The sequence below is a fragment of the Momordica charantia genome, assembly GCF_013281855.1.
Source record: "Momordica charantia cultivar OHB3-1 chromosome 3 unlocalized genomic scaffold, Mcharantia_2.0 BLBB01000003.1, whole genome shotgun sequence".
In the NCBI taxonomy this organism is placed as follows: domain Eukaryota; kingdom Viridiplantae; phylum Streptophyta; class Magnoliopsida; order Cucurbitales; family Cucurbitaceae; genus Momordica; species Momordica charantia.
The window spans coordinates 19196389-19315541 of NW_028275161.1; the positions used below are offsets into that span (position 1 = coordinate 19196389).

At 32.7% G+C, this 119153-nt stretch overlaps 14 protein-coding genes, 1 non-coding gene and 2 pseudogenes across 27 annotated transcripts in view; 7 read left to right on the forward strand and 10 right to left on the reverse strand.

Moving 5' to 3' along the window:
• LOC111010841 (protein LIGHT-DEPENDENT SHORT HYPOCOTYLS 10) overlaps window positions 1-4052 on the reverse strand; it is a 5012-nt gene extending 960 nt beyond the window's left edge. The window contains exon 1 of one of the 2 annotated variants that reach the window (XM_022284413.2): window positions 3349-4052. In XM_022284413.2, coding sequence (XP_022140105.1) covers window positions 3395-3943 — 549 coding nt within the window. In that variant the 5' untranslated portion in view covers window positions 3944-4052 and the 3' untranslated portion in view covers window positions 3349-3394. The remainder of the gene's footprint in view (window positions 1-3348) is intronic. The other variant, XM_022284412.2, reaches the window with a different exon arrangement.
• Window positions 4053-21073: 17021 nt separating this feature from the next.
• WAVE2 (SCAR family protein) lies at window positions 21074-28663 on the forward strand. 3 transcript variants are annotated; one of them, XM_088121691.1, is made up of 9 exons: window positions 21074-21479; window positions 22598-22761; window positions 23334-23457; window positions 23548-23677; window positions 24015-24082; window positions 24156-27465; window positions 27570-27671; window positions 28170-28277; window positions 28360-28663. In XM_088121691.1, the coding sequence occupies exons 1-9, from the start codon at window positions 21325-21327 to the stop codon at window positions 28408-28410; spliced, it is 4212 nt and encodes a 1403-aa protein (XP_087977817.1). In that variant the 5' UTR covers window positions 21074-21324; the 3' UTR covers window positions 28411-28663. The 3 variants fall into 3 exon arrangements, with proteins under 3 accessions (XP_087977817.1, XP_022139965.2, XP_022139966.2); XM_022284273.2 differs by having other exon boundaries at window positions 21076-21479; window positions 27567-27671; XM_022284274.2 differs by lacking the exon at window positions 21074-21479 and having other exon boundaries at window positions 22621-22761; window positions 23323-23457; window positions 27567-27671.
• A 4910-nt stretch (window positions 28664-33573) lies between these two features.
• LOC148212523 (dof zinc finger protein DOF1.5-like) lies at window positions 33574-34370 on the forward strand. Its single transcript, XM_088121416.1, has one exon. It carries the CDS (start codon window positions 33742-33744, stop codon window positions 34249-34251), a length of 510 nt encoding a protein of 169 aa, XP_087977542.1. The 5' UTR covers window positions 33574-33741; the 3' UTR covers window positions 34252-34370.
• A 957-nt stretch (window positions 34371-35327) lies between these two features.
• LOC111010869 (olee1-like protein) lies at window positions 35328-36268 on the reverse strand. Its single transcript, XM_022284447.2, has 2 exons — window positions 36004-36268; window positions 35328-35847 (listed from the first exon to the last, which is right to left on the reverse strand). Exons 1-2 carry the CDS (start codon window positions 36161-36163, stop codon window positions 35498-35500), a joined length of 510 nt encoding a protein of 169 aa, XP_022140139.1. The 5' UTR covers window positions 36164-36268; the 3' UTR covers window positions 35328-35497.
• Window positions 36269-38134: 1866 nt separating this feature from the next.
• On the reverse strand, window positions 38135-44757 carry LOC111010958 (Hydrolase-like protein family). 2 transcript variants are annotated; one of them, XM_022284552.2, is made up of 11 exons: window positions 44352-44757; window positions 43288-43435; window positions 43033-43100; window positions 40835-40905; window positions 40489-40728; window positions 40084-40247; window positions 39922-39977; window positions 39769-39821; window positions 38752-38920; window positions 38551-38648; window positions 38135-38471 (listed from the first exon to the last, which is right to left on the reverse strand). In XM_022284552.2, exons 1-11 carry the CDS (start codon window positions 44512-44514, stop codon window positions 38361-38363), a joined length of 1341 nt encoding a protein of 446 aa, XP_022140244.1. In that variant the 5' UTR covers window positions 44515-44757; the 3' UTR covers window positions 38135-38360. The 2 variants fall into 2 exon arrangements, with proteins under 2 accessions (XP_022140244.1, XP_022140245.1); XM_022284553.2 differs by lacking the exon at window positions 44352-44757 and adding an exon at window positions 43923-44345.
• Window positions 44758-45513: 756 nt separating this feature from the next.
• Window positions 45514-49326, reverse strand: LOC111010963 (heavy metal-associated isoprenylated plant protein 28-like). Of its 2 annotated transcripts, XM_088121507.1 has the most exons (5): window positions 49231-49326; window positions 47984-48008; window positions 47810-47880; window positions 46230-46305; window positions 45514-46083 (listed from the first exon to the last, which is right to left on the reverse strand). In XM_088121507.1, the coding sequence occupies exons 2-5, from the start codon at window positions 47997-47999 to the stop codon at window positions 45674-45676; spliced, it is 573 nt and encodes a 190-aa protein (XP_087977633.1). In that variant the 5' UTR covers window positions 48000-48008; window positions 49231-49326; the 3' UTR covers window positions 45514-45673. The 2 variants fall into 2 exon arrangements, with proteins under 2 accessions (XP_087977633.1, XP_087977632.1); XM_088121506.1 differs by lacking the exons at window positions 47984-48008; window positions 49231-49326 and having other exon boundaries at window positions 47810-47974.
• Window positions 49327-49650: 324 nt separating this feature from the next.
• LOC148212524 (plant-specific TFIIB-related protein PTF2 pseudogene) lies at window positions 49651-51406 on the reverse strand (annotated as a pseudogene).
• Window positions 51407-53071: 1665 nt separating this feature from the next.
• On the reverse strand, window positions 53072-55739 carry LOC111010661 (dual specificity protein phosphatase-like protein). Its single transcript, XM_022284157.2, has 3 exons — window positions 55488-55739; window positions 53463-53725; window positions 53072-53375 (listed from the first exon to the last, which is right to left on the reverse strand). Exons 2-3 carry the CDS (start codon window positions 53695-53697, stop codon window positions 53221-53223), a joined length of 390 nt encoding a protein of 129 aa, XP_022139849.1. The 5' UTR covers window positions 53698-53725; window positions 55488-55739; the 3' UTR covers window positions 53072-53220.
• Window positions 55740-62800: 7061 nt separating this feature from the next.
• LOC111010662 (putative transcription factor bHLH107) lies at window positions 62801-65377 on the forward strand. Of its 2 annotated transcripts, none has more exons than XM_022284158.2 (2): window positions 62801-63659; window positions 64637-65377. In XM_022284158.2, exons 1-2 carry the CDS (start codon window positions 63369-63371, stop codon window positions 65114-65116), a joined length of 771 nt encoding a protein of 256 aa, XP_022139850.1. In that variant the 5' UTR covers window positions 62801-63368; the 3' UTR covers window positions 65117-65377. The 2 variants fall into 2 exon arrangements, with proteins under 2 accessions (XP_022139850.1, XP_087977464.1); XM_088121338.1 differs by having other exon boundaries at window positions 62801-63653.
• A 1327-nt stretch (window positions 65378-66704) lies between these two features.
• Window positions 66705-69525, forward strand: LOC111010684 (U-box domain-containing protein 45). The gene is made up of 2 exons (XM_022284187.2): window positions 66705-67760; window positions 68401-69525. Exons 1-2 carry the CDS (start codon window positions 67339-67341, stop codon window positions 69257-69259), a joined length of 1281 nt encoding a protein of 426 aa, XP_022139879.1. The 5' UTR covers window positions 66705-67338; the 3' UTR covers window positions 69260-69525.
• A 329-nt stretch (window positions 69526-69854) lies between these two features.
• MEE18 (maternal effect embryo arrest 18) lies at window positions 69855-74937 on the forward strand. Of its 3 annotated transcripts, XM_022284554.2 has the most exons (14): window positions 69856-70118; window positions 70237-70353; window positions 70432-70564; window positions 70915-71011; window positions 71247-71290; window positions 71447-71603; window positions 72038-72109; window positions 72784-72867; window positions 73191-73292; window positions 73515-73562; window positions 73744-73869; window positions 74069-74161; window positions 74365-74481; window positions 74634-74937. In XM_022284554.2, exons 1-14 carry the CDS (start codon window positions 69953-69955, stop codon window positions 74766-74768), a joined length of 1491 nt encoding a protein of 496 aa, XP_022140246.1. In that variant the 5' UTR covers window positions 69856-69952; the 3' UTR covers window positions 74769-74937. The 3 variants fall into 3 exon arrangements, with proteins under 3 accessions (XP_087978032.1, XP_022140246.1, XP_087978033.1); XM_088121906.1 differs by lacking the exon at window positions 73744-73869 and having other exon boundaries at window positions 69855-70118; XM_088121907.1 differs by having other exon boundaries at window positions 69857-70118; window positions 74365-74883.
• Window positions 74938-75472: 535 nt separating this feature from the next.
• Window positions 75473-75545, forward strand: TRNAA-UGC (transfer RNA alanine (anticodon UGC)). Its single transcript has one exon. It is a non-coding gene; the product is annotated as a tRNA-Ala (tRNA).
• Window positions 75546-80111: 4566 nt separating this feature from the next.
• LOC111010825 (protein trichome birefringence-like 37) lies at window positions 80112-85224 on the forward strand. Its single transcript, XM_022284393.2, has 5 exons — window positions 80112-80599; window positions 80987-81158; window positions 83529-83704; window positions 83791-83949; window positions 84560-85224. The coding sequence occupies exons 1-5, from the start codon at window positions 80313-80315 to the stop codon at window positions 84849-84851; spliced, it is 1086 nt and encodes a 361-aa protein (XP_022140085.1). The 5' UTR covers window positions 80112-80312; the 3' UTR covers window positions 84852-85224.
• On the reverse strand, window positions 85132-88415 carry LOC111010896 (protein INCREASED PETAL GROWTH ANISOTROPY 1-like; annotated as a pseudogene). The gene is made up of 6 exons (XR_015789730.1): window positions 87367-88415; window positions 86648-86779; window positions 86338-86518; window positions 86155-86248; window positions 85827-85958; window positions 85132-85727 (listed from the first exon to the last, which is right to left on the reverse strand). The product of XR_015789730.1 is annotated as a protein INCREASED PETAL GROWTH ANISOTROPY 1-like (transcript).
• A 1415-nt stretch (window positions 88416-89830) lies between these two features.
• Window positions 89831-90429, reverse strand: LOC111010630 (signaling peptide TAXIMIN 1). Its single transcript, XM_022284111.2, has 2 exons — window positions 90242-90429; window positions 89831-90131 (listed from the first exon to the last, which is right to left on the reverse strand). Exons 1-2 carry the CDS (start codon window positions 90358-90360, stop codon window positions 90008-90010), a joined length of 243 nt encoding a protein of 80 aa, XP_022139803.1. The 5' UTR covers window positions 90361-90429; the 3' UTR covers window positions 89831-90007.
• A 139-nt stretch (window positions 90430-90568) lies between these two features.
• LOC111010629 (Tetratricopeptide repeat (TPR)-like superfamily protein) lies at window positions 90569-92845 on the reverse strand. Its single transcript, XM_022284110.2, has one exon. The coding sequence runs from the start codon at window positions 92556-92558 to the stop codon at window positions 90987-90989; it is 1572 nt and encodes a 523-aa protein (XP_022139802.1). The 5' UTR covers window positions 92559-92845; the 3' UTR covers window positions 90569-90986.
• A 17336-nt stretch (window positions 92846-110181) lies between these two features.
• LOC111010864 (nudix hydrolase 11) lies at window positions 110182-112984 on the reverse strand. Of its 4 annotated transcripts, XM_088122093.1 has the most exons (7): window positions 112678-112984; window positions 112408-112550; window positions 111701-111820; window positions 111334-111596; window positions 110844-110916; window positions 110576-110736; window positions 110182-110489 (listed from the first exon to the last, which is right to left on the reverse strand). In XM_088122093.1, the coding sequence occupies exons 1-4, from the start codon at window positions 112901-112903 to the stop codon at window positions 111366-111368; spliced, it is 720 nt and encodes a 239-aa protein (XP_087978219.1). In that variant the 5' UTR covers window positions 112904-112984; the 3' UTR covers window positions 110182-110489; window positions 110576-110736; window positions 110844-110916; window positions 111334-111365. The 4 variants fall into 4 exon arrangements, with proteins under 4 accessions (XP_087978219.1, XP_087978218.1, XP_087978217.1 ...); XM_088122092.1 differs by having other exon boundaries at window positions 110576-110916; XM_088122091.1 differs by having other exon boundaries at window positions 110844-111596; window positions 112678-112982.
• Between the last annotated feature and the right edge of the window lie 6169 nt (window positions 112985-119153).

A 119153-nucleotide genomic window follows, 5' to 3' on the forward strand; every position in this document is an offset into this window, starting at 1 on the left:
ATCTTCATTAATGTTTATGAGAGTGGGTTTCCTTTTTTTTAAATATTAAATTCTCAAGACATGTTCTCGTTTTTTATTTCTGTTTTCTCATTTTTAATAAAGAAAAATAGAATGTCGCGGCTCCAATACACTATGAATTTAAGAGTGGTAGAACGAGAACAAGAAATAAAAATAACTTATTTTTGTTATTTCCAAAATTTTTATATAAATTTGAGAATGCTTTTGAAAAATGAGAAATAAGAAATATAAATAATTGTTAAACGCTTAAAATTCTTAATAGAATTAGAAACGATAAATAAAAAAAAATGTTATCAAATGAGTCCTAAAGAATCGTCAGATATTAGTTACCATTATAATTAAGAGAAAACTATATGTACAAACTAAAAAAAAATGTTAGTACAAGTTTATTTAAAAAAAAACAAAATATATAATTATTGTAAGGTACTTTAATGTTAACTTTTTTATAAGGAAAAAAAACAGAGAGAGAACGTAAACAAACGTTAGCAAAAATGGGCCCCAAATTTCATGAAATTGGAACTGATAACTATATTAACACACATTAATTACAATGGTATCCAAAGCAAACAACTAATTAAGTTCCAAATGGTTGAATTCATTTGTCCTCAAAAAAAAAAAAATGGTTGAATTGATTTGAAAGTAATTAAGTAAATGAAAATTAAAGGAGAAATTACATGAATTAAGATAGAAGAGAAGATAATGATAAATTATGTGGGACACAAATACATTCCGCACCAGAATTTAATCTTCTACTTAAGCGAAGAAGTATATATATTGCAATCTTAATTGACTAGCCTAGACCTAACTCAATTGGTTAATTAAGACACCAATTTCTGACAAAAAATTATGAGTTCAAATCTACACCACACGTATTTGTACTAGAAAAAAATAAGAAAAATAGTAATATCTTGATCACTAATATTCCCGCAATACATATAAATTTAAAATGCCGTTAGTGCCAAATATACTTTTTCTTTGTTTATAAACGACATTTAATTCAAATAATATTAATTATCAAACCATAATAAATTATTATATCTAGAGACTAGGTAGAGAATTAAAATTTTAAACTTAAAACCATTAGAATTAAACCTTTTTTTTTAAGAAAAAATATTTAGAGAAAACACATATTTTATTCTATTTGAAGATGAAATATAAAAAACCTAGTTTGATTTGTGATGTAAAAATAAACTTTAACCACGCTGAAAGTAGCTAATTCGAAAATAGTTTATTAAATAAGTCATATATCATTATATCATTTGAACTCAAATAAAATAAAGTATTGAAAGCAGGAAAATTATTTTTGAAAAAAAAAATCTAAAATAAATTTGATCGCAACTTTTCCAAAAATATTTTTAAAATCCAAAAAATTTGAAATTACATATTGTCTGTTAAAAGGTTGTAGAAACTTTAAAAAGAAAAAAAAGATAATAGTTAGGTTGACTTAAATTTTCTATTTATTTGAACTCTTTCTTATTGAAATATAAATTATAAAATAATATCGATCAAAATGATCAGTCTATGGTATCATGTCATAGATAACAATAATTTCATAAAATTTGAAAGCATTAAACGTAACTGTTAATTATTAAAAAAAAAACCTTCTGTATTTTAGAAATATATCTAGAAGTAGTTTTAATGACTTCCATAATCAATACTGCCCAGCTAACTCATTAATATTTCCTATTTTCATTATTTCTAAGAATAAGAAAAGAACTAATTCTTGATCACAGACCAATTAATATGTCCAAAATTTTGAAAACAGATTTTTCAGGAGTTTAGTTTATTTATTTATTTTTTAAAAAAGAGGGTTTCATTTTTAGAAAATATAGTACAAAATAATAATCATCACAAACCTGTCAACAATTAATCTTAATGATGAAAATTTTTGTAATGCAATAACAATATAAGGCAACATAGGAAATCTCTAGAGATTTTCCTAAAACAGAATAGGGAAATTAAATCTCTAATCATATAACAACAAACCCAAAAATTATATATGTTAAGATGCAATCAGAAAAATCTGATCATATCCCAAGTTATATACCAATTAATGTTTCTTGAACAATGATAATTAACATGCACTAATTAATTCTGTTTAAATGAACTTCGTCCAAATTCTCAATTGTTGAAGAATCTAGTGTTAATGGTTAAGAAGGCTTTTAAAATCTAAACCAGAAAACTAGAATATCCTAATCTTAAGACATTAAAAAAGTGAACCCAAATCTATATTTGCCACAGAAAAAAAGAAACTAATTAATAAGGGTCCATAAAAAAAAAGGCTTGTAATTAATAATTTATAAAACACAATTATCCACAGCAACTTCATATTGCTATGGGATCAGTACAAAAAACACTTCCATCGATCTCCTACCATCCATTTCTCAGACGACAGAAAAAAAAACTACTGTTTTTCGAACAAAATTCCCATGATGTTTCATAGTCCAATATATATGCGTTTCACTTTCAGATTCACACATAAATCAATCAAAGAGACAGAAAAAAGGGCGACCTTTTTTTTTTCTTTTTAACATTTTAAGAAGTGGGTTAGAACAAAAAATGCACAGTTTTAAACTGGGAAAAAGAAAGAGAATGAATTGGAAGAAGAAGAAGAAGAAGAAGAAGAAGACAGGAAAAAACACAGGCAAGGGAAATTCACATGCAAAAACATATCATATATAAATGTATATAAATAATGGCCATTCCATCCATGCATGAGCATGGGGGGCACAAAATCTCACAGAATCACAAAAGGGCCAAAAACTAGTAAAAGTTGAGAATTTAAATGAAGTATTTAATTAAGTCAATCCCAAAAAAAAATAGTGCTTTTCTTTGATTTGAGAGAGAGAGAGAGAAAGTACGATTCCACAATATATATAGTTCTTTGTCTGTGTGAGGAACTGCTGTGTTTTGTTTGTTGTATTAAATCAAGATTGCGTATTTTGGTCATCACAGTAACAGCTAATTCTTTCATTACAATCTTATATATATGACCTTCTTGATCCAAAATTAGGGTTTTTCAGACCTGGGTTCTAGGGTTTTTTTCCCCCTCTCTCTTGGAATTTATATAATTACTCCAAATCCCACACTGGATATTCTGACAAACAAGCAAAACAAGTATTGAAAAGTTTAATTGATCATCAATTATTGGTTTGAAAATGAAGTATTCTATATATATATATATATATATATATATATATTTATTGGAGCTTAATTAATCAATTATTTTGTCATGTATTATTATAATAACAATAAATCTAGGCAGGCAGGACGCAGAAAAATGAATAATATAAATTCCAAATTTAATTAGAGAAGAGAGAAATTAATTACCAGGAAATTGAGAGGAAGATCAAGGTGGAATTTTTTTGATTTGATTTTAAGGTAGGTGATTTTTGTGATCTTGATGATCATCGTTATTGGGCTTCAATTGGGCTCTTTTTCTCTTCTTTTTCTTGTACGGAATTCCTCTTGCTTTTGCCTGACACTCCTTCACTTCGCGTAAATAAACTCTGATTGCTCCATTTCCGAAGGGGTTGGTCTCCGGCGATCCGCCGTGCTCCTCGTAGGCGGCTCGGAGGCGTCCGATCAGCGCGTCGAGGCTGCCCCAGGCCTGGCGGAGCGGGCAGGTACACGGGGCGGGCGGGTCGGGCTGCCCGAAGAACACGCACCCGGGTAAGTGAACCTTGGTCTTCCCGAACTGGTCCAGGTACCGGAGAAATTCCAGCACGTGATTGCAGTTGCACTGGGACAGCGCCACCGGCGGCGTTTGATTTTTCAGATACTGCCCGAACGTGTTCCAGTCTCGCCGCTTCTGCGACTCGTACCGGCTCAGCGCCGTCGTCGGGTGATCCGCCGCCGCGCCGGGCCTCATCGACGACGATGACCCAGCTGCTTCCGTGGAATCTTTTCTGGCTTCGGTTGACATGATGATCTGAGAGAGAGAGAGAGAGAAAGAGAGAGGGGAAGAGTAATGTTTAATGGGTAGAAATTCTTATGCAAATTTGGCAAGAAATGACAAATTAGAAAATTTTAATTCCAAAAAAAAAAGTAGGAAAATTTGGAGGTAAAAAATTAAAAGAAAGAAAAAAAGGATGGGGTTTATTGGAGTGGAGTGGAGAAGAAAGATAAAAATCACATCCTCAGAGGGGACATTTGATGGGCCCTATGAAGGTGCTTTTTGTTTCTCTTTTTCTTTCCCTCCCTCTGAATACTTATTTTTTATATTCTGTATTTATTTCCCTACTTCTCCCATTATTTATTTTTCGCTAAATATATCATACAAAATATATGGTCCTGTTCGGCAACGTTAAATGTTTGACAATTATAAGATAAAAATGTAAAAGAAAAAAGCAAATTTTTTTTACTTTAAACACTGAATTGTCAATTTTTAGTGGTGAAGAAAAAAAGATTTGATTCTGAATAAAGAAGAATTTAAGTATTTTCTAATTATATTATATCATCATCTCTCATGTCTTTAGATTTAATTTAATAATAAAAAATTGATGTATTGTTAAATTATTATTTTGTTAACTGAGTGGACGTGTAGAGATAGAGATGTCACTTGAATAAATTGATTTTAGGGATGAGTTGTTTATCAAAATTTGGTAAGGATATTAAAGGTAAAATTAATTATCTAAAAAATTAAGCCTGTATTTTTCATCAACTAGTTAAAGGAAAATTATAATTTATTTCTTTTCCTCAAAGTTCCTCCATAATTTTGTATTTTTGTCATCATATAGATACATACGTACAAAGATTTATTTATGAATTGTTATTATTATAATTTGGAATACATATTTTTTTTTGTTTTGTTGTCTTTCTAATAATTCTCAAGGCAGTGGAACCTGTCGGTGGTGGCTAGCTCTTAGATTTGGTGTGTGAAATTAGTCTTATTTCACAAGTTTTTTTGCTAATCAAAAGGGGAATTATACTGTTCATTGACATTAACTTGATAAAAAAATCCCCTACTTAATCTTCCTTCTTTATTAAGCATCATCTAAAGCCAAAGCTCTTCTCTTGCTGTTTGACCCAAAACGAAAAAAAGTTATTCACTCTCAAATCGTTGAATTTACCATATAAATTTTTCACCATGGGTAAACAATCTAATTTACCCCCTTTGATTATTCGGATCTTAGGGACTATGATTAGATTTAATTAAATAGGATATATATATAAAAGCCCATTTGTTGTCGAAAATGGAATCCTTCTACTATTTATGGTGCGCTAATATAGTTATGAGTATCTAGTGTTTGTTTTATATTTCTTTTCCTCTCAATCTCTCTCTTGGTCCAATGATAGAGAATATCAATTTTTATTTACGCAACTAGATGTTAATTATGAAGATAATGTAAACTAATTAACAGAATCCCTTCTTCCATTTACGTCAAAAATTATAACTTATGTGGTTTGTAAATTAATTAAAAAACAATAACATGTTCTGTCTTTTTCCCCTTTTTCTTTTAATATTTGATTTCTAACTTAAACAAATGAAAAATGCCCATATGGACGAAAAAGGTAAGACCTGACTCAAATTTTATTAAAAGAGAACTTACTATTCGATGGAAAAAAATAATAATAATAAAAATAACCCATTTGATAAAATCAACTTCTTATTTATTATTTGTTTTCAAAACTTAAAGCTTTTATTTAGTCAAATTATCTGTTTAAAATTTTCAAATCCTAGTCAAATTTTAAAGCATATATAAACTATAATTAATGTATATTATTTTTAGTTGTATACAAAACAAAACAAAAAAAAAAAGAGAGAGAGAGAGAGTAGAGGGTAGGGTTTTTTGTTGGTTTTCATGTGTATGTATCTTTTTTGCCTTTCCCAACAATTTCTAAAATGAGGATAAAAGCTATGTAATAACAGCGACACTCTTCAATTTGGAGTTCTGAAATTTTAAGCTCTGTGTCAGCATCTTCATCATGAATACTTGTACATTATTATTCAATTCATTTATTGAATCCCACTGTTCATCATAAAATCATTCATGTCTCCCGCCCTTTTCAGTTTCATTTCTTTCCAGTTTTATCTTCTCTCTCAATCAAAACTTTTACTGCAGCTCGTAAATTTTATTTACTTGATAGTTAATTGGACTTGTCACTCATAAAAATTACATCCAATTTACACTACCTAGCTTATTCAACCCGTTAAAATGTCGATATACTAATAACTAATAATTATATTGCTAACATGAGTATAACTCAAGATTTAATAAATTTCATAAAAGAAACCTTAAACTACACCTCTAATCGAATAATTTATTTACGAGATGTTTTTAAGAGTCTTGTTTTCTCGGATTCAAGATAAACTAAGCATTTCTTTGGAGTTGACGGGCGGAGACGACCCTAATGTTGTGTTGGCAAAGCCAACTTTTTGGGTTGCGGACGGAGTAGTATAGTGGAGTTGAAATACAAGAGGGCCAGCCTATATATTTTTTTTCAAGTAGGCTATTTTTTCCGCCAGAATTGATGTCCTTTCAGGTCTTCATCTCTGGTGCTAATATGGAATTTGCGACCTCGCCTCCCTAAAAAAGCCGCGTACTGTTCATCCACTCATCCCAAGAATCAAAATCAAGTCCCCAACTACCAATTAATACTACGGTAGTACCTGATATAACAGCTTCTTTAGAAAAGAGTAAAACACAAATTTAACCTATCAAAGATGAAAACTTGGAGAATAACATACAATTTAGGAACAAAATCACATGTTAAAAGCTGAAATCAAAGAGACCCAAATCAACCCTAGGCAGTAAAATTGAACCAAACTTAGACTCAAATCGGAGTCGTCCCTGTTTCCCACAAAGATTCAAAAGTGTGATTAATCAATTTGGGTTGGGTACTTAGTGGACATGGATGTCATTTTCCTGAAATTAATGATTAACAAGAACTAAGCGCGTTTAATAATTGTTAATCTACTGTGGAACTCGTGATGGGGATAAGAAAGAACCCATCCCTGTGTGGTATGGTAGAGCTGGGGCGGTTTTGAAATTATAAAAAGTTAATGGGCCAATAATTTGCAGAGGTGTGAAACCTAGGAAAATTAAGGTTGGGAAGTTTTCATAATTTGGATAAAAGTGAGGCCTTGCAGCTCGAATCTCTGTAGGACTTCCTTTGCTTTGTGTTTTGTACAAAAAGTTTATTTCTGACACCTAACTTGTCTGCAATGTCGGAGTTTTTAGGGCATTCTAACCTTTTTCTTTACAAATATAAGAGTATTCTTTCCTCTCAATCAAACATTAATTTAAATTTCATTTTGGTTTATCCGCTTATATAATACCTATTTTGGTATATTGTTATTAATGTTGCAAATGCGTGGACATACCCTAGAGTCATGTAGATTGACCCCGACGAAGATTGAGTGATCCAATATTAAGTTGTAGGGTGGCTAAAATATCAGCCCACAGATTAAAAATAGACCCATTGAAAGTTTAACAACTGGAATAACCATCTTCTAAAATTTAAGTACTAAAAAATTGGATAAATTTGAAAGTTGAGGATACAAAATTAAATTTAAAGCTAATAATTATCTTTATAGTTAATTTATTTTTAATACAATAAACATAGCAAGAATTTTTAATTGTTAAGTTATTCTCATATTGAGGATTTTTTTAAAGTTAATTCATAATAAATAATTTTAGTCCATGGACTAATATTTCATTCTTAATCAACTTTGTATCGTTAATATTTTATTAACTCAATATAATAAACATGATTTCACAAATATGCATTCATGCATTTTTTTACTGCCCTCATTTTCTCTCTCTTAATTATTAATAAGTTAAATATAAAGTTTTTCTTAATTTGAGGATTGAAGTCTTAACATTTTCATTCAAATTTTATTAATTTTTTTAAATACGGTTGTCTGCAGAAAAAAATGATTAAATGTGATATGACACATTGTTCTTAATTGATGTATCTAAAAAAAATATAGATTCCCAAAGCATTTGAATAGTATTCTTAATAGAGGATGAATTTTGACTTTTGACTTCTTTATAGCATTACTCGTTATAAAAGAAATTTTCGTAAAAAATTTTAGCCCTATTTTTGCTAGGAATTTGGAGTTGGGGCATGAAGAAGCTAGCTAGCTATCTTTTGATTCTAGAATTAAGGGATATAAATTTTAGTCTATGGTCTTAGATGTATACACCAATAGTTGGCTTTGTGACATAAGTTTGAAAAAAAAAGAAAAAATATGTGGGACCACTTTATCTTTTGAGGTATAAGCTATAAAGTGTATTTGAGATGGTTGGCACAAACTGTGTTTTGATTAAAATTACTTCTATTAAAAAAAGTTTGTTTAATATAATATTGCTTTTATTTTTTGATTTAAAACTCAAAGTAATTTTAATCTGACAAAAATGCTTATTATTGATTAAATTTTACTTTGCAAATATTTATAGCACTCGCAAATCATTGGGATTTAAAACAATCAAATTGATAATATATATGAAATAAAAACAATTACAATTACAATTACAAAGAAGATGAAATAAGTGGTAAAAAAGTATATAGATCCAAAAAAAAATTAGTGAGAAAATTGAGTGTATATATAGAAATACTAGCAAAAAGAAATAAGAAGGCACCAAATTCTTGTAGTGTAGTGAAAGTATATATTAAAGGGTAGTTAATAAGATATTTGTAAGAGAAAATTAAAATGTACCAAGAGAAATTATATTGGTTAATAAAAAGTAATATGTACCCCATAAGTTAGAAAAAGGAACTAGTTACATCTCATAAAAGGATGTTCTACATTTTTACAATTATACGATATTTGATTATTTGGAATAAGTTCTCTTATGACTTAGTTTTTGGTTCCATTCAAAAGACCACATTCATGTTGTTTTCGCTTTGGTCACATTCCTAACAATTAACAATTTTCTCCTTGGACGAAAGTATCATCCAGGTAATTATCAATCCATGTTTTATTTTCAAGCACATCACTTTTAACTGGACAAGTTTTTCTTTTCAAACTACACGACTGTCTGTCTGATAGAGTGGATCCACGAATCACCATGATCATATCTTCGAGATTTACCATTTTTGTTTTGAGGCGGGTCATGTATATAGACACACATATGGTCATATTATTAACCAGTATAGTTAACTTCGTACAAGTAGTACAAAAATTGATAAATTCTTGGTAGCTGACAAGTTGGATTTGGAGATAATAGAAGTATATGGGGCAAAATATTCCCAAAAGTATATCCAATATTTAATTTATAGGATGGATTTCCTTTTTTTTTTTTCCCAAAGGAAAAATAAAATTCCATTTTCACCCTCATCGTGTCTTTATGTTATCGTCTTAATTACGTTTAGTAATGCTCCTAAATTCTCCCTTCCTCTTCGAAATAAAGTAGTCTCCATAGTACTCATAAAGAACTTTCCAAATTCACTCATTCATATCTGACTTTTTTCCCTATAAATTAACATGTAATCATACATTAATGGACAAAAGTAGGTCTCTTCTCAATACCAAATCATCACTATTACAAATTTGATAGGGTCATGCTTAACTTTAGAGATTCGACCGCAATTTCTAAAAACAAAAAAAAAATTGTAGTGAGAAATCATAAAATGAGATTAGTCCAATCATATTTTAAAATAAATTTACATACCTATAAATTATATAATAATTAATGTTATTTATAGAGACCACACTGAATTAAACCATAGTATCCTAAATTCTAGACTATGATTAAACGCTAACTATGATATTTAGTAGTCTAGACATAGCTCTAGTAAATAACCATTTATTTCTTCTATTGAATTAGGTTGTTAGATCAAATCTTCATTAACTCTACATCTATTAAAATCTATGATCGTACCGAAGCATTAGTGAATTATTTTAAATAACAATCCAAGAAAACTAATGGTCCATGCAAATTAATATTTTATAAGATTTTTTTGTTTCATTTCACTGAGCTCTATGTTCCAAATAAGAGAACATTATTATTATTATATTTTGAGTTCTTTGAGATATCAAACCATATCATCATTTCAAATACGATAGTAAATATTTTATCTACTTGAGCTATACTCTTAGAACATTGAGTAGGAAAGAAATTTCTAACAACCGGTCAAATGTTCACATGTTAGGAGTTAAAATCACAAATTTATAAATAATATACAACATCTATCATCACACACATTAACATCGTAAATTATCAAATCACAATCCTTAAAGAAGAGAATATCTAAGATTTGCATCTGTAAACAAACCACTTGAACACACTTGTTTCTTTTCCTTTTAATCTTTAATTAGCTAACTGGCTGATTAATTAGAAGCCTTTACGCCTTGTAAAATTTGGTTGAGAACCAAACAGAGCATTATATTTAGTTGGTGGGTTGTGGCCTAAATGGAATCTAGCTAGGGTTGCATAAGCTGCCTCCTTTTTGTCTGTTTTTTAGGTGTTGAGTGATTTCAAATCCAAGATAATTAGGTGATAATTAATTAATGACTCGCTTATCATATATCATCAGTACCTAAATTCCCAATAATTCCTTTATAAATTAACATGAACAAATAAAATGATAAAAATTAGTGAGTTTGATATATAGACAATTTAATTAAGACATATATTTCATATAAAAGATGAGAGGTAGTTTATATTCTTTATACGGTATTGAGCTAAAAAAATTCATATCCCTCACATGGTATTGAACTAAAAAAAAGTTGATATTATTCGGGATATGTATTTGAATTTTTCTTATAAATTAAGATATATGTTACTAACTTTACTATGATAATGGATTTTTTAAACGGGTCAATATGACATGGGTAAGAGGTAATATATATTAATTTCTCAATTCAAATTAGAGAACCCTTTTGATTTGGTGCAATCAATGAGCTATGACGCAACTCAATTGCCCTAATTATTATTGATACTACCTATAAAAAAAATTATTTGACTACAAAGTAGTTTAGGGTTTGATATTTTAATATTTAGTAGGACTCTAACCTAGTTCCCAAAATGAAAGTTTAATTTACGATTTATACAATTCTACCTAAAAAAGTATCATTTTAGCCTAGGTCTTACAAATTATAGGAATTTTATTTGAATTTAAAAAACTTACAATAAGTAAGAAACAAAATTAATTGTCGATGCATTTTGGATCAATTTAATTTATATATGAATATCTTAACCCTCCTCATTTGTAGGTTTGGATATAATTGCATCTTCCGATCCAAAACTATGGTAATGATTTGTAGATTATCACACAACCCAAAATCCTAAATAAATTTAATTAATATAGGAACGTTTAAAAAAAAAAAATTAGAGGAGAACAAAAAGAGAGATAACCGGATTTTGGGATTAGCATATGAAAACATCATTGCCTTTTGTAATTAAAATGAAAAGGAAAAAATTCAAAATAAAATCTGATCTTTGGGAATTAGGTTTTATTGAGGTGAGGCCGTAAACTGTTTTCTTTTTGTTTTTGTTTTTTTTTTGTTTTTTTTTTTTTGTTTTTGGGAGTAATGTTCATCGAATAAATATTACACTGTTCTAAAAGCTCTTTCTTTATCAAATTATTCCAAGTTATATAAATCCTAAAGATTATATAAGATTGTTCTCATTACTTTTTTTTTTCAACAAAAGCAATCGAAAATGACAGAATTCGAACATAATATTATAAACCAAGTAATTTTTTACAGCTGAATTATCTTTCTTTACTTTTTCTTAAAAGAGAAAATCTCTGTATTTTTAAATTATTAAATTATAAATTTGACCTATGCATTTTCATCTAACGTGGTATATTTTAGTTTTTCATTTTAAAAAGTTTTTCTTTTTTTACTTTTAATTTTATTTATCTCTACTATTTTATGGCATTACATTCCACTAAATAAGATTTTATAAATTTGATGATTTAACAATTATAAGTTTAGATGGATTACAGATGAATAGGCACACATTTAATTAGGTTTTGAGACACAAACATCATTATTCAACAATTTTGTTAAAGTTTCAAAATTTGTAATTCCTCAATCAAACTATTAAATCACACCACCCCATCCAAATTTTAATTTTGTCAACATTAAGGGAAAAGGATGGTCTTGTGGTAAAAAAAATGCATTTTTTTAAGTTGGTCTACCATGATCAAAATCTATACTTCTTTTTTGGCAGAACTAGAAAAGAGTCCTATGTATGCACTCGTCCCATGGTCTTTTTGGTACATGTTATGACTCCAAGAACTTGAAGAGTCGATCATGCACAACTTATCATATTAGTATAATGCATGAACTATAGATATAATCTAATATATATTTAAGTTTTCAGCTAGCATAATAATTTGAATATACATGGGATGAAATTTGGTTAAAATAAGGTTTTTTTTGTTGGGTTAATGGGCCAAGGTTGTGATATAAGGGAGTGATGTAATATTCTCCACTACACGTGAGCAATGGGACCATATGTTTCTTATGAATTATGGAAAAGAATGGGAAGAATCTTCACTGTTTCTTTCACCATATCTCCTCATCTCTCTCTTGTGCTTTCAAAAGCTACCTCTCATTGGCTTCCCCTTTAATTTTAATCACTTTCTCTCCAATTGGGATTTCTTTTCCATTCAATTATCAACACATTTTTATATACATATTTCAACCTTTTTTTTTTTTTTTGTCAAAAGCTCTATTGATTACTTGCATATTTCAGACGCTATAAGTTAACTTTAAAAAGAAAAAAAAAGGATTTGTTAATGAGATCAAGTTGAAAAGATCAAATTAAAGAGAGTAATTATTGGTTGTTTTTTAAAAAGTGAATGGTAAGTTGTTTTTTAAGTGTTAAAGCTATTGAATAACTATTCATAATTAGTTTGTAGTATGTTTAAAGGAAGAACAATTTCAATTTCTTCTAAATGCTATACGACCCAATGAAAGGAAAAATAATTAACTGATCGAATTTTCTCTGATTTTAGTAAACTTTCAAGCAGCTAGCCCTTGAGTTATTAATTTGTTATATATGAAATTGGTGCTAAAAATTTCTTGGCGTTTTTATGCAAAATTTGTTTTTTTTTTTAATATAGAAAAAACATATGGATAGTGATTTTAAAAGAAGATGTATGTTTTGTTAATTGTTCTCAAATTATCTTTTTGATCACTTGGAAAAAACGTTTAAATGGTTTTAAAAGAAACAAAAATAACTTATGAACAAGGTGTAGAAATTCCAAACACAATATTGTCTATTGATTCCAGCTAAAAGAAACAGCCAAACGACTCCTAATTTTATTATCATGCCCTTCCTTTCTTCTTCTTTTCCTCTTTTTTTCTTTTCTTCTAATTTTCTTAAATTATTGGTTATATTGACATAAGTAGGTGCAGATACTATCTTATGAAGAAATCTACTACAAATCATATTTATAAAAAAACAAAAGAATTGCAGAAGATTAATTATACCCATTTACCAAGTAGGGAAAAACAAACTTAGGCTCCTAAAATCCAAGCAATCAACAATATAATTATCTCCCCGACAAAAATTACACTTTTATAGTATAATAAATTTAGGGTACTAAAATTTGAACCTCTAATCATCTGAGGTAATTAATGTCATAATTTGAAAAATTATACTTCACCGTACCCTTTGGATTTGTGGTATAAAGTTGTTTCAAAATCTAGATCTTAGTTGAATTAATTATCGAGATTTATGAGTTTCATCTCAAGACAAATTGACAATGACCTATATCTATTATAAATCATTGTTAGGTCTCTTTTCTTTTCATTAATGTCACGACTATCTTTTAGACTCTTAATCAACTCTTAATCCCGTGAACATATATGTTGATTCAAAGGTTGAAAGAGATCAGCTAGCCCTTAATTTTTGTCATGTCCCAAAACCAAAACTTTGTGTGAAATAATTAATTACAAAGAGATGGGTGAATGGATAGAAACATTAACTTGTGGTCAATAATAATCAAATTAAAGTTGGGGAAGAAGACAATCAATATCGTCAATTAATCCCATTAATTATATAGCTCAAAATAACACAAAGGTGTGTGTGATAAAAGTTGATCCAACCCACAAAAAGAATATATGCAATTATAGTTTTTGACAGTTTTTGGTGCAGCTTTTTGGGTTTGGCAAAATTGAATTTTCTCTCAATCAAACGCAATGGAAATGAAAAGACAAACTCAGATTGTCTGTGGAGACACTCAATTGTTCTGCTTTCTTCCTAAAGCTGATGGATTAATGGCTATGGGGATACCCCATATATATATATATATGCAGAAAGGTGATAGCCTTAAGGCCAACCCCACATTATTTGGTCTTCCCCTTTCTCATATAAGTAGCTTGGCCCTACCACACACTCCCATTATTATATTCTTTTCCAATCTTTCTCCAACCATCAAAAAAGAAAGTTGAGATAAAATGGATATGATTTTATTGCTCTTTTTGTAAGAATTTACACAACTTGTCGAAATTGTGTAGCTCGTAGGTGTGCAACGTATTTGAGATAGCATTTCAATCCGATCGTTGAAATTGAATAACAAAACAGTGACTTGTGGGTTTGGAAAAACTACTAGCATTGTGAGAGCGTGAATACAATACCATTCTGTATCACAGCAATATTGGTTTGATTATGGATGTTTCTTTTGTGGTATTTCTATCATTCAACGCCTGATTCTGAGGATTTTGAAGGGGGGAAAATAGACCTTTCAATGAGACTGACAAATGTACGTGAAAGAGGGGAGAGAGAGAGAGCAAATGCCAAATCCCATATGATTAAATCTGCTTGTCGGATGCAACACTTTTACACAGCCAACAGAATCAAATTTGCAGAGAAGACAGTGTCAGTGCCCATGCACTGCACCAACACCACTATGAGCCTACTAAATTATGTATATTCTTATTCTCCACACTTCTCATCTTAATATATATATATATAGTCATAATTCTCATCAGATTTATAACCAAAGATCAGTTGATGTGTGTGTTCATCATGGCTTTTCTCTTCTTGACTCTGTGATTAGAGTTTTGAATGTCTCTGTTTTGTATTGTATGAATTAGTTGCCTTAAATTTGTTTATCAAAATGTGTATTTTTCGGTCCGTGAATGTTTAGTCCTTACGTTAAATTTAAAAGAAAAATTAATAATTTAGTTTCGAGTACGTATACTAATGTGAGGAGGTATGTATCCATGCCACATAAGTTGGAGGTGATTATTGGATAAGTGTATATTAGGTGGCACAACAATATAGCAATGTCTAAAATGATTATTTTTTAAAGTTAAAAGACCAAAATATAACGTAACCTAAAAATTTAGAGATTAAGAACATTATGAAAGTTTAGAGACTAAAATGAAATAAATTTAGAACTTCATAGACGGATTTAAACCAAGTAGATAATATCGAATATGAGTTTATTGTTCTCGATAGTTTCTGAAACAATTTGTATCCACTCTAGTTGATTTACACATAGTATTTGGTCCTAATAATTGAGGTTTATTTTCAATTTTTTCCCTATGCTTTTAGGAGTCTCAACTCTATCTCGATGGATTGAGGAAAAAAAAGAACCTCACAATTCGTCAAGAACTTTTTTTTCTGAGTTCAACAATATATAGGATGAATATTCAAACTTTAGATCTTTCGATCGAAGATATATGTTTTGTTAGGTTGACATTTTAACTTTTGTTTAATCAAAAACAAAATTTATAAACATATATGAAAATGAAAAAAAAAAAGGTATAAAGGCATACAATAAGAATTTTTAGACAAAAATTTGTAAGTTTGGGTGAGTTTTAATTTTGAACATGGGTGGTCAGGCAGGTGATTGGGCCCCACACCCCACGTAGTTGTACAAGAAGCATCTTCATAGGCATAGGCTGGCCCCTCCTCGATAATCCTCATGTTTTAATTAATGGATTTTTTTTTTCTTTTTGTAATTTTTCTAGTAGGGTCTCTTTCTGTCGGCCCTTGCGAAAGCAATTGAGAAGGAATTGTGCCTTTGGGCCCAATTCCTTTAGAAATTATTGGGCCGCTGGCCCTACGATTGGGCTTTAACTTTCTCCGCAAATGACCTTCTTATCTTCAATATTTACGTAATTGTCTTGTTTTGAATGCCGCCGGCAATGCTAAGGAACAAATTTTTTATACCATTATAATTCATATTGTGTCGAGTGGATAAGGTTTTATTTAATACTTTATATAATTTATTAATCGCCATTTTTTAAATACAGCTATAGTTGGTTATAATTTTGAATTAATTTTTCCACATTTATAATGTAATGGTGTAAGAAAATAAATAATATTATCTATGTTAACTTCTGGATAAAAAGAAAAAAACTATGTTAACTTAATAAATACAATTGTTACATTATGTATCTTAAAAGAAAAAAATTAGTTAAATTATGTTAATTAAACTTATAATTTAAATCTTCTACCTGAGAATGAATAACAAATAAAATAAAATAAAATATAAATACTTTGTACCTACTATCGAGGTAGAGTATTTCATTTTCACACATATATTAAAGAAAAAGTGTTTATTTAATGAAAATATGACATGTTTATTTATTTTATATATGAGTAGTGGGGTGGGTTTGAATATGATATTAATTCTTACCTGAATTATATCTTAGTATAAGATTTGAGATGCAAAGAAGACAAGAGCATTGATGTATGGTGAATCCCAACCACTGAGATTGCTTCATTATTTAATCAAATACAGCTATCTATCATCTATCCAACATTATATTAAAAAAAAAAGTAATAATAATAAAATCCCTGCCCACTCTCTCCTTGCAAATATTTTCCCAAATTCCATACTCCAAGTTTTTGCATCTCTTCTTCCTAAATTATTATTTATTTTTTGCTTTTGTAACAATCTAGGTCAAACCTGTACCATACTGCATTAAATAAATTAGAGCCCCCACTATACTTTTTTTTTTTGTTTTTTCCGAAAACATGAACACTTTTAATTATAAATTTATAAATTCATAAGATGTGTTATTGTCTATTTATTTATCTCTTGACTTGAAACGTAAAAGTGTTTATTGCAGAAAAAAAATCACTTAAAACTACTATTAACGAAAATCATCCCAAATGTAATCTTGAATATATATAAACTATAAATTAATTTTGGTTTAGTCTGTGGAAATTAGCTGATATGTTTATTTATTTTTTTTTATTATACAAAAATCTAGAGTACCCACTTTCTTTACATAGATATCCAAAAATACCTAGATATCAAAGAGGTAAATATAATGGAGAAGACTGTTTTGGAATTTGATGGGAAGAAGATTTTTAAAAAGTTGCATAGATGTCACGACATCATGTTATATGTTGAAATTGAAGTAATAAAATACATTAATACAATGTCTAGATTAGATGCGAACACAGCGCGATAAAATATTACCAAACAAATTGTTATTATGTCAAACAATCAATTTTGTACCTGTCATTCGACGTCGTAGCAAATGAAAAGATCGATTTTACAAGGTTAGGACTTGTCGTGCTGCATAATGGGACAAATTTACCTTAGGAATAAAAGGTGACGAAGTAGTATAATTTAACTTTAAACCAAATAGAGATCATATAAATGATACGAGCATAGCTACATGTAAAGGTCAAAAATTAAAAAATTTCACCCTGGTTTGTTAAATAAAAAGATCATATAATTTGTACTTGTAATTTGTTCTTGGTTTCCTATTAAATTTTCTTCTTCACTCTGGATGGTTCTCATAATTGGAAATAAAACAAAACTTTTACTGATGTTGATGATATACTTTATTATTAAATTGCTCACTTTAAAACATTACATTATACTAATTTTATTCCAATAATTAATTTATTAAAAGGTTCTTTCAACTTTGAATTATTTTATGGATGGTAAAGTAATTCATAAACATGATCTAAATAAATAACAAAAATATATTCAACAAATGATGGTTGTCACTGATCAGCCTCCCTTTTTCATGGGCAAAAATTAAATAAAAAACAGAATAATTAAATTAAAAAAAAAGTAAATGATTCACATTACAACTATCATAATCTTATTCAGCATCATAACAAGCATGAATATAATTCATAGTCTTTTTTGGTATGGCCAAGTTCCCATTTTATTGACATGACCCATAATTAAGAAATTGAGTGGTGTCTGAATGTTCTTGACTTTTGAGTTTGGACATTTTTTAATGACTCAATATTTATTTATGTACAAGCATTTTAATAATGCAGGGTTAAATTGCAGTAAAGGATAAGTTTTATCTAAAAATTTAATAATTGTGTGAATTTAGTCCTAAATTTTTGTAGTTTTACCTAGTCCATAAATTTTAGATTTTCATTTTTTTTAATAATAAACTAGGTGTGCTGTTAATACTTAACATTGTTATGGGGAGACGAAACTAGACCTAACACGCGAATAACACACCAAGGTTCAAGGCCCAAAGCATGACCAGATTCAAGACATAACCACGTCCAAGACATAACCAGATCCAGAGCATGACCAGATCTAGGGTATGGCCAGATGTCGTGCATGACCAGATCTAGGACATGACCAGGTCCATAGTCCTGCCAGGTCTCGACTAACTAGGTTCGGCTAACCAAGTCTTGGTCAACCAGATCTCGCCCGTCCAGGTTCGACCAGATTGTGGCCACTGGCCAAGAACTTTGATGAAGCCCCTCCAATGGCCTTGTGAAGGTGGGCCCAAACTAATATGCCTCGGTGAAACTCAATTGCGGGCCACCAGCCCCTTGGTTCAACATCCAACCTACAACAAGATGTCATAGCCCATAAGGGTATGTTTACTAAGGATATCAGAATTCGACTTCTATAAATAGAACAGTAAGTTTAGTCCGATACGCTGAATAACCTACTCTCAATATTCGACTCATTTCGATTATAACTTAAGCATTAGAGTCTATGTGGTTAGCACCACACTGGTGTTTAGTGTTATTTTGTTTTGTAAGCTGACGTCCGTTGCCGCTTCATTATTAATTGGTGCGAATTTGGTGAAATCTCAAAGGGCATAAATTCTGCCTCAACAAGCACCTTTACTTAACATGTGTTAATTGCAAAGGATAGATTTGGCATGATGTTTGACATAAACAAGTAGATTAATGGAACAAAATAAAGGTATGCATCCCAAAAAGAATATATTTTAAACAATTTTCTTTTGGCCCACCCACGGATCCATACATTCTCTTTTGTCATTTATTGGTACGTATTAGTTGGAAGAAATTTGGCGACTTAACACATGTCAACGTATTAAGGGTTGAAAAGTGCTACGTCACCATAATAACTTAATTATCACTTCAATTCATAAATCTAAAGAGATGACGAATTAGTTAGGCCACATTCCTTTAGCCAAGCCGACTAATTACATCTTATAGTTGTACGTGTCTTTTTAAGGATTGAATTAACCAATATATAGATCTTAATGGTCGACCTTATTATAAAATGACGAGCTGACGATCACAACTCCACGTCATACTACTTTTAATTACCACTTTTTTCGATAACATGTCGCGAACTCTGAGCAGTTATCCCGTTGAATATGTGAGACCCATGGACTAAAACCTATAAATAGAGAGACTGGCTTCACTAGTCAGGTACACAAATCTTTTCCACTTATTTTAGTGTGAAGTTTTTGAGCATAGATCAACCTCCTTGGTTCCAGTTTCGCGAGATGATCTATTTCATGTTCAAACAATATCATTCCAAATCACTTCCTTACTAGTCCATTATTTTAATATTTATCAAAGTATATATTTCAAAACCAATTGATAATGAAAAAAAGATCCTAATAATTTTCAGGTGGGATGAATATTGATATTAAAATTATGATGCTAACGTCAAATATTTGTTAAAATCAAACTCTGAAAGTTGTAGATGTACTAGAATTCTTTTAAAAGTTTAAAGAATGAAAAGAACATGACGAAATTTAACTTAAAAAAATAATCATTAAACTAAGAAGAATTAATGAAAATTTCACCGAATCAAAACAAACAGTGCAATTGGGTTCAGATGGCATCCAAAATATTTTGTTATTTTATGACATTAAAAAAAACATTAGAAATGGTTTTGGATATTAAAATGAACCGAATGAGACAAATGAAATGATCAAATATTTATAAGAGGTGAAAAAGTCAAATGTAATAAATTCAGATCTATGAATTGCATTTATTTATCTTATTCTTGTCCTTGTAGATTTCTATCTCAAAAAGCCGTACATATTTTCAACTCACTTCCATGAAAATAATTTAACTTTTTTTAAAAGAAAAATAAATTTGATAATTTGCTTAATAGTGTTGGATGATGATTTTGTGTTTAATCACCATTCTTTTTTTTTCCTTTCTGAGAAATGCTTAATCAATCATTAAAAACTAACAAAGTAAAAAAAATTTAAGTTTTTAAAATTGACTAAAATCTTGAAATTTTAACCTACTTAACAAAGCAATTTTAAAAAATATACCCTAAAAAGAATATTCTCTCATAAAGTGCAATTGAATGTGAGTTCTGATTGTGGAAAGACATTAAAGTTTGTAATGTGATGGGAAGGTGAAGTAGTTTTGTTCATAAAGAGATTAGGTGGGAAATTAAGTGCTACCAATACCATTCCATTCACTACACAATCAGCCAATTCCCTCTTTATTTTATTCCCATTAATTAATTAAAGTTTCTCAACAACTATATTAGTATTTTATTTAGTTACCCTAATAAATATACCATGATCTAAATTAAATTCTTAACCAACAAGACAGTCTTTGTCGATATTTAGTATATGAAAATGACCTGAAAACCCGAAATTGAAAGAAAAATAAAAACAAAAACATGTAATACAAATTTTGATTTTCCTTATTTATCCAAAAGAGTGGGGTCCACCAAGGAGCTGTGGGGGCCATGTTTTTAAGGTCTCCGGTGGTTCACGGCCTCATCGGTCCGACTAGGATGAGGTCCATATCCAGTCGGACCAACCCGAGCTAGCCAGCGCATAGCGGGACACGAGCGTCATTTTCTTCAAACAATTGTGGGTTTTTGGTATTTTGAGTTTGCGGCATTGAACGAACTCGAAGGATTTTGTTTTTCTTTTGTGTTTTGGTGGGATTATTAAATATAATTTTTTTTGTTTTTATTTTCTGGAAAAGAATGGCTTCAGGAGTTGGCAATGTCCTACAAAACTCAGAAAAGCTCGCCCTCTGCGGCAGTTGAGCTGCTCCAATCCCCGCACCAAACTCTCTCTCTGTGGCAACTTGGCTCTTCTTTTTCCCCATTTCAGCTCCATTGCAGCTTCAATTTCACCGCGCTTCCGTTTTCCATCCGTAGCATTCACTTCGTGAAATGCAGAGAGGAGCTACGAGGAATTAGAGGAAGATGCCGCTGGTGAGGGTGCAGGTGAAGAGCGAGTTCGAGCTCGGAAACCCGGAGCTCTACAAGCAGGCAAACAATGAAGACCCAAAAGCTGTGCTCGACGGTGTAGCTGTTGCTGGCCTCGTCGGGATCTTGAGGCAGTTGGGCGATCTTGCTGAGTACGTTTCTTTGCTATTACCTGCCTTGCGCGTTTTAATCTCAAGTAGGGAATTAGGCCTTTCGCTTAGGTATTCATGTTTGTGGCTATTTCTTACGTCTCGTACTGTTTAATGAGGCTTAAATTAGTGGGAGTTAGAGGCCTCTTACAACGGGAAATTTCGGAAATATTGAGCAACACTTTGAAATCGATTGTTTCACTTATCTACTCGCGTGAGACTTGTTGTTCTTCCGTTTCTGATTCATTTGATGGAAGCTTCGGTTTTGTATCTTACTTGGGAAACAACTGTGGGAAGCAATAGAATACAGTCAAATCAGAATTATTTTTTTGGGATTTTAATTTTATATTATTTAATTTTATAAATCAGAATGTATTGATCTCCATAGTTACTGAGAGAGATCACCTACAGCATGACATAGTCAGTTGCTTCTAAAATAAACTCTAACGAAAGAGTTGTGAATAATATTTTTTGTTTTTTAGCTAGAACCAGTCATTATTTTTAGTTAAATTTACCAATTTAGTAGTTCAAATGATTAGAGAGGGGTCCAAAAGTAAGCCAAAGAACACCATATGGAACTTGGATCGTAGAGCTGTTATCTATTTCTACTTATTCTTTGCTTTCTAATTTGGTTGGATTGAACTTGTTGTACCTTACAGGGAAAAGTGAAGGAATGAATTCTGTTAAATCAGAATTGCGTTCTGCTCTTAATTATTGAGGGAATGATTTCACTGTTTGTTCTTACTTGGGTACTGGATGGGACGGATCTGTTGTTAACTTGTTGTTTCGTTTTTCTTTCTCTTTTTAAAGCTTAAAATAATTGACATACGTGCAATCTTTTATATGGTCATATAGGTTCACTTAAAAGTAGTGATAGACCATTAGAATTTCTTTGGAAAATAACAAAAGTAAAGCCTACAGTTTTCTGAAAGGTGACTGCTAGCTCTGTGTTGGTATCTATTCAGAGTCCTTGAAATAGGCTTTCGCTTGATTGTTCCTTTGTCCAATGCAAGTATGCTCTTTCTTTTTTAGTACAACAAGGGGTTGTGGGTGGGGACAATGCAAGTATGCTCTAAAAAACATTTAAACTAATGGGAATGGTATCATCTGTTTTGTTGTAGATTTGCGGGGGAGGTATTTCATGGGTTGCAGGAACAGGTGATGACAACAGCTTCTAGAAGCCACAAAGTGTTGGTTCGTGTCAAACAGATTGAAGCTGCACTTCCTTCCCTTGAGAAGGCAATACTAGCTCAAACAAGTCACGTTCATTTTGCTTACACAGCTGGTATGACTCAGTTGCCGCCCAACTTATTAACTTAATTTGTTTCAATTTTTTCCAGTGCTATCAACTTGTCATTAGAAGTACTTGGGACCCGATGAGATAATACCTTATCAATTTATACAGTTGTTTTTTTCCACAGTGTGAAACTTTTCTCTCGGTTATTTTCAAAAAGAAAAGAGGAAGTGCACATTCCAACCATTTCTATATGTGTCCTTAAGAAGAATAGTTAGGCTTAATAAGTCTTCTGTTTTGTTTTGCCACGGCACCTATATTCAAGCATGCTGCTTTAGCCAAAAACTAAGGTTATATCTTGTGGTCACATTTGTTTAAGATAATATGCAAGGAGTTTGCTCTTTGCTTTTATCTTGTTAAGCTTAAAACCATCACATTCAATGTCTTGTGTAAACCATAGCGATATGTAGTTACAGTTACAAGTTCACATCCAACATCCTGATTGCAAACTGGAGTTTGATAATGGGTTTATGTAGATGTGCTTTTGGAGTGGCGTGGTTTCTCTTTTGTGACTTTTTGACCAAATTTGCATATTTGTATAATGTTAAGCAGTTGCTTTGCAGGTTCTGAGTGGCATCCTCGTATTCGAACCGAACAAAATCACTTCATCTATCATGACCTGCCACGATTTATTATGGACTCCTATGAAGAAAGTCGTGATCCCCCACAACTGCATTTACTAGACAAGTATGATCACTTCTTTATCTTTGTTTACCATATTTCTCCTTGTTGATAATGAGTCGCAAGCTTGACAGTGCTGTTCTTCTTTCCATCCAGATTTGATACGGGGGGTCCTGGATCTTGTTTAAAGCGTTATTCAGATCCAACATTCTTCAAAAGAACATCAACCTCAGGGAAAGTAAGCTTAGAGAAGGTCCGGAGTGACAAAAAGGCTCAAAAGATTAAGGTATGCAGTGAAAAATCGAATTGTCTGTGTTACATGCATTTTCTCAGTCGGATGTACCTGCATATCTTTTCAAATAAGCGGTTAACTTTAAACTTCTTATTTATATGAAAGAAGTTAATGTATGAGTTATTTGTTGCCTCCACACCATTATCATCAATTATCAGCCTTTGGTAAGGCATTAACAACAGCAGGAATGTAGAGTCATAGTGTAATTTTATATTCTTGAAATCAAAACTTGGCTCCTTTATCTTCTCTTTTCATTTTTGCAAGTAAGTTTAATGCATCAGTTTTGCTGTTATGAATTAGACATTCTGACAAATTAAGTGACAATGCATAGAGAAAAAGATCATTGGTGCACAATGGAGAAGTGATACATGGTGCATCAGTTTCCAGTCTTAATAGCAGGTATACTTGCTAATGATTAACTTTGTAACGTTTCTTCTTTAATTGAATGAATCACTGACAACTAGATATGCAGCTTGCAGTTTACCTCCCTTACCAACCAAGGCGCTTCATTTTCTCAAACTGCTACAGCTGATACGACGATGAAATCAGATGCTGGGGACTCTTCAAATTCTTTTGATTCAGGTACCGGGTCAGGATATGCAGGAAACGTTTTGAAATTAGGTTCTTCCATGCAAACTAAAGAACGGGAATTTAGGGAATCTTCAAGTTCAAGTTTGATGCAATTTAGCGATGCTGTTGATTCAGTTGTCCCAGATGAACAAAGGAGGATTGTAGATGATAAATTTCAGTATGCACTAGAGGATCAAAACGATTTGAGTTTCTCTTCTCATGTCACATGGGACGAAAAGGCAGAAATAGTGAAGCCCAGGAGTCAGCATGGTGTTAGTGAGAAGGCAGAAATAGTGTGGTCCAGAGATCAACAGGATGTTAGAGAAATGGCAGAAATAGTGCAGCCAAGAACTCAACAGGATGTTAGAAATACGGCAGAAATAGTGCAGGCAAGGACTCAATGGGACGTTAGAGAAATGTCAGAAATGGTGCAGCCAAGGACTCAGCAAGATGTTAGAGAAAGGGCAGAAAGTCTGCAGCCAAGGACTCAACAAGATGTTAGAGAAAGGGCAGAAAGTCTGCAGCCAATGACTCAACAGGATGTTAGAGAAATGGCAGAAATGGTGCAGCCAATGACTCGACAAGATGTTAGAAAAATGGAAGAAATGGTGCAGCCAAGGACTCCACAAAATGTTAGAGAACTGGCAGAAATTGTACAGCCAAGGACTCAACAAGATGTTAGAGAAATGGCAGAAATAGTGCAGCCGAGGACTCAACAAGATGTTAGAGAAATGGCAGAAATTGTACAGCCAAGGACTCAACAAGATGTTAGAGAAATGACAGAAATAGTGCAGCCAAAGATTCGACAGGATGTTAGAGAAATGGCAGAAATAGTGCAGCCAAGGACTCAACAGGATGTTAGAGAAATGGCAGAAATGGTGCAGCCAAGGACTCAACAAGATGTTAGAGAAATGGCAGAAATAGTGCAGCCGAGGACTCAACAAGATGTTAGAGAAATGGCAGAAATTGTACAGCCAAGGACTCATCAGGATGTTGCAGAAATGGTGCAGCCAAGGACTCAACAAGATGTTAGAGAAATGACAGAAATTGTGCAGCCAAAGACTCGACAGGATGTTAGAGAAATGGCAGAAATAGTGCAGCCAAGGACTCGACAGGATGTCAGAGAAATGGCAGAAACTGTGCAGCCAAGGGCTCAACTGGGCAACGTAGAAAAGGCAGAAATAGTGGGACCAGGGAGTCAACAGGATGGTAGAGAAAAATTGGAGATAGTGGAGCCGAGCAGTCAACAGGACAACAAAGATAAAGAGTATGAGGTTCTTGTACCTAAATATACCTTGGATCCACATGAAATGGAAGACTTTTACCTCAGGAATGATGAACAAATAAGCATGCTAGCTAATGATGGCCACCAGTCAGAATCAATTTACGATAGGAATGTGTTTGATGAAATTGAAAGTGAAACAGACAATTATATGGATGCACTCAACACCATTGAATCGGAATCTGAAACTGACCTTGACTGCCAGACTAAACGAGAAGTAGAACCATGCTTGTCCAATATAAAGTGTGAAGCAGAAGATCCAATGCACGACCTCCTTGAATCTAGTTTGAATCCTGATATTACAATTCTTAACCTGAGTAATGATCCTCAAAAGTCCTTTGACAAAGGTATTATTTCAAATTTAGTTTCTTCAGATAGTTTTTACCATGATCAAAGGCTTGAAAACACCTTGAAGGTTTCTAGTCCTGACCGTCCTCAAGTAACCAATTTGCATGGAAAAGAAATTTCCACATTGGAATCTGATATTAGCAATTCCTTCCCTCCCGACTCCACTTCTAGTTTAGAGGATCACTCAGGAATTAGATTATTGAACAAGGTGCATGAATCCGGAAAAACTTCTTTATCCAGCAATCCTTCAGATAGGTTTTGGACTAATGGTGGCTTGCTAGGACTTCAGCCATCGAAACCTCCTTCTTGGGCTGTATCAAATGCTTCTAGTGAGGACTCAAGTAAAGGTGAGAAACGTGGCCCTTATGATCATGCATATGTGATCAATGGTAATGCACAGGAAATTAAAGTGGGTATTTTGCACAAAGATGGTATTAACAATGAAAAAGATTCAACTTCTAATAAGTCTTCGTTGCACCATGGTGATCAGAAATATGATACATCTGGTAATATATTAAGGACTTGTACTCCATTTCAGGAATTGTCAAGAGGTGATTTAAATGCCAAGAATGAAAGTTTTAGTATCAATAATTCGAGTAATGGATCTAGTTGTGCCCACATGAATGATATGGTAAAGCCAAGTGCAATAATGGCTGGAATTGCATCTCCAGCCGTACCGGATGTCAATGGCATGTGTACTCGAACCGGTATGGAGAAAGATGAAAACTCCAATCAAATTTCTGGACTTAGCGACCAATTGTTTGTAAATGGCTTTCATAGAAAACTGACACTAATACATGATGAAAGTTTTGAAACGACATCTATTTCCAAAGAGCACTTAGGCTGTGATTCTCCTATAGATTCATGTCCCCCTTCGCCTCCACTTGATCACATGAAGATCTCTTTCCATCCTGTTTGTAGCTTTGAACTTTCAAAATTGAAATTGAAATTTCCCGATGGCAGTGAAGGCCGTGGAAGCACAAAGGACATATTTCCTTCATTTCAGTTGGCCCCCGAGGAGTCTATTTCTGTGCATGAGATTGGCTCTGAGTCTGATGATGACACATTCTGTAGGTCATCTCCATGTATGTCAGATGATTGTCTTAGTGATCACTCTAAGTCAAATTCTGACCTGTGGGAATCAGATGACACTCCAGAAAGCAAAGGCCAGAATTTGTATGATTTACACATGTCTCAGATGGATTCTTCATTTGAGCTTGAGGGGATCCCAAAGAATGGCATTACAGTGGTTTGTGGAAGTGGAAGTTTAAACACTAGGAATGGCATGGATGAATCCCTTGCTGGTCCTTTACTTGATCTTCCATGTTTTGACATTGTAAACCCGGCAATGAGCGAAAGAATCAACAATATTGATGCTGTGAATCTTCTTAAGTCGCAATGTTCAGATAATCCTACTCCAGCTCCACCACCTCTTCCTCCTGCGCAATGGTGCGTTTCAAAAGCATCCTTAGATATGTCTGAAGACCAGAAGGATTTAACAGCTAATCCAAAACAGGTGGAACCAGTTGTCTTCCAGCAGCAAATAACTCATGAGTCCATTGAAACCAAACCAAATGCCAAGGTAAATTGGTAGTTTAGTGGTTATTTTGACAACAGATTAAAAAGGTTAGAATGATGTAAGTTGCGGGAAGTCATGATTGCTAATGCATTTGTTGAATGTAGAAGCCAGAGCAAGTGACGATGCATGATCAAAAAGAAAAAAACCGCATTGGAAATGGAAATGTGATGGATGCTAGGGAAGATTTCCTGCAACAAATTAGAGCAAAGGTAAACAACCTTTCTTACGTTTTTTATGAATATTAATTTCCTCCTATAGATTTTGTTAGATTCTGCTGGAAATTGAAATTCAATGACAATAAACCTGTGCTACATAAAATATAGTTGGTTTTATTCCTTGCACAAAGCTATCCAAATCAAATCATTCAAGCTCAGTTTGGTTATGTTGTTGGTCCCATCTGTATGCCAGCGCCTGCAGTTAGTTATTGATAAAACCATAACTTGCAGACAATATAGTATTTGCACAATCGCACGTCGGCCACCATATACATTCATAGTATTCTAATATGAATAACTAGAAGTACGGCTCCTTACTGAATTGTAAAAGATGCCCTTGAAAATTCTTTTTACATAATTTTTGTTGTTTAGATTCTCCAAGACATGTAATTAAGCATTATCACTTCGAATTACATATCAAGATTTACAAATCATATCAAAAGTGATAGTTCTTATTATTATTAACTTATTCTCAACACCATGATACCCCAGTCATTCAACCTTAGACGCACAGTGACTGAGAAGCCGACCACTACAGCAGGACCCGCAACCCACGTCAAAGTCACAGCAATTTTGGAGAAAGCCAATGCGATCCGCCAGGTTCTTCATTGTCTTGTTTTCCTACTCTGCACTACATCGTTGTACATAAAAGACTTGTCATAACTATTGAGTAATTTCTCAGGCTGTTGGAAGCGACAATGGTGAAGATGACGATTCCTGGAGCGATGGCTGATGGCTGATGGCTGATGGTTGATACGAAACGTATTTTTCCCCAAGAAGCAATTCTCACAGAGGTGCTAGTCGTTGCATTTGTAATAAAATATATAATATATCTTTGTGAATAAGCTCATTTCCTTTTGTAAGATGGAGTAGTAGAGTTCAGTTCACCCTGTATCTTATTTTGGCCTTTTGACTTATATTCCCTTAGGATCTGTCAATTCCCTGTAAACAACGAGGATTCAAATATTAGGTGTTGTTTCAACATACTTGCAGCAAGCAATACAGTGCATAAAAAAAAAAAGCCTGAAAGTGCTTGTAAATTAGATTCTTTTAGTATTCACTTCTTCCCCTGCAATTGTTTTCCCAGTCAATATTAAAAAAAAAAAAAAAAAAAGTGTTGAAACAGTGTTGTATTCCATTCCATGTAAGAAGAACTAGTGGACAGGTAAAGTAGCTTGGTAATTTCCTGGTGACTTGTTAAAGTATATAAAGTACCTTTAAAGTCTCTAAAAGAATCATTCAAACAAATACTTAAAAACAAAATTTAGTCAAGTCTTGCTCTTGTAATATCGCAGAAAATGCAGAATTTGATTGACCAAGAAAGAGCAACTTCTGATTAAAGAAAGTCCTAAATTAATTGACAAATTAAAGTGCAGTGCTAGCCTTCCCATGCCAGTCTGGCTTTTCGCCTTGGCAACTTGGGATTATTGATACACTGTATCTATATGATCCATTACTTATATTTATCTTCATATCCGAGTCCATATGAACCAACATCTTGTATATAAGTTAAATACATAAAAAGCACAATTCTTGTAAAAATATTATTTACGAACCATTGTTTGACTAGATTTACTATTATTTTGAGTCAGATCGAGTTAAATGTATTTATCATTAGTTTGACTCGGGGTGTGAAATGAGAGGCCAGCTATTATCCACATGGAAGTTTAACCTTGTCCAACCAACAGCTGATTGGTCCAACTAAGGAAGATGGGAATGATAGGTGTTATTATAAAATTTGTTGCACAATTGGAAGGCAAGCATCTACTATACTATTCAATATGGCTTTGGCTAAGGCCTATCTTCTTCGATTCTTGTTTGAGAAATAATAATAATTATTATGGGTTTTATATTTAGAGTGTGATAGGGAAACTTCCCAACTTGCAGCACTGATTGGAATAAACAGTGAATTAATTGAAGAATATAAAAAAGAAAAGGACTTGGTTTGTTGCTTCATTTTTGCTTTAAAATATGCAACTTGGGGCCATTGAAAAACCTTGCATCACCACCCAACATGGGATCATTTTATTTATACAAATTTCTAATTTTATTTTAATATACATTTTAAAAGATATTATCCCTTAGGTTTTGATATGGGCACTTCATCCTTTGGATTATAAAAGATTAGATTCAAACTCCACATGAATAACCAACCAGATTTATTTTATTCTTATTTCTAACTAAACTTATATTTTAGTCTTTCAACTTAAAAAAATATGGAAAGTTACACATATAGCAATCTGGTAGTAAATCTAGCCGAAGCTAAAAAGATTTGAAAATATTGCACAATTCTTTAAAATCCATCACCATATCATAATCGTGCACACATTTATAGTCCTACAAAAATTGCTTGCATCTTTCTAAAATCTTATTTCTTATACTATATTTACAAATATGATAAAACTATTTGTCACTCATTACACTCCCGGCAAAATCAGTATAATCTATATTTATTAACCTTTTTTATAGACTATTTAAAGAAATTTAATTTAGACACATATTTTATTAATTTACCTAATGAATGGATATCTCCCTAGACAATATTTAGGAGTATAAATGAATGATTTGCAAACTACAACATATGAGTCATGAATTGGGTTATTAAGGGCTTGTTTAGTAACGTTCCCGTTTTTTTTTTCGTTTCCAATTTTTTTAAGAAATTTAACCATTTTACAATTAATTATGTTCTTTTTCTCCTTTTTGACATTCTCGAAATTGTATAGAAAATTTTGGAAACAACGAAAACAAGTTTTTTCTTTCTTGTTCCCATTTCCAATTTTCTCCTTGTTTTATCATAATTGAATTCACGGAGATTGGAGTCTTGCGATTCATTTTTCTTTATTAAAAATGAAGAAACAGAAACAAGAAACGAGAACGTTGCCAAACGAATCTTAAGCCTCCGTAACCCAATTCAAGAACCAAACCAAAAGATTTCTACTTTTTTATTAAGAAAAAACAGTAAAGCTCATGTAGATAGACATTGAGAAGTTGTAAATTCAGGAGGCGCCCAAATATCAAAATAAAGATGGGCACCCGGAAACCATATCATATTAATATGTTTCTTCCTCTACATATTATTATATTTCAAATGATTAAATCCTCAATTTTAAAAATCGAAAAAAAAAAGAAAGAAAAAAGTCTTCGAAAGCATCCCAAAGAAAAAGTGCTTCTCTTTCCAAGGAAAGGGAAAGGGAAAGGGAAAAGGAAAACGAAAATTCTCTTTTGTCTACATTATATAAGTGGGAAAAAGGTGTGTTTGAAAAGAGGGTTGCTTTCATATTAAGTATATAAAAAAGATTGCTTTATTAAAGCAAATCCCCATTTATCAATTATCTTTTTTCCTTTGCAATTCCATATATCAAAAGCTACATTGGACCATAACCCTCATTCTCTAACTTTTAAACCCATTTAAATAAAATTAAATTAAATTGATAAATATCAAAGTTAGTCACCAAATTAAATGCATGCATTGAAACCAAGGCAAAAAGTAGCACTTTTAATGCAAAAAGGAATGGCAATACCCATTTCAAGCTTATTGAATCCAACTCTTTTAGGATCAATGTAACTTTAGAATCTATTGATTATATTTTTCTTAAAAAGAAAAAAAAAAAAAGATTATGACCCACAATTAAAGTAGTGAAATTTGTAATTAAATCACCCGTGGGTTCTGATCGTACAATGTTTTATAAAAAGATATTTAAAAGAGAAAATATTAGATTTTACTCCAACCTATTAACTTAGGGCTCTTGGATCAGTAAGTAATTCATATGCTACTCCCTTTCCATCTGGGTTCAAATCGCTAACATGATCTCAATCGTATAATTGACATCCTACTCCTTTCTTTGAGGTCGGAGGTTCAAATCTCATACTCTGTATTAAAAAAATATATATATATCTTCCTCCCTTAGATTTGTAATTCTCTAATTAATAAAATAAACATGGTTTTCAAAAATTAAAAAATAAAAAACATTTCACACTAGAAATTAGCTTTGCATCAAAACCCTTTCCATGTGCCAAGACTTATGAAAATTTAAAGATTAAAAATAGCATATTGGAACCAAATATTTGATAGAATAAATAATGAAATTATATATATACCCTAGCTATAACGCTACCAACAGTCATCCATAACTTTTTCAAGGCATCTATCCATGGTTATAAATTAAATTATTTATTATGCGTAGAATAATTTGGGGTATTAGTTTTCAAACAAGTTGGTGTTTTTAATTCTAAAAAAAAAATGGTATTAATTATTATCAGCGTAATGTGATTTGTTTGAAAAGCAAAAGCGAATAAATAATCTCTTGAAATCTTAATTCCCATTTCCACGAGATCCAGTTCACATATTACACGACAAAATCATTTTTGTTCAACTTTCTTCCAATTATTTTTTAAATTTTTTGAATTTCTTTTTTCTTTTGGGTTGGAGAGAAGTGGACTTTTATATTCACATTTCACTTCAACCTCCCTCTCTCTCAATTGACTCCAACAAGAAAATGCTTTAAATATCTCATGAACGTGTAAAAATTATTCACAAATCAAAACATTTAATATGAACGTGAGGAAATAATACCAAATTTGAATAATCTTTATCAATTTTTTTGATTTCTATGATCTTGTATATTGGAAGATCTGGGTGAGCCATAGATACAATTATTTTTTCTGTAAAGTTTGTACTTTTTTTGTGGATTTAAAAGAGAAAATTTCTTTATTAAAGAAGTAAGAACCAAATATTAATTTCACTTTATAAACTGATTACAACTTGATGTTAAAAGAGAGAACCCAGAAAGCAAATTGAACGAGGAAAAAAAAGGAGAAAAAAAGAAAGATCTGATGCTTAAATAAGTACCCTTTTCACCACATTATAAAGAGAGAAAAAAGCTTCGTCTTTTATGTGACTTTTTTCTTAGGAGACGAAAAAAAAAAAACATGTTGGAAAGCATTTTCATGTCTACGTAAAACAAGCTTTATCTCATCCAAAAGCTTGCTTGCACTTCCAATTATTTTATCCCACGTCAATTTTTATATGCTACAAAAATACCAATCTTTTTCTGTCAATTTTAAAAATATAGAGGTACGGTATTAAATTTCAGTCCATATTATTTTCATGTGTTATGGATTTAACATCGACCTGAGAAATAAATCGACATTTCAAAAAAATAATAATAGTTGTAATAATTAATGAATTAACAAAATATGAAAAATATCAATAAAATATATATTAATTATTAAATACTTTTTTACACAGTTTTTATTTTATAACCTTTCTAAAAGTATCCATCGACATCGATGTTTTATCGATATTTCCATGAAATTAAGACATCGGCATTAAAAATCTTGATAAGATATTTATAATTACCATCTCAAACTTCCTGCCTCCACAATTATGGTTTAAAGAAAGCAATTTCTTTTAATTTAATTTGGTAAACCTCTGGAATGTCAACCATTTTCACTGTAATATATTTGAATGGTGGAAAATAAATATAATAGAATTACATTTTTTTTTTCTTTTATAATTAATGTGACATTACAAACGGGTAAGTGAGAATCCAAATCAAGACTATTAATATCTTGATGGATTTCAACTACACTGTTGATTTTTGGTAAAAATGTGTAGTTTGACTAATCTTTCAACAACCATACATTTATGGTAAAAATAGTACAATATTTAATTATTAGAAAAGAAAATAGTATGACATTTAATTAGAAAAATAATAATAGGGGTTTTTATCCATAATAATTTTAAAAAAAAAATTAAGGAGATGAGAATGATGATGTAGTGAAGTAATGATGTGTACAAAAAGCTCATCTTCAGCTTTTCTTTTCCATCCCACCAACCTCTCTTATTGGCGGCTTATGTTCTTTCAATTTTCAGTTTCTATTTTTTTTAATTTCATTTTCTCTCTCTCTCCTATTTTTTTTCTCTTTTTCTTGTAAGAACTTTTTTTAATTATCCCCTTTTTGAATCCCTCTTATATAAATTTCCCCATATTTCCAATCCCCTCCTCCCTTGAATAAGCAAAAACCCAAAAAAAAGAAACCAATCTTTCTCTCTCTCTCTACGATGGCAGAGAGAAAGATGAACAAAAATCAAGATGATGGGGCTGGAATTAAGCTTTTTGGGGCAACAATTTTGCTGCAGAGCAGGCAAGTAGTGAAAGAAGAGGCTGATCAACAAACGCCGGAAAAAAAGCCGGCGCCGGCGCCGGAGAAGATCATCCCTTGCCCAAGATGCAAAAGCATGGACACCAAATTTTGTTATTTCAATAATTATAATGTCAATCAGCCAAGGCATTTCTGTAAGGGCTGTCAGAGGTACTGGACCGCCGGCGGAGCACTCCGCAACGTCCCCGTCGGAGCTGGCCGCCGCAAGACCAAGCCGCCCTGCCGGACCTTTTCTGGGTTGCCGGATAATTGCGTCTTTGACTCTTCTGGGATGGTCGCCGCGGCGGTGCAGCAGTTTGAATTGGACGGCATGGTGGACGAGTGGCATGTCGTCGCCGCAGACGGCGGTTTCCGGCGAATTTTGCCAGTCAAGAGGCGGAGGGATTGCCAAGACGGTCAAACCTGTTAATTCGTCCCCCCTTTTTTTTCTTTTTTCTTTTTTTTTTTCCTTTCCTTCATTTTCTGTTAAGAATTTCGATATGATTGAGAAGAAGAAAAAATTGAAAAGAAAAACATGTTTTTTGATGGCGTTAGTTTTGTACAAATACAGACTGTGTTTAAACTTTATAGTTGATTAATCTGATATTAGTTTTTAACTTATATTAATTTTTTTTCCTAAAAAAGAAAGGCCTTTTAAGTTTTAAGAATATGATCATCTGATCTGATCGTTCACCCGATCGAACATCAATAATTGCTCTAGGTCAAAATCATGCTTCATAATTGATGAGATAAGACCCCAATTATATTAAGTTTAGTTATAGATGTTAATTAAGATGATTAATTTTTTTTTGATACAATTAAGATGATTAATTATTGCAAGCTATCAAATTGAAAAATAATAGCATGAACACGCCATATTCTCCTCGAGTTCTTTATTTTTATTTTTTTATTTTTATTTTTTTTTTCTTTTAAAAGTCGAGGTGAATGATGAAAATAATGGTGCAAGAAGAATAATGTATTTTCGTTTTATAATTGGTTTAGTTTTTTTTATAACTTTATAATTAGACGAAAAATAACTTATAATTAGTATTGAAGACTATCAGTAAGCTACTTTGAATTGTATTATTGAACCAGTTTTTATACACTGTCAATGATATAATTGTAGTTTGAGTTTAATTTTAATTTTAGTTATTGCGAAAACGAATATAACTCAGCATTAATTGGCATATATAACCTATAACTCCATATCCCACCCCAACATTTACTAAAAAAAATCAATTTTAGTAATTAAAGTTTATCATTCTGGTTTGTTTAAATCTTCCAAATTCAAAATATTCTATTATTACAAGGCATTCCCATATTAAATACATAACATGTTTTTTTATTAACGTGACAACTCTTGGTGAGTTCTTGGGAGAGTAAAAAAAGATTTAAGAATCCAGTTAAAACTTGTAAAACCACGTGGAGACCAAATAATTTGTAGGGAAAAAAAATGAAAAGTAAGAGAGTGGGAGAGGGAGGATTAAGAAAATACTAACTCGATGATAGATTAAAGATTTGTATTTTTTCAAATTAATTTGTATTTTTCATTGCTCTTTTCTCTGAGTTGCAAGAATAAGATTATCTTTTCAGGAGCCAAGTATTTTCCAGATGATTATTTATAAGTGAGAATTAAGTAGAAAGAGGTGTGGAGAAAGGGTAAACGGGAGAGCAATTTAATCGGCGAGTTTGCCATTGCGTGTGAAGCCAAGTTCTCGGAGAACCTCGGAACATTCTGGAAGAGGGGTCTTCTTCAGGAACCCCAGAGGGCTGGCCTCTCGGACCGGCTTCGACAGTCCATTGTTTTGGGTCAATCCCACCATGGCACTTGGTTTTGCAAACGCTCCCTTATCCATCTCGTCGCAGTCTGCTCTCGAGCTCTTAACCAGCGACACCTCGCAAGCTTCTTCTTCATGGTCGCCGTCCACCAGCAGCCGGTATGTTCCCGTCTCGTCTGTCGTGGCGTGGTTGCTGTACGTTAGGCTCTCGCTCTCCAAGTTTCTGCACTCCAACTTCACCTGTGCACCTGCACCCGTAATCAATCTCATTATTCTCATTCTCATTCTATCTCATTCTCATTCTATTGCAGCATATGAAAATGAAACGATAATATTTAGATGCTTATTAGTTAGCATTAGAAAGAATAAAGAATGTGCGGTAAAAAATCTCTCTTTTTGGTTACCCTTCATGTATTCGCTGACTCGAGTAACGAATTGAGCTCGGCAAGTGTCGCAATAAACCTTCCCCTCCACAAAGAAGCGATCTTCACCACAATAAACAAAGCTAATAATGAGGGAGAAGATGCACACAAAGCTTAAGGCAATGACTCCACACTTGGCCATTCCTTTGTTTTTTTTTTATTTTTTATTCTTTTGTGCTCTCCTCTCTCTTTTCCTAATTCCGAGGTTGCTTCCGAGGGCTCTCCACAAACACTAGACATTCTATGTTTCTGTTTTTATACAGCCTAAAGAACACCCATTTTTGGTGAAAGTTTGTTTTGGAGATAAGAGGTTTGTTTTTTGTTCTCTTTTTTCCTCCTTGGCTCGTCCTTATTTTCCTCGAAAACCAGTGGTGACTGGTGATGTCTATCCTGTGGAATTGTCATGTGGCCCAAAATTTTGGAACTTTTGTCCTCCATTGCTTGAGATTGATCTGAAATATAAGTCGAATGTGAGGAAAGTAAGACGTGATGTTTTTTATTATTATTAATTTTTTTTAGTATAATAAATGAAAATAGAGAATTCGAACTCATTACGACAGATACATATACCAATTATCAGTTAATTAAATTAAGTTCATGGTGACAAATAAACACGCGTTATTGTTTAATCAAGAAGACGTGATTTTTCAAGCTGTGTCATATCATAGGTCTCTAAATTCTCTCACTTATTTGGATCGTAGCATAAAGATAGACTCAGCATACAACTTACCTTTTTTTGGCCTTCATTTTCTCTCCCAACTTCTTTTCTTTTTCTTGACTTTGGAAAGTTTATCCCATCTATTTGGATATATATAGGTGGTTTAATTTCCACATGCAAGTTTCGAAGATGCTTACCAACTAGTAAATAGCTTGATGAAGGGATGGATTACACCAATTTGAGAAATTAAGGGAAAGATTTTCTTACCTCAAAGAATATCTTTTCTTTTTTGTTTTAATAACCTATAATCCTCTCCCCACAATCACTCCAATTAAGTTCGAAAGACTTTAAGAAATTTTTATATTAAACTCATTCAAATGTTCGAATACAGGACTTTCATAAAATGAAACCACACTTTATGCCCTTATAAATGGGACAGTCTCTCAAAGCCACATGGGTGTGATATCTTGAACATGGAACAATTCTCTTTGGTTAAAGAGAGAGAGAGAGGGAAAGGCAAGAAAAACTATAACTGAATTAATTGAAAATGTTTATATGTGGCTTACTTATTCTATTTTAGTTTTTCTACTCTCATAAATATAAAAATTGTCATTAAATTGCAACAAAAGATAAGGTACAATAATAGAATAACCAAGCTGGTAGGAACTATAGAATATCTCCAACTTTTGATATCATTTTTTACTCCAAAATCAATTCCACCAGTACTAAAAAAACAATTTGGTCAATTTTATCATTTATTTAAATTTATTATTAGGTCGGATCAAGTTAGAACTTTAAAATTAAATTTGACTCGTTCCACTCGTTGCAAATATTAAAAGAATGAACTTTTCTCAATGACAACTACAATTATGATTTAATTAACCAATTTTTAATTAATTACAAAGACTTCATTTCGTAAAATACCAAAAAGTTCCGAGCTTTTCTCCCTTTCAGAAATTCAATTTTAAAGTAATTTAAAGATAAACGTCATCTCTTCGAATGGACATTGCCTTTTACACTATTTTATAAAAATTAAAAATTACAAAATTATACTAATTAAAATTTTAAAATAACTTTCTTAGATGCCTGCCAGAAAAAAAATTAAGTAAAAAGAATACTCAAGTACCCTAACCCATACCATAATCCATCTCTTACTTATTACTATTAAATTAGAAGAGATGAAAGCTCACAACAAAATATTTATTACACTTTTTCAAAAAGTACAATTATCTGATTTTTAGCGACGATCAAGATAGGTGCTAATCAATAAATATCGAGTTCTTTCAGGTCGACTGACGTGTAAGAATTGAATAGCAACCCAATCCCATTTTATTTTCTCTCATTACTAAATATGAATCATTAGAACAAATCAACGACTCGACATCTGGAGAAGAATTAGAAATGAATTATTCACCACTAGAATATCAAGTAGAGCAGTCGTCAGGGAAAAAGTACTAAATAAAAGGTAATCAACTAGTTGATTTAAGATATACCAGTGTGTCTATGTTGTTTTTCCTTAAACAACATCATTAGTTCATTATTGTAGTAGAAGAAAATGTAGAATTAACCTTAATTTCTCCGTACTAAAAACTATAACAACACTAACGTAATCGATCTGCGATATTCACTCATCTTTGTACTGTGCTGATTCTCCAACACGATTAAACTCTACTGCTCACTGCTACAAGCTCGCTGCTGCAGTGGCGAATGAAGACGGTTCTTGTTGCTTGAGGGTGTCTGCAACATGAGTAACAACACCTGCACCGGCATTGTAAAGCCATTCGTTTTTCACCTGAATTCAACACCACATTCAAATTAGCAAGCAACAGAATAAATGGGGAGTAAAAAAGAGAGAGCAATCGGAGTCGAACGTGGATGTTGTTATGCGCGAAGAACGGCCAGTATGAGGAATGAAAGCTGACATCAACTTTTTTCCATCCCAACTGTTGCAAGCCACGAATCATCTCCTCTGGAAAGAAAAGGATATGATAGGCCATCACTCCATTGACATCGAACAAGAAAACAATCATCTAGTAATCACGTTTAGCTTCTTGCTGGAGTTGGCTCTATACCTTCTACGATTTCATGATAATCCACCGTATTATGCACGGTTGGTGATTTTTGAGCTGCCTCCTTTGCTTGAGCTGCTTCTGGGGGGAAATGGGAACCAGCCGAGGAAACCGGAGGATAATATTCTACATCTACAACATGCTTGTAGCCATCCAAAGATCGGCGAGGGGGCTTCCAAGAATTTTATAAGATGTCAGAAAGATAATTTGTACACTATTCTACACACTTGCAACGTTTATATACTCCTACAAGATAATTTGTACACTATTCTACACACTTGCAACGTTTATATACTCCTACACCTTCCAAATCCTACGCTATACAGCCTATGAAATAGTAAATTGAGAGAAATTACAAGAAAGAAAGAAAGAAAAGAAACGAAAAAAGGACTCAGAGGACTGACGATATGCCACCTCATCCAAGAATGTGAATTATATATTAGCATACTAGTTCAAACAACTAAATTTAACTGAGATGGAGCCACCAAACTCTAAATTGCTCCTACCCACATCACGTGCCAATATATGTGTGTGTGTGTGTGTGTGTGTGTGTAAATCAAAGATTCAAGAAGGACAAACCAAATTTTCTTCTGAAATATATCTTACAACATTTTGTCGACTAAGAAGATTCAAGTATAGAGCTTGGAATTACCTAAAGTCCACTAATATCTATTCTTGACCCCATCTCCTTTTAAGATTTCTCATTTCTCTATGTTCTTAGTTATAATTGCTTTTAATTATGATAAAATGGAAAAAAGGATAACCAAATGGATCAAGCCTCCAATGGAGTCCGATTGGCAAGGACTTGGAGTCTCGGGGTCTCTTGGTCATACTAGCTACTAGCTTAGAGATCTCAAGTTCAAACCTCTGGTGAACTTAATACCAAAAACTTTAGATGTCTCTTGGGTCCAGGCCTTAGGGCAGACGTGGATGCCCTTAGGTATAAGCTCCCCTGTTATCACAAAAGAAAGGGAAAAAAATAAAAATAAATAAATAAAGGATAACCAAATGGATAATCACCTTGAAAAGTTCATTCTCTCTCCTTATAGACGATGTGCGCCAACCAACCATATCTATTCAGTGTTTAAAAGGGAAATACATTGGTTAATTAAGTAAATAAGAAAGGATCAACATAATATCAGGAAAAGAAGGTATAAGGCATGCAGGGGATACGATCATAAGCTACATTGGCATAAAGGATGCGGGAACGAAAGGCACCAAGGGCAGATCTGCAAAAAGCGGGAGAAGGACACCATAATCACCATTACATGGCATCACCCAACCAAAAACAGAGGGCAAGGGGCCTCCATAATCTGTATGAGTATTCTAACTTACATGAATTTCCCTTCTTCACAATCAGATGCCATTCTTAAGAGAAGTGGTGGTTTATCAGGGTTGCCATCGGTAAGGAACAGCTGACTACCAGTTCGGCCCACAAAAATAGTGGCTATTGGTGGAGCCAGTTTCTCAAGGAAGGGAACTCCAAGAAGAAAAGGAAGCTGATAAAGGAAAATATTAACAAACTTAGGGCCATCAAGTAAAGTATATCACTGTATAAGATTATAAATCCAATTACCATTGATGGTAGCAAAGTTAACCACCACTAAGTAGTTATCCCACGAGTTTAAAATTGCAAGTGTAAGCATGTCAGGACAATAAAGGCCCAGGTAGTATTTACATTAAGAATTACCAAATTCACATTCAGCGAGATAAATATAAGTAATACTCTCAAAGACAAACCTGATTTTTACCTCTCACTCCCAAATGAGGAGTTGCCAAGGTAATGAAACTGATTGGCTCTAGTCCTGCAATTGTATCTCTTTTTGAAGAATTGCCAAGATCATTGGGCATGCTGCTACACAAGGTATTTGAGTTATTATAAAGGACAGCAACAGCATATCTCGCAAACAAACCACCAAGAGAATGAGCCAAAAAAGAAATCCTTTTTAAACTCTCTGTCTTTTGTACCACTTGCAAGACCTGTTTGTCACACAGATCACGTGTACCTTCCGATGAGCTAGAATGCATTGACTCTAAATTCAAGAAACCATTTCTAGAAATACATATCCGACTGGATGAAACTTACCTCATCTGCTAACCTTTTTCCCGCTCCATCAATTCCAGTGAAAGTTTTGGTGAAAGTATTTGAGGAACTTGCTGCAAACACGTGAAGATAAACTAAAATATAAGATAAGCATTCTAACTCCATTTCATTAAGACTAAAGAAAAACATTTGCATGATAAAGCTCTGATATTAATTATTTTATTCATTGTCCTGATGCACGAACAGTATTTCTGGTGATAGGTTCATGTCCAACATGCATAAGACACCCCAATACATTATTGCTTGCTGGACACTAGTATTGATGAATGTCTTCAATCATAAGTATTGATTCTGAGATCAAGGGAAACTCTAAAGAATGAGGAAGAGATTTACACGAAAAAGGAAAAATAACCATGCTTCCAAATTCCATACTCCCAAATCTGGACTTAAGCCAGGAGAGGTGTTATCAAGCATTCCCACACTTCTATTTCAGTCGCAAAAAGCCCTCCAAAGAGAAGATTTCAGCACAAATAACCAGTAACCAACACTCTGTCAATATATTTATGATTGTACTCAAATGTCCGGAAATATAACCTAGGGAAGCTCTTTTCAAGAATAATGAGAATGAAACATTTATCTTCCTGAACTTTAACCTCATACCTCATCCATCATAAGTGATGATAGCTGTGAAAGTATTTTTAGGGTTTTATTTATTTATTTATTATTTCTCACAAGACAGATGATCCTTTACATTTGGTTTTCAAGGAAACTTGTAGGATATTAAATCCTAGGTAGAACAACCACCATGAACTCATTCTCTCCAAGCCCTTTACTATTTACATTGACCCTATTCTCTCGAAACCTCTACTATTTACATTGACCCTTATTGACCACTAGGCCAACCCATGATGGTTTAAATTGGCCCTTATTTATAAGGTTTTTTTTTTTTTTTTTGCAAAGGTATTTATAGGGTTTATTTATTTTGGGCTTGTTTAATTTTTATTCCAAAGTTGAGCATCCATCAACTGTTGTTTGACTGGCTATTATTGATGGGCATATTTAAAGGCTTAACTCATTATACATACATCGAAGGGTCGTGTTTTAGCTCCTAATATTACCAACACCAAGCCCTTGGAGAAGGCACTGGAGACGAACTTCCAGTGCAGAAGGTAGCACCCTCCAGTATAACCAACACCTTTACAGAAGAACTCATACATACACAGCCCACAAACACATTTAACTGAAATATAGAACAGAGACAAATGATAACTATAAACATTAAGAAAAACCTTCAACAGAGTTGATCTCTTTCATTGGGGAAGGAGAGCCATTTTCCTTTTCAGTGGTCGACTAGAGATCTATTCAGTAATTCCTAAAATTGCGCGAGAGGGTTGCCACCATGAGAAACCCAAGGTAATTGAAAAGCAAAAATCATTCAGCACAATAGAGAGCTACAACTAGTCTAGCACATCAGCTTGAATATTTAATTAAGCCTGCCAACATTGATTTAAACATTTTGATTTTACACCCTAAGGAGAGTTCAAAGACCTCAAGGAGATTGAAGCAATTGTAGAGCTTTTCTAACAAACTAGATGTAGGAAAGTGATTCTTATCTTCTACCCTCATAAATCCTTCAAAAAACTTCAACTCTAGACTTTTATCAATCAAATGACCAAGCCAATCGGCCACTAGATTGACTGAAGAAACACATCTATATTATCCTTTTTCTCCACTTCGCACCTAGATCTTTCTCAACAAGATTTGATCTAAAAAAAATCCAGTCAACCTTGATGGCCTTTCTACAGATTAATTTTAATGATAAGGACCTTTCTCCTCCTCCACTCACCCACACCACAACTTCATTGGACATCAAATAGGGCCAAAAATTTGCATCCTGATCCTATTAATAAGTATCAAATGGGTAAGAACAACTATATATTTCTTCTATAAGGAACAACATTTCATTGATGGATGAAACAAACAAACAGTGAACCTACTTTGAAAGAAAAGAATTACAAAATTGTCTCCAACAAAACCGATATTATCCGAGATCTCGAGTACATCTCTCATAAATCCATCTCTTACTTTCTAACTATAAATCCAAAGTCATAACATTTTACACTCATGTTGATGCACCTGCATTTTAAATACATTATAACATGTACATGCTTATAATCCAATGTTTGATATTTCATTAAGCATGCATGGTGACATCTAGTCATATGAAAAATAAACCATACCATATATCAAGAAGTTTCTTCCCAGACGCCTTTTTAACTCTGCTTCAAAGTAAGTCCAATCTCGTGGGCTGCATGATAAATGAAACATTTATAGGTAAAAATACTGGGCGACCTTTACGCTAATAATCCAAAAGTTATTTCCAAAAACAACAAGAACTCAGCCATAGAACATAAGAAATATGACTCCCTTTTAATCTTGTTTTTCTTACTCACTAATCTGGTAACTAGCAAGCATAATGTTTAACCAAAGGATACCTAGCCATGATGCCATGAACAAGGACAAGAAGGTGATCTGGCTCGTTTCTCACATTTCCAATGCTCCTTGATGAAGAAAACGTTCCATGGGTCGAAGTACTCATAGCTTGAGGTCCAAGGCCAGGTAATCTCCCACTGTGATTTAAGTCTGCAATGCATAAGTTTTGTTGAGGCCCATCAAAGACACGAAAAAGAAGAAAAGTTAGAGAAGTTAGTAACCAGCTCAAACCAAAATAACAAACCAAAATAGAAGAAAATAGATCTAGCATCCAAAAACAAATAATAAGCATAGAAAAATTTGAGAGAATTTTGGAAACTGCTGTACATTACAAACTTCGAGTTCATTGGAGTCGGGAATAAGTAATATTGTTGGTTCTAAGAGCAGATACTTCCAAAACAAGCAAAAGTATTCAAGGTTCTAGCTTGGCCTTCCTACAAAATAAGTTTCTAGTGTGATGTGGCCTTGGATTGAAATGTGCTTCCCACTGGGATAAAATAGGGAACATAGACACCAAAATTACAGTAGTGCATTTATGTTAACAGCTAAAGATGCTTGATATAAACATGACCTTCACTTTCTCATCAATGAATAAAAAGTGTAATTAAAATAAAAAAATAAAAGCCACGAGCTTAACCATTAGGGAACATAGACACCACAAATTGTCGAATCTAATTTCATAGTCCATAATACGTGCAATCTCGTAGACGATAGATGCATTTCTCCTCATCCAGCAAGGTTTGCATAACATCTCCATGCCATTGAAAAGTCTATTTTATTTCACTTTCCCTTTACAAAAATATAGCTTCGTGACCAGAACCCACAATTACACGAATGAGATTGAAAATCTCGAACGAAGAGCTCACGAGTTTAAATGGTACGGGATATTCGAAACATTTTGTTCACCCAGCAAGATAGCAAAACCAGAAAACCCATCCAGATTGTCGTCGTCTTCGCGTTTAGACCAATTCGGAAAACAAAATTCATCTTCCTACTAATCACCGACAGGGACTAAAATTCTCGAATCCAAAATTTAATCTGAAGAAAAAGAGACCGCGAGAAGTACCAGATGAGGAACAGCAGGGAGAGGAGGAGGAGGAGGAAGAAGAAGAAGAAGAAGAAAACGACGACGTCCCTTGAGGTCCACGAGAGGCACCGCTTCTTGGAGTGCCAAAAATGGGGTTGTAGTTGCAGCAACAGCGCGCGTGGATGAAAGGCGCCAATGCCATATATATATATATATATAGAGAGAGAGAGAGAGAGAGAGAGAGAGAGGAGTGAGATTGTTGCGGAATGTCCAAGTGGAGTCAACAAGAAGCCATAACGTGTTATTGTCTTGGAAGATTAAGCCATAACTTGCCCATGTCCTGCGCTGCGCTGCAACCAGAAGACGAAGAGGCGGGGAGAAAGAGGCGATGGAGCACCTCCATATGCTTATGGTCCAAAACCTTACACCTGTTTCACTCAGCAAACCAAAAATCGCCGATACAAACAAAATAACCAACACGACGCACTACAATACAATACAACGCGTCGACATGTATTTTATACACCCCTATTATACGGTTAAGTTCTTCCAAGGCTTGTTTTCAGAAATTTAAAATTAATAACATGCACTTTTAAAATCTCTCGATTTCTTTTTCTTTTTTTTCCTCAAATGTTTTTTCGTACGACAAAATGGAATGGAATTGAACCACGTTGAACTAGGTCCATGTTGAAAAGTTTTTCTAAGTATTTTCTAGGTTACATTTCAATTTGACTTTATTTCAAATTATGCTATAAAATTTCAAATTTTCAATTATATTTTATAATACATATTTATTTTTGTTTTATGTTATTTCTATGAATGTTTTGTTTCTCCTCTTAGTGATATTAACTGAAAATATTTATCTTAATCCCTGAATTCTAAATTCTAATAATTATTTTTATCTGCGGTTCCAAGTGAATTTAGGCCTCAACTTTTTAATTTTTACTATAAAAAGATAACATTGTCCTCGACTTGTTACTTTTATAATGATAAATTTTTAAAAAAATTAATATAATGTCAATTTAAATATAGATCTATTAGTTAAGATATCTATTTCTTATCAAAATATTGTAGGTTCGAATCTCCCCTATTGTACTTAAAAAAGTAAAAATGAGATGTGTTTTCATATTTTCTCAACCAATCGAAATTGGAATTCGGGACCAGTGAAGATAATAAAGAATTTCAAGACAACTTTCCAAAATATTGAAGCCAACAGAGAGTTTTCATTACTGAACAAAACGATGTACTAAAGACTATTTAAACACTTGCCTCGCTGATTTACATATATACACAATACAAAAGTTTGATCATACATATATATTATACACATTACACATAATGCCTGGATAGCTCCCCTGCTGTCACATAATAGAACAAGAATGGGGGTTCTCATCACTGAACATGGCACCAACATCTTCATCGATGGTTGAAAAGGGTGGTGTCTCGTAATAATAGCCATAATCTGCAGCGAGTCCGCTGCTGCTGGCGTCGTGGTGGCTGCTATCATACTCCTGTGTCAGCTTGTGCTTGCGTGATGAAGAGGAAGGCAGTGAATTGTAGGTGACGACTGGTTTAGTTTGAGGCTGATGCTGAGGAGAGTTAAGGTATTGATAATGGTGGATGAAACCGTGATATTGAGGGTTATAAGGGTACGGCCACAGCTCCGCCGTCCGCCCATTCCGCCGCACTGCCTTCAGAACCTTCTTCTGCTCCGCCCATCCCATCACAGTCACCTTCTGCATGCTCAAATCTATTATCACATCGTCCACACCTGATCATTCATATATGTATATAATATAAGATTTCAATACTTTACATATCTCGACAATATATATCATTCCAAGGAATTGAAATTTTCTACTTTGAATATACCATTGTTTAGAATTACAGAAATTTACTTAAGTTTTGAATACGTACCTTCTAGATTTTCTAGAGCTTTCCTTATTTGTTTTTCACATCCCCGGCAGTCCATGTGAACTCTCATCTCTGTTATCTGAGATAAATTGAAAGTGCAATAATTAAGATGAAATATATCAAATCCCAATATGTCATATGTATAAAGTATAAATGCGGCCAAAAACTAAAAGGTTGACTAGACACTAATTAAATAAATAACCCTTCATTCTCAATTCCTTCCACTAAGATAACCAAGATGAGTTTGAGAACTTCCTAACCAAGAACAGGTATCTGATATGTGGGGTCCTGTGTTTTAAGTTTATTTTTCACCTTTATATATATAAAGAAGTAAGTGAATATTAACAAGCCTAGAATAGTTATTTAAATTAAACAGCAACAACCAGAAGTTTTTATCTAATTCTAGATATGGTGCATTATTTTGATGAAACCAAGAGAATTAAAAATGTATGAAATTGTAGAAAATTCTCATTGTTGTGTATATAATATAACTAATTGCATAGAAAAACTAAAAAGTGACACTTTAGATGATAAACCATGACTTATTCCTACTGGTGTGTTAGTCAAAACTAATTTGTTATTTAGAAGGTATCACATCATTGATTGATATAGAAACCAGAAAGCCAAAATATCTCTCTCTCTCTCCCAAGCATAGTTCTCACAAAATAATGGGAAACACACCTATACAAGGAAAGGTCATCTTTAACACAATAATATATCGAAAACCAACATCACCTTTTTCTTAATAAAAGGATTGGTTGTTATAAATTATAATTATTATTTTTCAATTTTATTTTTTATACCGTTCTTACTTTCTTACAAGAATGGATCTCACTGAATACTGTGAAGCTCACAACAAGAGGAGGGATATTGAACACCATAGTATCAACTATCACAACGCTACAGGCTACATCTTATACCAGCTGAAACTCTCATGCTGAATAGATTCCGACAAGATTAGGCTGGAGAGAGGATTTTTTTCCTTGCAAAACTTAAACGTGTTCTATTAGAAGACATTCTCAAATTTTTGTGGACTGTCGGATTCTTTTCACTCAGAAAAGAACATGCTCATCCAAAAAGTGGCAGATGGATATGGGCTGTCGGATTCTTTATTATTAGCTAAAAAATAGGTTTCTTTGTCCTATAGAAAACAACCCAACCAACAAAAACTCGTAAAGGAATCGAACCCGACATACCCAACATCCCAAAGAACAAACGGGGAATCTTCTATTTTCCGATACTGTTGTTGAAAATACACACAGTACAGGCAGCTATGGTCCAAGAAATACTAAATTTGCAAGTTACCAAGTGAACTGACACACTGACATATGTGTGACCATGAAGGAGGGGCAATTGCCTTCATCTTAATTTAATTTATCATAATTCAAAACATATATATGAAATACTTCAGATTTTGTAATTTTCTCTATTTTTCTTCCTTTATTTTTTAGAATTGAAAGATTATATATATAAAAAAGCTGCCGAAATTTTGCCCAGAGTGTAATGAGGCTTTGAGATATTTGTTAATTTGTAATCTCCAAACACAGCAAAATAACAGTATACTGCAAGAGAGAGAGATTTACCGTCATGTCAGTATAGCAATAGAAGAGGGGCGCGAAGAAGCTATCTCGGTTAAAGAGAGAACAAAACAAGTCTATAAGGAAGATGAAGAGAAGCAACGGTCGATTTATATGCATTACAAGCCGGCCTCGCTTTCTCTCTCTGGGAAACAATGATAGAAAATGCATGGCAGTTACTTGAAACAATTGCCATGGTCAACACCTGCAAATACATAAAATATATATATATATATATATATCATTAGTTAAAGACTCCATTTTAACAAGTCTTCGCTGCAGAAGTTCTAAATTCAAGAATTAATACATACAATCGTCAGCACGACCATTAATTATACCATCACCACATCTTCTTCAATGCAATTTCTTTAATTAAAGGAAAACAAAGTCATCAATCTATCATATCATCATATGTAAATTGTGTATTGCATTTCCATTGCGTACGTCTGTCTCTTTTTTACGAGAAAAAAATTCAACCCTCTCTTTGTACCCTTTTTAATCAGATGCATGTGATGTCCATATGTACAAATATGCATACATGAATGTATTTGATGTATGTATATACGTGGATAACGGATATAGATGCTTTGATGTATGTTTAATATACAAGCAAGTGGTTCTTGAATGCTGCTTATAGTGCAAGAAAGCTGCTGGGCGACAAGGAACAGGTGAATGGTTGCTTTCCATGTATATCTGGCGTAAACTATGGGTATAATGCTGACCAAATGTAATCTCTTTTTGAGTTGCTTTTGTGTGTGTATTTTGGTATTGAATAACGAAAAGGGCTATTGATTTAATAAAGTGAAAACTATGTCAATATATATAAAAGGTGTAGAAGCCCAACAAGGTACATTAATTGTATCCCTAAATGAAATAGTTTAAAAAATGTATTATGTTAACTTCTGTTTTTCTATTCTTCGAAAATAACCCAAGTAGTAAAACTTAATTAGTGTGAAGAACCTATATTAACAGTTCTAATTCCCTCCCTCCAAGTTGACTTGTTAAAAGAACATTGTTTCTAATTAATAAGTAAGAGTTCTTCCTGTCTTTTCGAAAGAGTTACAAATAAAATTCGAAACTTGTTTTTTCAGTTGGTCAATAATCTCTCCCTCAATAATTGGGGAGAGAAACAGAGAACAAGAAAGAAGGGAAATGAAGAGGAAAAAAAGGATTGAACTAAATAGTTGGTCTGACAGTCTCTTCCTGTGAAATAGAGATGGAGGCTAAATCAGAATTCGTAGAATAGATGGTGATGACTCGTGCCCGTACTAAATGCATAAAAGTACTCTAATCTTCAATATTTTTTCCCTTTAATCTTCTTTTTTATTTCTCTTGATACTATCTAAAATTGTGAAATATGTAAGAACAATGTTTCTAATCGAGTTGCTGTTATGACAAAAAAAAAAAAAGAACAAGTAGGGAAGTACCTTCAGGAGAATCCTTCCAATGACATAAATTTACAAGAGTATTGAATCATTCACGTTCAGAGAGCCTCTGGCAAGGGCAGAACAGAAGGAAATCCTGATTGACCTTTTACGTGGTTCGCCAGAACAAAAAAGAACAACAATTAGAAACAAGGAGGAGTTGCTTGATAGTCCAATTAACTACATGTATTTCCAGCCAGAATTCCCAAGCTATGATTATAGTTATAAACTCACGTTCCTCTTGCGTTCATATAGATGGCCCAAATCTTTATCAATCAACACATTCAAACGAGAAATAACTTCTCTTTCTGTTATAGACAATATAATAAAAATCGTGCTGAAAACTGTACACTTCATCTCCTACTACACATACCTATAAACTCGTTTCTATACATTTTTAACAGCAGAAAACCTCTAAGAATTTCAAGAATTGAATACATGCAAGTCCAGCAAGACATTGTAATGACCCTTCTCAATTTTCTCCTCTTTCACGCCATGAAGAAGAAGGGTTTCCATTATTATATCTTCCCATACTATGCCATTAGCTCCCTTTCGCCTTCTTTTCTTCCCAGTATTTACATCACTATTCGTAGCATTTGAGGGAACCATGATCCTCTGAATTCGAATATTGGCAGCATTTATTTTCTCCTTCCTCCTTTTGTATGCATTGCAACTAGAAACAAATGATGGCGGGATACCATTCAACCCTACATCAATCTCCAATAATTGCTGTAATAGAAGCTTTTTGCTTAATTCTGATTTTCCCTCCCACCACTCTGTACCGGAGGGAAAATCAGCTTTTCTTCCCTGCTTTCTTCCATAGACCTCTACAATCTCACCCGATTACCTGAGATGATCCATTTCATTCAAAAACTTGTTATAAATCAAGGATAAACATTCATGTGAAATGTTGAGCTTGTTCCTATAGTCACAACTCGATTCATCAAGCCTACTCTTGCTCTGTAACTCAAAGTACTGAGAATCATCTTCCAAATTATTAACTTCACTCCCATACTCAAACTCTTTTCTTAAACACTCGTTTACTGCGTCCTGCAAATCAATCCCCACATTCTCTGAATTCTTCCCCTTAGCACCAGCATTTGACATTGATTTCAACTCCATATACTGGATCACGAAAGGTGCATTCTTCACAACCTTTCCCCAAGGCAACTTTTTGCCAACCTCCACAAGTGCCTGCAAAAGTTCCCTGTACCTCTTCTTACTCGTAGAAACATTGGCATGAACCTTCATTGCTACATTGTCAATACTGACTTCAACGTTATTCAATTCTGACATTAGAACCAACACAGCAGCCACCATAGATAGTGGTTGCCGCCCAGTTGTCAGGAACCATTTCATAGCACACTGTAACATCAAGATTTCTTGCTTAACCATTCTCTCCATTGTATCTGCTTCTACTCTTGAGAAAGACGGTGAATTCCTTCCCGCCCGCTCTAATGACCCCACAATATTAAACACCGGGAACTCAAGCCCTTTAAAATCCAAAAAATCGACAACTCTGAGAACCATTCTGCCAAGTTCATGAATATCACATTCAATGGTCGATGCAACCTCCGACATTGGTAATGGAATATTATCCTTACGCATGGAAACATAAGCACAAGCACCAACGAGAATTGGGAACCACCCACCTAGTCCATACTCACCTTCTGTAATCGTCGATACTAAAAGCCTAACGTCGTTGGATTTGGAAGGAGTCAATCCTAATCTAAACGTAACATCTTCAATAATTTTTTGAGCCTCAAAGATTTTCTTGTCTTTGTAATTCAGAACGCCACCTGAATCTGAGGTTCCAACGCGGACGAATGTGCCCTGTGGACCATTGATATCGCAAAGCTGGGCCTCGTAGTTGTCAAATTCCTGAACAATAGCGCAGGAGGAGCAAATCAGGTTGCCGGAGACATCGTCACGGAAAAGGGACCTGCTGCCGCAATTCTTGCAGGAACGCATCGGAGAGACGAAATTGGAGGCAAATTCAGTACATCAATTTCGAGGTTTACTGAAGATGAGAAAATTATAAGCAGGGAGATTTCACCGATGAAGAAAATATCAACGTTTTGTGCTAAGTGCAAACCCTAAGAAACGTTCCTCTTCCTAGAGATATGCAAGTGCCGGGTGAGGGGTGACTGTGAGAAAGATCGAAATCAGCGGCGGGAATTGGAAGAGCTGAATTTCAAAAATGGGTCGAATGTATAAACTGCACGTTTATGGGCCCGAATAATTATATCGGACCTTGGGCACGTTCATTGGGCCTTCTAAATGGAAAATCAAAATTTACCATTGTACATCGAAATACCCAGAAATATAAGGATGTATTTGATGATTTAAAACACAATATTAAAATCAGAAAATGGAATGAAAAACAGGTTGTATAACTTATATTACAATATTTTTTAATATGTACGTGGTAGAAAATTTAGAAATTGAATTTTAATTTAAAAAATTGTTCGAAAGTTTAATAATAGATTTAGGTTTTATATAATTATTATTTTACAATATTATATCATTTATAATATATTATGTTTGACTTGTTTGAGTTTATAACCTGAAACAATATATTTATCAAATTTGTTATTTAATTTTGCATTCTAAAATTTTATATTCAAAATTAGAAAAGTAAAACATATAAATGTTGTTTTCAAAATTTTTAAAACAAATATGCTGAACATATATTTTAAATGATTTGAGCAAGGAACAAAATCGATGGCCACCTACTTCTTTTATTTAATTGAAGAAATAATTGGAAAATAAAACAGCAAGTACAAAAATGAGTAATAACCCCAGGAGAGACTAGTACGATTCAATTCAACATTTTGTTCATTCCGATTTGATTGTGTCATGGCTCTATAATTCGGATTAGGTTTATCGTTGGATGAACTGCATTGCTGATATTGACCTTAGAAAAGAAACGGCAGGTACAGCTAGTCCGTGAACAGCCAACCATTTTACTGTAAAAATAGGATAAATTTTATTGAGTCATTTGGTCATGGTTGTCCATGAGATTAGTCATTCCATGGAAGAAACTTCCGTTGTAATAAAATAAATAGAAAACAAATGTCTGTTTCAGAACTTTTTCAAAACTGTTTCATATTTTTTAGAATAAAAATTCAATAGATATCCGTTTATTTATTTTATTTTTTTGAGAGTAGGATATACATTTGCTTCTTGTTTTTTACAAGTTTCTTTTTTCCCATTTAGTATGTTCGTATATGATTTGATTTTTTAAAATAAAATAAGTCATCATTATTTTCAAAAGCATAGGTTAATAGGTAACAACTTCAATGTGTACATGGAATTTAAAAAAAAAAACTAAAAAAAAATATAATATGTACCATAATATTAACATAAAACCAAACCATACAATCACAGTTTTATTATAATTTATAACAAAAAATTCAAATTTTATCCAAAAAAAAAAATTGAAAATAATTTATCAATATGCACCCTTGTTTTTTCGGCCTAGAGAGTTGAAGCATTCATTATCCCCACAAGTTTATATTTTATAATTCATCACGAAAATCAGTTTACCTTTTTCTTCTGAAGATTTTTCCAAATTACTTAACGCACACGGTGTGAAAATATAATATAATACCTTTATCGACATGAGTTTAGCCCAGTCATTAAAATACATTGCTTCTTAAAAAAAAAAAAAAAAGAACCTTCCAATTTGGTAAAAATAAAAAATTTAAAAGTTGGAGTTAGAAGTGACTTGAAATTCACTATGCAATTCACTTCTCATCCAAAAGATATAGGATTCAAATTTTCAAAATTTCCTTTCCCAATATCAGCATCCAACAATTCGAACTTGTGAAAATGCCAAGGATTGAACTTTTCAATACTCTACTAAATCAACAAGTTAAAATTGCTAGATTTATAGTTCTAGGAAAAGAAAAGAAGCATGAGCCTCCAGAAAACCAATAGCAGCATCATAATAACTGATCGCAAGTAACCTTTATTTTCTTTCTAATGTATTCACATTAGGCATTCATCTAATCGGCTTTTATGAAGTTGAAAAGCAGGGTTAACCCAAGCTCCGCAGCTGCACTGCATACCAGCCCAGTTGAAGGAACCCAAGCGAGCTTTGCATCCGATACACACAAGTTTCTCTTCCACATGGCCGTCTTGTACTGGTCAATCAAAAACAACAAACGAGTCAATTTCGAGCAAAGTTCATTGAAAAGAAGAAAAAAGGGGCTCTGGTTCCTTAATCTTACAGGTTTCCATCCATTTCATTGGTTCAACAAATATAGAGGTGCAATCAGCTGGTTTGTTCTCCCCTCCCCGTGGACTACCATTTCTCTTACTCCACTTGAAGCACGATTCACCTTTTCCTCTTTCGTGGGTGACTATACTCTCTTGCGTGGCAACAATTCTACGACACTTCTTACACCGATACACAGCTTGAGGATTTGAGTGGGATTCCAAACTAGAATTATTTGCTTCAGCCATTGCTTTATCTTTACAATGGCGCCTGATACTGGTAAAGTCGGGAGTGAAAGAATAAATCTTGTTAAATAAATGGAGAAGAAAAAGACAAGAACATAGCAGCATAGAGACAGAAACTTCACCAACTTGGCCAGACTAGACAACAGATTAAAGAGCATTCAACAAAAAAGATTGAAACTGGGTCAGTAGTATTCTTCCCATCCTCAACACCCACGAGATCCTACAAAAAAATGCTTACCACTTGGTGTGCTTCACCATTGGTGCGCTACTTTTGCTATATAAGGGGGTGGAAGTTTGGCTCCTTGAGGCCCTATAGGGTGGTTTCTTTAAAGGAAAAGCCAAAATCCTTTGGAGCTGTGCAATAAGAGCCACTCTGTGGAGTTTACGGAAAGAAAGAAATAGCCGGGTTTTCAACAACAGGACTCGTTCTTTTGATTATTTTTGTAATTGTGTACAAAATACTGCTTCTACTTGGTGTCTAAATCACAAGGTTTTTTCTTATAACTACCGTCTTACTATGCTTACACATGATTGGTATGCGGTCATTCATTAGTTTTCTGTGAGGCGGAGGCTAACTCATCCCCAACCCATAGGCTGTTCCTTTTTGTCAATATATACTTCTATGTTTCCTATCAAAAAAAAAAAAAAGTATTCTTCCCATCTTCAGAATCATGGACCATGCAAAAGGTAATACTCCACCCTCAAAACATTTCCAGAGTATAAGATGTGAAAACTTTCAATCAAGAGCAAGGTTGAAACATGAAAAAATTCAAACGTTAAGAGTTATTTTTGATGCACTTGATCATCTACAAATGCTACCACCCCTCAGAAATCTAAACATGCACCAGCATTTAGCATCCACACCAAATAGAGCTTCAAAGTAAACCAACCCCACCCCGCTTCCCCCGCCCTAAAAAACAGGTAAGAGTTATCAAATGTCATAGAATTCAAGTTTTGGCAAAATTAGGTAGTCTTTGAATGCCCCGCAAGAAATGCTAAGGACTTCACTCAAAACAAAAATTCTAAGAATAAATTGGCATTATAAAAAAAATGGTTCGTACTATACTACCTTCAGAAAAAGTAACACTCCACTTTGATTCATGAATCAGAATCGTTATTGGATATGTCCGTTCACTTGTGGAATCTACCAATCCCAATTCATGAATTGAAGAAAAGAGCAATTTCCTATGGTTGGAAATCCCTTCTCAAAGGCTTAAAATAATATATAACACACATGATTCATGCAGTACACGTACATCTTATCTAGCCTTAGCCACAATTTGTCATATATTATGAGCACTCATAGTTTCATGGGATTTACAGTTGCTTCAGTTACCATAAACATCACTGCAAATCATAACCTGTCGAGTATTCACACACAACAGCTCATCTCTACGTAGTAAAAAGAAAAGGACAACTCGTTCACCAACTCTACAATAATGCAGATTAAATAAGTTCCTAAAGTAAAAGAACACCCACGCTATATATTTCTGCTATCTTAAAAAGGCAAAAATATCTCCAGGTTGAAACGTTATAGGTTCGAAAGAAAACCTCGGTTCCCTTTTTTTCCCATTTTCAGTGGAATTTCTAGAACCACAATCACAAAAAGACACAAACAATGTCAGGATGCACTACCCTAAGTAACGCCACAACGGGACGGAGAATAATTCAGCTCGGGGCAAAAATTCGAATCATCCATTCGTCTTAAAGAGTGAGATTGAAAGAAATTCCGTTTTCGATGAAAGACAGGAATGGAATCACTTGTTAGAGTTGGCTTAAGAAACTGGACACACCTGAGAAAAGTTGCAGCGTCGTCGTTACCCTTTAATCTTCGAACTCCTCTGGGAAACGATCTGGAGCAGAAGAAGGATAATTTCGAAACAAAAAGAATGAAAATCAGAAGGAAACTGGAGAATATTTTATTATACTTCCCGAAATGATCGATAATCCGAGTCCGGACTCCGCAGTGGAGCGAATCTCTGGTTCGATAGGCGACCCACACCGCGAAGCTGCTGCGTTTAATGGGAGAGACCCTTTAGCGGGCCGGTCCGTGGCACGTGCCTCATTGGCCTTGAATCCTTGATAAAGATAACATTCTTTTTTAAATATTATTTTAGTATATGTATTTATCGCTTCGGTTAATTTTTGTTTCCGTACCTACCAATTTCTAACTTTAGTTTATTTTAAAATATGTACATTGGTCAGTGTATTTTTTTAAATTAATTATTTTGATCTCTATTCACAATCTTTTAACACAAAATTTATACATAATAAAAATCGTTTGATATAAAGTTATGGTTACCTATGTCAATTAGAATTTAATTATTGTATTCGATTTAAAAATCGTGAGTTCGAATCCCCACATCCTACATGTTATACTAAAAAAATCATTATTACATTTTAATATATTGAATACACTATCGTGATAAAAAAATGAGATTGATTTTTTTTTATATCCGTAAATGTTCGATACAACTTACACACACCTAAACTAATCTTATGAGTTATCCCTACAACATTTAGATTGAAAATATAATTAAATAACTAAAATGTACTTTTTAAAAAATATAATGACTACGAGGATCATTTTGAAAGTATAGGAAATAAAAGGAACCAAAGTTGAAAGTCGAGGAATCAAAATGAATATTTTAAAAATATATGGATCAATATGAACTGAAGTTGAAAATACACTCCTTAAACTATCTTTTTCTTAAGAATATTTTAACCTTCTTTTTTTTAAATGGTATAATTATGTTTTTTGTATACTGTATAAATATGTAGTATATTAAATAATTGTGGTAAACTTTTACTAATATTGTATATTTTAATTATGTTTTTAAAATAAGGAAGTCTTAAGAATATTTTAAGAAATGTTATTTGGGATGCAGTGAGACTGTGAGAGTAAGGTGTTCACCTGACAGGCCACTTCTGGGGATTAGATTCCCGATTTATCGTTAAGAATACTTTTATTTGTATCGATAATTTGAATTGGAAAATCCTAAAATTCTAAAATTTATTGTTTCATGAATTATGATTATTTTTAAATGGATATTTCCATGTGGTTTAATCATTTAGAGTAAGATCCGCAAGGATGATATAAATTTGGTAGCATCACTCGATTCTATTAGAAGTTATTATTCTGACCGTAGTGACATCATTTTATTGCGACAAATCACTTACTATGTCCCTCACTTATTTCTTTTAGTTATAGTGATAACGGTAACAGAATGATAGCGATAGAGAATAACGATAAAGGTCGATATAGTGATAATTTATATTGACAAAATACTTCTAATTTCATCTCATAGGTAACGATAATGGTCGAGATAGCAATAATAACGATAATAGTAGTGATAATAAAGGTAGTGATAGCAATAGTTTATATTTGCAACATATTTTCAAATTTTTTTATTGATTTCTTACTTTTCTCTTTCAATTTTTTCCCAAATACGATTCCTTATTTATTATTTCAAAATTTTCACTGTTTATTTCTCTTTTAATTCTATCTTTATTTTTATATTTATCTCTGCCGTTACCTCTATTTATACTTGTATCCCTACAACTACTTATGTTTATCTCTTATTTTTCTCTTTCAATTTTTTTCCAACTAGAGGTAGAAGATAGAGATACGGGTCAATATAGGTATAGAGATACGAGAAAAAAATAAAAAAATAATTAAGAAAACGTGAAAGAGAAGCAAAATTTGGATATTCCAAAGTTGGAAAAGAATTAACTCAATATTTTGATTTTAAGACCAAAAAAGAAAAAAAAGGAAATTAAAGTGAACAAATAAAAATGAAATAAAATTAACAGCACAAAAATTATATTATTACTAGGGGTGTTCACAAGTTAGGTTGGGTTGGGTCGGGTTGGGGGTATTTTTGGAACCAACCCGAATTTTTGGGTTGGAAATTTGTGGGAACTGTCGGGTTGTAAAACAATGGCCAACCAACCCAACCCAATAAATTCGGGTTGGGTTGCCGGGTTCTTTTTTTTTAATTGATTAATTAATTTACTTTTGTTTTGTTTATAACATGGACCAAACAAAATATAGAAAAACCAAAATCTTAATTTAAGCACAAATTCAAATCCTAATTGAAACCAGTCCTAATTTAATACAAATTTTAAAATTTTACATTATCCAAAGTTTATCTAAAGTTCAAATCCAAATTGAAATAAGCCCTAATTCAACAATATTAAAAGATTACAATATAGAGAGATGGGGGAGATTGGACATGAAATTGAAAAGGTTAGAAAAGAGAGAGAATCAAAGATTCAAGAGGGGAAGATTGAGTTGAAACTTAAAATTAATGGTTTAGATTAAAAAAAAAAAGAAAAAGAAACTCATAATCTCGGATTGGGTTGGGATTTTTCCAACCCAACCCAACCCAATGTTAGATTCAACCCAACCCAACCCAATCCTTATGAGTTGGGTTGGGTTCGTCGGATTATCTGGTTCTTTGAACACCTCTAATTATTACTTTGAAAAAATTGAGAGATTCAAGTTAGAAAAAATTGAACTCAATAAAAAAACAACAAATAAATAAAATTAGCCGAGCAAAAGTAGTCATGAAATTTTGAGGAAGAAAAATTTAAAAATTATAAACTGGGTAAAAGAATTAACTCAATAAAAAAGAAAAAAGAAAAATCAGAGGGAAGGAGAATGTTAGAATAACAAGTTCTACAGCACGCGATCGTGTCTGATCGACAGCTTCAAACTAAAGTTTTATCAAAATAAAAAAAATGAAAATGATAATTCCCAACAGAAAACCTAATCAGTGCAAGTTTCTATCAAAATCCACGAAATTTCATAGATAATGAAATGGAGTGAGGACGGACACGGAAAGCGGTCTCCGTTCCACCCCAGTAGGTGCTTGGTTGAACTTGAACTTGTGAATTCAAAATACAAGAAAATTGGTTTAAACTTATGTATTACAAAATAAAATATATTTAAAACATATAATATTTTTTTTCATTGAATCAATGCAATACTATTTGTCAAAGCGAGCATACTCAGGTAATTGACATATCCCTCCAACTAAGAGGTTGTGAGTTCGAGTCTCTCTCAATATCATCTTTGAAAAACAAAAATCAAATCAAATTTAACTACAAAATCTAAAAAAAAAATCTTAAAATTAAACAAATCAAAAACATTTATTTTTGTAAAAAACAAACTTTAAATAGAATGATACCTTTTGTCAAAAATAATAATAATATAATGATACCATCTCCTAAATATTAACGAAAAAGCAAAGAATAATGATGGACAATTATTGTGGAGACTTAGAACTAAGTCTATATATCACAAGTAGAAAATGAGAAGTTGGGGAAGGAAAACTGAGTTGTGAGTAATTGTTGTGTAGAAGATGATGAATAACATTATTAGGTTGCAGCCACTGAATAAGCATACGTTTGATTAGAATTTAAGGTACCACAATCGAATCTATTTTTTTTAATTAAATTTAGTTCAAAATTTAAATATTTAATACAATTAGATAAATTGATTTTATTTTAATTAACTGTTTTAAAGATTTTGTAGTTGAATTTAATTTAAAGTTTATTTCTTTTAATCAGATTCTTTTATGCCTGGTGTTGATTTTGTTAGATCTTTTATAGTTAAGCTTAACCTAAAGTTTGATTTTTTTAATGGATTTTTTATGATATGTTTTTTTTTTTAGATTTTTTATAGTCAAATTTAATTTAAAGTGTGTGTTTTTTTTAAATAAATTTTTTTTTGTTTGTTTTAAGATTTTGTTGGATATTTTTTAGTTAAGTTTAATTTGATTTTAGTTTTTAAAAAATATTAAGAAAATTTTGGGAATACTATGTATAGATAAAGAGATCTTGTACAAAATAATTATATGAGACGACCTAGAATACCTGGTTAAAGAGATTGTCTAAACGACCTGGTTAAAGAGATGGTCTAAACGACCTGTCACTTCATAGATCGTCTTTTCACTTATTTTTCAAACATTATTTTTTGAAATAATTTGGTGGATGATATAATTTTAGAATAAATTTAATAATATGCAATATTACAAAAAAATAAAAATAAAAAAGGTCCCATCATTCTAGAGCTGTTTTAGAAATAAATTTTGATATTTGGTTCTAGAATTGGTCTTAGATATAATCTTAATATTCTTTAAATTTTTGTAAAAATAAAAATTAAACAAAAGGCAACTTGATTTGCTATTCAAAAAACGTTCCAAACAAATAAACGACGCATGATTTGTTATAAGGAAATACTTTTTTAGAAAAAAACCAAACACCCACTGTTCAAAGTGACAAAAATATGAACATTTTAAAATATTTTCGTTTTAAAATAATTACAATAATTGGGTTTGTTTGTTTCCTTTCTGCTTCCAGTTATTTGTCGTTTTACATGACTTTTGAGAGGCCCACTACCACCAAGTCAGCTTTCAATTTTTAGTGATTTTTTCCTTTTTAACTAAAATTTTAATGTATTTCCTTCCAGAAATTTGGCAATTCAAAAAGTATATATAAAATATTTAACATTTTACAACTTTATAGGTTTTTTTTTCCGCCCCTCTTAAATTTCAACAATAAAATATTATCTATTATTTATTCATTTCTCAAAACAAAAAAAATTTTAAAAAAATTGAAAATTTGAATCTTCACTCCATATGTTATTAAACTCAAAAGATGTATATATACCATACTAATGTGATTTTGGGGCATAATTTATTTGGAAGACTTTTCTAAGTAGACTTTGTATTATTTTAATATGATTCATAACACGTGACAGTATTAAAAAATATTATGTGGGTGGTTCATAAGGTTAGTATGAGTTATTGGCTATATTTTGGTCCATTCATCTATATTACAACTAAAGAAGATGTAGTCAGAAAAAAAAAGAAAGAAGAAGAAAATTCGAATCTCTACCTCACATTTATAATATTATACTATAAAAATAATCAAGTGATCAATTTTTATAATAAAAATATTGCTTTATTTTATATCATATTTTTTAAATTAATTATTAAATTAAGTCAGGTTTGTTAACCTTTCCAATTTATGAATATAATTTTTAATAATATTTTCAAAATTATATTAAACTTTTAAATTAAAAAAGTGTCTTTCAAATTATATGAAATTGTCTTACTTTTCCTATTTTGACCTACAAATTATATATTAAACACCATAAAACTAAAAATCAGGCAATGACTTTGAATATTTTAGTTTTTAATTAAAATTAATTAGAAAACAAAGAAAAGATAGAGCAAGAAACAATAAACAATTACACTTTTTATTTCAAAATGAGGGAGAAACAAAGGTACAATAAGCACAGTTTGATAACGTTTTCATTTCTTACTTATAATAGAGTAACGTAAGTATTTGACAACTATTTATATCTATATTTTCTGATTTTTTAGGAACGTTATCAAAATTGAATAGAAATATTAGAAATAACAAAATTAAGTTATTATTTTTTTTCCTGTTTCCAATTTTTTTTAAAAAATACAAATAGAAATATTATTTTATCCTTTTGATTGGTAACTAATAAAAAACAGTTACAAAATGTAATTATACTTTTCTTATTAAAAAAAATATATAAATGGAAATGTCAACCAATAGACCGTAAGTTTGTCAACTATGAGTGAAATGTTAATAATAAATAAATGAAACGTAAAAAACCAATTTGAGTTAATGTATTTGTTTCTCAAATAGTTAATTAAATAATTCAGATTAAATTCAAGTGCTTATTATTTCCTTTCTTCAGATAAGAGCAAAGTTTTATCGAATGAATTGCGTTTATGTTATTTCAACACTCTATCAAATAAATATTATTTAATTATAAATACATATTTTATATATATTCATAAAATAGTTAGGTGCAAAAAAGAATAATATTTAAAAAATGCTTTAATCAAGAGACTAAATTAAAATGACCTTTCACAAGCTAGAATGATTAAATTTGCAAAGGCCACGACTCAAAAAGACAAAAAGTATTTGACTCAAATTAACCCAATATTTGAATAATTTGAGTCTTAAACAAAGTAACTTGTTTTTTTTAGTAGTTTGATCTTAATTCAAGACTTGAAATATGAAATTTAAATTTATATGTTTTAAACTTAGAGAAGTAAAATCAAATATTAAAATAAGACTTTATATATGTATATATATTTTGTAGTGAATTTTTGTTAATTTCTTAGTGAATTTTGTGTAATAGATAATCTATTTGGAAAACAATTAAGAGCGATTTTATCTTAAAACTGACCATTTTGAAACCAACCAATTTATATTTGATTTTATGTATTTCTTTTTAATTAAAGGTCATCTTATGTGTGAAAAAAAAGAAAAAACAAAAAACAAAAAACCATAGAAGAGTCAAGGAAAAAACTATATTGGCCCTTTCCTTAGCCACATTACATGTTGGTTTATTCTAAATCTCTAATCATAGAATTATGAAAAGTGACTTAGTCCCTTTATCCACTACGTATATTTTATTAATTTTTAATGAGACGTCATGAATATTATTGTAGAGTTGTCCATGAAATAGTCCAAAAATATCATTAGATTAGGTAACAAATAGGATTTCTTTTAGTGGGGAGGTAGTATTTAATATTATCTATCCCTTTTGATAATTAACCTTTCTTTCTTTCTTTTTTTTTTTGGGTTATTGTGAAATATCATGTATGCACATAGCGTAAGACAAAAAAACATTATTTCAAAAAACCCAAAACATTGTTATCTATCTTTTTGACTTCAAAACATTGTTATCTCTTCCTAAAAAAAAAAAAAAACATTGTTATCTATCAATGTCGTACTTTAAAAGAATTACATATTAAGTATAATATAATAATAAACAAAATGCTAATACAAACAGTTGGTCAATTTTCACTTCCAAAGTTATTTATAATTATTTGCAAAAAAAAAAAGAAAAGGAAAAAAAAGAGGGGTTATTTATATTACTTCCAAAGACTTAAATGCATTATGATGTCATATCTCCAAGAAAAAGGTGATAAGACGAAAAGCCCCTGGAATTTAGCATTTGAGTATCGGTAAACGGGGCCTAATTTTGTCTTTTCGATCTATATGATTGCTTACGAACACCACTCGCTTTGGCTCTTATAATTGACTTCCGCAAGGCTACATCGTTACGAAGGTCCAGTCAACTGGAATCCAACAAGAATTGCCCCCTCTGCGATTCTCCCATCTTCAGCAAAATTCTGCCCAATACCAGATTCTAATTCCTTTTCATTATCCATCCAAATCAATCTTTCTTCAATCCCATCCTAGAATTAATCGAAAAAACCCATCTCAAATCTTGCATTTCCAAGTTCTTTCCAAGCACACAGTTCCCAGAATCAATCTCGACTTCACTTCCAGACTTGGAAATGCTCAAATTCAAGACTATCAAGAAGAAAATGTGGATGTTTTCCCTCTGATTCCCTCCGAACGTCTATATTTGCACAAATCGTTATGGAAGGTATGAAAAAACGAGCAATCAAATTCGCCATTATTGCCACAACAATTACCAGCAAGAACTTCAGCAACATATTCTGTGTAGTACAACGAAGCCTCCCTCTCCACAAGCTTTCCTTTTGGTTCGCCCCCACGAATCGCCCTCCCGGACTATTGTCTTGGACCTTTGGTTCGTAAGCGATTTCCGAGTGCCAATTTCTTTTTTGGGTTTTCTGATTTTCCAATCCATGGCCTACTCGTACGACCCGACTACTTCAATCGACCCGTTTTTTCATAGTTTAGGGAGCCTTGATTCTGGACTTGTGCAACGTGGTGGGTCAATTTTATCTCAGTCTTTAGTGTTGAATTGTGAGAAGGGGGAGATTGTAAAAGCCCCAATTCATCCGTCGAAGAAAAGGGTTTCGGAGGAGAAAGCACTTGCGGCGTTAAGGAACCACAGCGAGGCCGAGAGGCGGAGGAGACAGAGAATCAATTCCCATCTCACGACGCTGCGTGGCCTTGTTCCTTGCCTGGTAAAGGTTAGCCATATTCAATTACAGTTTCATATTAATTTGTCTGAATTTATATTGAATTCAATAATCGATTGGACGAGGTTGCTGAGAAATTAGCAAGTATTTGATTGAACTTGAACGATTACTAATTTTCAAAGAGTGTCAACTACAATCCGAGAGAACAATTTATTTAGTATCAATTATTTCACGGTCTAATTGGATTACCAATCTAATTTTACGTGATGGAAATTTCTGAAGCTTTTTGATGTGGCAGTGACCAGTTGATGGTGTATTTTGTTGATGTTCTGAGTTATATTTAAGTCAACTATCAAGTCATGTCTCCTTTTTTTTTTTTTTTTTTTTTATCATCATGAGGGCATTAGAATTTGGAAGAACTGGTGACTTTTATCTGTCTTGACAATCTAGATTTACTACTTTATTTGTTTATCATAATATATTGAAACAGGATTTCCTGATAAACGACTCAGAAATCTATAAGCTGTAAGATTATGCATCATAACATCCTGAAATCTTCTGGTTTCTACATTAATGGATAATGAGTTTGGTTGTAATTTAATGATATCATTGATGGATGCAGAATTTTTGTTGTTGCTGAACTCAGAGATTTTAGATTAAATGAAAAAAAAAATAAAGGAAAGAGGTTAGTATTCAACATGTGTATCTTGCATATTTTGTAGCAATCCAGAAAACTTTCTGATCTATGGTAACTGATATATTTGTATTCTTTAACAATCCAACTGAATTTTAGAAGTTCGAGCAAATTCATTATAAGTTCAAATTTGAGAAGTTCGAGAGTTGATATTTTGCTTTTATGTTTTCACTAGATTTTCTTCCGCTGAATTTGCTAGAACAAACATCTTCCAAATGTGCTACTTAGTTGCTTAAATTCAATCGGTGGACTAGTAGCGATTGGTTCCGCTTTCTGAAGAATTTTCTGTTGATCTTTTCCTGTAAACCTTCTGATGATGAATTGCTGTAATCAGAGGGACAAAGCCACACTGCTCGCTGAAGTTGTCAGCCAAGTAAAAGAGATGAAAAAGAAGGCTTCAGAAGCCAGCAATGGCGTTTTCGTTCCAATGGACACCGATGAAGTCAAAGTTGAACCTTGTGGAATTGAAGTGAATGGATATATGTCCTTCAAGGCAACTCTTTGTTGTGAATATCGACCCGAGCTTCTCTCTGATCTCAAACAAACCCTTGACTCCTTTCACCTAAAGTTGTTGAAGGCAGAAATATCAACTTTGGGAGCCAGGGTGAAGAACGCATTCTTTTTCACCAGTTCCATTGCAGAGAATGGCGACCATTCTGATGCTTCTCGACATCTCGCATCATCCGTTCGCCAGGCAATAAGCTTTGTGCTCGAGAAGGCTTCTTCCCCAGAATACTCGCCAAGAACAACACTCTCAACAAAAAGGCGAAGGCTGTCTAGCTTCGATACGTCAAGCTCCTCCTCCGGATCATAAACTCTGTTTGCGTCGACGGTGACACTGCTTGTTTTCATCTCTTCGTCTTGCATTTGCCTACATGTTGTGGAAATAATCAAATACACAAAAAACCCGTTGTGTGATATATTGACTATTGAGTTGTGGTTGTCATTTCTACTTTTGTGTACCATATGTAAACATTGTATGCTTGGTGTTGGCGCAATCAGCCCAAGAAGTTGGAATGCTCTTGGATTATGATTGGCCACATTGTATCTTATATTTGTATGATCTATTATTCTATTTGCGATTCCAATTTTCCATATCACTTACTGCAGGGGAAATTCAGAATTTGAATTTTGATGTTAACAAACCGAGCTTATATTTAATAGTTAATACTTATTATAGATTGCGATTCCCTAACTCCACGAGCAAAATAATTTATGAAATTTTCTTTTTTATGTTACATGATAAGTTTTATAAATCGAAAAGTCGAAACTTATCGTCCATTCCTTTACCCATTGTAAGCACATACCACTTCAATTGGAGTTTATCAAACATTCCAAACATCTACATGTTTGTTTTTTTTCCATGGCGCGGGGATATGGTAATAATTCATTGAAATAAGGCCTTGCTTGGTAAAATCCAAAACTGGGTAGTGGAAATTCACTCACCCGATTAATACTGCCCACTCTGCTCACATATTAGTGCAAGGTTCCAATTGGCCGTTACCATCTTCCAATTTATTAACTTTTGCCCGTGTAACACGTGTTTCCAAGCAAGCTTCTCAATCCATTATATTACAGGTTAAAGTAGTTCTTTTTTTTAATTTTTTTCTTGCAGAGGTTAAAATACCAGTGGAGTCTCTTGCTCTCAATTTTGGTTCATTTTGTCACAGGATTTTAATTTGGATTCATTTTAGTTCTGTACTTTCAAAATGTTCATTTTAGTCCATGTACTCTCAAAAAGTAGTCATTTTGGTCTCTCTCTCTCTCTTTTTTTTTTTTGAAATTAGCCATTTTGGCCTCTTAATTTTACTTTTAATCTCGTTTTTTCTATCACAATTTCAACACGACACTACATTCAATATATTTCTTGAAATATGACCATGACTTTATATTAAGGTATTTCCATTTTGAGTACAATTTGTGCTTAAATTTTGCAAATAGGGACTAAATAATCAATTTTTAAAAGTATAGAGATCCAAACGAACATTGTAAAAATACATGGACTAAAATGAACTAACATTAAAAGTTTAAGGATCAAAATAAATATTTTAAAACTACATGGACTAAAATGGATCAAATCTGAAAGTACAAAGGATCAACTTAGTATTTTAACCTGTATTATTTTAACATGACATCTCATTTGCTCCAATGGGACCATATCTAAACTTTTATTTTTAAAATAGAAAATATGATAGCTCTTCATTTTTTATCTTACCTATCAACATTTTGGTGGAGGTCTAAGAAGATGGATCTACAAGACATCCAAGTATTGTTGTTTTCAAATTGCTCTCAACTTCATGTAGGCTGATATTTAATGCCACTCATCATTCTTTTGCATAGTATATGTCAAATATTGACGTTGGTACAATTCTCAATATTGCCATGTAAGGTGAATTATTACAAAAAGACGACCCGAAAATACAAGTAGACAAAAAAAAAAAAAACACATTGGAAATTGTCGACAAATGGTATAACATTTCACACACATGCGTCTATGCTTTTTAATTGTGCTGTGTTGGCCCGTGGGAGAACTTTGGAGCCTACCGCGAAACGCTCTATTCGACTTTCTCGAATTTGGTTCAGTATTTTGTTGACTAAAAATATTATTATTATCAAACTGAACATAGCTCAAATGGTTAAGATACCTATTTCTGATCAGGAGGTTAAGAATTCAAATCCTACCCTCACAATATTGAATTCAATGTGACTAAAAATATTATACCATTTTTACTAAATCTATATATATCAAAACCCAAAACTCACATTTTTTTTCCTTTCGTTTTTATGTCATGTGTTGTAATTAATATCAAAAAAGCTAAAAATACAATTTAGCAGAAAAACAAAAAACAGAAAAACAATTACCTGCCAAGAAGAATATGAATAACTTCCATGGCTCGTGAAGCTCTGAAATTGAAGTGACAGCTCCCTCTGTGTATCACCACGAAGCACACACTCTCCTCCGGTTCTTTCTTCTCTCTGTTCATTTCTCATATAGAAATCAGAAATCAATTCATTTTCTCTAATCCATCACCAATCATGTCTCCTCCTATCTCGCTGTATTCGTACGTCAAAATACGGTTCATCAATCGCGTCCGCCGATTCCTGCGCTCCAAATTATCGCGAAAGCGATTCCGCATGCCGTCTGATCCATCGGATATTTCGAGGACCAAAGTTAGGGAAAAGGAAGAAGGTATGATCCGGAAGTATGATCGGGCCTACGTGTTGCAGTTGCAGAGGACAGTGAAGAGTCTCCACTTCGGTAACGGAGAGGAAAAAGAGAAGGCAGCCATGGATATTGGGAGGTTGCTTAAAGAGAGCGCGAAGGTTAGAAAATTGATGGTGGATCTCGGAGTTATACCTGCTCTGGTGGCGATGGTGGATTCCGATCAGTTGATGGCGGGGGAGAGAATTCAAGCGGCGGTTAGGGCGTTGATCGAGCTTGCTAACGATAGTTTCCTGTAAGTTCATTCCATCTCTCTTCGGAGTTTCTGGTTCTTCTAACTTAATTTGTTTTGAATTGAAAAGAAATTAGGTTAACTTATGATTCTGGTTTCTGCAATCAGTCATAATAATCCATATATTTTCATTTATCCGAGTAAAATAAATCAGTTAAGTCAATGTATTAATTGTCTACTTAAATTGTAATTAAAAATTGATGTGACATTAAGTAAAAGCTAAAGTGACGATATGATATGTCATTAGGTTATAGAAAGTTAGATAATCAATATCAAATACTATTAGTACTTATGAAGTTTTCTCTGTTTCTAGTTCGATGTTTCAGTTAAATTCCATGTTCTTGAAATTAACTATTTAATACCTATTTTTAATACATGAATACAAACTTGAATTATGAAATTCTGCTCGACTTTAGTGAAGAGGAGGTAGAAGATCAACTCAATCTAAAGCTTCGAAGATTTAGGACAGTTGCTCTGATCGAACAACTTGAATAATTAACCAAAAAGCTGTTCACAAATAGCTGACCAACTTTTTGAGCACAGTGTTGAGTCTCCTGAAATCTTTCACTCTGTTACAGAGTTACTGATCAATACAGCAATTGCTTAGTTTTAATTTTCTGTCTCTATCTCTGCATTTCTTCAGGAATAAGACACTAATGGTGGAAGAAGGAATTTTATCAAAGCTGCCAAAAAAAGCCCAATTCACTGCAATTGACTCATCCAGCCATGAATTTGCAGAACTTTTGTTATCACTTTCTTCTCTAGCAAACACCCAGTTATTTCTTGCTTCAACAGAGCCAGTTGTTTTATATCTCGTAACCATACTCAATTCAGAATCCAACCCCAAAACCAAAACTTCTTGTTTGGCAACTTTATTCAACATTTCCACCGTCCTAGAAAATGCAGAAACCTTAATCTCCAACGGGGTTGTTCCAACGCTACTCAGATTTTCCTGTGTAAAAGAACTTTCCGAGAAATCCCTGCCGACGCTAGCAAACTTGGCAGTAACCTCAAAGGGAAAGCAAGCTCTTGAAAGCAACTCACAATTCCCACAAATTTTGATAGGGATTTTGACATGGGAAGAGAAACCCAAATGCCAAGAACTCTCAGCTTACATCATAATGATTCTGGCCCATCAGAGCCGGGCGCAAAGGGAGAGATTGGCCAAGTCCGGGATCGTCCCCGCGCTGCTGGAATTGGCCCTTTTAGGAACTCCATTGGCTCAAAAGCGAGCTCTGAAACTTCTTCAATGGTTTAAAGACGAGAGGCAGGTGAGGGTGGGGCCGCATTCTGGGCCTCAGACAGGAAGAGTTACAGCAGGCTCAGCATTCAATATGAACGAGATTGAGAAAGGGAAGAGGATAATGAGAAGCTTAGTGGAGCAGAGTCTGTATAAGAATATGGAGATAATAACTCGACGAGCCAATGCCGGGGAAGTGGAATGTTCAACAATTAGGAGGACCTTGGTTTCTAGCACCAGTTCCAAGAGCTTGCCTTTTTGAAAGATTATAAAATCCAGACCATATTTATGAACTTTCACGTTCCTGTAATGTATTATCATCTTCTGCAGGTCAATCAAGTGGGACGAAATCCAGAAATTTAAAAACTTGGACGGACACAAAAGCCATATTCCATTTGCACATGGCAATTCAAATAGAACAACAACGACCCATCTATATCTACTACTATACCTTACTCCCAACATCTTTTACGAGCCTATTAAAAGGCTTTCTAATATATACCCTTCTCTCTGGTTTGCCATTCCCAACATGCAGTTGTCAAATGTCGCTAAATTGCCAATTTCATTATAAATTATATCACAAATCAACTTGGATAATTTATAATTATGTTTTAAAGTCTTCGTGAATGAAATAAATACTGACTCAAATTTTAGGAACTAAAAATATATTTTATTATATGAATATAAGTACGAAAAGTTATTTTATTTTATTATTGTAATTTTTTTTTAGAGTGAGGAACTCGCAACTCTTGTTTTAGCATGGAGACAAAATAAATATAACTCTTGCAATTGCATGAAACTTGTAATTTAACTTGCCGGTTTTGAAATACATTGATTAAATAAATATAAAAGTTAAACCGGAGAAGAATGCTGAGGTGGAAGATCAGGCGGGGGGCGGGAGCAAGAAAAAAAAGCATCGGCGAAGGATTGAGGACCGTGGAGTACGCGCGCGAATATGGCGGATACAAGCTTGGGTCCCTCACTGTTCCTCAATCTCCCCAAAATTCCTCTCCATGTTCCTTCCAGATCTTTCTCCTCCATGGCTCTTCCTCGCTCCCATTGCAATTGCTCCTCCGCTCCCAATCAGACCCCCGCCCAGCCCTCCCTCCTCGTCTTCTCAGGTCTTCGTCCCCACTTTCTTCGACAACCCAGCGGGAACGGAACTACTCCGATTAACGCTATTTCCCAATGCTTCATTCATTTTTTCTCTTCTGAACCAGTAGTTTTCTGGTGGTGTAGGTGGAACTGCATTTAATGGCGTAGTCGAGGAGCTCAAAAACTTTACGACCCGTGTGGCTCATGTTCTTCCTGTTTCCGACGACGGAGGTAGCACCGCTGAGATTGTTCGCGTGCTTGGTGAGTAACTTGCTTATCGTTCATTTCCTTGTGTGTATGTATATTCTGTATTCCAGTATTGAGTGAATCTTGGCCCAGGTGGTCCGGCCGTTGGAGATATACGGTCAAGATGTTTGAGGTTATCTGATCAGAGTACGGCGGAGGCACTTGCGGTGCGCAGATTGTTAGGTCATCGTTTACCACTTGATGCACAGGAGGCCAAATCCGAGTGGTATCTTTTTCACCATCCGAATTTCTTTAATTTTGTAGCTCCATTTTCCCCCTCTAAATCGATAAGTGTAGTGTGTTCTAGCATTTCTTTCTTCATCAAGTTGCCATGAGATGCAAACAATGTTAATAAACTGTCTATCTAAACTCTCGCACTTCTGAATCTGGCATCTCTACTAGTAATAAACAAATGACAGAGATAAACGGAGCTGCAAGCTTGGTGCACAGTGCACACTTTGGTTACCTGTTCCGTATTTATTTGTTTGTGGCATGAACTTGCCCTTATATTTGCTAGGTTTCATAGCGGCCAATGATTTAATTGGTAACATAAATTGCTCTATGAAAATTTGTCAGGTATGATATCGTGGAAGGAGAAAATTCTCTATGGGAGGGTGTCTCAAAGCCCTACAGGGAAACTATTCGTGCCTTTTTGGCCTATTTTCAGAACCAGGTGTAATGTAGGCGACATTTTTGCCTTTTAAACCTTTATTTCTCAGAAGATAGTCTAGAGTTTCAATCTCTTGCTTTTCACCGTTAATCCATTATAGGTTAACTAGTTTTTTGCGGTTCTTCTGATATCCCGCTCTACTTTTACACCTTTAGTTACATTAGTATAGTGCCTACGCTAGTCTATATTGGTTTTACCAAAGGCTGTACATGAAATGTTGTAAATTTGATTGCTACAGATTCTTCGACGGTCTGAAATGTCATTCTGTTTCAGCAATGGGAGGTATGTTGCAAAAGTTTTCCATTGCTCTGTCGGAGGTGTGAACTAAATAATATATATATATATATAAGTTGGTTTTTCTTAACTCCAAATTATTGCAACCGATTGGTGAATTTTTTTAGCATTACCATGATTTACTGACTCCCTTGATTTCTGCAGCATCGGGAATTTCTTTTTTGCAGGGGCACGTTTATTTTTCCAGTCATTAGATGCAGCAATATTTCTGTTTTCTCGTGTCTCAGACATCCCATCGGACAGCCTTGTTCTTCCAGTGATTTCAACTAATGACAGGCTTACGTTAGGATGTGAATTATGGGTATGATTGTCAACATTCTCTTGCTTTTATAGATATTGCTCAAAAGTTTATGATACATGCCAATGAGAAAGTGCAAGAATGATCATTAGTACCTGAAAGAGCTCATAATGATTTTAATTATCTTATGTAATCAAACTCTCCATTCAGAGGTGAAAAAATGTCAGAGACATTTCATTTTTCACCTTGCCTTTGGAGTTAAGTTTGAAGAATTTTTCTTTCAACCTTTCCTTTTAAAGCCTACTTATTGTGAATCCCTTTCATGCTCTCTCCTCTACTCTTAAGGCAGCCTCTTAAAATTTCCTTGATATAGTTGATTTTTTCATAAATATTATGATACAGCTGTAAAGTTTCTCCAATGCTAATATGGAAGGCTTATGAAATTGTACTGTGAAAACCAGTTTTATAAAACTTTTTATTTTTTCAATCTACTTCAGGATGGGACAATAATACGTGGTCAGAATGAAATCTCTCATCCAACTAATGGACCTTCAGAACTTATTAATAAGGTACGATTTGTCTTTTATTTCACAGTAGAGTTCATTTCTAACTACGGTTACTAAGGCTGATCGGCCATTAAATAATCTACAGTGGTGTTTCATGGAAACGCTTTTAATATTGGTGATTTGGGACTTTAAATAATGGAAATGGTGTGGCACAAGTGGTCAAGGGTCGATTATTGGTGGGTCAAAGGATCATGCGTACTTATAAAAATGCCCTGCTTGAAATCAGTTTATTACAGGGGATTTGTACCTTGACTTGGGTTACTTTTTAATAGATTCTTAAACTAAAAATTTCAAACAAAATAGTATAACTGTAGAGTGTAGAAGGTTAATTGGCTGCAATAACTGATCTAATTTAATGTCCAACTTATTGACTGATTTTTGCCATGATGATTATCCAACTTATTATTCTTATTCAATATGTTTGATTGTCACCATGATGATTAAACGTTGTAGTTGAAAATGGCATTTGCATGTGATTAGAAGATTAGATATTGAGGTGGTTATTTTCTAACCATGATGACCTAAATGATGATTAAACGTTGTAGTTGAAAATGACATTTGCGTGTGATTAGACGATTAGATATTGAGGTTGTTATTTTCTAACGATGATGACCTATGTTTGCCATCATTTTACTCTTTCAAGTTTTCTTATTCATTCAAATGTGGAAATCCTATAGGGAAACAATTCGGCTCGAGCACTTCCTTCAAGGATAAAGAGGGTATTCTACATGTCAAGTGAGGGATGTAATTTGCTGCATGAGGTAAATAACTTAATATCTCGCACTTCTGAATTCCCTTAAAAAACTTAATTTTAATGTAGACTATCTTACCTACTTCTACTATGTAACTTTTTGTAACTATCTCATGGAGGCTGGAAATTGTATGAGAATAGTTTTTGTTTTTTTTTCTCCTAATTCTGTTTAAGATGTACTAACACTTCTCAATCATGAGAACTATATGAAAGCATCTTGATTCTTTTGTCTTTCTACTTTGATGTCTTATGTAACAAAATTCTACTCTTTAAAATGCTTATTCAAATCTGATTTCCATGACTCATGGTAATTGCAGTGCTTTCATTAATTAGGTCTTCCCCGCAGCAAATCCTGCTGTCCTCAACCAGTTGAATGACGTGGACTGCATTGTTTATGCTATGGGATCCCTCTTCACTTCCATATGCCCATCACTGGTAAAAGTCTCTATCATTTATAAGCATCATACTAGTAGATTTTGCTTAATTCAGTTTACTAGGTACACAGGTTTCTTTGATACGATAATGTAATGGTATGATGAATTTATAATTTTAATTTTCTACTACTCTACCTTAATTCTATTTTCCTTTAATAAATCACATAATTATATGGTAGTCAACTTTAATGCTAAACCTTTCACCATTTATCAATTATTCTAGGTGTTACTTGGAATTGGTGAGATCATATCGTCAAGATCCTGCCCGAAGGTAAAATATGTTCAACACCAGGACAATTATAGTTCCACACTGTCATCTGCTAGATTGCCCATATAAGATAAATAAAAATTTTGGCTTTGTGCTTTCAACTTTTTTTGTCAATTTATCCATTTAATCAGCACTGAATCTTAAATATGCAATTAAAACACGATTTGCATCATTCCAACGACAGGTGCTTCTATTGAATAGCACATGTGATCGGGAGACGAGTGGTTTTACTGCTTCTTGCTTTACGACTGCCATTTCAGATGCCTTAAATAGAACTTATGGAGATATGCATAATTGTTTAAATAACACTGTAAGTTATTTCTTCTAATTACAAATTTAAAATAATACTGTTATCATGCCTTGTGAAAATATGCAATCGCTATCTGGTAACAAATATCTCTGCTCGATCATATTACTCGTGTATTGATAGTTTTAAACTTTGTTCAAAGAAAACACATTTTTGGATCACTGAAGGAAACATTTTTGTTGCAATCTCTTAATTTATGTAGCCGGATCAGTACATCAATACCATTTTGGTGCCCAAAGATGGTGAGATTTTGGTAGATTCTCAAGCCTTATCTGCACAACGAATCTGTGATGTGGTATGCTCAAGTACATATTTTTGTATAATCATCATTACTTCCTTGCATTTGGATTAAACATCTTTGCTGATGTCGTGTCCAGCAGAATTATGAATTATCGACAAAGCTTTTTGTTCAGTGTTGGACTACAGTTACTGACTAATGATAATTAGCCTCCTTAATTTGTGCTACATTGGTGCCTGATTAAAATGTTACTTCTGCAGATTGTTGTTGATTCCGTACGTGATTCTAAAGTTGGTGTAGTATTTGATCCAAAATCTTTGATCAAAACTCTAGAAAAGTTGATTGCAAGATATACAAGATCACATGTCACAAAGCAGGTTTAATTGACTGCATATGGAATTCACAGTTGTCTATCCAACAAACAGTTCCTTATTATTCTCAGCTTTGAACCCTCTTATATCTTTTTATCAATTATCAAGTGGTAATATGGTATGTTTCTTCAGATGAACATTATGAAATGTCAATGCAGGAGCTGACCCACTTTTTACCTTCTGGCATTTTACTTGAAGAATTCAACATGGGATATTCGCAAAGATGTTTGATTGATTTTACCCTAGTAGCTCATTCCATTCCTGTAAAGAACATACCATCCAACCTGCATTGATGTATTTTAATATGGTCCATAACCATAAGGTAGACAGGGACATGGAAAACCCTTGGAAGTCACTTGAAACTTCAGCATTTGAATATGCTTCTATTTATTTTCTCACTATGATTCATTCTACGACCACTATTTTCATACTTAATTGTGAATTGATGTATCTGCTGTAAAATCTCATGGGGCAAGCTCTCTATTTTTGGCTTTTAGCAACATTAAATACTCCATAGCCAAGGAGGCAGATGTCAATGATGATGGAAAAACTGAGATTTTGATGTATGGAATTGGTTGATGGAACATAAATTTTAATATTTATGGCCTTGTGATTATGTTAATGTGAAAGGATAAAGATCTTACAAACGAGGGAAGAATAAAACGAAACAAAGAATAGAGAGATGAAATGAGAGAACCCTTCTTATTTTTTCGATTAAAAGGCTCATTCAATGGATGAGGGACAAGAAAACAAATTTTTCAATGGATATGACTGAGTATAATTCAAATGGTTTTGGTTTTGGTTCTAGTTCTAACGCTTAAATTTTAGAAAAGTTTTAAGGTTGAAATCTTCATGCCATGTATGATTGAACTCGAAAGTATTAGCAGATGTCAGAAAAGATCAAATTTAAATTTCCAACAAAGGAATTGAAGAAATGTAAGCGTGCGAAAATTCTAGAAGAAACTGAATAATATTAAGTTAAATACAGATTCTATGTGGGGATGTAGCTCAAATGGTAGAGCGCTCGCTTTGCATGCGAGAGGTACAGGGTTCGATACCCTGCATCTCCAATTTTAATGCTCATTATTTTAGAATTTTCATCCGTATTTAATAATTTGAAAAAAGAAAAAAATAGCATATTCACAGTTCATACCACTTGTGTCCTTTTCAATCAAATTAACAAATCCATCCAGCATAAAGTTACCCAAAAATTTATTTTCATGGAATATCTGAAAAGTCAGTAGCACCATACCATATAATTTTTTTTTCCTTTATTTGAGTTTATTGCAGTAGAGAAGTCATGAGTACAAATTCTATACATTCACGGGTTCCATCTCTATAAGCGACGGTAAACCTTTTCAATGTAATTTCACTTACATATATATATATATTTTTCACATCTACTCTTTGAAAAAATCTTTAAAATCTAAGTTAAAATTTGAAAGAAAAAAAAAAGTAGTTTTTGAAAACTATTTTTGTTTTTGAAATTTGATTGGAAGTTCAAATGTGTTTCTATGAAAGGTTAAAAAACACACCAAAAAATTGTGAGCAAAGCATAATTTTTTTTTCTTAATAATGTAATTTGGTACCCATGGTCTGACAGCTTGAAGCAGTAATCCAAACAAAAACTCGGGATGGAATTATGAAATTAACAACCAATGCATCTGATCTTAATCGTGGCACAAAAAAAAAAAAAAAAATTCTGACCATCCTTTTTCAATTTTTAATAAGAAACCCCACTGAAAATGAAGTCCTACCATAGGGTCCATATGAGATGGCAAATTTGAACAGAAGAATCCAAATCATGATTTGTCCCAAGCAGAAAAAAGTGCTCCATTATAATTTTGACATATCAGCAATTTGTGGGAATTGGCCATGGCCATCTCAAGTGGGCCTCCACCATTTCTTCAACTGCAGCCCACCTCTTGTTTGAGGGTTGACTTCTTCTTGCAGCCAACACATTTTAGAGCCATTCTCTACAATTTGTACTCCTCTTTTAGGCTATATTGCAAAGTGCTTTTGCTTGCCTTTGTACCTGTAATCTGTTGTCTTTATACCTTTCTTTTTTTCTTTTGAAAAAAATCAATCGATTAAATTATTTTTTCTTTCTTAATTAGTGGAATTAGTTTCTTTTACCTTTATTTTAATGGTTGATTAAAAAAAATATTTGTAATGCAAGTGGTTACTTTATTTTCATATCAGCTAAGATCCTCTTCTATGCTTCTTTTTTCTAAGGATTTATACCTATGATTGTACTTTCTAATTCTATGGAAGATCATAACCACATCTAGAGTTAGAGTGAGCATTAATTTGATTATTTTTTAAGTGATCTTACTGATATAGGAGGATGGTAGATCATTTTATTTAGACATTGATTTTAAAGTCTAGATTATAATATTACAAAAGTGGGATGAAGTTTGAATCTTTCACATATAAAAAGAGGTTATTAATGTCTTGAATAATTAAATTATGTTCATGTTAACATATAATTTTATAGTTAGCTTTACACGAATGTCATAACCAACTCTTTTGATGGTTTTGTCTGTAACCCTATTAAAAGGTCTAATTTTTGTAATGTACCTGTCGAAGGGCAGTTTAGTTTTACAGCGTGTTAAAGGGTGGTTTAATTTTGTAACGTATAGTAACTAATTTGTAACGTACCTATTATGGCAATTTTAATCATGCAACATATAGAGTAGTTAAGTCAGTTTTGTCTCTTGCTAACAATTCTTTTTGTTGGAGTAAGTCTCCAAATTTGGGTTGTAGAGATGGCATGTGATGTTAGTTTCTTTTGACAGATTAAGCTCCTTTATTATTATTATTTTTTAATATTATTAAGTTCATGTCACCATCCTTAAATGAGATTTTATTTTTATTTTTAGGAGACCATCCTAAGTGAGATTGGGAAATTATAGTTTTTAGAATCTAATTTGGTTAGCTCGATTTTTATTGAATTCTTAATTTGAAAGCCAAATAATAACACCGTATAAATTAAATGATGTTGAGCTTTTAAATTTGGTACTCTTTTAATTGATTAAAGGATGAGATAAAAACCAAAAGAATAGCTTAAAATCTACCACCTTTAATCATATCAAAAGGTTCAATTTTTAGCCACATTGGGTCCCTTCCCTACACAATTTGCAGCCTAAATCATACTAAGATGAATTATTTCATTCAACAAACCCCAACATAGCTATACTTTTTCTTTTTCTTTTCGACTCTTTTTCAAAAAAAGTGACCTTCCTTTTTCTTCTTAGAAAATACGCTATACAAAATTATTGAAAATATTTTTATCGCTGGTCTGATACCTATGTTGACAATGTGATTGAGTTATCTTCAAAATTATTGGGCTAAAAGAAAAGCTCATGTTATCATTCTCACTCAACTATTTCAATGTGAGGGAGAATTATTGGGATGAGAATAGGGAAAACATAGAGAATGATGAGTGGTGTGACTTGAAAGGAAAAGGATAATGGAAATGGAAAATGGCATTTGAGTCATTTAGGAAGGTTCATCAAGCAAGCAAACCCACCACTGTGTGATATGATCATTTGGCACTAATTAATTTTGCCACTCTTCTCTTCTCTTCTCTGCCTGCCAGAATGTTTTCTGATAAAGGGGGCCCCCAATCACCCAACCAGCCCACTCTTCTGTCTTCTGACTTTTCCTTTCACACCATTCCTATCCTTTTTCTCTATTTTTTAAAGTTAAATTAACTCTTTTATTCTTATGATTTTACCTAATTTCAATGTGAAATATGTATTTTCATTTTTCTAAATGTAATAAATATGGAAGGTGAGGATTTGAACCTTCAAGATATTAGAAAAAATATGTGTCTTTCTAGCTGAATTAGATTTATCTTAATTTTATCTCTATACTTCTAAAAATTTAAACTATTTTGGAGACATTACCATTTTTCTTTTTTCTTTTTTTTTTCTAAACCTAAATTCTAGCCTAACAAGTTAAATGGAAAATATTGAAAAATAGGGGCGAGTTGGTGACAATAGAGATAATTGGTAGAAAAACAAACTATATAACACAAATTAAAACTTTTAAGGTCATAGAAACTAAATATGACCAAATTTATAATTTAATTTATTGGAAGATAAGATTTCTCATATTAAAAGACAAAAGGTACTTTATATATGAAGATAAAGTTTCTCAAATGCATTTAAACTATTCATTTATCCATACTAGTGTATAACCCACGTCTAAATGCAAGTGTATTTTTCTAAAATAATTTAAATTTTAAATGATTTAAGTACTCTTAAAAATGATAATTATAATATTTAAAATTCAGTAAAATTAATTTTTTTTACAAAGAAGTAAAAATTAATTTTTATGTACTTTCTAAACTTTCCTTTGACACATCCCTAACATATTCATGTATCTTGAATGTATCACTATTCTCATTTGAAAAAAAAAAAAAACTTAGAATGTATCACACATTCTTGAAAACTTCAAAGATTAAAAAGGCTTTGTGGGCAAGAACAGAAAGGAACTTAAAATAAAAAACAAAAAAAAAAAATATAACATAAATATTGGTGGAAAAATGGGGAAGAAAACTTCTTTTTATATAGTACTGTGGAGGACTTAAAAATCATTTAGAATTTCAAAATTTTTTAAATTTTTTAAATTCTTATAAATTAGAATAAGAGAGAAATCCATTAAACAATTGAGAAAATAAATGGCAAACTTTTTCATATCAACTCTTTTTTTTTTTTAGGAAATTTTCATATCAACTCTTTAAATTCTATATATTTGTTAGGAGTGATAATTAATTATTTATTAATTACTGATAATTAATTAATTTATTATTTTTTATTGATTGTCGAGACATGCTTATAAAATTTAAATCCATAAATTAAATGGGCATAATTTTAAAACATATATATCTTTTAGAAAATAAATGTATAGATAGAAGATTTTCGATACCAACCTTAACTTAACGGTAATTGATATCTGTCTCTCACTGTAAGATCATGCGTTCAAATCTCTATTTTTACTCAAAAATAAAATAACCTGATCACCAATGAGTAAGATGAACAATAAGTTAACTTCAAAAATATTTTCTTAATATCCTCTATTTTAACATAAGAGTGATATTAAAAAATTTGAATGGATAAATTGCCCCTCTTAAAAACGGTGAGAGACATTACTTTTTCTTTCCCCTTCCCCTCTCCCCTCTCCCTTTTCTTACCAATTCCTCTCCCCTCTTCTAGACTAGATAATATTACTTTTTTGAAAAAGAACTATGGGATTTTTATTTTTATTTTTATTTTTATTTTTTGTACTTTTAAATTTAGGGCTATTGCAGGCCATAAAATAAAAATGATTTTTTTTTGACATAGTCAACAAAATACAATGTGTCACGTGTGAAAACCATGTGTCCACTTGCATTGGTAGCCTGGTAGGTAAGGTGCTATGCCCTCCCGTGACACTCAGACCCAAGGTTTTACCTCCTAATTAGGATTTTTTTTAATTAAAAATTAAGGTTCCTCAGTTTTTTATTCCAACATTTTAAGATTGGTTTTACTTTTACCTCCTAATTTGAAATTTTTTAATTAAAAAATCAAGTTTCATCATTTTTTATTCCAACATTTTAAAATTGGTTTTCTCAATCCATTTTTTAACCAGCGTCTTAAACCTTCCATAATAAAATTTCCCAACCCACGTTACCCAGAGCTCGCGCTCTCTCTCTCCTCTCCCTCTCACTCATTCACTCGGGCAGCCACTTGATCCATATATAAAAACTCAGCCAAGGATGCAAAAAGCTTCACATTCATAGCTCAATCAAGGCTCATTCTGGAGCATTTTGGGGCCCAAAAATCCGAGAAATGGGTTTCGGGGTGGTCAGACTTATTTTAGTTTCTTGTTGGTTGCTGTTTCTGCAACAAGCAAACGCAGCAGGAGTACTCAACAAAAGAAGCGCCTTGAGAGGAAGAAAGCAGGCGAGTGGGTGTAATTTGTTTCAGGGAAAATGGGTTCTTGACTCCTCTTTCCCTCTCTACAATTCTTCTACCTGTCCTTTCATAGACGCCGAGTTTGATTGCCAAAAATTTGGCAGACCCGATTCCCTTTACCTCAAGTACACATGGCGACCCGACTCCTGTATTCTTCCAAGGTCCTCTCTCTCTCTCTATCTCTATCTTTTCTCTCTCTCTACTGTAAATAATAAAAAGTGTTTTATTACTGTGTTCACTCATGGGGTCTGTTTGGGGCGTGTTCTTTTCTTTACTTTTTGTGGGTGTTGTTTTGGGCTGTTGTTTTCTAGTGTAGGCCTTCTCACCTCACTCTCGAATCTTAATAATTTTCCTTTGAAATAAAAAGATGACATTTTATGTTGTTTAATGATGCGGTGTCCGAAAGGGAAATGGGGTAATGATGTATATTTGGGAAATGTTGTTAAAATATCCCGAAATTGGGTTTGGAATTTGGGTAAATTTGTTATGGGGATTCACGTGTTTGTTTATATTTTTTTTTTCTTCTTTTCCTGGTTTGGTGGGTTTAGATTTGACGGGGTGGATCTTTTGAAGAAGTGGAGTGGGAAGAAGATAATGTTTGTGGGTGACTCACTGAGTCTGAATATGTGGGAATCGCTGTCGTGTATGCTCCAAGCGTCGGTGCCTAATGCCAAAACCACCTTCGTCAGGAGGGACTCACTCTCCTCTGTCTTTTTTCAGGTTTTGTCTTAACTTTTTACTCTCTCTCTCTCTCGTTACGTTTATCCCTAAATATCTCATTGGAACTTTGAAAATATATAACCAGTGGATTTACGGTGAGGTCGAATAATTGATTCAGTTTGGAAGTGATTAGTCATTTCAAAAAGGAAATTTAGATATAATGATTTCTTAAAATCACTATTATATTTAAACTGATTTTAAACTTTTCTAAAATTTATTTTTTAATTTAACAAATGTGATGAATGAAAAAGGGAATGATTTTATTGACAATGATAAAAATGATTCTGACAATGTCAAAACTACTCCTAGGACTTGTTTGAGAATAATGGTAGAATGAATAATTAAAATAAAAAAATAGGGATAACTAATTATTCAAAATCACTTCCCAATGATATCTTAAAAACCAATTTAAAGTGATTTTAAATTTTTCTAAGAAATTGTCAAAGTAAGTCTAACTCAAAGACACATATCTCCCACCTAGATTATTCAAATCTCCACCTTTCTATATACTAAATTTTTTTTTCTTAAAGTTAATTTTCTAATTTACTATTTTGATAATAAAACACACCCTAAATTAAATTTAGTTCCATTCGGATAATACTGTGGAAACTAATACTATTCAAATCTTTATGTTTATTTTCTTCATTTTTATTATAATTAAATTTGATCAAATAAAACTTCTTTTGATAACCTTCTTGCTCTTTTACTTTTTAATTATTAAAGTTTATTTAGTGGCTTCTTTATTTTTGTTGCACTTAAAAAACAAAAGCTCTTAGCCAAATTTAAAAGACGACAAATAGTTTTCTAGAACTATTAGTTTAAGTTCATGGATTTAGTTTTCTATTTTTAAAAATTATATTTGTTTTCCTACCATTTTTTGAATATATTTTTCATCATTAAAAAATTGAAATTTTAATCAAATTTCAAAAATAACAAAAATTTTAAATTACTAGTTCTAGATTTTAAATTTGGGTTATATTGTGAAATCATAAGAAATATAAAAAATAAAAACAAAACATGAGTGGGAGTAGTGTTTATATGTTAATTATAAAAAGTAGACTTTTAAAAACAAAATAGTAATCAAATGAAAATGAAGCTTAACTTTAAAGTTCATTAAGATTATAAAAATGTGAAAATCAAATAAAGAGAATTTTTGTTTTTTTTAAGTTTAGCCTTATTTTCTTAACTATATGAAAAAAAATGTAACTAAAAATATCACAAATATAAGATTTTCTAAAAAATGATAATAAATAAAATAGAGTAGTTTCCATGAAATAGCTCAACAACCTTTGAAATGAAAATTCATATTTTTATCCAACATTACAATAGAACTTTAAAAATGTGAAGTTGGATTTATATAACTTATTAATCTTGCATGTAGATTTGCTGACCTTGCAATCTCATTTATGAGACAGAGAATCTGTTTCCAATCATGAAAAAGTATTTAAGAATTAAATAGAAAGATGAGAATCTTTTTATCTTCATCGGGACAGCAAGCAATGCATACCAATTTATTAAATTGCGAATCTCTTTTTTTTTAAGAAACATATTAAATTGTGAATCTGTGGTCGTGATCCTACGAATTATATTTTCGTATTTTAATGTAATTTTAAAATTTATTCCATCGAAATTATTTGACTCGCCAAGCACGCATGGCCCCGCAAAAGAGTGGCCATGTCGGTGGCCACGTGTATTACGTCGCCCAACCACTTGACAGCCTGGGATCGGAAAATCCTCCAAACTCGCTCGCGGTGACGGGTGGCGGCTCTCAGTTATTTTATTATTATTTTTTAACAATCGATGACATTTCGGCTAACGCCTTGATAAGTTAGGAAGAAGAATAATTTTTAGTAAGATTTAACCTAAGAATTTTAATTACATCAAATTGAATTTTAAACTTAAATAAGTGATAACTTAACACCACTAATAGTTAAATTTTCAATTTCTAAAAAAATTATGGCTTGCTGCGGACATTTTTGTAACTAAATTAATCACAGTGGGTGTTCCTAATTGTGTTGGACAATTTCACCTGGATTTTGGTTGCTTTAGTGTATTTTTTTGGTGGTTCGATTTTGTGCCTAAGTTCGAGTAATTTTTTTCATTGGTTTTAGGCATTTTGTTTTGGGTGTTTTGTTGGTTAAATTTAGTGTAATTTGCTGGTTGGTTTATGAGTAATTTTGTAATTTGATTTTGAAGTGATATTAACTTTATAGTTCATTTACGTTTTGGTCTCAATTTAAGGATAAGAAAATGAAAACTTGCAAACAAAATCATTCTATCGATTGACCTATGAGGGTAGGATAGAAGAAATGCTGGCAACTATTATATATTTTGTGAATATGAATGAAGGAAATTATTGTGTGTGGGCAGGACTATGGAGTAACACTGCTCCTGTATCGCACTCCCTATCTAGTGGACATAGAGAGACAGGACGTTGGGCGAGTGCTAAAACTAGACTCCATCCAGGCTGGAAAAGCATGGCTAGGAATGGACGTCCTGATTTTCAACTCGTGGCATTGGTGGACCCACACAGGACGCTCTCAGCCGTATGATCAAATCAACATTCAAAGATTTTCTTGTGCCTTTTTTGGGTGTAGAGGGATAAACGAGAATGTGTGATTTGCACTTGCAGGTGGGATTTCATACAGGATGGGACTACAAGGTACCAAGACATGGACCGTTTGGTAGCATTTTACAAGGGACTTACGACATGGGCCAGATGGGTTGACTTCAATGTTGATCCTACAAAAACCAAGGTCTTCTTCCAGGGAATCTCGCCTACCCACTATTTGTAAGTGAAACTTATAGTCTCTCAATCTGAGGTAAATCTACAATATTGAGATATTTCTATGAGAATTAAATTTACCCAACCCATCGCTTAAACTTTTGGATTGAATGATAGTTTCTTCGTCCTTAATATGATATTAAAGAATGAGGTCAACTTCTGCATTATTATTTCCTCTCCATTTATAATGATTTTCACTTGTTTGAGCTTTTGAATTGAACGGTGGTTTATTCAACCTTAACATGCATGAATTTTTGCAAACACCTTGTATACAAGTTTAAAAGCAATAGTGCCTTTCTTAATTTCTTTTTCATCTTACTCTACATGTTTTCGTGATGCATACCTAAAATCAGCTGCCCTGAATAAGATATTGTCTGTCTCTATGGTTCTGCGTATGGATTTGAATGACTTTTGATTGTAGTAGGAGAGATATAGGTCATTATTCATTTCAGTCTAAAGTTAAGTGTTTTATGTGATTAATTGTGTTAGTTAACCCATGGTAGACTCGATGGTTATAGTTATTTGGTTGGGGTAAATTTTGTCTTTTCAGTTTATTTTTCAAGGAATTAGATTCTCCCATTCTGGTTTACCTAATAGTTGAGCTGCTATGAATCAGGGGGAAGGAATGGAATGAGCCAAGAAAGAACTGCATTGGAGAGAGTGAGCCACTATCCGGATCCATGTATCCGGCAGGCGCACCACCAGCTGCAGATGTTGTAAATAGAGTGTTGAGTAGGATAAAAGTACCTGTTTACTTGCTGGACATCACGACGCTTTCTCAGCTGCGGAAAGATGCCCATCCCGCGGGTTATGGTGGCGAGGGAGGCACAGACTGCAGTCACTGGTGCCTTCCGGGATTGCCAGATACATGGAACCAGCTCATGTACGCTGCTCTCCTAACCATGTGAAGTTAAATAAACTTTACTACGAGATCTCTGTGAAGAAAAACTTGGAGACAACTCTCTTTTCTTCACATCAGAAAATAAAAAGAAATGAAAGGAAAAAAAAAAGTAACAAGAATACTATTCATTGGAGTGGTACAGAGAAAAGGAGCATAATGGATAAGATACTGTGAAAGGTGGATTGTTTATGCTTGTGATTAGGAGATGAAATTTTACAGGACTAGGAATGAACTTCTGGTTTATTCAGTTTAGTTTGTACCCATTTAGCTTTACACCTGATTTGATGGATAGTTTTTTAATCTTTTCACAGTGATGCAACTTGTCAAAGTAATTGGTTTTCTTAAATTTATTACTGAAAGCAGCAGTCCCGTTTGCACTATTGTGGTAATCTTCCACGTTGACTTCCATTCACTTAATTTGACATAACTGTAATTGAATTCCTGTGCGAATCAAATCTTATACTTTCTTAACTTCTACTTCTATATGCTCATTTTTGGCCCAGCTAACCTAACAGAAGCTCGAGCAATCTTGCAGAGGTAGAAGATAAAATGGTGCAATACTTAATCTAAGATAGGGAGTAATCTGAATCCATCAATAAAATAATCTATTAATTAGAGATGACAAATTTATTGATCTATTTATGCACACCCCAAGCATTCAATGAGGGAGAACTAATTACATATTATGAATTGCTATACGGAAGATGTTTGATAACATACCATCGAAGCAGATTGGGAGACGCGAGGAATTCTGAACCTGAGTTTGCTGCAGACTTTTAGTCACCAGAACTGCCGACAGCTATTGGTTCCTGATTTTGGCAGAATCTGACTCTCTCAGCTCTCGGAATGCCGTGATTGCTTCCATACTGAATCCTCCAGCAACCTGGAGAAACAGAAGATGTTTCCCTCCAATCAGCTATAATTAACAACTGAATATATTGTAACTATATTATGCCAATATAATTGAATTTGCATAGTTTACCTGATGTACTCGAAATCCGAACCTTACCCCTTGGATGATCAACTGTTCTTTGGAGCAGCCATACACCGTATCAAGTTCTGCAGATACTCGTTCCATATACTCCACTGCCAATTTGAAGGATTGGAGCTTAATCTGTCGATTCATAGCTCTAGATATGTTAAAACTGACATTGTTCATTATGAACATGAATGAAATTTAGTCCCAAGTCATACAAATCGCTACTGTTGCCTCATGTTGAGCCCTAGATTTAATTTTGCTTTTGAGTTCCAATAATATTTTATCTTTTTCAGAAATAATTCCCAAGCATAAAGCAGAGTTGAGAAATTACTTGGCTAATGGCCCCGGTATCAAGCATCCAATACCTGTATCTCATAGTAGCAGATTCTCTCATCCGACAAAGATTGTAAACCCCATGCTCTAACCTGTTAAAAAATGCAGGAAATCATGAAACTGCAGGTTAAAAAACAGTAACTAAAGTAGTTGTCAAATCTCAATTGAAAAGAACTCATACTTTTCAAGCCAAGCTTGCATCTTCTTGAGAGTGATATTGCGTGCCTGTCGACCATCGTCACCGAAAGATGATGCCTCGAATGAAAGCTTCTTCATATCAGATAACCAAATGCAGCCTCACGTATCTCGTCAGCCTTTTGCTCCAGCCACTCAAAATGTTTTAGCACTGCTCGTTCATCAACCTAGAGATGAAGAAACCAGAACTTTCAGTACCAATCTGCTGTCTCAGGTTCTTAACGTTTCAAGCAAAATTTAAAAACTACACGTGGTGAGTGAGGGAAGATGAAGACGAGAAAGAATGTATGAGATACCAGGTAAGATAGCTCATCATCCAGCCATTTAGCAAAAGTCACAACATTCTCAATATCCGTAAGATCTGCATTCTCAACTTCTTTGATCAAATGCGTTATGAACTCTCCTTTGGTTTCTACGTCCATTTTTATCTGCAGGTTCCATCACCATATTTATCACTGGCCACAATGATTCACCAAAAACTGTAATATCTTTGTTTGCATAAATGATCTTCAGCACACAACTAGCTTTTCTCCATTCATCCAAAGCAGAAAAATCAGAATATGTAGAGACAGGAGTTAAGCATTTTAACCGATCTGTACAGTAGTTATATCTAATTGGATTTGATCACTAGAACACATACACATACCTTAATGACTGATTAACTATTACTAAACTAAATAGCTTTCCAGTAACTAATTATTTAAATTAAACCATAAATGGAGCTAACTTATGTTTCAACGTTCAATTAAACATATCAACGCACAGTTAATCATGTATGATTAATCTTTCGATGGTTTATGTCTTATTTTATAGTTCTCTTTTTCCTTAATTTTTTCTTTCTCTCTTCATAGAGAAAAAGGTCGTCATATCATCTTATCTTTGGAGCAGTATAATTAATGAGACAGAAATAGCAAAAGGTGCCAATAAATTAATCAAATCAGAACAAGCAGTCATTGAAGATCCAATACAAGCGGGAGACTAAAGTGGCAACGTCGTAAATATCATATCGACTTACGGCGAGTAGATATGCAGAACAGTTTTCAACCTCCCCGATCATGTTACGTTCATTGGCGCCTGTCGGTATGTCCATCACGGCGGAGCTGCAGTCTTTTCGGGAGTCTCCCCGCATCAGAGAGTGGTAGAATTCCACCACCTCCGGCACTCGCCTAACTTTGGCCAGATCAACCTCTTTTCTTTGGATGGTGGCGGTGCCGGAACTGAATTAGATAGTGGAGGAGAAGGCTGCGATACTGGCTTCACCGGAACTGCTGGCCGTGGTGCAACAGTTTTGAAGTAATCGACGATAGGAACTGTTGTCTTTTCGGGGATTCTGGAATCGTAAAACGGTCAGATATTGGATTGAAGAGTGCGGACTCGGCGAGTTCTTCCGAGTTACACTCTGAGTAATTCGGTCTTTCAATAATTGCTCCGTTCTTCGCATATGCTTTAAGTTCTTGACCTTCCTTCAAATTACTAATCAGATTCGAATTAACAGACACTTCCATCAGTCTCCGAAACTTTCCTGAACGAGAAGACTCATCGTCATCCGACGCCGGCTTCGCATTGAGACGATCCGAATCCATCCTCTTCGATCGCACCGTCTCATCCTCCATCACTGTCATCATTTCCCGACTATTTCTCCTCTCTCCTTCCATCTTCTGATGAACTTCCTCCAACTCTTTCTTTATCCTCTCAGTTTCGGCCTTCAAGCGTTTGATTAGAATCAAAGCTCTTTCAATTTCCGTTTCCTTGAGATAAATCCCGTTCTCAAGCACCGGAACAATGGCAAACGATTCCTTCAGGTGTTTGTTCTCGAGAAGCTCAGCCTTCAACCGTGACTCCCGGTCGCGAAGCTCTGTAAAGTCGAGGTGTCGCGGGTGGAGATGACCGGAACTCCGTGAAATTTACTTACCGAAGTGCGGGAGAATAGAGACTTATGAGGAGTCTTCGTGTAGCTTGGTGAAGACAGTGGGGATTTGAGCTGATTCTCTGCTACTGGCTTCGCCGGAGATTTTTGGGTCTCCATTGTCGCTTTCGCTTCTGCCTCACTGTAGCTTTCCGTGTGTGCTGATGTGCTCTGATTATGATTTAAAGATTAACTGTATATTTTTGGGGGGAAGTTTCGGCGGGTAACTATTTTTTTGAAGTATTTTTATGAAAGTAATTGTAAATATAAAAGATTTTAAAACATAATTGTAAATATGACTTTTTTTTTTATTTAACAAAATTTGTTAGATAGAGTTAGGTGAAATTTAAAAAGTTAATCCTCTTAACAAAATATTGTTGTTTTTGAATTCTATGACTTTCTGTTTTCATTTTTATTTCATTTTAGTAGTTCTCCGTAAAGTTTCAAGTTAATCTTTGTAATTTGCTTTTTTATAATAACTAACGAAATTATCACCCATCATATAAACCTATACAATATTTTTGTTGTTTTAATATATTTTTTTAAAAAAATTAATATATTTCAAAAAACATATAACATTTTCATGGAAATATCTCTTGAAATATATGATCCTAAGGCTTTTTTTTTTAATTCAAATGATCCTAAGGTAATTGATAATGTTTTTTTACAGTTTATCACAATCATACTACTTTAAATATAAATTAATTTTTAAGAAACAATTTACCTAAAATTCTCCATATCTTATGTTTGGCATTAACAATTTACTAGTCGAGACTTTAAAAAAAAAACAATTTACTAGTCAAGGCCTGTGATAAATTATTGGATGGACCTTCTTCGAGGTAAGGTACAAATTTATCTGTATTTCTATAGTTTTTTCCTTTTGCAATATTTTGCGTCTAATTTAATATTCTAACGTCATTAATGATTTGTTGCAGTGCCGATGGAATACCATCTCTCTACATTATGGAGACGTCGACACATGAATTAATTTAATATCACCGTAAATGAGATCGAACCCACACCATTTTTTTTTTACATACATTAAAAGAATTGAACTACACCTCGATAGAATTTAAAACCAAACCAACTCGAACTAGACTGTCTCGATTCGATTTTTGAGTAAGTTTGGTTCTTCAAACCCCAAAATCTCCAATTTCGATCCCTCCAAAATCTCCAACCGCATGGCGTGATTTACCAAACCACACCAATACAACTATTAAATTACAATTTACATCTAGAAAATTCCAATTTTATGTATTAACGTACTAAACAAAATAAACCAGAGTTAATACTACCAAATTATTATATTAGGGACCATGGACTTCTACAAGGATGCGTACAATATTGTTCACTTAGGTTATATTGTCCACTTTAAACCTAAGCTCTCTCATAGCTTTATTTTTTAGTTAACCTAAACTCTCTCGTAGCTTTATTTTTTTGTTAACCTAAGCTCTCTCGTAGCTTTATTTTTTGTTTCACATTTTTTTATAGCAATGAATATGAAATCTCTAAATTTTCCCCTTCCTTAGTCATTATGGAACTTTTATCACATTCCCAACATATTAATTCAACGTTACGATATCCCAAGAACTAATTTTTATAACTAAGCCGTTGAGAGTATTAATGTATTATTTTCTAAGAAGATAAGAGTACAACCATGAGTATGTTAACCAGTTGACACTGACAAGTAATTCTTATCTCATCCGATTAATTGATAAATATTTGGTGTATAACCTTCAAGGAAAAGAGCCTAACATGGGATTTTGGAGGTGAACCATTTCATGACTAGAATTGGAGCGTTGATCAAAGCCAATGCAAACTCTACCACCACAGTCACACACAAGCAGCAAGGACATATGCAAGTCAGCACCGATCTGCAAAACCAGAAAAAGAAAGAGATGACTAAAATTTTAAAATTGGAACTAAAAACAGAATAGTTATAAAATGATAGAAAGAGATGTCAGTACAATATATACGAACTAACCCAAAAATCCAAATAATAGCTCCGATGAAGCCAATGAAGAGGGCAAGGAAGGCGAACGGCAGGCCGAGAAGAAAACCGAGAGGCCTGCAGTTACATTTCTCACAGCAGCAGCAGCACATGATTATCTCCTAATCCTTTGTTCTCTTTTAGACTGTAAATGGGCAGGCAGACAAAGAAGCACTCGGCTGAAGCCTGCAGATAATTGCCATGCCTATGTTCTTATTTTGTCACCGAAGTTTATAGCTACTTTAAAGCTCCGTATTGGGAATAACGCACAACATAGACAACTATTAGCATAACCCCACATCATTTCCTCAATGAATCTCATTGCACCGGCCTGAGCCAGCCTTAAAAGTTGCTACCTCTTTATTCAGGTCATTTGGATAATTTAAAAATAGTATAAAGTTTGACTATGATAATTTGACATCGGATCATTTTGAAAACTTCAAGAAAACTAAACCAAGTATGACAAGTTCAAACATGGATGGACCAGAAAATTGCACAGTTAACATCTTAACTCTTGCTGGCCATGGCTGAAAGATGCTGGTGATCGACGATTAGTAAACTCATGGTGTTTCCGCCTCTCTCGTGGATAACTAATCCAAATTTTCTTCAAATATTTCTGCAGGTAAATTGCTGAATCCTTCTGTGTACTTTCTTAACTCAAATCAAATCAAATCAAATGTTAATCGTTCCAATGCTCTTGCTATATATCTCACTGCATCGTCTATCAAAGATGGAAACTTTATAAGCTGTCATCAGTCCCAACCCAACTGCTACCTTTGCAATTAACTCTTCTTATCTTCATAATCTCTCTCAGTTCACTAACACTGTCCCATTTCCCAGCTTCTGCAAAAGTATTAGACAATGCAACATACGCCCCTGGCCGGCCATCAGCGTTCAACTTAAATAGTTCGTTGGCAGCTATGCAGGCCATTTCAATGTTACCATGGAGCTTAGATGAGCTCAGTAGAGCTGCCCATACATCAGAATTAGGAGTCTCAGGCATTTGCATAACAAATTCCCAAGCCTGATGTAAACTTCCTGCACGTCCCAGCAGATCAACCATACATGCGTAATGCTCCATTTTCGGTTTCAATGAGTAGTCCCTCTCCATGATTTTAAAAATCTCCCGGCCCTTCTCTACTAGCCCTCCATGCGCACAAGCTGAGAGAGCGCTAAGAAAGGTGACAAAGTTTGGCCGAATCTGGTGTTCAGATTGCATGACGCGAAAGAGCTGAAGTGCTTCACTTGGATATCCATTTTTGCCATATCCATCAATCATAGACGTCCATGAGAAGACATTTCTCTCTGGCATTTGGTCGAAAACTCGGCGAGCATCCTCTATTCTTCCACATTTGGAGTACATGTCTATAAGAGCACTTCCCATTCTGATATCTGTGAAGAATCTAGTCTTCATAAGTTGAGTTTGGATTTGTTGGCCTGCTTCAAATGCTGCCAACACCGAACAAGCACCAATAACGCTGGAAAATGTTGAAATATTTGGTGAAAAACACAAACGTTGCATATCAATATAAACCTCAAGCGATTTCTTGGCATGTTCAAGTGTTTTACTATAACCTTCAACCATTGCATTGAATACAACTATATCCTTTTCAACGGTTTTGCTGAAAATTTCTTCAGCATCTTCAACTAATCCCTGATTCATATATCCTGAAATCATCGATGTTGAACATATCACATTCTTCTTCAACATCATATCAAACACCGTCCTTGCAAAATATACATCGCCATGTTTAACGTACGAGTCAATAAGAGCCGTGTAAAGTACATCATCTGGTGACACATCCGACTTCAATATCTGGGCATGAAGAACTCTTCCTAAACTGCGCGGTACAGAAACATCATGTGCACAAGTAGCCGCCTTTAAAAGCATTGAAAACGTATACCCATCGGGCCTTTCTCCTGAAATTATGAGCCCACGGACCAGAGCAAGTGGTTCTGCTACCTTTCCCTCCTTTATGTACCCACTGATCATATAATTGTAAGCAGAAAGAGTCTTTTTAGGCAATTCGTCGAACACTTGGCGTGCAAACTTCAATGACTCACATTTTAGGTGCAAAATGAGGAGCTTAATGGAGATATTCGTATTGGGTATGAACCCGGTTTTGAGAATACGGGAATGGATCTTCTGGCCAGGGGAAGGGTCGTCTGAATTGATGTAATGTTGCAGAGACGATGACAAAGAAGTGGATGTTTGGTTCGAAATTTGGGCTGCAGCGAAGGAGGAGGGAGCAGAATCGCTGAGCGATGAGAAAATGCGCTGTGTAACCGCGCGAAATCTGCCATTAATCATCTTCCCATGACACCGGATATCAAATTCATCATTCGGTTTCAGGTTTGGACGAGGAAACTCGCGATACCCAAACTTAAAAGAAGTATGATTTTTATTTATTTATTTGACACATGAACAAAAACTAAGATTGTACTTTGTAGAAGATGAGAGCGCGAAGATCAAAGGGCTTCACACCGTAATTCAGGCCCAAATTGACATTCAGAACTAGCTCCAGTATTTTGCATGCCATAGAATCCACAAAGGTTCCAACTTTGATGAGCTCTTCCCGATCTTCCTGGAGTGTCATCAAAACTTGGGGGTTACAACACTATTCCCAAGTTCAATATAGCCCGGCCCACAAAATAGCAAATAGCCTCTTTAAGAGAAGGTAATGTAATTCTTAAATTTATAAATTTATTCCAACTTATAAATTTTATTTTTAAAAAAAATAAAGGCTTGGTACTTTTTAAATAACACTTTTTTTCTATACCTTAATTGAAGTAATGATGTAATCTATAAACCGTAGTTGGTAAGAGTCATCATACTCTCAAATTGGTAACGTCCTTTAATTTTAGTACATAATAATTCAATAAATTATCATGAGTTGATTTATTAGTCGAAAGGGGTCCAGATAAATTCTGAAATTTTCTTAAAAAGAATTGGTTCAAACCACGATGTAACTATCAGGCAATCTCATCAAAACAATAGAATTCCTTTTTCTTTTCATTGCTTGACAAAATGCCAGAATTCCTTTTTCTTTTCATTGCTTTTAAAGATTACGAAACAAATATGGACAAGAAATTACATGGGAGTTGGAATATGATGAGTGATGAGGCAGAAGCAAAGCAGAATTTGTAACAAAACTTAATGTTTGATTTATTGGATGTATTACGATGCGATATCCAGTAATTATGGGTTTAAGTGCAGCGTCCCGTCATTTGTTGCAAATCAGGAGGTTTTGAATGTTGGTTAAAAAGGATTAGCAAACGACGTCAAAAAGTCTCTCTTTTGGTTTTGGACTCTTCTCTACAAAACAAAAATCTCCCGTAGGCTATGGTTCTTTACACACGAGTTTTACCACTTTCTCTTTTTGTTTTTTTGTTTTCGCAAAGGAGTTTTACCACTTTTGCAGCTTCGCAATGGCCATCTACCGTTTTGATTAAGAGAAAAAAAAAAGAAAAAACAAAAGGATTGTCATTTTCAATTGCTTTTAAGTTTTGGGACACTTTAGGGCTTTTTAATCCTTCTTCTTGTCGTCCTTCTAAAATTTGTTTTGTAAGTAAATATTTGAGGAATAAATTTGATTTCTTGTGTTTTTTTTACTAAAATATCATGGATGAGGAATTCGAACAAACGACTTCTTGATCGGAGATATACAACTTACTTGTTGAGAAATGTTCTGTCAAGGAGAGAGTAAATTACACTGAGCATAGTTCAACTAGTTAAGCTAATAAAAAAAAGCAGCAACAATTGGAAGTTGTGCTTTTGTCAACAATCGAGATGCTGATGGTTGAAATTGGTGAACATGAGCATGACTCAACTGATTAAACAATTTATTTAGTTTGAATTTCGACCCCGCGTGTTATACCTGTTGGGTTTGTAAGGAGTACAAAAAAGTCTCACATTGGCTATGGAAGTTAATGATCATGGGTATATAAGAGAGGAGTCAATAACATGCTCTGGGTCGGGAATGTTTGCTCTTCTCTTTTGCATTTCCGCTGCCTGCGTTCTCTTTTGTGTCCGTCCGTATCGCAAAGCTGGTCGATGCCAGCTGTAATGGTTGACAATAGGGGGCCAACCAAGACCCCCTAATAAAGCTTTGTTCGATAAAGCAAACGATTCGTTCCGACAACTTTGGACCAGATTAACCCCTTTGAATTAGCCGATCTTACAAAATCGATCGGGCGGGCTGGTTGGGAAGGGGTTATTAGTGGAGAAAAGAATCGCTGAGAGATAGATTCGACTATTTGGTCAGGACGAATGAGTGGCTGTGCAGCATGCTCCGGAGGAGATTGACCCTGAGAGTTAGTCCAGTCAGAAAGGGGAGGGCCTGCTGTCTAGACTGCATTTCGGGAGTTTGAACATCATCCCATTTCAACCAAAAAGACAACCCTGTCAAAGGTATCTAACCTTCCTTCCTTATGAGTGGAAATCCAATTCCGTTTTGTCTTTTTTGCATAAAAACCAGCCAGCCAGTAATATAGACAATTATCTTCATTGTTATGGGGCCCTTTTGAGTGGAACCAAACGCAAAGCCGTGAGGGCTATGCCCAAAGCGGACAATATCATACCATATTGAACAAGAGTGATGGGTAAGCCTTATCACAGTCAGGGGACTCTCGTAGATGAGTGCATGACTATTCGAGGCATCCCTTCCCCAACATGTTGTACTAAAAAAAACTTAATTAATAACTATTACATAAAATAAAAAATATTTTAATTTTTCTATCTTAATTAAACATAGCTCAACGGCAATTGACATATACCAGATTTGTGAGTTCAAACAAAACAAAATATGGTGAAGGGTGTGCGATTAAAAAGTTGTTCATTAATTAACATCGATTTTCTCTCCATGTGTGATCTTAGATGACCGTTAAGAGAAGATTTTTAGTGGTTTTATTTTTTGTTTTTAAAAAATATTGTGAGGAGTGCAACCAAATAGAGACAAAGAGTTAGAAATTTCTTTGAGATTGGGCAAAACTTAAAAAAATATATATATATATATATATATATATAGGTGAGAGAGTTAGCAATATCTATGTATTCATATATTATTGAGTTCCCTCTCCTTTAATAACCATTTTAGTCTTTTCCTCTATTTTATTATATAGTTTTTATAAGTATTTTCAAAATCTAAACCAAATTTAAAGATCTAGTTTTCAATTTTTTTTTTTTAAATTTGGTTAAAAATTCAAATAGGAGTGATTAAAAACTTACTAATAAAATTATAAAAAAAAATCTTTAAAAACACAACCAAATGATTAATTATCAAGTATGACATCTAAGTTATTAATATGTTAAAAAAATTACAGAGACAAAATAAGTTGAACATAGCTTAATTTGTTAAAGACATATATCCTCGATCTTAATGTTTTGAAAGTCCACGAATCAAAAAGAAATAATTTGAATGTTTCGATGGCCAGCACAACAAAACTAATCGGTTTCAATTTAATACAATATAATATATTATTCCTACAATTCCTACCCAGTACCAACTAATTTGAATATAGTTAAAGGGTTGGGAGGAGCTCAAAAAAAGGTCGACACAGCGCAACTAATAACCTAAATTTGTATCGAAATTATTGGTGACATGACATGTATTAGAATTAGGGCAACCACTAATTCTCAATAGTTGTTCCTCAGTATGAGGCCCTAACTATAGGCCTCGTAGCTTTTAACTATTTTTTTCATTGACAAAATAGTACTAAACACATACAAATAGGAGAGGGAGAATTAAGTCAAACTAGAAAACAAAAATTGAATTCCGACTCGATAATTGAAAGTTTGGCACTTGAATTATCACAGTAAGCGGAAACTGGACATGCACGACACCTCAGTACTTGTACACACTACTAAACGACAAAGTTGTGTTGACGAGAAACAGCAAAATTAGAACATTGAGATTGAGAACACAACAACGGTGTACACGTAGGAGATGAATCAATGGTGGTGCTGGTCAGGTCCTCCAGGGGTTGACCTCGCCGGGTGATATGCAACTTCTTTGGCTGCTTCCTTCAACGCCTCCACCAACTCCCTCACGCGCCTTCTCTCTATTAATTCTTCTCCCAAACGCCGCCCTTCACTCACACTCCCAAACACAACCCAACAACACACTACAACCAGAACCAACAACTTATAATAATTACAATTCAACCTCCACATTTTGCAATTTCTCGCCTGATCTCTATATATTATTCACATTCTGCAAACTTCGTCATATATATATATATATATAGATGCACATGCACATGCACATGCACGCATCATTATCATCCTGTTTAATTCCTTTATTTAATTTTAATTATTGTAAATCAAGTGCCCTCTGGTTCTTGTTGGATTCCACGCGTGGAAACAAAGTACTTGCAAGATTATTGGTAATTGGTGTCAAATATATGTGTAATTAGGACCAACGTAACGGATATCTGCGATATTATTCATTTTATTCCTCAAAACAATCTTCTACCCCGTGGATTTGCTTTTCATTTTTATAAAGTTTTGTATATCATCATCGGTATCTCTCTTTTAACTAAATGTACTGTGAGACGGTTTTGATTAATATTATACACTACATCATTTGTTTAAATTTCATGGTATGGTATATAATAATGCCAAATTATCAACTTTTATATATATATATATTTGTTTTGTTGGGCAAGCCTAATTAAGTGTAGTAAATTTACGTTTTGGGGTTGATTATTTAACTAGTAGAGAGGATCTCACTAGCTCTACCAACTTTTATTGGAAGATTTGATATGATTTCTGCAATATATCCTAACTTCTCGCCAAAATTTCGTCCTCTTTTGATTGCTGAGTTTCGCAAATTTTATCTAGAAAAGAAAAAAATAGTCGGCAACTTGGATGACTTTCCACTTGATAATTTTAAGGCTAAATTATTATTTTTAGTGCCAACATTATATTTAAATTCTACTTTCAATATCTGACGTTTATGCTTTTTAAAGTTGATCTTTTGTTCTTATATTTCGATTACACAACTTAATTATTATAGATCTTTACTTTAAAAGAAGTCGACTTAATGTAGCAATTTAGCAAAGTTCTTTCCATGTGTTAAAGATAAGCTCTATGGAGTTATATTTTATTTTATTGTCAAAGACTAGTGATTCACATTTTTTAATGATTGAAAAAAATTAAATAGCATGCCTTTTTTAACGTATAACATTTTTTTTTAAATCCTGATTTTAAAATTTTCAGTATTCCCAAATTATCCTTTTCAGTTATCGCTTCGTTATTATATATCACGTATATATCAGGAGTATATTGACAACATTAGTATATCAGAAGTAAATCAATATAGTATATCAAAAGTCAATTAGTTCTATATCAGTTGTATAATAGTAAATCACTATTTTACCTGCTTTTAACCCTCTATCTTGTATTTTTTGATCAATTAGAAATTAGTAGGTATTGGCATGCATAGAAAATGAGAAAAAAAATTTGATACTTACTGAAAATGAGAAAGAAAACTTGAAAGGAACGTGAATGTGAACGTTAATGGTGATTTTCGAAATTACTATGAATGAGAAATCAATTAGAAATTAGAGGTAAATAGAAACTTAGGGTTTTTCTGTATATCAATAATATATCAGTGATATATCAAATATACATCGTACATATATCAATAGTACAATTAAGTTTTATTTAAAGTTTTAAAGATCAAAATGAAAGCATCAACAATGTCATTCTTAAAAGGTTTAAATATCATTCTTGGGTATCAACATCAACATCAACATCAAATCAGCAGCAAAGTCCTTCGACCAAAAACTTAAAAGTTTAAACATCAAAACGAAACAATAGCATAAACCAAAAGTAGACTAACAATGTCATTCTTAAAATTCTATAAAAGAAGAAGCAAAAGTTCCAAAGCATAAGTTCCAACAGTCTAGAAAAGTGTAAGTTTAATTCTTGTATAATCTTTAGGTAAAAGCTTGGGACATCAATCTTCGTTCTTGGTGATTGTCGTGTTTTCGGAGATACTATCTTTGAAGCTTTCCGTTTTTCCATAGACAATACTTTTGGCGTTGGTTTATATTGTCTTTTGGGACGAACGACATCAACATTTTCGACGATGTTTTTTATTTCATTTTTCGTGTTTGTACCATTGCTTTTATCTGAAAAAAAATTATTTCATATATTAGTAGTATATCATAAAACATATATTAGAGGTAATATGTTCGAAATAATTGGTAGATATCATAGTTATATAAGAAGTAAACCAATTTCATATCATATGTATATCAAACATATATCACATATATAATCATAGTTATATCAGAAGTAAATCAATAATATATAAGAAGTAAATCAGTTCTATATCATCTATAGTAGTGCATATCATAGTTATATTAGAAGTAAATCAATTTCATATCATATGTATATCAAACATATATCACACATATATGAGGAGTATATCTGTCAATCATAGTTATATCATAAGTAAATTAATAGTATATCAAAAGTCAATCAGTTCTATATCACCTATAGTAGTATATATCATAGTATATCAGAAGTAAATCAATTTCATATCAAATATATATGAAACATATATCACATATATACGAAGAGTATATCTGTCAATCATAGTTATATCAAGAGTATATCTGTCAATCGTAGTTATATCATAAGTAAATCAATAATATATCAGAAGTTAATCAATTCTATGTCACCTATAGTAATAGATATCATAGTTATATCAGAAGTAAATCAATTTCATACCATTTGTATATCAAACATATATCATATATATATCAGGAGTATATCCGTCAATCATTAGTATATCAGAAGTCAATCAGAAGTAATTTATTGTTGGTTCGAGCCTGCAGGGTATATTTGTAATTTAGAACGGGGGTATCTGTTTTTTTGCAAAAAAAAAAAATGCTATATTTGAAAAACCGCTATTCTGCTTATTTTTCCTAACTTTTTTTGTCATATCTCAAGTTGCCCCAAAAAAATATGTCTAATAAATTTTAAATAGAAAGTTAGAGATAATAATGGAATTTAAAAAAATATAGACTAAAGTACCTGAATTTAATATGCAATTTAATGGAATAAGGATAAGTATGTAAATGTGTACTAACATAGCAGTGTATAATACCACGAAAAAGGAGAACAAATTAGAAACTTTCTATTTTTTCATTTAAATTGGTGTTCAAAACTTAACACGAGATCGATTTTAAAAAGTGTATTATTAAATTGAGGGACATTAACAATGTAACAAATAATCTTTTTTTATTGGTAAAATGGAACCCTGTGTACAGTGTTCCGGGTGTAGCAAGAAAAGAAGCTGTACGTGAAACGGTGTTCAGACAAAAGTACTATTTTTTTACCATTAGATCACCAAGGGTGTGATTCACATGGATCAAGAGAAGATCAAGTCTGTTGTGGACTGGTAGCATTGAATAATACTAGCATAACCCAAAATATGGTATTTTAAAACTTTATTAGAAATTAATTTGAAATTTTACAAGTATAATATAATCCAAATTAAACTCTGAGAAGTCACTTTTTAAAAAAATACATATTAAATTTATGTTGTAGAATGAAATTTCTCAATCTTTTATTCTAATACAAATTAAGTTTAAAGATTTAAATGGATATATTAAGTTTTGAAAAAATATTTTTAACATTTTGTCATACCAATCAAAAATTGAAATCTGCCCATTTTCGGATAAGTTTTGAGCTTTCAGCAGCACCCTTTTGCCCTCACCAAAAGATGAAAACTTTTATATAATTAATAAGGATCAGCCAGTTAATTAACAAAGCTACGTGGACTCTGGTAGTTTAATCATAGTTTAACGAATATATTTTTCTTTAATTTTTGAATTGGATAAGATAAATGTTGCCGACCTGTGAATTAATTCTGGTTCTTTAATTATTAAAATGGATAAGCTCAGTGTTATTGAGTTTAATGTAATGTAGTAAAGTTGTAGTGTTATAGATACTGCGGCTGTCGCATTGCAATATTCTAAATTGTGTTGCTTTCAATCTTAAAAGGAAATGGATGGAGTTGATAATGTTGTTTTGGTGAATGGATATACTGAGAATTTAACATTATTTTCTTCCATCCACTACTTTACTAATGACAAAATTTATAATTGATGGCGGTGTCAAATGACTTATCTTTTTCGCGAGATGAGTGTCCTGTAATACAGATGTGAATACTCTTATATCTAAATTAGTAATGAAGATATCGAAAATGTATTACTATTAATATCTCATAAGGGATTCAAACATATAGAATTATTATCATGCTAGTGAATTAGAGGGGAATCAGTTGGACAATAAGACCAAGATTCTACCCTTCAATTTTGACAATGGCGTGGTACTGAGTCATATGGTTAGTAAATCCTACATTGATATCGATAACATGTCTGGCGAGGTCGACCTGATGGTGTCAAATTTCTGGGTTCTCTTAATATCGGATACTCCGTAGACTGATTTTCTCCCTTATAACAACTTCAACTACCATTCTAATATGAAAATAATAATAATAAAAGGAAAGAGCAGAATATTAATTTATTTGTAAAGTTTCGAATAATCAATTATAATTAAACCATTAGCTTATTATTTTTAATTTTTCCAAAAAAATTACTGAGTACTTTTTAATATTATCCTTACTAAGTAACAATCATATTATAACAAATAAAAAATTTATGTCTAAGCTTGTTAATGGTCGTAAAGCAATCCTTATTTATACGATCATAGAAAAAAATATTGCCAACATGAACATAACTTAAATCTATTTTTTTATATTAGAGGTTCAAATCTCTACCCCGTATTAATTAATTTACTATTAGAGAAATTATATTAAATGACATAAAATAAATATGTGTCAGTAAAATATCGTTACATTTTGATTTTTCTTTCAAAAATATCACAAAAAGTAGTTTTTAGTTGGTCATATATTATTGTATAAGTTTACAAATTATGCCATTTTTATAAAATTTTAAACCTAATACTATATAAAAATACATATTTCTTTTGAGTTATTTTTGTAATTCCCTCACAATAATAATAATAAATTTGATTCAACCATCAGGCACAATCTAATCCAAGGTTTCGTTCATCAGAACTCTATTCAAGGTATTGGACCCGTCAATGAGGCTTTGAGCCAACCCAGATCGGCCCAACCATTATTTATTATTTATTATTACTATTATTATTATTTTTTTTTTTTTTGGCCTTTTTTACTTTTCACTTTTTAAAACATGGTTTTTGAAATACTGAAAAAAATGAAAAAGATTTAAAAAAAATTGAATTATTTTGTATTCTAAAATATTTATATAATATTTTAAAGAGAAATTTTACTACATCACATTAACTTAATATGTATTTTAAAAAAAATTATAACCTTTAATAAAAATAAAAATAAATAAATCAAAAGTATCATTTAAAGTAAGACCAAAATTTTAAATGGGCATATATTATATTGTAGAGTTGGCAGCTCCATGGCATGCCACCTAAATCCTCGATTGTACATTGTCTGCAATCTGTGCCGTTGTGTGGATTGGTTAATGTCGGTGGATGGTGGTGATCAAACGCGATAACCTTAAGATTCAGCAGCACTTTGCTCCATTTCCATTGATGGCCACAGCTTTTTGACGCCCATTTTTAACCATCAATTCTTCACTAGACCCCATATAACCTGAATAAAACTGGTCTCTGTTACATTACAACCAAATGGGAAATATATATACAATACCGTACAAGACAAAACTGATAATTACTTTTTTCTAAAATATTTTCGTTTTCTTTTTCTATCGACAAAACTGAGAAATTCCACGTCAACTTATACGCTTTTCTATTGGCACGTGGCACCCACCGGCCTCTTCCATTCTTCACAAGTTGACTTTAATTTATTGCATGCGAGCCTTCGCTAACTTGAGCACTCTCAAACACTTTTCCGTACTTCTGGATATGAAAAAACAACTGCACCATTATACATAAAACTTTTACATTTTTTAGACTGGGCGGTACGTATATATATATTCCTACCAAACACTAAAAGAATTATAAGCTAAAAAGTAATCAGCCATTATCATTTTTAGTGAGATACCTAATTATGAAAACATGGTAAGATTAATCCCATTTTATATCTAATGATCAGGTTATCATGAAATCTGGTGCCTTATGTTAAATGAGTGATTTTTTAATTTTTGTGAAGATATATCTAATTTATTAAATTAAAACACAGGAGGCATTATATTTTAATGCATTAAATGTTTAACTAAAAAAAACATTTATCAAAGCTTCCTTATAACCAACCAATATTCCAGTGAACTTTGAAAGCTTTCAATTTTTATCTAATAGGTCCCTAATCTATTCGACATTTTCTATAGAATTAACAAATTTATTAGACATACAACTAAATTATGTGTCTAACTGAATTGTTAAATTTGAATTTGATGTTGGGTAGATCCAGGAATTTTAAAAAAATATTACGTTGAATAAGTCAATGATTATTGGACGACATAACATTAAAAATTCAAGAACTCATTAGACACAAAATTAAAAGTTCATAAACTTATCAGACAATTTTTAAAACTTAAAAGGTTATTAGACATGTACGTGAAAGTTTAGAGACTAAATTTGTAATTTATTTTTTTTTTATAAAAATAGGCATGTTGAATATGAGAGGAAATTTGTATATTTAAGTTTAGTTTGAATACTCATTTTACATGGAATAATCCACACATACTTATTTTATTATAAATACCAAAAAGGGAGAAAAAAAATAGGAGAATTAGAAGAAACCTCGGTATATATATTATGTATATTATATCAAATTCGAAAGGAGGTAAAGTGCTAGAATAGTTTAATTAATTACTTAAATCTTCAAAAGTGCTAAACTGCCCCCATTTTTGTTTGAGCTTTGACTTAAATAATTAAATAGAAATGGTTGCACTTGCACATATTCAATGAAATGAAATGATGCAAGATATCATGGAGCTAATTATATAATATGGGATAAACAAACACCCACATTAGATGGTTTTCTTAAGGTAATATATTTTTTTGAAAAAAAAAACTTGGTTAAAACTAACCAGAAACAAACGAGGAAGAGTAAAGTTGTTCTCTCCAACCACACGACCTTACAATTGAGTGAGCTAACAAATTTGTTCTCTACCAATATGTAGGATGGAATAAATTTTAGATGGATCTGCAATCTCCTTAGCTTCGTCGATAACTCAACAAATTTAATTTCAGACGTTGACAGCCACGCCATTCATCAGATGAACCACTTCAAGAAATTTTTTTTTAACACTTTTTAATTAATTTTGAATTATAGCACATTGGTTGGTAACGTCCCTGTTAAATAACTTTCAACATAAATCTTTAGGGTAAAATATTGCACATGGGTTGGTGAAACTTTAATTTATTTCCAATATATTTTTAGGATTATGTGCATATTAGATAATTATGTATAAATCTCGTACCCTCCCCATCTCTTATAAATTAATCCAAGGTAGATAATTGAGGCGATTCGTGTAATGAAAAAGGCAACCCACTTCAAAATTAATTAGGCATTAAAAATTCACCATTAAATTCTTTCAAGTGCTCTTTATCTTATCATCTCCACCTTCACAACTCTTTCCAAACTAATTGATCCAACACATTATATTGCTCCCTTCCAAAATTTCCTGAGGTAATCGCATTTTCTTTTTCATAATTTCTAAATATTGTTTGAATCTATATCTAGCAATGGAAATGGTTTGTTTCCTTCTTCCTTTTTCATTAAATTCTCTTCCTTCGTGCTCCCTTTTAGGTTCCTTTTTACCCACTTTTCAATAAAACATATCGAATCCTACAAATTATTTATTATTATTATTTTTTTCTTTTCTTAGTTAGAGATAGGTATACATTACCATTAAACTAATATCATTTTGGCATATACAAATTAACTATGTTCAATATATATACATATTTTTTAGAACATGTGAGGATGAGAGATCTAACTCATAACCTCTTGATTACAGATATATGTTAATTATCGTTAAGCTATATATGAATACTCTCCTTCTAAAAAAAATATGAATATTCCAAAATACGTTATTACATTTATTTGGCAAAAGGAAGAAAAACAACGCCCGCACACCACACCAATTTATTTGGCGAAGAGAAGGAGAAGAAAATCAGTAATAGAGTTTCAGTTTTGGAGAAAAACTGAAATCCAAATAAAAACCCAAACGAGAAACACATATAGCAGAGAGGCTTTTATTCATAGAGATTAAATAAAATCACCTCTTTTTTTTCAGATAGCTTTTTAATATTATATGGTCAGAGAGGCGATTTTCAGCTCCTGCTGCTCTCCACAGATCTTGAATACAACATTAAATTTGACATTTTTGGACTGATCAGATGAGTGAAGAATTGGGCAATGAAGTTCATGGGGGTCATCATCGGCATTTCTTCTCTCTTCAATCTTCTCGAAATGCCCATTAATTCCGATGAAGTGTTTCTGGGGCTTGGGGGGCTGCTTCTTCTTCCACCACCGGCCGGAAATACGAGCTTTTCCGATCAGTAGCAAAATTAACCACCCCCCGGTTCGGATCCTAATGGTGGTGCGGGTCGGGGCCGCCGGGACTTAATCGGGTCGGGTAGTAGGTGGGGTTCTTCTTGGCATATTCATTGCCCAGTCGAGATACTTCCCTGACGATTCGGGTCAGTGATGGGTTTGCTTCCGTCGGCTTCGAACTCGGGTTGACCCGGATGGGGAAGTGGGTGTCGGGTTTCTTAATGGGTCTGAAGATTTCCCTGGCGATTCTGGCCACTAATGCTGGGCTTAACAACTTTGCGGCGTTATCTTCTTCTGATTTTTTTGGACCAATAAAATTACGAGCCTCCAGCGTTGAAGCTGGAAGAAGTAGCAGCAAGACGACGACGAAGAATCCCAGCTTGGCCATGCCTTTTTTTTTTCTCTCTCGCTGTAAATCTTCCCGGAAAATGGAAATTTTCTCGGAAAGCGGGATATAGTTGAAGAGAGAATTTGCGGGAAGAGGTAACGTCTTCAGGGTTTCGCTTCTCTTTTTATATGTATTAATGCCTAAATATATAAAATTTCAATTCTTTTACCTACAGAATTTTTTTTAGTACATTGTGTGATGGGATGGTGGGATCCATTTTTTTATTGGAGATATATATCAATTATTATTGAGTTAGGTTCGTTTTGATATTGTATCGAATCTTTTTCAATTAAGCCTTTTTCATAAATAAATATAGTAATTTTTGTAACTTGTTAATTTTGTATTAACAAAAAGCAACTTCAAGTAAGCAGGATATGCATAAATTTTTGTTTAATAAATGAGTGGTATATATCATTTGTTTTTCTAGAAATACTAGTCGATCTCTATAATTGGGTTCGAACACAAGACCTCAAGAGCGTAAATCTTTGATAATTTTATCAGTATCGAATTATTTGTAAATGGATCTATTAAAAATGGAAAATGCCCTATATATATAGGGTTTGAATCCGAATATGCATTTAATTATGACAATAAAACGTAATAAATCCTTTTTATTACAAAAGTTTATTCAAATAATATTTAGGTAGGAAATTTCAATCAATTAAATCTTTTTAATGATTTCATAAGTGATATTACAAGACGTGTGTCCTTGTCACTGCACCATCTCGCATGGGACCAGTGGATGGTATATATCTACTATAATTTATCGGATTAACTTATATAATATTTTAATATTTTGTGCCAATGAAAATTTAATTGAAATAAATTAATAAAAGACAAAATTTCAAATTTCAAATAATTACTAACTCAATTAAAAAGAACAAAATTGAAAGTCTATATTAATCAAGTGGAAAGTTAAGCGTGGTTTGTGTGAGTGTCAATCGAGCATGGTTTAGTACAGTAAAATAAATAAGACATGAAACTTTCTTTCCTTTTTTTTCTTTTTTAAGTAAAGGTTGAATTCTAATACTATGGCTATGGGCCACCATATATATCTCTATTCGATACTGTTGTTTGTTAATGTTAGGAAAATTATCAAAATGCATTAAGTGGGGGATAGGTTGTCTGTACTCTTGAGACACTGTCGAGTATTTTTTCAGGAGTGACTTTGTTTGGTAATATTTTTTTTTCTCGTTATCTAAAATCTTAAAATAAAAAGTTAATTTTTATATAAAATTTAATTGTTTAATTAATATTTTAAATATTTATTATTTATTATGTATTTTATAAGTCAATAATCACTATAAGAATTTATAGTTTTTCCGACGTTGTTTTTGCTAATGTTCGAAAAGTCGTCGAGATAAGTTCTTTTTCTCAACGAAATCCATAATGTAAGGAAAAAAGCACTTCTCCTAATATTTTTAGAAAAACGACGTTGGTGGCTTCTAAAAAAGATCGGGAAAAAGTTAATATTTCTGATCAACACTTCTCTAAATCTTGAAGAATAATGATTTAAAATAATGCCAAAAAGAATCTAGGTTTTTTAAATCTTCAAATATCTTTTAAGGTAGAGTAGATTTCATAAAAAAAAATGATATTGCTTTTTATAGGATCTTCTAGCTTGGCTACTCTTAAGCTTTTTCAGGTAGAGTATATTTCATTAAAAAAAATGTTTTTTTTTTCCTTTCAAGATCTTCTACCTTGGCTACTCTTATCTTTTTTTAGGTGGAGTATATTTCATAAAGGAAAGAACACGACACATTTATTTTGTAACTTTGGTAACTTTTGTAATATTTATAACTTTTGTGCAAGAAGATTATTTTTGTTTAATATAAATATCATCTTATTTGATATTTTGATACATAAATTTAATGTGAATTGAAATACCTAAATTAGGTCTTGTGATTCAAATTAACAGGGATGAAAATGAAAAAAAAAATATCCTAACTCGTTTTAGAAAAATATTAGAAAAAGTCAATTTTACCGACTTTTTTCTAAAAGGTCGAGAAAAGTGACTTTTCTTGACCTTTCAAGTTAAGTTTACCCGACCTTTTGAATAGAAAAATGACCTTTTCAAAAAGTCGGAAAACTTAACGTTTCCGATCTTTTTTGAAAAAAATTTAGGAGTGACCTTCTTCGACGCACGTTACTCAACGTTTTTCCCCGACGCATTTATTTTGTCAGAAAAAAGTTACTTCCGACATTTTAAAATTTTTTTCATGATACAATAATGCTCATATTTTATGTTTTTTTTTGAAAAAAAAATGAAAATAGGAACCCAAGAAATTTATTTTATGTTACAAAATTTTGGAAACACATTTTAAAAATAATGGAAAACTTTCTTAAAAATAAGAAAAGAGAAACATAGAGAGTCACGAAACACTTAGTATCCATTTGGTAACGTTCTCATTTCTTGTTCTCATTTTCTATTTTATTATGAATCCTAAACATTTTGCAACTAATTATGTTTTTTATTTCTCATGAAATCATTATTAAAATTGTATAAAAATTTTAGAAACAAACTATGTTGTTTCTTATTTACGTCTTAGTTTTTTACAAAATATAAAGATAAATATTGTTGGATCATTTTGAATGGACGTTAAGTCATGTAGTTCTATTTTTCTTTACTAAAAATGAGAAACAGGAATAAGAAATATAAACATTACCAAACTAGTCTTTATATTTCTAAAAAGAATTAGAAACAAAAAGGAAGAAAGATAAAAAGTTATTAAATGGGTCCATAATTTCATAAGCAAGAAAAATGGGTAGCTATGTTGCATGCATAACGTTGTATGGAGACGATTACAAAGCAGCACGTTTTTGTTTCCGTGAGATGTAGAGAGAGAAACAGACGGGGAGGATAAGGTTGTCTTTTCCTTTTAATTCGTTAAGAAAAAGCCTCCAAAAAATATACAGCGTGAGAAAATAAAAAATATATATTATCGACGGCGCCGGCCGGCGCCGGCCTTCAGCTTGGAGATGAGATTCATTGGATTGGATTGTGTTGTGTTACGCACCATCGGCGGTTTTGTTGGCGGCTTCCTCAACAAACATACTCGTTCAATTCTCTGATTATTTTATTCAAAAGGCATGCTTTAACAAAAATAATAGTATAATAATAATAATAATCTAAAACTTTTTAAAGGTTTAAAATATACCTATTTTTGTTTTTCAACTTTTAGGAAATAACAATTTTGCCTTTTCAAAAGACAATATCATTGATAACTCAGAATTTTGATTCTTGAGGTTTTTTTTTTTTTTTTAATTTCCTCATTTGTTACTTGCTTCGACTCAACACTTAGTCTTAATTAATCGCTTGTAACTTTAAAATATCTAATTGTTACAAAATTGATAACAAAATATAGATATTCTCACCCTTGTCTTGTTCATTACCCATCGGGTGAATTTCGAACTATCTAGTTCGATTGACCTCCAATTTACGCTTCAACAAAAGAAATTAATCCATAAACTAAAATGAGATTTAAAATTTTTTTTTTAATTACAAGTTTAGTTTATGAATTTCTAAGGTCAACTTGTTAGACATTTTTGAACTTTCGGAACTTTTTAAGCATCAGCCTTTAGTTTGATAATTATTTTCTCTTTTTATTTTCTATTTTTGAAAATTAAGGTAGAAAACGTTATTTTCAGTATAGGTATTTTTTTGTCCTACAATCTACTTTTTAAAAACATTTTCATATCTAATCAAAACTTTAAAACTTTAAAAAAAAAAAAATCAGAAACCATTTTTTTTTCAAATTTGACTAATAATTTAATTATATTTAAAAAAATGAAAACATATCAAACAAATTAGAAGCAAATAAACATGATTTTAAAAATATAAAACTAAAAACAAAATACAAATTTATTAGACCCAACTCTCAGAAGGTTGAGGATGAAAACTTGTAATTTAACAAAAATGCTTTTTTGACTTTTGAAGTGTGAGATGACATTTTTTTCCAATAGAGAATCTTTTTTCTTAATCTTGCTCCAGCTTTATCTAACATTTATAATATATTTATTAATTCTTTTGATTTATATATTTTTTATGGTAAGAATCATTAAATCTTTTTTTATGAAACTAGGTTTAAAACGATGAATGATTTAAAAGATTATGGCAGTAATCTGTATGTTCATAATCACACTTGGTTGGTACAAAATTTGTTTTTTCATAATATTTTTTAGGATATATGGGAGTATCCGGACCAGCTAGCGTGCACCTCTAGCTTGGCCATTCGATTAAGGTTCTTTCAATCAAGAAAGGAGAAAGAGAACTCTTATTCATCCGGAAGTGACTAATCTCAAGTACGGAAACACATAAGAATTATTAACTCCTAAGGTTGGCCATCATGTGATTTGAATTCATTCTGTCTCCATTAACCATTCATTCCCTCTCAATTAATCCTAACTCTTTTGGACCAATTAACCACCCATGATAGTTTGATTTTTTTATAAATTAAGGTGTTTAAGAGTGATTTTGGCATGGTCAAAATCACTTTTGTCATTGTCAAAATCACTCCATTTTACATTGATCATGTTTGAAAAATTAAAAATTGATTTTAAGAAAACTTAAAAGTGTGTTCAGAGTGATGATAGAAGTAATGATTTAGAAAAAAGAGATTTAAGAATAATTGAGTTTCTAAAATCACCACCCAAGTTATACCTTAAAAACCAATTTAAGTGATTTTATGTTTCCTAAACTAGACTTTTAATTTGTCAAACATATTCAATAGAAATGGAAGTGGTTTTGTCATGCTAAAATCACTCTCAAACACACCATAAAATCACTTTAAATTGATTTTTAAAGTATCCCTTAGATATTGATTTCTCAAACACAGCCTAAATCATTGAAACAAAGCCCTGCTTAATCAGAACCCTTACCTAAATTGTTGAAAAATCCTGCATGAATTAAACAAGTATTACGGTCAAATTTGAAAGCAATGGAACCTATCCAACTAAAAACTACCTCAGGAGAGGAGACTATAAATTAAATTATTTAACTGTTGGAGTAATCTTGAAAAGAACCTTTAATAAAGTGGAAGGAACAACAATTTCTGCCACAAATATACAAGGAATACCACATACATGGGTATCCCAAGAGTCTTTGTAAATAGTATTGTTTTGTACCTACCAAATCTATTAAATTTTTATTCTAAAGAATAAAAGGTCAAGCGACAAGAAAAGTTCCCGCTGCAGATCGTAACAGCATATGCAAGAGTCGAAACGGAGGGTAGGCCTCTGTATAGCATCAAAGAACCATATTGCACTGAACCAGTAGAGATTCTCCATCTAAAATTGTCAAGGAGGTAAACGGTACCTAAAAGCACAAGTAAAGACATTACACTGCAATATGGATTATATATCACAAATTAAACATCTTAGGTTGAAGTTTCAAGTCCTTACCTTGACCTGTTTTAGAAATTTCACATTCATTATGGTCTTGATGTCCAAGCTGCTTCCATTCTCTGCAACTGCAGTTAAGGAAGAAGAAACCAAACCATGCCTTTTCCTAGAAAGCACCTGACCTCCACCTTAAAGCCATTTTGTCCCATTGCATCTATGGACTACAGATCAAGTTTGCAGTTCCCAGAATCAGTAATAAGACTAAAAAATTCTTAGATTGGGCATTGATTGAGCTAGAGAGTAAAAAAGGCAAAGCTGAGCTTAATACTGTGCGGGCGAGATAGCTCATCATAAGTGTCATGGGTCAACTTCATCGCATTGAGTGATGGCAGTTGACGGGACTGAAAGCAAAGAGGATCTATCAGAAGGTAACTGAAGTACATCAGAAGATTCAGAACTCTAGATGCACAGCCTTGAACAATATGTTTCTGCAGTGCTTCCCAAAATAAAGTATGTAATTTTAGTAAACCAACAATAACTACTAGAGAAGCGGTAGGATTCAGAAACTACATCCTAGAGGTAATCTTACCTGATAAGAATGTAAACAGTTAACCAATAAGCAAGAACACAAAAGGCTATCAATTGAATCAATTTGCCAATAGAGAGATTGGCCTGCTTGCTAAAAGGTGTAATATTTGGGCTACAATTATATATTCGCTTTTTTAAGACAACACAAGATTCGTTATAACTTTGCAACAACATAATGATTAATGAGACTGTAGGAATAAGGTAAAGGATATAAACAATTGTTAGCATACAAGTTAATAATGCAGCAAAATAACAAATAACTTCACTGCTGTGAGTCTGAAGTTTTGCTGCCATTAGCAGAAGCATTCCAGAATCTGGGTTGCTGCTCCAGGAACGCAGGTAGCCGCTGAAACACAATTGAAGCTGCCTTGATCAAGATACCAGCGGTAAGAGCCCAGATCACATACTTTTCATTCTTATATTCATAGTCAAAAAAATGTAACAGATAATTATATCCCATCCATTCTTTCTCCACTGCTCTTCTCTTCTCATCCTGTGGCAACTTTAATGTGAGATTAGTGCAGAATGAATCACCAACCATTCTGTTAATTTAATCTAATCAAAGTAACATAGAGAAAGTATGAGGAACTTATCAACCTTGAGGAACATTTCTAATGGAACATCAAATATTGCATCTACTTCAGCAGTATTTGGAGTTGGATTGAATGCCTTCTTGCTAGATAACAGGCCAAGCACAGGAACTACGGTCATACCCTTCTGCACAGAGAGAACCATTCATCATAAATTACATGGTGAAAAATTAATATATAGGTTGCAGTAGACGATGAAGAACAGAAAGGTTCAGAATTAGCAACAAGATGCAAAAGATGGCATAAAATTTATACTCTTACAGATCAAGAGACCTCAGACAAGCGATTTATGGTTCAAATAAAACCGAAAGAGCTATACCTTGAATCAAAACGATGGTCTTGCCTCAACCAAATGCTTTATCTAATCAGGAAAGTCTAAAAGTTCCCTAGACAAGGTTAAATGAATATTGGAAAGGAATGTGATCCTATCAATAAACTAGATAGAGTACAGATAGTTGTGGATTGGAACATATCTCTTATGAAAAGGAACAAGAGAAATCTGAATACCATAGGTTATGACTTGGTATGATAACCTAAAACTCCCGCAAATCAGTCGGCAAGTTAGTACACCAAAAACGTTCTGATCCCAACAACGTTTGATGAATAACAAGTTAATATTCCTTTACACACCAAAAGAAAGTAGATTGTGCAGTCAATTCCCTACATGAACCAACAGAATCTAAGCTTAATAGTAAAAACAAAAAGTATGTAAACCTTATTAACAAATGGTTCGAGAACAGAGACGACTTCAACAAGAGCAGGGGCTAAGCCAATTTCCTCCTCCGCCTCCCTCAACGCTGTGGCAACATCATCGACATCACTGGGGTCCCTCTTTCCGCCGGGGAGTGCAACTTCCCCTGCAGCCAAATACCAATCATCTAATCGCAGTCCTATCCAATTGCCCTCCAAGCGGTTCCAATAGCACAGTGATGAATTAGGGTTTATACCACAATGATGAAATTAGGGTTTTGGAGCGAGACTCACCAGAGTGGGAAGAAAGCGTGGAGGCCCGCTTTGTGAGAATGACGCGGATCTCACCGTAGTCGCCTAGAAAAAGGCAGATGAGAACAGCTGCACGGTTGGTAAATTGGACTGCCGCCGGAGTTGGTGGCGGCGACGGCAGGGACTGAGAAGAACTGCCGGTGCGGAAATGTTCTGCTAAAGTCTGCAGCCTCTGGAGAACGTCCTCTCCAGCGCTTTTGGTGGCCATGCGGAATCTCTTCTCCTATGCTTTCTTCATCAACATCAACTGCATCTATTTGGTGGGAAAATTTATCCGACCAAATTTGCGACAGTTACAAAGACAAATTTACCAATGTGATTTTTGGAAGTCATATTTGTGGATAATTCTTTTTCTTAAAAAAATTAAAAGAAAATGATCCACAGCTTTTACAACAGATGTGGATTGAAGATGTCGATATAATTATTTATTCAAAATTTTAGATTTTATTTCATAAAATTAAAACTTTGATGATGTCAATATAATTATTTATTCAAAATTTTAGATTTTATTTCATAAAATTAAAACTTTGATGAAGAAAAAAATGGATCAATGAATTCAAATTTCTAAGTTCCAATATTTAGGAAAGTAAATAATGACATGATGGATTGAGGAGTTAAATTATGCTCATATCATTTGAAGGATCAAAGATTGAAGTTATGCTAATAATTGTATTACATGTTAAAAATAATTGTACAATAAATATCATCATCAAATGATGGAGCTCTATTTTAGATAACAAAATTATTATGTCCACCCCCACAAGTAGGAGGTAACAAATAAACATATTATTTATATACATTTGAAATTCCATCCTCATAAAAAAAATAATGTAATTTTTTATGGGTGGGTGGTTGAAAATTTTCAACTGATTCATTGGTAGAAGGTTATGAAGTTAAAAAAAATAATAAAACATATATATTTCGTTTCACAAGAAAGAGATAAAAAGTTTGGGTGAATGGTAAACAAACTTTTGTAATTTTTGTCTCTCTTTTTTAAATTAAGTTTTGAAAATGGTTGCTAACTCTCTTTTTTTTAGTGAAAAAATGGTTGCAACTTTTAATAAAACTTAGTTATATTTACATTTTTTTAGTCAAACAATTTGGAAATATGATTATCGAACCTTCAACCTAATAAGAAGTGCATAGTTGAACTATACTCTGAACCGAAATATGATTATCGAACCTTCAACCTAATAAGAAGTGCATAGTTGAACTATACTCTTATTGGTTCAGCTCACATATTGGTCAATTTACTTGGGGCCAATTTAATTGAAATGGGTGATAATTAAAGATAAGTAATAAATTCTCATTTCAAACATACTAAATTAAAGAAAAAGAAATAAAAAATGAGGGGCGAACTTCCATCTTGAAAATCCTCCTTGTTGGGTTAAGTTTTGTTTTCGTTATTCTAACCTCTCGGCTCTAATTCATTCGTTGGAATTCAAGATTTTGTAATAAGGAACTTCTCTGCTTTGGGTCCAATGATTTACAAAGCCGCATCGATGGAATTTTTAGACCAGGAGGCCCTTCTTTAAGTAGGAGTAATTTAGGTCTTGTTTGGTAAAATTTTTGTTTCTATTATTATTTTGTCATTTTTAGTTTTTAGTTTTTTTATTTTTTTTAGATAGAAAGAAGGATGTGTTTGGTAACCATTTTTGTTTTTTATTTAAAATATATATGCAACCAAAAATATATTTGATAATTCTTTCTTATTTTTTATTTTATTTTGAGTTTGTTTAAGTATAATACTTTGTGTACGTGGAGATTCGAACCCACAACTTCTTGACTATATAAATTTTAACTTAAATTGATTTATTTTTATTTTTTGTCAAAATAAAATTTAGTAGATATAATATACAAATATATAATATATATTCTAAGAATATAATTAACTAAGGAAATTATAATTTATCATATAAATTTACTAATATAAAAGTATAAATTATTAGTTTTAAATAAAGAATAAATATTTTTAATTTAAAAAGTAGAAAATGTATATTCTTTTAAGAAAATATAATTAGCTTAAAAAATAAAATTTTAAAATATTTTTAATTTAATAAAAAGAAAAAGATATATTTTGTAAATTATAATAGCTTAAATAAAGATTAAAATTCAAAATATTTTCAATTTAATAAATAGAAAGTAATTGTTTTTGTTTAAGAAAATATAGGAAAAAAAATATTTTTCTCGAGAATTGGACTTGGGCCGCAGTATCGAGAGAAGTGAAAAATAGGTGGATAATTGTACCAACACATCAAAGCCACATTTGGCTAAACGAAGTACAATATAGTATTTATATTAAAGCCGCGCATGAACACAAAATTAAAATTAGAAGGAAAAGAAAAACCTGAAACAAGATAAACGAAACTTTTTTTTTTTTTTTAGTTTTCAAAATTGGGCTCTGTTACTCTTAGAAACGATAAACAAAATAGATTACCAAATGAGTATGTTTCTGAGAAAAAATGAAAAAATGGGAACAAAGAATAGGAAATCAAAATGTTACCAAATGGACATTTTAAGTAGAGGTTTCTCATCCTTCAAGATCTGGGAGTAGCAACCACGAGTAATCGGTAACTTTCGAGAACGTCAGTTTTTGAAAATTTTTGTTTTTTTCTCTTCCAAATTTTTCTTGAACTTCAACCTGGGAAATAATTAAATTAACCTTTGGTAAAATTAACTCTACTTGCAATCATCAGATTTATTTGAACTTCTCTATCATATGGATTCTCAAAGTTTTCTTGACAATGGAACTTTTAAGATATAGAATTAATATATTATAAAAGTGTATAGTGTTAGATATAAAATTTACATATAGTTCCGTGGCAATTGCATGCGCCAGCGCCAGCCCCTCCTCCTCACCCATGCCGTTCGGCTAGGTTTGAACGTGCACCTGTTCCTAATTTTCCCAATTCAATCTTTCTGTAAGTTTTATAAAGTCGATTTCATTTGTAAAGAAATTATAGATTAGGTCAATTTAAAAAGAAAAAAAAAACTGCAAATTTTCTAACAGAGTTCGTAAAGCATATTTATAATATAAAAAAGAAAAAAAAAATATCGAGGTTCGAAATTACTTTTATGAATTATGATTACTCACTTGTGTAAATTAGTCTGAAACCCTCAATTGAGATTATTCCATCACCATCAACCAATTAAATTGCTCAAGAATTTTCAACGAGGCTCGTAAAATATACTAGAAAATTAAACTTAATCTTATTCAATAATTATTTTTAAATTATTATTTAACAATATTAGAATAGAACTTCTTGGACTTCATTTTTCAATACAAATCAGAACCCATATATTTCAAGTTAGTGTGTATATATATATGTTTCAAAGTTTCCAGAGTTATTTTTTAAGATGACTGGGTAGAATATTTATATGTAGAGACAAAATCTTTAATTTTTATAAACAAAGGGAGGCAAACAAGAAAAGAAAAGAAAAGTTAAAATTCAGGTCTGTAAGGATAAACTTTTAAAGATATTTTTAATTATGAAACGATACTAAAAGAAAATTTATTTCTTAAGGAATTAAAATTGTAGAAAATTAAAAGGGAAATTAATTAACATAATTGAGATTACAATTTAAAAGTAGTGGGGTTTAAAAGAAATCACATGGTGTTAAAAAGAAAAAGAAAAAGAAAAATGATATGGTTGAAAATGAAATAGATAGAAATGTGCATGATGATGATGATTGTGGGGATGAGCATATTAGCCAGCAGCTTTTTGGTTACAAAGCTGTTAGTTGCCTCATTTGGTGAGGTTATTGAACATGTTCATTTGTGCATGTAAAGCCTCAAACTGCAACTTTGAAGTAAAACAAAGACGTGGGACCATACTCCTACTTCTGTACTTCTATCTGAAAGTGATGGTCAATTATTGAATTCACCACACACAACACGGCCCTATATGTTCTGTTCATTTTCATTTGGACCACCCCGATCCAATTTTCCTCTCCATTTTTGTAGGGTTGAGATTCGAATGGCTGGTAATATATGTTTTAATCAGTTGAATTATGTTTACATTGATAATTTTATTATCTATTTATTCTTCACTCGAACTCTAATATAACATAACGGTTAGAAATGCAAAATTAACTAAAGAAGCGAGACGGGCTTTTTTGACCGATCTGAATTTTTGGGTTGGACATATCAAATAATCGAGAGACTCGAATTTAATGGACAATCTAATCAAAAATTTTCAAGTTCGGTTGGCTCGAACTCGCGACCTCCGGCTCATAAGATCAGCGCTCTAACCAACTGAGCTACGGGACCTACTGATGTTGTGTAATTACTGTTTTATTTGAGGATAGCCAACGGATAAAATAGGGAGCTTCAGTATTTATTTTGAACCCAGAAACTGTGGACTGCTTAATTGAGCACCGAACCATTTGCAGCTGCTCTGCTATTTTTACAGCTATGTATCGTGAAGTTGTACCATTTTTTTTTTCTTTTTTAAACTAAAGTTTTAGTAGTAGGATATATTTCAAACTACAACTTTACCAGTTTTCAGATAAGTCATAGAGTATATAATAATGTTTATAGATATTATATATCAACTGCTCTCTGTAGCAACAATAAAGTAAAAAAATGAGTATACAACAATAAGAAAGTATTTTGAAAGGAAACTACTTAGGTTTTGACTTGACTGGTGTGTCTATCTCTACGCCGACCATCATTGACCGTTCATTATTTTTAATTTTTTTTTCTTTTTGACATTTTTATCTCCCCCTCTTAATTACTTCATCAATAGAAAGCTTTTATTGAGTAGAAAAGCGTACTTATTTTATGGATTCTAAATATACTATTTTCTTTTTCCTATTGCAAAGAAATTTCTAAAAAATGAAAGACAAAACTCCATTAAGAAAAACCATGATGTTAAAGTTATTAATGAATTTACACCTTTATTGCCTGCTTCCATGTGAGTTTAATGCCTCCACGATTTCCAGCTTAATTCAATATATAATTCCACAAAAAAAAAAAAAAGCATCAAAGGAGAAACAGTTTCAGTTTTCTAAGTAAACTTGTCATACACCAGCTGTACTACAAGTTCTTATTAATATCTATATATATTACAATCTTTTGATTTGCCAGTACATTTGAAAGAATCTGCTGGGTTATTTATAACCCAATGTCACAAAATAATATACAATTCGATTCTCTATGATTCTCAAAAGCAAAAACCATTAATATAACCTATATTTAGATTATGTCCAGCTGTGATCTAATTAAAAATAGATCACAAGTACTTTAATGGACTCATTTGGGGAAAGAAAGCCATATATCCCTACAACCTGAGGATTTTAATTAGGATACTGCATTCGAAACCATGAATTAATTTTCTTCTGAAACCTTAAAGAATAAGATTCAACCATAAATTCCTCAAAGAAAACAAACCTAAAAGATAAATAACCTGTCTTTATTGAATTTTTATCCAAAAATAGAAAATCATTTATAAAAAAAAACATCACAGAAGAATTCAGATCTGTAGTAGTGTAAATGGGATTTGAATGTAGTGAAACGAAAATCCCATTTACCACAATACCACAGTACTCAACCAGTTAAAATTCAATACAAAGGTAATCTTTTTGTTAGACATATAAAATTCAAAATTTGAATAAAAATCTCAGACGAAACATCTTAAACATTTTTATTATTGTGCTGATCCACAATTAAGTCTATGGATCCTTAGAAATGGTATAGTCGTTTAATATATTGTATCCCGTAGCGTCGTTTCAGATTATAGGTCGAGTCAAGTATTACAACTTCTTCTACCCATCCCGTATATTGTCCTTTTTATTCTGTCTTGGAAAGATCAGAAGCTCGAATCTTCATTTCCACGCGCTGAACTCAAGAGTGTATATACGGAGAGTCAAAGGAAAAGGTTTGAAAATGAAATGAAGATGGGTGAGTTGTGATTCTGTTGATGATTAGATAAGATTGGATGTCTCTCCCATAGGCCATGTGAAGGCATTTTGCTGCATTGGGTTGGCTGAGAGAGAGCTTGGGGAAGCCCCACCTACCTCACCTAAAGAATCTGACATTGATTTTTATGGAAAGATTTGGTGTTAGAGAGAAGCTATAAAACTTTGAATCTCTTCCAATCTTTTGCATCTTTGGAAGGTTTTGAACATGTAGATTGGTTCCCATATGGAGCTTTCTTTGCTGCATTTACATCAAGATGCTTACCCATTCATCATAATTCATAGTCATATACAGCTAAAGATTTATTTTTTTAATGCTTTTAATTTATTGGGTTTTTTTTTTTTTCTCTTTTGGATTTTCTTGCCCATATGATCTCATGTGGGTAATTATCTATTAAACATGTAATTGTTTAACTTTTTCAGGGCTAATCCCAAAAAATTTGTGGGAAGGGCAAAAGTGTAGGCAGGTGAGTGTGTGCTCTTCCTTAATTAAGCCAAGTGGAATTAGGGTAAATAAGTCGAAGGACAAAAGAAAAAGG

Excerpts from the sequence above, each read along its gene's own strand:
- LOC111010963 (XM_088121506.1), bottom strand. The coding sequence starts at position 47,974 with ATGCATTTTCTATCATTGTTTCCCAGAGAGAGAAAGCGAGGCCGGCTT. Across the intron at positions 46,306-47,809 it reads ATTGCTATACTGACATGACG|ATAACAGAGATGAGAGTTCA; the intron begins GTAAATCTCTCT and ends AATTTATCTCAG. Across the intron at positions 46,084-46,229 it reads AGCTCTAGAAAATCTAGAAG|GTGTGGACGATGTGATAATA; the intron begins GTACGTATTCAA and ends ATGAATGATCAG.
- LOC111010684 (XM_022284187.2), top strand. The coding sequence starts at position 67,339 with ATGTCTCCTCCTATCTCGCTGTATTCGTACGTCAAAATACGGTTCATC. Across the intron at positions 67,761-68,400 it reads CTTGCTAACGATAGTTTCCT|GAATAAGACACTAATGGTGG; the intron begins GTAAGTTCATTC and ends GCATTTCTTCAG.
- LOC111010958 (XM_022284552.2), bottom strand. The coding sequence starts at position 44,514 with ATGGCATTGGCGCCTTTCATCCACGCGCGCTGTTGCTGCAACTACAAC. Across the intron at positions 39,978-40,083 it reads TGTGAAGAAGGGAAATTCAT|ATCTGCCCTTGGTGCCTTTC; the intron begins GTAAGTTAGAAT and ends CGCTTTTTGCAG. Across the intron at positions 39,822-39,921 it reads TGCCAATGTAGCTTATGATC|ATATGGTTGGTTGGCGCACA; the intron begins GTATCCCCTGCA and ends AACACTGAATAG.
- WAVE2 (XM_022284273.2), top strand. The coding sequence starts at position 21,325 with ATGCCGCTGGTGAGGGTGCAGGTGAAGAGCGAGTTCGAGCTCGGAAAC. Across the intron at positions 22,762-23,333 it reads TCATTTTGCTTACACAGCTG|GTTCTGAGTGGCATCCTCGT; the intron begins GTATGACTCAGT and ends GTTGCTTTGCAG. Across the intron at positions 27,672-28,169 it reads TGCAACAAATTAGAGCAAAG|TCATTCAACCTTAGACGCAC; the intron begins GTAAACAACCTT and ends ATGATACCCCAG.
- LOC111010629 (XM_022284110.2), bottom strand. The coding sequence starts at position 92,558 with ATGATTAATGGCAGATTTCGCGCGGTTACACAGCGCATTTTCTCATCG.
- LOC111010661 (XM_022284157.2), bottom strand. The coding sequence starts at position 53,697 with ATGGCTGAAGCAAATAATTCTAGTTTGGAATCCCACTCAAATCCTCAA. Across the intron at positions 53,376-53,462 it reads AATGAAATGGATGGAAACCT|TACAAGACGGCCATGTGGAA; the intron begins GTAAGATTAAGG and ends TTGATTGACCAG.
- LOC111010869 (XM_022284447.2), bottom strand. The coding sequence starts at position 36,163 with ATGGCCAAGTGTGGAGTCATTGCCTTAAGCTTTGTGTGCATCTTCTCC. Across the intron at positions 35,848-36,003 it reads AGTCAGCGAATACATGAAGG|GTGCACAGGTGAAGTTGGAG; the intron begins GTAACCAAAAAG and ends TTACGGGTGCAG.
- LOC111010864 (XM_088122093.1), bottom strand. The coding sequence starts at position 112,903 with ATGGCCACCAAAAGCGCTGGAGAGGACGTTCTCCAGAGGCTGCAGACT. Across the intron at positions 111,821-112,407 it reads TCGAACCATTTGTTAATAAG|AAGGGTATGACCGTAGTTCC; the intron begins GTTTACATACTT and ends CTCTCTGTGCAG. Across the intron at positions 111,597-111,700 it reads CATTAGAAATGTTCCTCAAG|GATGAGAAGAGAAGAGCAGT; the intron begins GTTGATAAGTTC and ends AAGTTGCCACAG.
- MEE18 (XM_022284554.2), top strand. The coding sequence starts at position 69,953 with ATGGCGGATACAAGCTTGGGTCCCTCACTGTTCCTCAATCTCCCCAAA. Across the intron at positions 71,291-71,446 it reads TTCTGTTTCAGCAATGGGAG|CATCGGGAATTTCTTTTTTG; the intron begins GTATGTTGCAAA and ends TGATTTCTGCAG. Across the intron at positions 73,563-73,743 it reads CGTCAAGATCCTGCCCGAAG|GTGCTTCTATTGAATAGCAC; the intron begins GTAAAATATGTT and ends TTCCAACGACAG.
- LOC148212523 (XM_088121416.1), top strand. The coding sequence starts at position 33,742 with ATGGCAGAGAGAAAGATGAACAAAAATCAAGATGATGGGGCTGGAATT.
- LOC111010825 (XM_022284393.2), top strand. The coding sequence starts at position 80,313 with ATGGGTTTCGGGGTGGTCAGACTTATTTTAGTTTCTTGTTGGTTGCTG. Across the intron at positions 80,600-80,986 it reads GACTCCTGTATTCTTCCAAG|ATTTGACGGGGTGGATCTTT; the intron begins GTCCTCTCTCTC and ends TGGTGGGTTTAG. Across the intron at positions 83,705-83,790 it reads CACACAGGACGCTCTCAGCC|GTGGGATTTCATACAGGATG; the intron begins GTATGATCAAAT and ends TTGCACTTGCAG.
- LOC111010630 (XM_022284111.2), bottom strand. The coding sequence starts at position 90,360 with ATGTGCTGCTGCTGCTGTGAGAAATGTAACTGCAGGCCTCTCGGTTTT. Across the intron at positions 90,132-90,241 it reads GCTATTATTTGGATTTTTGG|ATCGGTGCTGACTTGCATAT; the intron begins GTTAGTTCGTAT and ends CTGGTTTTGCAG.
- LOC111010662 (XM_022284158.2), top strand. The coding sequence starts at position 63,369 with ATGGCCTACTCGTACGACCCGACTACTTCAATCGACCCGTTTTTTCAT. Across the intron at positions 63,660-64,636 it reads TTGTTCCTTGCCTGGTAAAG|AGGGACAAAGCCACACTGCT; the intron begins GTTAGCCATATT and ends TGCTGTAATCAG.